The sequence below is a fragment of the Triticum urartu genome, chromosome 6A, assembly GCF_056163025.1.
Source record: "Triticum urartu cultivar PI428250 chromosome 6A, HENAU_Tu73, whole genome shotgun sequence".
Lineage (NCBI taxonomy): Eukaryota > Viridiplantae > Streptophyta > Magnoliopsida > Poales > Poaceae > Triticum > Triticum urartu.
This window is the reverse complement of record NC_141878.1, coordinates 66,107,673-66,251,851: the sequence shown is the minus strand read 5'-3', so window position 1 is coordinate 66,251,851 and position 144,179 is coordinate 66,107,673. Positions and strand designations below refer to the sequence as shown.

The 144,179-nt window shown below is 45.3% G+C and overlaps 3 protein-coding genes, 1 long non-coding RNA gene and 2 pseudogenes across 7 annotated transcripts; 3 read left to right on the top strand and 3 right to left on the bottom strand.

Annotated features, from left to right (window-relative positions):
* Nucleotides 1-3,200: 3,200 nt before the first annotated feature.
* LOC125517305 (metal transporter NRAT1-like) lies at nucleotides 3,201-12,584 on the top strand. The gene is made up of 13 exons (XM_087526591.1): nucleotides 3,201-3,473; nucleotides 3,566-3,641; nucleotides 3,754-3,794; nucleotides 4,527-4,605; nucleotides 4,677-4,778; nucleotides 4,897-4,991; nucleotides 5,126-5,307; nucleotides 5,437-5,506; nucleotides 5,610-5,783; nucleotides 5,938-6,042; nucleotides 6,166-6,300; nucleotides 11,830-11,929; nucleotides 12,097-12,584. The coding sequence occupies exons 1-13, from the start codon at nucleotides 3,348-3,350 to the stop codon at nucleotides 12,483-12,485; spliced, it is 1,674 nt and encodes a 557-aa protein (XP_087382717.1). The 5' UTR covers nucleotides 3,201-3,347; the 3' UTR covers nucleotides 12,486-12,584.
* A 45,168-nt stretch (nucleotides 12,585-57,752) lies between these two features.
* On the bottom strand, nucleotides 57,753-62,854 carry LOC125517509 (uncharacterized). 4 transcript variants are annotated; one of them, XR_007287656.2, is made up of 8 exons: nucleotides 62,355-62,854; nucleotides 61,099-61,883; nucleotides 60,861-60,947; nucleotides 60,417-60,678; nucleotides 59,332-59,544; nucleotides 59,107-59,222; nucleotides 58,275-58,563; nucleotides 57,753-58,125 (listed from the first exon to the last, which is right to left on the bottom strand). It is a non-coding gene; the product is annotated as an uncharacterized LOC125517509 (long non-coding RNA). The 4 variants fall into 4 exon arrangements; XR_007287659.2 differs by having other exon boundaries at nucleotides 60,417-60,663; XR_007287658.2 differs by having other exon boundaries at nucleotides 60,417-60,947; nucleotides 61,099-61,559; nucleotides 61,665-61,883.
* A 6,650-nt stretch (nucleotides 62,855-69,504) lies between these two features.
* On the bottom strand, nucleotides 69,505-69,921 carry LOC147963950 (uncharacterized). The gene has a single exon (XM_087529767.1). The coding sequence runs from the start codon at nucleotides 69,919-69,921 to the stop codon at nucleotides 69,505-69,507; it is 417 nt and encodes a 138-aa protein (XP_087385893.1).
* A 5,433-nt stretch (nucleotides 69,922-75,354) lies between these two features.
* Nucleotides 75,355-137,827, top strand: LOC147963948 (uncharacterized). Its single transcript, XM_087529766.1, has 3 exons — nucleotides 75,355-75,358; nucleotides 75,571-75,950; nucleotides 137,669-137,827. Exons 1-3 carry the CDS (start codon nucleotides 75,355-75,357, stop codon nucleotides 137,825-137,827), a joined length of 543 nt encoding a protein of 180 aa, XP_087385892.1.
* LOC147963949 (uncharacterized) lies at nucleotides 131,927-134,155 on the top strand (annotated as a pseudogene).
* A 945-nt stretch (nucleotides 137,828-138,772) lies between the features above and the next one.
* Nucleotides 138,773-139,405, bottom strand: LOC147963947 (secreted RxLR effector protein 161 pseudogene; annotated as a pseudogene).
* Nucleotides 139,406-144,179: the final 4,774 nt, after the last annotated feature.

Here is a 144,179-nt window from a genome sequence, read left to right as displayed (position 1 = left end):
ATCAATGGAAAACCAGGGTGATAACATGCGCGAGTTTGTTCAAACAGCCACCGTGCCTCTCCGACCTATTTAGTTGTTTCAATTGTTTTCCCTCCATTGTCCTCGGTGCTTCACTGCTTCGGCCATCCTGCATGCCACGCTTCCATTTATCTTGAGGTACTAGGGCAACGATAATTTCTATGTTGTATGTGATATCTCGGACAATGTTCAAGAGGAGTACCAGAGACATTTCTAAAATGCACATCATGGAGACAATACGGTAAATCTAGTAGGCTTGAATCACTCATCATCTTGAGAGCGCCTCTGATTTGATTGCTTTTAGCCAAATCTGAGTGGAGTCCTGATCAATTTAAGTTTTAAATATATGCAAGAATTGACCTGATCAATTTTTTGCCCCACTCAAGAAGACTGTTCATCCCATAGGAACGTTGATCGAAGGTAGCCGATTGTACACAAAACGAGTGTAACTATATGGATAGCTCAGTTAAGTGATCATCCGATTATTTGCAAGAAAAAGTGATCGCCCGATTGTATGTCACACATATGTTGACAATTTTGCATAAGAAATAAAGTGCAAAACCAAATGTTATGAGGGATATGACTGACCTACAAAATTAAACAGCTCACTCAAAGACAATCTCTATTATTAAAAGGGAGTTGGTACTATACATCATCAATTTTGTTTTCGCTCCCTCCCCTCTTGACCCCTCTTCTTGGGTTGGAATGATCTAAAACAAGTTACTTTCCTTGGAAACCATGCTCTGCATTAATTCAATCAAATTAAATAAAATATTAGCAAAACCTCAACTAAATCAAGCTTTCCTTGCCTTCCTCTATTCATTCCCGAATCAAATCAAATCTTATTGAAACATTCTAAAACACTGGTTTACCGCTCACTGTGTTTTGACTACACATAATTTCACAGCATTTTATCTCTCTGCAGAGTTCATGATAACATGCTTGGCGGCATATCAACATGACTTGTGATATCCGAGACATTTTTACTTGTCTGTGCCTTCGCGCGGCTTGTCGCATTTTCTTTTCCCGCTTGGTGATTAGTTCTAGTTCATGACAAATTATTTTGCCATGTGCATCGCATAAGGAAGAGCTATTGTATGACCTGATTGCTGATGATGATATGTCTGTCATCCATCATTCCCGATGAGAATAAAATCAGAGCTCGGTCAGAGAGACCAGTCCCACAGCAATCGACGACGGCGACGCTCCGTGACTGCGGCCGATGTCCGAATAGGAGGAGTGGGAGCCTCGGAGCACGGTGGAGCCGCCGCGTGTCCGCCGTCTGAACGCGATGGCTGATCCGGCGCTTCGGTCGCCGGGCTGCCCGCCAGCCGTTCGACGAAATGCCGGAGCCTTGCACGCCTGGGCCACGGCAGCGCCGCCACGCGGGAACAAGCAAACAACGGCGCCGAGCGAGACGTTGAGCGAGCGAGGAGGAGCGACTCCAGGATGCCTAGCCGGTGCAGGGGCGCAAGCACGCGGCAGGCGGCTCACCGGTGAGCATTAGCATCCACATAAGCTATTCTTCTACTAGTTCGTTCAAAAGAACAATTTGTTATTTTGTTCTAACACTTATTGTCCTTCACCATGTTCAACTGTTAGCTTCAACGATCACATGACGCCGTTCCATCTCCGCCCAATAGACGCACACGCACATCTACTCTTAGGCTGGTTGTAACGGGGAGTATTATATAGTAGTATCATGCATATGATACTATCTCCCTAATGCATAGTATTATATATTAGTATTATCTAGTATTCTATTTATTGCCATGCATGACACAAAGTAGCATAACATTTATTATGATACATTATCATGATATGATACTTCACCATCTCTTTCTTCGTTTAATGCTATGACACCTCATCAAAATTGCCTAGTTGACATGCATGATACTAGCTATGATACTATCATTACGACTAGCCTTAGCAAGCTAGCCATTCGGGGCGCCTCGATTAGTCTGTTAATTATGACATACCAGTAGAAAATCATGGATGGTTACTTGACTCCTACTCAATACTCACTCCGTGAAGTGGTTATTCACACTACACTCTGTCCTAGGTTCCCACTTACAATTTGGACGGATAGTCAGAGCGTGCACTCCAACAAAGAGAGAGTTTAAGGCTTTTTAAAGTACAATCTTGCAGTACGCATGGCTACAATAGAATATGTAAACAGAGTTGTGGACTGCACCAGGTCCGGGCCTCCAGCCTTCACCGATAAATGGCTGCCGGGAAGGCTCCAAAATGTTCGGCGAGGAACGGCCAATCAAAGCCACGTCACCTGATGTTCTTGCTAATGTATTTTGCTCAACCACAAGAGACCTTGATGTTTTTACAGTTCCTCGTTTGTAGCTGCAAAGCTAAATATCAAACTTCATATAGGAGCCTTGATTCTTCTAGGACCCGAGACCCGTATGAATATGATAGGAGGAACCATTTATGGGGAAAAGGGAAATCTTGCGTTTAAAAGCTTCACTTGGTAGATCTGCAGGTTTTGCGGGGGACCAGATTCGTGATCGTGCTTAATCTGCTTCTAGGTGTTTGAGCCAATTCCTTATGGATTTGTTTACTTCCTTTTAAAGTAGGCAACTATGTTATGCCATACTTAGAGGGTGTTTGTTTCCAGGGATTTATTGATTTAGGGATTTAAAAAAATTCATATAAATTCCATCTAAACCAAATAGGAGGGACTTATAGGGACTTAAAGTGGGCATTTAGGACTTATGAAATAAGACTCTCAAGGAGGGAGAGGGACTTATAGGGACTTATAGTTATAATATGGTCTTATAGAGACTTATAAGTCCCAGGAACCAAACAGGTAGGGACTTTTTAGGGACTTGAGACTTATAAGTTGGGACTAAAAAAAGTCCTAAGACTTATGAACCAAACAGGGCCTTACTTTGGTGGCTCACCTGTCATTGACACAGTTTTGCCGAAGCTGCCAAAGTTTTGGTGACTGGTTTGTCTACCCCCAAAATGAAAAGGGAAAAGGTCTGCAACGATTTATCGACGCCTACTGTGGTGGGATAATGTAAGCGTGAGTAAAATTTCCACCTTTCAACAGTTTAAACTAAAATTTATGCCACACTTGCCATTTGGCGAAGTATAAGAGTAGCATCTTTGAAAGGCATAAAACTAGCGACTACTGCGGAATCGACAGGAGCCACCATGACAGCTATTCCCTCTGCTATAGTACTGTATTTGAAGTTTGCGTTTTATATGGTACAGTCTTCAACTGGTCGCTGGCCTATAAAATACAGAAGTTGCTGTGTTGGAAAGAGCAAGAGGCACAGTCCTTCCAGAGATACGTGCATTAGCAATAGAGAATGGAAGGGGCTGGTGAGAGGGATGAGATTGGACGCGAAGCTCACCATGGAGGTGCAGTGCAGAGTGGTGGCGAGCACAAGGACAGCACAACCGGTGACGAAAAAGATGAGGAATTCCAGGTGCAGGTATACTACTACATTTTTGTGCATTTCTAAGGTTGAATTAAATTGTGTACTTGTTTCTGTTCAGTGTGAACTTTTTTGCTGCATGGTAGCAGCCTAGATGGAGGAAGTTCTTGGCTCATGTTGGGCCTGGAGCTCTTGTGGCCATTGGCTTCTTGGATCCTAGCAACTGTAAGCTCCTTTATTTTTGCTCAGAGCTGCATACCGTTTAGATACACTCTTTAACAAAAAGGAGACCAACTTTCAAGGTGGTAAAGCTTGTTTCTGATGTATGATTTGACAGTGGAAACTGACATGCAAGCTGGAGCTGACTTCAAGTATGAGGTAGTTTAGTTGCTGCCTTCTTGCCTCTGATGGGCACTACTGCACTAAAGGAGTTTTTTTGGGGGGTATCCAGAAAGGAAACATATATTTTGCAGCAGATTAGCTTTGCAGCTTTAGTTAAGTTTTAAGGAAGTGATAAGAATGCTCTTAAATTTTGCATCATGCGCCTTTTCTAAAAGACAATTCGTACAAATTTGGATGAGAGTACCACTTATGGCAGTTCGCTTAGTGATTGTAACCTGAGCCAGGGTCCGGTTTTTCAAATCCTTGGTGAACAAACTCGATTATAAACCCTGTTTTCAATGCTAAATTGCTTATCGCATATGTAGATCACAACATTTCAAACACTTTTCCCCAGACTATCAATTGATCAACATAGAACGACATGATATCTTATTTTGTAGAAGTACATTTACGTATAGGGCCGGTTTTATGCTACTCCGTCCGGTCTATATTACTTGTCTTTTTGTCGGGATACGGATGTACATCCATATCTAGACAAATCTAAGACAAGTAATATGGATCGGAGGGAGTATAATATTACTGATACAAGAAACCTAGAGAAGTGATCAAGAGAAATAATTATTTATACCAATATAGAGTGAAAAGGTCTGTAAGAAAATGAAAGAAGAATGCACTCTACCGGCCATTTCTGTTTCTCTCCTTTTGTTCTACGTATTCAGCATTCTTTCTTTACCAATCTGATTTTATTTTAAAATTTACCATGATCAGCTTCTGTGGGTCATCTTAGTTGGGATGATCTTTGCGCTCTTTATACAAACAGTATCCGCCAACCTTGGAGTGAAAACCAGTACCTTTCGCTCAACTATCTGTCATGGTTTCTGCATATCAAATCTGCACTTATCGCTCAATCCTGTACAGGGAGGCATCTTGCTGAACTCTGCAGGGAAGAGTATCCCCACTTCGTCAATATTTGCTTATGGATCATTGCAGAGCTTGCAGTAATTTCTGATGACTTTTTCGGTAATTTCTGATGATATCCCTGAAGGTTGATCAGTACACCTTATTCGTTACTTCCATTTTATATTTCTTTTCTTTGCTGACTTTTACGTTTGACTAACATATTCTGTATCTACTGCAGTGTTGGGTACCGCCTTTGCATTCAACATATTGTTCAAAATTCCTGTGTGGGCTGGAGTTATCCTCACGGTGTTCAGCACCCTCTTGCTTCTTGGGGTGAGAGATTTGGTGTACGCAAACACAAACCCCTCCTTAGAATTTTTCAGCTATGTATATGTTACATGATTGTTTAGGCAGATATAGGCTACTGATGATTTAACCTTACCATGTATCTTCATGTGTATCACCAGGCCCGGAAACTGGAGTTCATCATAGCAGCGTTCATGTTCACCATGGCAGGCTGCTTCTTCGGAGAATTGAGCTACCTTAGTCCATCTGCTAGAGATGTGACCAAGGGCATGTTTGTCCCCTCTCTGCGAGGGAAAGGTGTTACTGCCAATGCGATCGCGCTCTTTGGCGCTATCATCACACCGTAAGCAACTTATTTAGTCATCAGGGTTTGTTCACTGTTCACACCATCCCTGTTGTTCACTATGGTTATTGTGCGTCGATCCATATGGATGCAAAGTTCATAGCGAGCCTTTCTGTGACATTCATGCAGGTACAACTTGTTCTTGCACTCTGCCCTGGTCCTCTCACGGAAGACCCCACGGTCAGACAAAAGCATCAGAGTAGGTTGCACATAGGATAGGAAAGAGCGCTCTAAGGACTAGATGCAGTTCGTTGCTGAGTGGCAAATAGCTCGCTGACGTCACTGTTATATGTTTTGGACAGGCGGCCTGCAGATACTTCCTTATAGAGTGCAGCCTTGCTTTCGTCGTGGCGTTCCTCATCAACGTCGCGGTGGTTATCGTTGCTGGATCCATTTGTAGCGCTAATAATCTCTCTCCGGCCGATGCCGGCGCTTGTGGCGATCTTACTCTCCAATCTGCACCTCTGCTGCTCAGAGTATGCCATGCTTGAGCTGATGGAATGATCGTTCCAGTTTCAAAAGCGTTTGAAGTGCCTTATGTTGTGTAATGCGAAAGGAATAACCGTCAGACATCTGATGTTAGAGTTCTGCATTAAATCCTTGTTTAATTATCATCTTTGTTCCTTTCAGAATGTTTTGGGGAGATCAAGCTCTGTTGTGTATGCGGTTGCGCTGCTAGCTTCTGGGCAAAGCACCGAAATTAGTTGCACATTCGCTGGGCAGGTCATCATGCAGGTAATCATTCCTACTCCAGGTGTTATCCAGTTTATTTATGCAAACTATTCAGAGGCATTCTTAAGCATTATCTATGCCAGTGAGTATAGACATCTTCCCTTCCAATTATGGGCTATGTTACAGGGGTTTCTGGACATCAAGATGAAGAACTGGGTTAGGAACCTCATCACCAGGGTCATCGCCATTGCTCCAAGCCTTATAGTCTCCGTTGTGAGCGGTCCGTCAGGCGCTGCTGGCAAGCTAATCATCCTTTCCTCGGTACTCCTCCATGACCTTGTCATGGCTGGCAGGCGGGCCCTCATCAAGACACAAGCACTGACCAGTGGGGTCACCGTAGCAGAGAAGCAGAGTGGTGCATCAGTCGTGTAAACGTTACAGATGGACCGGTGTGGTTGGTGAGGCTGTTAAGTAGCCAGTCTGGTAGCGATCCAGAGGCATCGAGAATTATTGTAATCGAATAGACTAAGGAGAGAAGCTGTCCTTCTCCTTCCCGGCATCCTTCCTCTCTAAGAAATCCCCACCTACCTCCTTCCTCTCTCGATCTAGATCAGGCCCCTAACAGTTGGTATCAGAGGTCCAGTGATCCGGTGACTTGGAGACGGCATACCCCCGACCACGCTACACCAATAAGCAGGCCTTGAAGACAGCGGCCATGGAAGAGCAGCTCGCGGCGCTCATCCAGTCGGTCAAGGAAGGCCGGGCGGCTAACGACGCTCGACTTGAAGCGATCCAGACCTCCCTCGAGCTATGACGCCCGGCGGTGATGAACCTGCAGAACCAGCTCGACGAGCTCCGCACCCAGGTGGGGCGCATCGCCCTCCACCCTGCGCTAGCAGATCCTCGAGCGCGGAAGCGGATTCCGCACGAGAAGATGTGGTTCTTCGGCAAGCGGCGCGTACTGGGGAGGAGCCCCCAGTGGCCGATCTGGGGCACCACGGGCCAAGTGGCCACGGCGTCATCAACAACTCCAGGGCCATGGTACACGGGTGGTCACCACCCTGGCACCGCCTCCGGCCAAGGGTGCATTCTATCCTCCTATTGTCAATTCCAATTCCCACAGCCTAGAGTTGAGTTGTGTTCCAGAGGACGAGTACCACCACTCGCACCAGTCTCGTTGGGCTCTTCCGAAGTTGGATTTTCCACAATTCGATGGGGAAAATCCACAATTCTGGAAATCCAAGTGTGAGAAATACTTCGATGTGTACGACATCCCCAAAGAGATGTGGGTTCGGGTCTCTACACTGCACTTTACAGGCAACGCAGCGCGTTGGCTACAATTGCACGAGCTAGGCACGAAAGCATTCACTTGGGAAGAGCTTTGCACTGCTTTGTGCGGCAAATTCGAACGCGACCAGTACCAGGCGCAGCTCTGTGAATTTGCAGCACTTGGTCAGACAGGGACAGTGTCGGAATACATGACACGCTTTGAGGAATTGATGCATCAGATATTAGCTCACAACTCGGGGTTTGATCCTGTGTATTTCACCACCAAATTCGTAGATGGGCTGCGTGCGGAAATTAGAGCGGGTGTTGCATTACATCGACCTCAAGAATTGGATACTGCCTTTTCCTTGTCTCTGTTACGGGAGGAGATATTGGACGCGATGCCTCGAAGGGAATTCCGGCGTCCAGAACCTGGGCGTGTTCAGCGGCGACCCCTGCTAGCACTGGCAGCGCCTCTACCGCGTGCAGTGCCGCCTCCTCCACCAGCCGTCGTAGAGGACAGGCGCGACATCGACGGGGCACAGGCAGCAGATCGGCGACCCGATCAAGGCTGGGGCGACGATTGCGTGGCGGTGCTTCGCAACTACCGCAGAGCAAGAGGGCTCTGTTTTAAATGCGGGGAACGCTGGGGCCAAGGCCACCAGTGTGCTGCCACGGTACAACTGCATGTTGTGGAAGAGCTACTGGATTTGCTTCAGGCTGAGGGGGATGATTGTCAGGAGCATGCAGCGGACGAAGAACAGCTCATGTCCATTTCTAAGTTGGCCACCATAGGGCAAACAATGCCTCGCACGGTCCGTTTGTTGGGGCACATTGACAAGCAAGAAGTTCTGATACTGGTCGATTCTGGCAGCTCCCATAGCCTCATCAGCGAGTCAATAGCAGAGCGATTTGCCAATCACATTTGCCAGTTGAAGCCGGTGACGGTCAGAGTGGCATATGGTGGCAAACTCACTTGCTCCGGATATATTCCAGAATGTCAGTGGCAGGTGCAGCAGCACAAGTTTACTATTGATCTGCGGGTGCTTCCTTTGGGCTGCTATGACATGGTCATTGGCATGGACTGGTTGGAAAGTTGTGGACCAATGCTGATTGATTGGACTGTGAAAACATTGCAATTCCACCATCAAGGGAAACTGGTACAGATGCAAGGGTTACGTCAAGAAGTTAAGCAACCAGCACAGATCTCAGTTGAGCAATTAGAGCAAATGGAACAAGCGAACGCAATTGCGGGTGTGGTGATGCTCTGTCTGTCAGACCAAGCAGAACAACAGGAACCTCTCCCAGCTGCTATCCAACGCGTCTTGGACCAGTTTCAAGTGGTGTTTGATGAACCGTCAGGACTGCCCCAACGAAAACCATGGGATCACGCCATTCCTCTGGTGGCAGGCACGAAACCAGTGAATCTTAGGCCATATCGCTACACCCCAGAGCAGAAAAATGAGATTGAAGCACAAGTGAAAGAGATGTTGCGGCTGGGGCTTATCACACCTAGTGTTAGCCCGTTCTCTTCTCTGGTACTCTTGGTGAAAAAGAAGGATCACACTTGGAGATTTTGCGTGGACTTCCGGCATCTTAATGCAATAACCATCAAGTCGCGCTATCCAATGCTAGTGATCGACGAGCTCTTGGTTGAGTTGGCAGGTTCCACATGGTTCTCGAAGCTGGACCTCCGAGCAGGCTACCACCAGATCAGATTGTTGTCGGAGGACGAGCACAAAACGGCTTTCAAGACCCACCATGGCCACTTCCAGTTTCGGGTGCTGCCATACGGCGTGACGGGCGGACCTCCAACTTTCCAGGGTACCATGAACATAGTGCTGTCACCCTTGCTGAGAAGGAGTCCTCGTGTTCATGGACGACATTCTAGTCCATTCTAGAACCTTGGAGAAACATGTGAGTCTGTTGACGCAGGTGCTGCAACTGTTGCAGCAGAATGGGTTCTACGCCAAACGATCAAAGTGCGCTTTTACTCAGAGAAAAATTAGCTACTTGGGACACGTGATAAGTAAGCAGGGGGTGTCGACGGATGACATTAAGGTGAGCACCATGAGGGATTGGCCAGTACCTGATACAGTGAAGAAACTACGTGGGTTTCTCGGGTTGGCAGGATATTACCGTAAGTTTGTCAGAAAATTTGGCATACTTAGTAAGCCCCTAACAGATCTACTGCGCAAAGGTGTGGTGTTTGTCTGGACACCCACAACCGATGCTGCCTTCTGTGCTATCAAGAAAGCTCTGATTGAGGCTCCGGTGCTGGCACTGCCAGATTTCTCAAAGACATTCGTGGTGGAAACTGACGCCAGCGCAACAGGGATCAGTGCAGTGTTGATGCAGGATTCCCACCTAGTAGCTTACCTCAGTCGAGCATTGGATCCTCGCAACTTGGGGCTGTCCGCATACGAGAAAGAGTGTTTGGCCTTGCTCCTGGCCATCGACCACTGGTGCCCATACTTGCAGCATGCGGAGTTCATGGTGCGCACGGACCAAAAAAGTCTCCTGCACCTGACTAACCAGCGCTTGAACACTCCCATCCAACAGCGAGCATTTACAAAGTTGCTCGGGATGCAGTACGTGATCCAATACAAGGCAAGGATCTCAAACAGAGCAGCTGACGCCTTGTCCAGAAAAGAACACAGGCGGGACGCAGAGCTAGCAGCCTTGTCAGTATGGAAACCTGTATGGTTGAAAGCAGTACGGGCAGGGTACCAGGAGGATGTTGCTACAAAAGAATTGCTAGCGCGCGTAGCACTGAACCCAAGTGTCGAACCAGATTACCAGCTTCAAGGGGGGTGCTGAGATTCAAAGGGCGTGTTTGGCTGGGACCGGACACTGATACTCAACAACATGTCGTCAGGTCGTTGCATGACAGCGCTATGGGCGGTCACTCAGGGTTTCACGCCAGATAAAACCGCATCAAACGCATGTTTGCTTGGAAGGGAATGAAACAACAAGTGAAAGAGTTCGTCAAGCAGTGCCTGACCTGTCAGCAAGCCAAGACTGAGAGAGTCTCGCCGGCCGTGTTGCTTCAGCCACTCCTATCCCAAAACGGCCATGGGCAGTGATATCCCTCGACTTCATCGAAGGCTTGCCCAAATCTGGTGGCTATAACGCTATCCTGGTAGTGGTTGACAAATTCTCCAAGTACGCACATTTTTTGCCATTGCGACACCCGTTCACGCCCCTTGACATCGCCAAGACCTTCATGCATGAGATTTACCGACTCCACGGGATGCCATTGGGGATTATATCGGACAGGGACCGCATCTTCACCAGTCAGGTATGGCAAGAGTTGTTTCGCCTGTGCAGAACAGAGCTGAGGATGAGTTCTTCGTACCATCCGTAGACGGACGGGCAAACCGAGCGTGTTAACCAGTGCCCGGAAACGTACTTGCGTTGTTCAGTGCATTCCTGCCCTGGTAACTGGTCAAAGTGGCTCTTGTTGGCGGAATATTGGTACAACACCAGCTTCCACTCCGCGCTCGGGCGCACTCCGTTCGAAGTGATCTACGGGCAACTACCACGGGAGTTCGACATCGATCAAGTGGACAACAGAACTGTGTCGGACCTGGCAGCATGGTTGCAAGAGCGCGAAATCCTGCTGGACCACCTGCAACAACAGCTGAAGAAAGCTCGGGATCGAATGAAGAAACAGGCAGACCGCCACCGTACCGATCGGTCATTTGAGGTCGGTATCGCGGTGTTGCTAAAGCTACAACCCTTCATTCAAACTTCCGTGGCAAGGCGGCCGTTCCAGAAGCTGGCCTTCCGTTACTACGGACCGTACAACATTCAAGCTAAAGTGGGTGCAGTGGCGTATCGACTTGACCTGCCAGATACCAGCAAGATTCACCCAATGGTGCATGTATCTTTGCTGAAGAAAGCGGTGGGAGCGACCGTTCCAGTCAGTGCAGAATTACCTCCACCTGACTCCGTTTTGCAGGCACCTCACTCTCCCAGCCAAGTGTTGAATTGCAAGATGGTTCGTTCTCAAGGAGAGATGCAGCTACGCGCCCTGGTGCAGTGGAGCGAACTACCGGTTGACCTGGCTACTTGGGAAGATCCAGAGAAGCTCTAGGAGAGGTTTCCATCGACACTGCCTTGGGGTCAAGGCGGTTCTCAAGGAGGGGAGAATGTCACGGCTGGCAGGCGGGCCCTCATCAAGACACAAGCACTGACCAGTGGGGTCACCGTAGCATAGAAGCAGAGTGGTGCATCAGTCGTGTAAACGTTACAGCTGGAACGGTATGGTTGGTGAGGCTGTTAAGTGTCCAGTCGGGTAGCGATCCAGAGGCATCGAGAATTATTGTAATCGAATAGACTAAGGAGAGAAGTTTTCCTTCTCCTTCCTGGCATCCTTCCTCTCTAAGAAATCCCCACCTACCTCCTTCCCCTCTCGATCTAGATCAGGCCCCTACAGACCTCTTCCAGTTCCACCATAGTTCAAAAAAATGGTCATTGCAATGGCTGATTAGTTAATCTGCAGTTACTACCCAAAGAAATAATAATCTCCAGGCTGATTGATGAGCTCGTGGTTCTTGATTTTTTTCTTCTTTGATGTAGATGGTTCTTTCTTTTGAGATGTCGTTCGCTCCCATCCCTCTCCTCAAGTTTTGCAACAGCAGGAAGAAAGTAGGACCCCTCAAGGAGTCCATCTATGTAAGCCTCCAAACAATTTCAACACAAGAAACACAAAATTGCACAATCGACATTCACAAAAGTAACCGTTTATAACACAAAATTACACATAGAAAAAATTGGATGTCACATATTGCAACTTTAGAGATCAGAATTGCGAACACGCATATGATGATCAATGCATGGGTGCAGACGTGATCATCGCGTGGGCCCTCAGTGTGGCACTCATCATCGTCAACACCTACTTCCTGGTATGGACCTACATAGACTGGCTGGCACATAACCACCTCCCAAGGTACACCAACGCGCCGGTCTTTGTGGTCGTCTTTGCGCTCATGGCTGCCTACCTCGTCACCATTATGTACCTGATGTTTAGGAAAGACATGGTGGTGACGTATGTACCAGTGGCAGAGAGGGTGCAGGGCCAGGCGGAGGCTGGTAGGGCATCGGTGTTGGCGTCCGGTGCAGACGGAGACCAGCCGACGCCGTACAGGAAAGACCTAGCCGATGCCTCAACCACTGGCGGAGCTATGTGCAACCCTACAGGTGCCATGCCTCCCCATCCTTTCCAAATTTACTGAAGAATTTTTGTAGAGAGAGATTCAGATTGGAAAAATAGAGATGTTTTCCACTATCTTTTCTCTTTGCCCCCCCCCCCCAATCTTCCTGGTCAAGCTCCGCCACTGGCCTCAATATAGCTAGTATACCATGATGGATGACAATGTGCTCAATGGTGTCCTTTTCTTATGTGCTATGGTTATACTTCCCTCAAGCATGTTGTGCATCCTATACATGTTCAGTGCATACAAGTGTAATTACTATTGTGGTTGGTTGCATTTGTTGAAACATCCATATGTGTGGTGGCCTGTATTTGTGAAGACATGCTAAAGTGAGAGTTTTTTTTGGTAGGCTATATGTGTTAAATTATTTGTGAAAATGAATATTGTACACAATCTAGCAAGATTTTAGTATAAAATAATTATGTGTTGTAAATATTTTAAACATCTGAACATGGAAATATACTACGCCAAATGAGAAATGCTAGCACCAATTTTTCCCATGATGCCGCAGTTGCCTGCTTCGGGAGTCGGACCTAGGGTTTCCACCCGGCTTCAAGGTGGAATGAAAACCTCAATGGCACTTCCAAGGATATTGCCCACAATTTTCATCGTCACCGGAGACATCTATGGCCGTAGGTTTAAGCTAATCCACAATATGGGTCTGTCGTCCTCCCCTACCATCAACTCTCTGCCATGACAACCATGAAGAATGGAAGCACCAGCGAGGGCCTTCCAACAAAAGGCAAGCGCCGACACTTCAACCACCACTTGGAGCCGTTGTCATGGCTTCCTTGTGGTTGTCATTGTCAACCAACCACGACAATCTAAGAAGCACAAGAGCCCCCTCGCGCCGTCCACCATGAGGCTGATGGTTGTAGCCTGCAACATTCTCTGGCAGTGGTGGAGGTGCTTCTTTGTTGCTCTCATCGCCGGGGAGGGCGTGGATGCAGCTAAGTTTGCTGGAGAAGGTGGATGTTCCCTCATGAGAATCTGTCTTTGTCAAGAATTTCTCCTACTTAAAAAAGATGTAGTGTTGTGTCGTACACTCTTACTTCGTTTTTGGATTGCCCAGCCATTTCCATTAGTTTGAATTTTGGTTGTGTAGGCTAGTGCACGAAGCTTAACATGGTATCAAGGTCTAAAGTCTTCAGTTTAAGTCCTTGCTTTCGCAATTTCTCTAAAATTTGTTGCTCCTCCCTCTATGTTCATGTAGAGGTCTCTTTAGCCATACCTCTGAGTCTATTCACGTATTGACTTCCCGCGTCACACCTGAGACGGGGTGTTGTAGTTTATATATGGATTGTGTAGCCCTTTTCATCAGTTTGGACTTTTAGTTGCGTTGGCTAGTGCATGAAGCTTAACCTTAGATATGCCCTCTCTCCCTCCTCTCTGTTTTGATTTTTTTTCGTCTCCCATCTTTGATTTGTTTTCATCGATATCGATTTTCTCCGAAAACCGCCTCAACTACCCCACCTCTTATTGACTTATCAAATAAAATCTTTTTTACACAATCACATTAATATGGGCATGTAGACCACTGACTAACCTATTACAATATTTATTCCCCTCTTACAGCACATGGGCAAGTTTATTTTATAATTGGTTAGAACATTACTCTAGGATTTTTAAACAATATAGATAAGCAGGTCCAGACTTCACATCCAACTATGGTAATTTCAAGAGTGAAGTGCATGGTAGGTCTCTAAACTATTTCAGGGGTGTCATGTAGGTTCTCAAACTATGAAAATCGGTATTCAGGTCCTCGAAGTGGAGTAAGTGTGTCATTCTGGTCCAAAATCTGTCCGACCCCGCCTTACCGGCCAGCTGGAGCCGTTAAACCGTGACACGGCGGACAGGGGATCCCGCAAGGTAACAGCTGGTGACGGAAATATGCAAATAAATTCAAATAAATTACAGGGAATGATAAATGCATTTTACTCCAAATAAATTAAAATTCATGGTTTCCAAAATTGTTTGCGGATATGGGAAAAAAATTCATGACTTTAAAAATGTTCGCGGAAGACAAATTTGAACATGTGTTCGCGAACCACAAATTAATGAACATTCAAAGTCGCAAAAGATAAATTTGGAAATTTTAACGCTATTTTTAAAGTCGTGAACATTTTTTTCACTATTTATGAATATATTTTGAAACCTTGAACATTTTGTAAATTCCTAAACTTATTGTCAAATTCATGGACATGTTTTAACCATGAACATCTTTGTAAATCTGTGAACATTTTATATTCACAAAAAATAACAATTTATAATTTTAAAAAATGAACATTTATTAATTTTGTGCAAATATTTTTTCAAATTCATCATTCGCCAACATTTTCTCCATATTCGTGAACATGTTTTTTGATTAGTGAACATATTCATTCGTGAACAATATTGGTGGTCTGTGAACATTTTCTTTTCTTTTAAAATTTATCATCCGTAACATTTTTTTAAATCATTAATATTTTTTTCAAAATTCATTGTGTCGCGGACATTTTTTGAAGCCACACACTTTTTTGCATATTTCCAAACAATATTGGTCGTTCCCAAACATCTTTGTATATTTATTGTCCATGAATACTATTTTTAAAGGTGCAAACATTTATTTCATATTCACGGCCTTTTTTTGTTGTTCGCGGCATATTTTAAGATTTATTTTTCATGAATATATTTTCTTTTCTAATAAAATTTATCATTAGCAAACATTCTCTTAAGTCGCGAACATTTTACCAAATTCATCTTCACATTTTTTTCTTAAAATTCATCATTCGCGAACATTTTTTTAAAGTAGCGAACATTTGTCCATATTTGTGAACATTTTTATAAACTAACAAACATTCTTTTAAATTCGTTAACATTTTTCCATATCCGCGAACATTTTTTTGAAACAATGAATTTGAATTTATTTGCATATTTTCGTCACCGACCTTTACATTGCGGGCCCCCCTTCTAACATGTCATGGGTCAATGGCTCCAGCTGGCTGGCCAGATGGGGTCGGACAGATTTTGGACATGAATGACACACTTACTGCACTTCGAAGACCTGAATGTTGATTTTCATAGTTTGAGGATCTACATAACACATCTGAAATAGCTCATGGACCTATAATGCACTTCACTCCAATTTCAACTAGTACTGTTTTCTGCTTAAGGTTCATAATATTTCTTTAAGGGGGTATACTAAGAATCCAGTTTTACAACCTTCCAAAAAGAAGATAATATGGGCTACATCTTAAGGCAAGACATATGTTGATTTGTTAGCAAATCAGTACCAGATTTAACATGGAATCTATTTTTATGGAATGCATTTGGTATTGTAAGCGTTCATTTTGTCCTAAACTTGGTCAATGTCTAAAGTTTGACTGTGACCATATTCGATATGCAATATAATTTGGCAAGGAGGGAGTACGTGAACTAAATATTTGGCCATGTCCCCGGTGTTGCCTCCCAGGGCTTAATTAAGCTCCAAGTGGGAGACCGAGATAAAAGTAAGGTGCAAGGGTAATATTTTCTTTGATAAGAACTATATAGAATGTTGGTCAACTACCCCACCTGCCACTAGTAAAGTAGTTTAGAATACATGCTCTTTTTTCTTCATGACTAGTCCCGATGAGGAGCCCCAAGAGATGGCAAGCAAAGAAGGGGGAAATCAAAGAAAGAAAAGGATCATGATGAAGCCATCAACAAGCAGAGGAAGATGCAAGGACAGATAGAAGGGTTATCACACGGAAGATTGCTACTACACCTTCCTTAGGGCAAGCATTTTAACTAGGTTGTTGCCTTGCCTGCTATGAGACTCTTGTTAGGTTTATGGTATGTGTTGCTTAAGTCTTGGAGGACATATTTCCTTTATGGGTCATTTATTCAGCTAGTGATTGCTGTTTTTGTTGAGGCTATTCATAACATAGTGCACATGTTGGCAGTTTGGATGATTTGGTTTGTGTACTTCACTGACTACCTTGAGCTGTGGTGATATGGTATTTTTTAATCTGCAACCTAGTTACCATAAATATGCAACACTGGGAAATTTTCATCTGGAGCATTATGAGCCTGCTCGAAGGACAAGTGGTTGCATATCTTGGATAAGGTTGAAGAAAATGCATATGATATGGTGTGTTTTAAGGAGATTAAGAAAGAATCCTTTGACATGGACTTCATTGTGAATCAGATGCCTCATATGATGGTTTCATTGATTCTTGTTGACCTGAACATCAATGAATTTTCCAAGGATAGGGTATGTCAATGCTCTGTACTATAAATTCCGCCTTACCTAGATTTTAGTCTGTCCCCCGCCATAGTTCTTAACTACTAAGGCACATTTGTTTGCCATAACATATGTGTGGAGCGTGAATCGACAGGCATAGTACTGATGGCTTCGAACAAGAAGAAGTATCAAGCATACGTAGGAGCTCCAATAACCCATTTATCTTCATTTTACTAGACAACGTGTTAACAACCACACCAGGTCTTGGAATACCACGAGTCAGATCGGAAATTAAAGAATACCCTGAATTCCCAGTGTCTTCCAATCCTGAACCCATGAACAAAGCAAGAAATACACACCAAAATGTGACATGGATCATATCCTTGCATGTCAACATGTGCTAGTGTAGTACGTAGACACTCAATCAACTCGATTCATGGATGCAACTTGCATAGCGGTATCAATCATATATGCGTGTCTTTTCCTAGCTGGCTAATATGTTATCGTGATACCGGCCTCACCATTTGGTATGCTTGCATTGCTTATGTGCTTGATGGGATAGAAAATTCTCTTCTATTATAGAGTGCAGATATTTATTACTAGGTGGTGGGCTATACCCCTCCTATTATATAGGGTTGATATTTATTATTGGCTAGTGTGCTATACTCTCATTCCGTTCTTTGTGATCCACATATGTCTTTACACTATATATAATTTTGTTTGGTCATGAACCAATTCATATGTTTTTGTGATGAAACTAATTCATATTTTTCTCGCACAAACCATTTGCTTGTGCGAAAACCCTCTCAACATTCTCTCCCCCCTTACAAATTTTGAAATTTTGGAAGTTTGAAAATTAAAATGTTCAATCTTTTGAAAGTTCAAATTCTTTGAAACTTCTAATTTTCTAAAAGTTTGGATCACAAAAAGTTCAACATATCACAAAGTTTGTCACTTTTCAAAAGTTTGAAATTTGAAAAGTTAGAATTTTCTAAAAAAACTAGAATTTTTGAAGTTAGATTGATTTTCTGAAAGTTGGTGATGTATTTTATAAAGGTGACCCCCCCCCCCCATATACCATGTGCCTTCTCTCTTTATCATTTGCTTCTATAAAGCTGGAATGCCTTAGAAAAACTCAGTTTTGGGTGAAATCTATTTGGATCTATGGATCGACGGCAAGTAGTAGGATATCTTCGCCTCCCATCCTTCACGACACATCTGGTTGAATAGACATCTGTTTTTTTTTCTTTAAAGGACAATTTATTGCTCTTCTGGCTTTGAACCCAAATATTCTACACAACTAACTACGAATCCATTAATGCAGAGTTTGGGATACAAAACAAAAATGGGTTAAACATCCGAAAGAATTCAAATCAAGACGTTTTGTGGCTTATAAAAGCAAGTTTGGCTAAACAATATCTATGCTTCGTTGAGAATTTGGAGGTAGGTTGTTGACCAATTACCATCCAACCAAAAGAAATGACATTTTGCATGGTATAGTATGATAATGTAGTTTATTCGCTCGTTCCTTCCCAAAAAAGGTCATGCCACAATGTTACTATTGACTTGAACTTCGTCAATTTGCTCAATGACAGGGCATCTCTTTGTTTTGTGCTATAAACAGAGCCTTACCCAAATTGTAGTCCATCCACCGCAACAGTTCTCCACTACTAGGGCAACTAATGCGCAGCGTGAACTGACTCACATATTAATGATGGCATTGACAAAGAAGAAATATCAGGCATATGTAGGAGCTTCAATCTCCTATGCAGCTTGATTCCACCATACAAGTGTTAATAACCACACTTCTATGTGTTGTAACATGAGATGGGTCGCATATGCATGTACACCTTTCAATTTTGAGCCCATGAACAAGCATACACCAAAAGGTGCCACTAAGAAAATCTATGCATGTTATTGGTGGCCGTGGACGGCTTTAATTCCATGTGTCTTCCAATCCCGAAACCACAAAGAAGCATCGAGATTTGCACCAACATATGCAATGGGGAAGGTCTTGCATGTGAAGTTGTGAACACGTACTAGTCCATCTCTATATCTACATAGTGGGTGGGCACTCAGAACAAGTAGATTCATGGATGTGACTAATGTCGATTATATAGAATGCAGAGTGAGTTAAATAAACTTTACTTATTCCGTAAAGGGGATGTTACTCTTCCGTCCTTTGTACCCAAATGTCATTCACGACCAATCATCAATAGTTCTTTGCTATGGAGTTGGCAGACGATATGGGCAAGGGTTAAAGATTCAAAATCATCGACAACAAAACCCCATCACTTTGGCTTTGTGGCCTATCGTTTGACTCTCTGGCATGTATTCATTCTTTTAGCAGACTCAAGCTTAAGCCTATAGGACAAATTATTTGACTCCTTAACTCTCGCATAGTCGGGCAAACATGCAGTCATGCACACATGCGCGTCGTGGGGACATGCTAGCCCATGTTGCTTTTCCATAATTGTTTTCATTTTTTCATTTTTCCGTTCTTTATTTTCCTTTTCATTTCCTTTTTTCTATATCACATATGTTTTCTTCCATTTACTATCAATATTTGCTTTCCTTTTCCCATTTTTTCACATCCTGTTCTTACTTTCCTTGATTTTTATTTTTATATCTTTATCTAGGAATTGAACATTTTTCACAGTATATGAACATATGTTAATGTGTATGGACACATTTTTATAATGTATGAACATTTAAAAATACATTAGATTATTTTTATACAACTATTATTATTTTGGTACACAGAGACCTTTTCTTAATACGTGATTAACTTTTATTTCATACATATGTGAAAGTTCTTTTCCTGCAATTTACGTTTTCCCCAATTTTGAAACAGGTTTTTAAGCCTTTTCAAACCTTTAAGAAAAAAATCTGAAAGAAATAAAAAAATCTTGGTGTAATGACCCATTCCGTGGACAACGCATATATATAGCATCAAATATCGGCCGGTATAGTCGGTGCTTCAAGTTTTGTTGGTCCAGAAAGATAGCCCCAACGAACTGTATAAAACGAGTGAATCGCAGAAAACCACCACGTTACAACTTAGGTTTACAGAAATGACTCTTCTACGAAATTATTGCAGAAAACACTCTCGGCCTAATCTTTTGCAAACTACACTGACCGATCGCTTAGGCCATTTTAATCGCGATTATGCCATATGGGTCCCACATTTGATGACGTGGCGTAACGTTTTGTTGTAGACATTGTTAGGCTGGTCTTTTTTCAAAAAAACCCTCCCTCCCAAAGATAAATCCAGATCGCGGGGAGCGCTAGCCCGTCCGAGTTGCGGCGCGCGCGGCCTGGTTCCTCTATCTCCGCCGGGGGCAGTGGTGGCGCAGCGGCAATGGGCGCCGCCGTCGACGGCTAGAGGGTAGCCGAGGGGCGGCTCTATAGTCGACAGCCGCAGGCTGCGGACGCGGGGAAGGGGAGATGGGCCCAGGGTGTCGAGGAGTCGCGCGGCAGCAGCGATGGCAAGCCCGGCGGCCTCCCCGACCTCGGCCCTGGCGCAAGCAGCGGCGGTCGCGCCTCCCCTTCACCATCCTCCCTCCTCTCTGTTTATTGAGCAGGCAGAGCGCCTCCCGGCGGCCTCCCCGACCAAGGCCCTGGAGCAAGCAGCGGCGCGGCCTCGAGAAGCACGGGCACGAGCCTCAGCAGCGGCGCACAACACGAGCACAAGCAGCAGCGTCAGCGTGCAAGCAGCAGCAATGGCGCGCAGCCCCGGAGCAAGCAGCGTCAGCGCACAAGCAGCTGCAACGGTGCGGCGGCGCGCAGCCCCGGAGCAAATAGCGGTCGGGCGCAAGCAGCGGCGGCGGCCCGCCGGCTCGCAACACGTGCGCAACCAAGCAGCGACCCTCATCGGTGAGCTCCGCCGCTGCCGGGGCACCGGCGTGGGCGTCAACGCACGAGCGTGGGATGGCCGACGGCAAAGTACAGTCGAGGTTGGCATGGCAAGGGCCTGATTGCATTTCTGTTTTTTGATAGAACGGTGCCTCTACAAAAATACCGAGGACTATTTCATAAATTCACATCACACCATGTCTAACGTCGTTGGTCTGTCTGGGACCAACAGTTACGCCATGTCACCAAAGCAGGCCTCACTTGTCATAAACGAGGTTAAAATACCCAAACAGACGGATCAGTGCTTTTTGCAAAAGATTAGGCCGATAATCAGTGTTTTCTGTAACAATTTCGTAGAAGAGTCTTTTCTGCAAACCTACACTGTAATGTGGTGGTTTTCTGCAATTCACTCGTATAAAACCTCCCATGATGTATTAACAACCACTAGTGCAGAACCGGGCAATAGCACCGGTTCGTAAGGCCCTTTAGTCCCGGTTCGGTAACCGGCACTAAAGTGTGGGCACTAAAGGTCCCCCCTTTAGTACCGGTTCAGCACGAACCAGTGCTAAAGGGCAACCACGTGGCACGAGTCAGCTCCGGGGGTAGGGAGCCCTTTAGTACCATTTGGTGACACCAACCGGTATTAAAAGGTTGGGGGTTTTGGGTTTATGATTTCTTTTTCATTTAATATTGTGTTTTCCATTTAATTCTTTTTCGTTTGCTGGTATTTTACGACACTACATATTGTACACGTTATGCATATATATATATAAATAGAATTTCTAGTAGAACCGATCATATATAATCGAATGTCTCACAACCACCATTAATTAATTCACACATATATACACACATGTATATATATACACACACAATTAGCTAGCTATATACAATTTCTCCTAATTGGTGCCTTCGGAGCTAGTGGCATTAGCCTAATTGGTGCATTCGAAGCACGATAACAATTGGAAGTGGTTCATGGGGCCGGTAGCGGGTAAAAGTATTCTCCTTTGGGATCTATGACCTGGTCGAGCAAAAATTCCGCTATTTCCTCTTGAATTGCTTCTATGCGGTCCTCTGGTAGGAGCTTCTCCCGCACCTCTTTGAACTGTTAAGAAGGAGATCAATATGCATGTGTATTAGTTGTGTGACTAGATATCGATAATGGTGTAAAAATTGTGAATAGTGTTCTGACAAACGTACCCACTCCTGTCTTTGAGATCTGCTCCTTTCGGACACCATCATGCGAATGTTCTTGCAAACGTAGTATGCACACCAATTATTCCCCGGCGCCTACTTCTGGGCCTTTACGAGAATGGAATTTGATCAGATAATATTAATCAAGCATGATAATTAAAGAGATGTCAGCTAGCTAGTACTACTTAATTACTTACCATGGGTCGATACCATTTCAGATTTTGTTTCCATTGGCCTGGAGTGACGCTGATGAACTTTGACCAAGCCCTGTCCGCCGACAAAGAAAATGAATAAATGGGTTATTAAATAGTTGTTATCAGGAAATGACGAACTAATTAAATAGGCCGAGATATAGTTAATAATGATTGAAATTACCTGTTGACTATCCCCTTCACGATGGTGTAGTCAGTTGGTTTCTTAAGTAGTGAGTCTAGTACTCCAACTGTTCCTTCATCAACTTTAATGATTAACAAGATCCAGTGAAATCCGCATGCAGACACGTTTGCATGTCTTAATTAAGCGGACATATGTAAGCAAAAACATGTAGCTAGCTAGTAGGCAAAAACAGAATTTGTAGTACAAGACAGTGTGACTCACTCGAAGTTGTAAGGAAGTAGTATATCTTCATTGTATTTGAGGCGCTTGAAGAACTCTAGCATGCTTTCCTCTACACTTTTTTCGCAATATGGATCTAATTTCCATGTGTATTCATTAATGGTATTTGGGTCAACGAACCCAATGCCATAGCGTCCACCTTTTTTCATTTCATAAATCTTCATCCTGCATAATACCACAGAAAAGAATATATAGTGAGGATAATTACAGATAATGATTGATCAAAATGATCACTACAGCTAGCTTGAGACTTAAATTACAGAAAGAAATCACTTACAGACAATAGCAACTGATGATAGATTTGTCGAGTGCGTCTTGATTGTATAACTGAAATAGTTCTGAAGACTCAACGGACACAGCTTTCTCATGGTAGTAATGATCCTTCTTGACATTCACCATGAGGACTCTCGATTGGAAATCTTGGTAATGTCCATGTACCATTGATGCAATTCATACATTCTCGTTGGGAGCTTCTTGACCTCGTCTGGCTTGACCAAAGGTTAGCCCCGGACATATTTCCGTTTTATTTACTCCTCTCTAGTCGGAGACATGGGCTCGATATCAAGGAGTTGTCCAACAGTGATCATGAGGATTTTAGCCTGCTCAATATGCTCCTCGGTTATTACCACATCGCCCAGCCCGGTAACGTTAACAGTTTGCCCACAGTAATATTGGGCGCGCCTACTCTCATGTGTTTTTGGCACAACAAGCGGGGGGATTGATTGCGCCGCCTGTTCTCCCAGCTGGGGAACGGTTTTACCGCATGTTTTGCCAGCTGATTTGCTCGAGCTCGAGCTCGCCTCTTTCGGTAGATGTGCTCGATTTAACTTCCTGAGGTGGCGCTCATAGTCTATGTCAACATGCTTGGGAGCTGGTGCTCTAGCCATACAAATGAAGTGGTCAATCTTTTCCTCAGGCACTTTCTCCCTTGGCGGCGGTGGCGGTTTCGGTGCAAAATGGGCTTCCACCTCGGCCTTCGATATGGCTGCGTTTTCCTCCTCGGACTTGCCGTAAGGCCTCTGCGGAAGAGGCGCGAGGCTGCTTGGACCATATTGAAATCGCTTGCCTTCGCCTGTACCTCCAGTACTACCTGACTTGTACCGCTACGCACCATAGCTGAGGCGGCTCTCTTCCGTGATTGCTGAGGCAGCAAAGACGGCTGACGTGGCTGAGTTGGAGGAGGAGGATTGGCCTGAAGCTGTGCCGGACTTGGAGGAGGAGTGGCCTGACGCTTTGCCGCACTTGGAGGAGGAGGAGGAGTAGCCTGAAGTTGTGCCGGACTTGGAGGAGGAGTGGCCTAACGCGTTGGTGGACTTGGAGGAGCGGGAGTCTGCTGACTCAGTGGTGGACTTCGACGAGGAGTCGGATGACGCGGTGTCGGTGGCCTTCGAAAGATGATGCAATCCTTTCTCCATAGGATGATACGATGGTTGGCCTCTCCCAGTGTGTGCTCCTCGTCACCTCCAGGAATGTCAAGCTCTAGCCCCGAATATTGGTCCACCACCTCATCAACCAAGACACGAGCATAGCTCGCTGGAATCGGGTTGCAATGGAAGGTTGCCTCGGGGGGATTTGTAAAAGCAACGACGTTCGCCACCTTCATGGATATGTTCTTCATTTTGAAGTGTAGCTCGCAGTTAGTGTTCTCCATGATGTCATCCACTGGGTAGCTATCCAACAATGCGTCGCCCGGGGCGGAACCCACACTGCTTCTCGGCATGGATGGGATGGTGCTATCCAATGTTGGATCATCGCTAGCTGCTGCAGCTGCTGAGACCCCCTTTGCTGGCTAAGTGAGTCGATCTGCTCCTGCTGCCGCTGGAATTTGACTGCCAAGTCCGCGTGCGTTGATTCTAGGCCTTGAAGGCGTTCATAGTCCAGCTTCCTCTGCTCCTCCTCCATCTTCCTCTTCTTCTCCTCCGCAATCTTCTTTCTCGCACGGGTTCTGTAGTCGGCGTTCCTGTCCGAAAACCCCTCATACCACGGAATAGCGCCCTTGCCTCGTGTTCTTCCCGGGTGTTCAGGATTTCCCAGGGCACGCGTAAGCTCGTCGTTCTCTCTGTTGGGCTGGAACACCCCTGATCGAGCCTCTTCTATTGCAACAAGTAGCTTATCTTCGGCTCCGTCCAGACATGCCTTCTTCAAAACTTTGCCTGTCTTCGCGTCCAACTCCCCCCATGCGCATAGAACCAAGTCCTGCACCTGGGGGGCCAGCTCAATATTTCTGGAGTGACACCTGCATCCTCCATCTCTTTCTCAGACTTATCCCACTTAGGCATTCCCACCGCATAGCCACCTGGCCCCAGCTTATGGAACTTATCCTTTTTTGCGGCATTGGCCTTGTTTATTCTCGGCCGTTCCTTAGATAATTTTGAATCCTTGAATTTCACGAAATCATCCCAATGAGCACTTTGCTTCTCAGTGTTCCCTCGAATATTGCAGTCTTCCTTCCTCCCTTGACGTACTTGTCCCATTCACGATTCTTGTGGTTGTTGAATGCAACCGCCATCTTCCTAAGAGCAGCGTCCTTGACTTTCTCCACATCTGCATCTGTGAAATGATCTGGTAGGGTGAAATGTTCCATGAGCGTTTCCCAAAGCAGAAGTTTTTGTCTGTCGTCGACAAAAGTAACTCCTGGACGTGGCTTTGCTGGCTCTCTCCATTCTTGAAGGGAGATCAGGAGTTGGTCCTTCACAAGAACTCTGCACTGACGAATGAACTTGTCCACAATATTCTTAGGCGCTAATGGTTCGCCATTAGGTTTGATGGCCTCGATATTGTACTTTACGCCCTCCTTCAACTTTTTGTTCAGGCCTCGTTTCCTGTTGCCTAAAGATTTGCTCGATCCGGATGGCTGAAAGAAGAAAGATCGATTCGTTAATATATCTTCAAGTCATTTAAAACATGTGATGATCACCAGATTCTTGCTTATATAAATATATATACCTCAGCGGTCTTTGTTGTTTCAAGATCAATATTTTCTTCGTCATGTTCATAGTTCATGACTTCATCAATCGTTGCGATCGAATATCATATCACCCTCCCCGGTGTTGTTTAGATATTCGGAGCCGTCATAATCTTCTTCATTCTGATCATCATCTGGCCCGCGAGGATTGCGTATGATATTGAACAGGGCCTCTTCTCCCTCTCTGCCGGTATTGTCCGCCATAGGTTTTATTTAACTAATCCAAAAGAAATATATTCAAATTACAATGCATGGATGCAATCAATTAATAAGGAAAAACTGAATCAATCATAGTACATAATAAGCATCATCGAATATAATCTCGAATACGTCGTCTCGAATAATAGATATAATCTCGAATACATCATCTCGAATAATAGATATAATCTCGAATACATCGTCTCGAATAATAGATATAATATCGAATACATCACTAGCTAGCTAGCAAGCTAATAAAGATCGAATACTATAGAGTAATCTAGGCCACTCTCGGTTCCTGAGGTGCGGGCGGTGGACACTCAAAGAGAAGGAACCATCACTGGATCATAGCTTGGGTGATCTCCCAAAAGAACCTGCCAGGTATTGGAGAACCTGACGTCCATAGCAGCCATGTAGCGATGGGCGTGCTCGTCCTCCTCCCTGACACGACGACATTGAAAGGATCGATATGGTTGACTAGAGGGGGGGGGGTGAATAGGCAACTAACAATTTTTAGCTTTTCTTTAGCAATTTAAACTTTGCATCAAAGTAGGTTGTCTAGATATGCAACTAGATGAGCAACCTATATGATGCAACACGAATAGGAACACAAGCAAGCAAGATATATGAAACAAATAAGCTACACAAGTAAAGGCACGAGATAACCAAGAGTGGAGATGGTGGAGACGAGGATGTGTTGCCGAAGTTCCTTCCCTTTGAGAGGAAGTACGTCTCCGTTGGAGCGGTGTGGAGGCACAATGCTCCCCAAGAATCCACTAGGGCCACCGTAATCTCCTCACGCCCTCACACAATGCGAGATGCCGTGATTCCACTATTGGTGCCCTTGGAGGCGGCGACCGAACCTTTACAAACGAGGTTGGGGCAATCTCCACAACTCAATTGGAGGCTCCCAACGACACCACGAAGCTTCACCACAATGGACTATGGCTTCATGGTGACCTCAACCGTCTAGGATGCTCAAACACCCAAGAGTAACAAGATCCACAAGGGATTAGTAAGGGGGAATCAAATATCTCTTGGTGGAAGTGTAGATCGGGGCCTTCTCAACCACTCCCGAGCAAATCAACGAGTTTGGTTGGCTAGGGAGTGAGATCGGGCGAGAATGGAGCTTGGAGCAATAATGGAGCTTTAATGGTGGAAGAGGTAAGTCAACGGGGAAGAAGGAGACCCCTTATATAGTGTGTGGAAAAGATCCAACCGTTACCCACCAACCAGCCCGCGGCCAGCGGTACTACCGCGCCTGGCCAGCGGTACTACCGCAAGGCCGCGCGGTACTACTGCTTGCAACCAAGCGGTACTACCGCACGGCAGTACGGTACTACCGTACCGACCCACTGTACTGCCGCGACCCTGGCACAAAAACAGACGCAAAGCTGGGGGCGGTATTTCCGCACGCGCGGTACTACCGCGCCCCCATGCGGTACTACCGCAAGGCAAAAGTCCCAGCCAGGGGGAAGGGGAACTTCCGTGCCTACTTCCGCAAATAAACGGAAGTAGCAAAAACCCGACACAATAGTACTGCCGAGGGGCAGTACTACTGCCTGACCGCATAGCGCGGTACTACCGCACGGCGAAAGCGGTACTACCGCGGCAGGTGCGGATGTAAAAAATTACATCCGCTCCTACTACCGCAAAGGGCGGCACTAGCCTGGTGGGCAGCGGTAGTGCGGCTCCAGGGGAGCGGTACTACCGTGGGCACCAGCGGTACTACCGCGCCACCGCGCGGTACTACCGTGGATGCCTACGGTACTACCGTTGATCCAGGAGCAGTACTACCGCAACCACAACAGCAGCCAGTCACAGGAGGCAGGAAAACAGAGGAAGCTCCAAGGAAGAAGGAGGGGATAAAAGGAGACGTGTACGTGATGATTCCACCCAAACCTTTCCAACGCGGACCCCCTCTTAATAGTACGGCTTTCCTACGACTCAAATCCACCAAAAAGAAACGTAGAAAAGACGTCGTCTTCGTCAGTCTTCGAGGGGCACCCAATCATCTTGTGCCTAGCAGAGAAGTGTCTGGAATACTCATGGCACACGATTAGTCCGCAAATGCGTTTTCATCAATCACCAAAACACTTAGGGATAAATATGTCCTTACAATCTCCCCCTTTTTGGTGGATTGATGACAAAACGGGATTTGCACAAAGAAAATACTATTAATTAAATGCAAACCCCTCCTCTCTATAATATAGACGGGCTCCCCTAAATGTGTGCCACCTAGATGAGCACGAATAGGAACAGAGCTCCCCCTATATTATAGAGACAAGGCATATCTATCACTAGACAAGATAGTACAAACATAAGATAACTAAGATAGATAGAGTGCATATGTCTTACACCATATGGAAGATAGGTCTCGAAGGCACAAACCAAACAAAAGCAAACGAGGTCCAAACGACAAAGCAAACAAACACACCAAGCACGACAGAACGCAAATCCCTACACTCTCTCCCCCTTTGGCATCGAGACGCCAAAAAGGCAGATAGGACACCTACACACACGGGGTGGCTCAGGCAGAGAAGTTGTCCCACTGCTCCTCGTGCTCCTCGTCAGACTCAGCGGCGGGGATAGTCTCCTCGATGTCATCCTCTGAACTGGTCCACTTGTAGCCCTGCTTTGACATCCAGGCAGCCTCAGATGTGATGACGTCCTCAGACCCGCCAGACACATCCTCTCCAAAGAGCGTCATGACCTTCTTGTCACGGCGGCGACTCTCCTTGTCGGCCACGTGAGCCCTGTACTGTCCCTTCGCCTACATGCAAAAGAGAGTCTTCATCTTGTCCTTCAGCTTCTTGGCCCATGACGGCTCAGAGGAAGAAGTGGTAGACCGAGCAGCACGGTCCTCAGCAACAGTCTTAGCAGCAACAGCCTCCCCCTCACCAGCAGCCCTCCTAGCAGAAGATGCCTCAGCACGGGTAGTGGTGTTGGCCCAGTTGGGCTTGACGCAGAGGCTGATGGACTCATGGCGAATCCAGTCTGGAGCAAGGAACTCATCACCTGGATACGTCTTCTCCCAAGTGGTGGAGAGCAGCAGAAACAGGTACGGTCCATAGATAGGTACCTTGCGAGTGAACACCGTAAACCGAAGCTCACACCACATGATGTGTGAGACATCAAGTGGCTGAGTCTGAGAAGTACGTGCCTCTGCACACAAGAGCAACATGTCCACTAGATATGCATGTACCTTGTCCTTGTCGCCAATGTGTGGGAACAGAGTGTTGCGGAAGATGCGATGCATGATATCCAGAAAGGAGTTTAACACCCAAGATGACTTGCCATTGGGGAGTACCTTCTCAACAAGGAAGGGCTGAAGCTGGTTCTTGTTGGTAGACTCAGAGTTGGCATGGGGGAGAACGCCAACGGGGGTGTGAAGCCCGTCATCAGGAATGTGCAGCAGATCCATGAACTCTTTCCATGTAGCAAACAGCTGACGACCATTGGTCATCCAGGTCATCCTCCGCTCCTCCCCGGGATGAAAGTACACTAAGGCAAAGAACTGACAGATGAGCTCAGGGTCATAGTCAAGGTGAAAGGAGATCACCAGCTCAATAGCAAACTGCTCCACCAAGTCCAGAGCCTCTCCAAAATAGTCACGGAACTTGTCCTTCCGCAGGTGATGCATGTCTATCCACTTGACATCCACGAAGGTATTCTGCTTGTTTTTGATCACATCCAGATAGATGAGAGCCTGTTGCTTGGTCCAGAACAACTCGATGCCTCTGAGGATAGCCTGAGGATTCACATAGGGATTGATCTTCCGGCACTCGACATACTCAGAGGTTCAAATCTCGTCCATGCCCTTAGCCGGTTCCTTTTGCTTGCTGGCAGTGGTCTTGACATTGCGCTTGGGGGCATTGGAGCCCTCTGGGGCTTCATCTTGGGGGTTGTGCAGACGCTTGGAGCCAGTGTCACGACTGGGATTGGAACGGTGAGAGCCACCACCTGAGACACAGAACGCAAAAACACCCACAACAGCTAAGAGAGATTAATGCAAAGACCACAACAAAGCAAGTGAAACAAGCAGAAAGCACACATGAAAAATGCCTAGAGAGAGATTTGATCCCTACGGTAGTACTGCCAAGAGCTGCAGAGCTAAGATAGTAGTACGGTTCTTATACGCGGTAGTACCATGCAAGATCACGGTAGTACCGGGTGTAGGAGCGGTAGTATGACTTTAGCGCCGCGGCCGGCGCGGTAGTACCGCGTCTGCAGAGCAGTAGTACCGCACCGTACGGTAGTACCGCACCTAACGGGCGGTAGTACCGCAAGAGCGGTAGTACAGCACATCGGACACGGTAGTACCGCACCGCGTCAGATCTGAACTGGTTCAAATCTGAAAAAGCCTGCGAAACCACGGCGGTACTACGGTTGGACAAAGCTACCTTAAGACATCATATCAAGTATGTTTCCTACGCATCACGACTCTCCTACATCCTACTCTTGCATAGATTTGGCCTAAAATCTCAAGAACGACAAGTTTCTCCCCAAAAACCTAGAAGCAAGAGAACTGCCAAGAAAAAGAGGGATTTGGGGAAAAACCTTGGTCCATGGCAAGAGGAAGTGGTGGGGAACGATCCCACCGGTCGGAATCCGAGGAGAGTGGCCGGAGACGAAGATCCGTCGAGGGCCTCCGGCGCCGTTCTTGAGAGGGAGAGACGTGGAGAGAGAGACAATGAATGGGTATGGGGAGTTGGAACTCCCCTGCCCGAGTCATAACCCCCACGCGCCCTTGACGGCGCGATAGTACCGTGCCCAGATACGGTAGTACCGCATGGCGCGGTACTTCTGAAGTACCGCACCAGAGCGGTAGTACCGTGCTGTAGCGCGGTAGTACCGTGCCTCCCAAAGCGGTAGTACCGCGCCCAGACGCGGTAGTACCGTGGGCTTGAGAAGATGCACGTTTCGAGCGCACGAAAAACTGGATCTTTGCACAAACCACTCCGAGCCAACACGACACCACAAGACCACGCAACACACAAAACCAGAAAGACACCACCTCTCCAAAAGAGAGGGCGGTGGCCGAAGCCACCTATGTTTGAGTCAATTGGTATGTCACCGCGAAGAATTATCCTTGGGTCCATGACCAAAACTCGTCTTTGAAGCACAAGAACCATCAAACATGGCTAATGTGAACGACTTGATTGATTTATGCATAATGGGGGGAGGGAGAGTTCATTGAGAGAACATCACTCCCCCTATGTCCATGCCTACATCTAAATAGGACAACACGTTGAGTATGGTGGGGTGTGCAAGAGTTCAAGCAACATTGCTCGAATCGATGATATTTAGCTCATGCCTTAACTCGCGAAATCTTGCTTCATCCAAGGGCTTCGTGAAGATATCTGCAAGGTTATCATGAGTGTTGACGTAGTTGAGTTCAATCTCTCCTCGCCTAATGTGATCCCGGATGAAGTGATACCGGATCTCAATATGCTTCGTCTTGAAGTGTTGCACCGGGTTGAGAGAGATCTTGATGGCACTTTCATTGTCACACCAAAGAGGCACTTTGTCACAAGTGACACCGTAATCCTTTAAAGTTTGCCTCATCCATAAGAGTTGTGCACAACAACTACCGGCCGCCACATACTCCGCTTCGGTGGACGAGAGAGACACACAACTTTGCTTTTTGGAAGACCAACTTACCAAAGAGCAACCAAGGAATTGGCACCCTCCGGAAGTGGACTTCCTATCCACTTTGTCTCCCGCCCAATCGGAATCCGAGTACCCTACAAGCTTGAAGTTTGATCCTCTTGGGTACCATAAGCCAAAGTTTGGGGTATGACCCAAATATTGAAAGATTCGTTTGACCGCCACAAAGTGACTTTCCTTAGGTGCGGCTTGAAACGTGCACAAATTCCCACACTCAACATGATGTCCGGTCTAGATGCACAAAGGTAAAGCAAGGAACCAATCATGGAACGATATACCTTTTGATCCACCACTTTACCATTGGGATCTAAGTCAAGTTGACACTTGGTGGGCATTGGAATGGAAGCCGGCTTGACGTCACTTAGCTTGAATCTCTTGAGCATGTCTTGAGTGTATTTGGATTGATTGATGAAGGTTCCTTCTCTTCTTTGCTTCACTTCGAACCCTAGAAAGAACTTCAACTCTCCCATGGAGGACATCTCAAACTTTGAGGTCATGAGAGCGGAAAATTCCTCATTGAAAGCTTTGTTAGGAGAACCAAAGATAATATCATCAACATATAATTGGCACACAAATAACTCCCCTTTGACCTTCTTAGTAAAAAGAGTGGGGTCGATTAGCCCAACTTCAAAACCACGGTCTTGTAACAACTCGGTAAGGTGGTCATACCACGCACGTGGGGCTTGTTTAAGGCCATAGAGTGCCTTATCGAGTTGATACACATGATCGGGAAAGTAGGGATCCTCGAACCCGGGGGGTTGCTTGACGTAAACCAATTCATTAATGGGACCATTGAGAAAAGCACTCTTCACATCCATTTGATGTAACTTAAAGTTATGATGAGAAGCATATGCAATCAACATGCGAATGGATTCAAGACGAGCAACGGGAGCAAAGGTTTCACCATAGTCGATACCCTCGACTTGGGAGTAGCCTTGTGCTACCAAACGAGCCTTGTTGCGAATGATAATCCCATGGGCATCTTGCTTGTTCTTGAATATCCACTTGGTTCCAATGACATTGTGGTTCCCCGTTGGCCTTGGCACCAATCTCCACACTTTGTGGCGCTCGAAGTTGTTGAGTTCTTCGTGCATGGCATTGAGCCAATCCGGATCTTCTAGCGCCTCATAGACCTTGTGGGGTTCCACACAAGAGACAAACGCGTGATGCTCACAATAATTTGCTAATTGTCTACGAGTGCTTACCCCCTTTCTTAAGCTTCCAAGCACATTCGTCATGAGATGATCCTTGGTGGAGAGCTTGGAAGCAACCTTGGTGGCACGACACTCTAATTCCTCCTCGATGGTGAGTTGAGGAGCGGTTACTTGATCATCTTGAGCGCCGTCATGAACTTGTTCTTGATCTTGAACTCGCTCGGGGGAGAGAACTTGACCTTGGGCATCACTTGGTGTGTCAACATCGTCTTGAGTATGATCTTTCCCTTGGTCTTGTTCATGAGGTTGAGGGCCTTCACTTTGTTCTTCGGAAGCGTGTGGGCCTTGGGTTGGTGATGGCTCCACTTGAGTGGAGCATTGTCCTTCTCCTTCGGCCACAAGGGGTTCCTCAATGGGTAGGATAAAACCAACACCCATTCTTCTTATGGCTTGAGGAGGAATTTCATCACCTACATCACAAGTGCCACTTTGCTCCACTTGGGAGCCGTTATTCTCATCAAACTCCATGTTACACGTCTCCTCAATAAGTCCCGTGGATTTATTGAGGACACGGTAAGCATGAGAGTTTGTAGCATAACCAACAAATATGCCCTCATAAGCTCTAGCCTCAAATTTAGACAACCGAACACCTTTCTTGAGAATGAAACACTTACACCCGAATACCCGGAAGTACTTGAGGTTGGGCTTGTTACCGGTGAGTATCTCATATGGAGTCTTGTTCAAGCCCTTGCGGAGGTAGAGCCGATTTGATGCATGACACGCGGTGTTGATGGCTTTGGCCCAAAAGTTGTACGGAGACTTGAACTCCGCCATCATGGTCCTTGCCGCATCCATCAACGTTCGGTTCTTCCTCTCCGCAACACCGTTTTGTTGAGGGGTGTAGGGTGCGGAACATTGATGCTTGATTCCCTCGCCACTAAGAAACTCATCCAAGGTGTAGTTCTTGAACTCGGTGCCGTTGTCACTTCTTATTGTCAAGATCTTTGCATTGTGTTGACGTTGTGATTCATTTGCAAAGTCAATGACGGTTTGTTGGGTCTCGCTCTTCCTCTTGAAGAAATACACCCACGTGTACCTTGAGTAGTCATCCACAATCACCAAGCAATACTTCCTACCTCCAAGACTATCGAAGGATGGAGGCCCAAAGAGATCCATGTGAAGGAGCTCCAAAGGCCTCTTTGAATAAATGATAGTCGTGGGAGGGTGAGCCTTCTCATGTAGCTTTCCTTTGATACAGGCACTGCAAGCACGATCTTTAGCAAAACTAACATTCGTTAGTCCATGGACATGGTCCCCCTTGAGGATACTTTGCAAAGATCTCATATTGACATGGGCTAAACGGCGATGCCAAAGCCATCCCACATCAACTTTAGCCATTAGGCATGTCGCGGTCTTAGTGGGTCGCTCCGAAAAGTTAATCACATATAGACCGTTCTCGACATGCCCAACAAAAACTACTTTAAGAGTCTTGCTCCACAAGAGGGCCACGGTATCGATATCAAAGAAAGTGGCAAAGCCCATGATAGCAAGTTGACGAACGGAAAGTAAATTGTATGCAAGGGACTCAACAAGCATGACCTTCTCGATCGTGAGATCATGAGAGATGACCACCTTGCCAAGTCCCAATACCTTAGAAGATGAGGCGTCACCCCACTCGACATTGGTGGGCATAGATGGAACCTTGTGCACATCCACCACCAAGTCCTTGCTTCCGGTCATATGATTTGTAGCTTCGCTATCGAGCAACCATGATCCCCCACCGGAAGCAAACACCTACAAGAGATCAATGCTTGGTTTTAGGTACCCATTTTGTAATGGGTCCTTTGATGTTAGTAACAAGGGCTTTTGGAACCCAAATAGACCATTGAATGTATTCATGAAGAGAGCCAACAAATTTGGCATAAACATGCCCATCACTAGCACGGCATAACACATAAGAAGGGTTAAAATCGCCGGCTTTGTTGAGAGGGGTGGCATTGCCCTTCTTGACATTGTTCTTCTTCTTCTCCTCGGGGGCACTCTCTCCCTCCCTCACAAAGGTTTGCATGAGGGGAGGAGGTCGTTTGGTCTTGTCATTCTTCTTCTTGTTCTTGGAGTCGGGCACGTACCCAACCCCTTCCTTGGCCACACCTCCCTTTTGGTTGATCAAGAGATCGTTGAGGTTCTTCTTGCCTTGTATGCAAGTCGCAAGACCTCTCTCAAGTTGCTCCTTCAACTTCGCATTTTCCTCAACAAGATGTATATGCTCACAACACGGGTTAGTAGCATTTGCATTATCAATTAAAACCATATGAGGAAAAGTTGCTTTCTCCTTGGTTAGCTTCACTTGGAGTTGATCATGAGACTCCTTGAGACTAGCGTGAATACCCTTCAAGGCCTTGTGGGCCTTGTCAAGTATATCAAACTCCTCTTTGAGTCTAGCAAGATCAACCCCGAGTTTGGCCTTCTCAGAATTTAGCAGACGAGAAACAATAAGGACATGATCATAATCTTTCTTTAACTTAGCATGATCAACATTGTGTGACTCCTCAAGAGCCAAACGAAGATCACGCTCTTCCTCAAGAGCATTGGAAAGATCCGAAATCTCATCGGCATAGTCACGACTATGCCCTTCCATCTTAGAGATGGTGTCTTCGTGAGCCTCGATCATGTCATTGGCTTCACCAAGTTGTTCCAAGAGAGCAACAAAGTGCTTCTTGGAGTTTCCCTTGAGTTTGCCCATAAAGGCCTCAAACTCGTTAGCCTCCACATTAGCTCCCTCAAGTTCATTAATGCTATCCGTCGGGGAAGGATGATTAATGATTGTAGTTTTGATGTTGGAGGTTACCTTGTTGGTGGCTTTAGCCATGAGGCACTTGGCGGTGATGCTCTCATTGGGTGAGTCGAAGAGAGACACCCGTGACGTTGTTGCAATGGCGACGGAGGCCATGGCAACCGACACATCATCTTCATCATCGTCATCATCCTCATTGTACTCTTCTTGCACAACCAAAGCCTTGGGAGGAGTCTTCTTGGTGAAGTTGTTCTTGTTGGGGAACGACTTGGCCTTGTCCTTTCGGATGAGTTTGCCACCATTGTCTTCCCTCTTCTCATACGGGCATTCCGCAACGAAATGACTCACGTTTCCGCAATTGTAGCAAGTCCTTACACGTTGCTTGCCTCTTGTGCCACTCGAGTTGTTTTTGCTAAAATTGGGCCTCGAGTTTTTCTTGCTCCAAAATTGCCTTGAAGCAAGTGCCATGTGTTCATGATATGCATACTTCGTATCTTCAGGGTTGCACTCCTCTTCTTCCTCTTCTTCTTCTTCCACAGTGAGCTTGGCCTTCAATGCAAGGTTAGGCTTCTTTGCCCGTTGAGAACGGAGCACCGCATTGTCGGCGGTCTTGTCCAAAATGTTCATGGCCACAAACTCATCCAACACTTCGCTTGAGGTCAAAGTGTGGAAGTCCGGTCTTTGACGGATGACGGAGGACATGGCCTTGTGGTAGGGCATCATTGCCTTGAGGAATTTGCGCTTGATCCAATTGTCATCCGTGTCCTTGCTCCCGTGATCTCGTAGTGAGACCGCGAGTTTGGTTACTCTTCGATAAAGTTCACGAGGTTCTTCATCTTCCTTCATTGCAAACTCATCGGCCTCATCTTGTACCACTTCATAGTTGGAGCATTGAATGCTTGCGCTTCCCCGGCAGAGAGACACGACACAATGCCATGCATCTTTGGCCAAGGCGAAGGGACGAAGATGAGGTAGGTCTTCGGGTGGAATTGCATCTTGAATGATGAAGAGAGCATTCTCATTGAATTGATTGTCCGCGGCTTCTCGAGGAGTGAAGTTGCTTGGATCATGTGGATAGAAACCTTCTTCAATGATTCTCCAAAGGTTAGTGTTCACATGATTTAAATGACGTTTAAAGCGATAAACCCAAGAATCAAAATCCTCATTTTTCACAATCTTAGGGGGAGGACCGGCATGATTCAAATGAGTGGAAGGAACCGGTCCACCATAAACAAGTGGTGGTTCCACATGGGCAAAGATGCCGGTGCCATTCTTGCCACTAGAAGAAGGAGCCTTTTCACTACTAGCTTCCCCCTTGTCGGGGATAGCGTCCGACACCTTGTTGGCGGGATCACCCACTTTCAACGGTGCGGTGGATAGTTTAAGCCCCTCAAGAAATTTAGTAAACATGCTTTCAACTTCGGTCGTCATGGAGGTTTTCAATGTCTCCAAGGCCACATTGAACTCCTCACGAGAGACCGAAGTTCCCCCATCGCCCGTAGACGAGATAGGATTCACACCGGAGTGTTCCTCCGCACCGTCTACGGTATCAACCATACTCTTTGGACGGTAAAGCCCTTAATAAAGAAACCTGGCTCTGATACCAATTGAAAGGATCGATATGGTTGACTAGAGGGGGGGGTGAATAGGCAACTAACAATTTTTAGCTTTTCTTTAGCAATTTAAACTTTGCATCAAAGTAGGTTGTCTAGATATGCAACTAGATGAGCAACCTATATGATGCAACACGAATAGGAACACAAGCAAGCAAGATATATGAAACAAATAAGCTACACAAGTAAAGGCACGAGATAACCAAGAGTGGAGATGGTGGAGACGAGGATGTGTTGCCGAAGTTCCTTCCCTTTGAGAGGAAGTACGTCTCCGTTGGAGCGGTGTGGAGGCACAATGCTCCCCAAGAATCCACTAGGGCCACCGTAATCTCCTCACGCCGTCACACAATGCGAGATGCCGTGATTCCACTATTGGTGCCCTTGTAGGCGGTGACCGAACCTTTACAAACGAGGTTGGGGCAATCTCCACAACTCAATTGGAGGCTCCCAACGATACCACGAAGCTTCACCACAATGGACTATGGCTTCGCGGTGACCTCAACCGTCTAGGATGCTCAAACACCCAAGAGTAACAAGATCCACAAGGGATTAGTAAGGGGGAATCAAATATCTCTTGGTGGAAGTGTAGATCGGGGCCTTCTCAACCACTCCCGAGCAAATCAACAAGTTTGGTTGGCTAGGGAGTGAGATCGGGCGAGAATGGAGCTTGGAGCAATAATGGAGCTTTAATGGTGGAAGAGGTAAGTCAACGGGGAAGAAGGAGACCCCTTATATAGTGTGTGGAAAAGATCCAACCGTTACCCACCAACCAGCCCGCGGCCAGCGGTACTACCGCCCTGGCCAGCGGTACTACCGCAAGGCCGCGCGGTACTACTGCTTGCAACCAAGCGGTACTACCGCACGGCAGTACGGTACTACCGTACCGACCCACTGTACTGCCGCGACCCTAGCACAGAAACAGATGCAAAGCTGGGGGCGGTACTTCCGCACGCGCGGTACTACCGCGCCCCCATGCGGTACTACTGCAAGGCAAAAGTCCCAACCAGGGGGAAGGGGAACTTCCGTGCCTACTTCCGCAAATAAACGGAAGTAGCAAAAACCCGACACAATAGTACTGCCGAGGGGCGGTACTACTGCCTGACCGCATAGCGCGGTACTACCGCACGGTGAAAGCGGTACTACCGCGGCAGAAAGCGGTACTACCACGGCAGGTGCAGATGTAAAAAATTACATCCGCTCCTACTACCGCAAAGGGGCGGCACTAGCCTGGTGGGCAGCGATAGTGCGGCTCCAGGGGAGCGGTACTACTGTGGGCACCAGCGGTACTACCGCGCCACCGCGCGGTACTACCATGGATGCCTACGGTACTACCGTTGATCCAGGAGCAGTACTACCACAACCACAACAGCAGCCAGTCACAGGAGGCAGGAAAACGGAGGAAGCTCCAAGGAAGAAGGAGGGGATAAAAGGAGACGCGTACGTGATGATTCCACCCAAACCTTTCCAACGCGGACCCCCTCTTAATAGTACGGCTTTCCTACGACTCAAATCCACCAAAAAGAAACATAGAAAAGACGCCGTCTTCATCAGTCTTCGAGGGGCACCCAATCGTCTTGTGCCTAGCAGAGAAGTGTCTAGAATACTCATGGCACACGATTAGTCCGCAAATGCGTTGTCATCAATCACCAAAACACTTAGGGATAAATATGTCCTTACAGACATACCACCTCCGGCGGGGCCGGCTCCCTCCGCACCGAAAGTGGCCCACGCGAACGCCACCAAAGGAGATCAGGGTCGACGACGGGACCCGGGGCCGGGTTCCTCACCAAGCGTCGCGCCCCTGAAGGTAGCACCTCCCAGTGCTAGTCCGGCGGAGCCCAGTCCCGGACATGGGTCCTCTGAAGCAGGACGTCGTCGCGAACGGGTCGACGGCGAGGATGCGGGCCGGGCATCGTCGACAACAAATACTATATGCCGCAAAAGTAAAGTAACATTTTTTAAATGATGGATTGTGATTTCATATATGCAAATTCTAAATTTTATAACTAAAACTAACATTTCTAATATTTCTATAACTAAAAAACATTTCTATATAACTAACATTTTTATATAACTAAAATTTCTAATATTTCTATATAACTAACATTTCTAATATTTCTATAACTAAAAAACATTTCTATATAACTAACATTTCTAATAATTCTATAACTAAAAAACAGAAAGATTGCTAACATTTATATAACAATGTGTGTGTGTGTGTGGTACATGGCCGCCGGGGCAGGAGCTCACCAGCGAAGCGCGACGATGGGGGGCGGCGACGAGGACGGAGACGGAGACGGCGACGGGGACGGGGCGGCGACGACGGGGACGGGGACGGGTCGGGCGGGGACGACGGGAGGACGGGGCGGGGCGCGGTGACGGGGCGCGGCGCGGCGACGGGGACGACGGGGACGGGGACGGCGACAGACGACGACGGGGACGGCGATGGACGGCGACGGGGGCGGCGACGAGGGGCGGCGGCGACGGGGCAGAGGAGAAAGAAGCAGAGGGAGAGATGAGAAACTGACAAATTTTTTGAAGTGTTTTCTTATATAGAACAACCTTTAGCACCGGTTGGAGCCACCAACCGGTACTAAAGGTCTGTTTTGGCCAGGCCAAGCGGCGGGAACGACACCCCTTTAGTACCGGGTGGTGGATCCAACCGGTACTAAAGACCCCCCCCTTTAGTACTGGTTTGAGCCACCACCCGGTACTAAAGGGGGTGCACTGGCGCAGGTGCGGTGCGTCATGTTTAGTCCCACCTCGCTAGCTGAGGCGCGTCCGCACTGGTTTATAAGCCCCAATGCGGTAGCTCCCTCCAGCTCCTCTCCAAAGCAGGCCTACTGGGCCTAAATGTTCTGTGCTGCCCTGTGGGCCTACTGGGCCTTTGCGGGCCTGCATCCTAGCCCAACAATAGGTTGGGTTTCTAGTCGTATGCAGGCCGCTGTGGCGCAGTAGGTGGGCTTTTTTTTCTCATCTTTTTGCTTTATTTATTTTTGTTTTATTTATTTTTGAGTTGTTTTTTTGCTGTATTTAGAGTTTCTTTGTGAATATTTTTGCTTTAGGTACAAAAAATTACAAACTTTCTGTTAGTAGCGGTAGTTTACAAATTTGAATAGTTTAAATTTTGAATTATTTGAAATTTGTGTGAATCACTAGTTTGTGAATAACTTAACTTTGAAAATAGATTTTTCAGTTATTCTTTTTTCTTATGTTTAACATTAGTGTGTTTTATCATTATATTCAATTTGGTAATGCTTAGGTTATTTAAAAAATGAAATGCCTTTGTAACGGATGAGTTTTCGTCCGAAACCCTGATACTTCGAAAGAGATTGTCCATTTTGTACACGAAGTGCATCCAGTTTTTGCGGTAACCCTCTCTACTTTTTTGGACATGCTATGTGGGTGAAATTATGATATCATGCCAACTTTCAACCTTTTCTGAGTTCATTTGAAATGCTTTTCAATTTTAGGGTCATTTAGCTGAAAAAAATCAGTAAATGCATGAAAGAATTTGCTTGCACATAAAATTTCTTTGCGTTTCAAATGCCAAAACATATAACTAGCTACCCTAACTATTACAGAGATTCCCTCCTGGGTGTGAAACACAGAAGAAAGTGATGATAGTAAAGCCGATCACATCCCAGATCTTTGGGTGTGAAACTTTTTCTTCGCGTGTGTCCCTTTGCGCCGTAGCCTAGGAAAATCTTCATTATTTAACTGGATGCTCGGGTCAATATTCACTGTGAATGGAGCAATTTCATCAAACTTTTCATAATCTCCTAACATGTCTGTCTTGTCATCCACTCCCACGATGTTTCTCTTCCCAGAAAGAACTATGTGCCGCTTTGTACGATGCATTCGCTTCCTTATCTTTTCTTTTTCGCGGCTTGGTAGACATGTCCTTCACATAGAAAACCTGTGCCACATCATTGGCTAGGACGAATGGTTCGTCTGCATATGCAAGATTGTTGAGATCCAATGTTGTCATTCCGTACTGCGGGTCCTTCGTTACCCCGCCTCATGTCATATTGACCCATTTGCACTGAAAAAAAGGGACCTTCAAACCACGTCGATAGTCAAGTTCCCATATGTCCTGTATATAACCATAATATGTTTCCTTTCCCGTCTTGGTTTCTGCATCAAAGCGGACACCACTGTTTTGGTTGGTGCTCTTCTTATCTTGGGTGATCGTGTAAAATGTATTACCATTTATCTCGTACCCTTTGAAAGTCATTATATTCGAAGATGGTAACTGGGACAGCAAGTACAGGTCATCTTCAATAGAGGCGTCATGCATGGTACGTGTCTGCAACCAGCTGGCGAAACTCCTGGTTTGTTCACGTGTAATCCAGTCATCAGACCGCTCCGGGTGTTTGGAGCATAGCAAATTCTTGTGTTCATCCATATACGGAGCCACCAAGGCGGAATTCTGTAGAATTGTGTAGTGTGCTTCAGTGAGAGAATGTCCGTCCATACATATTATTTGTTCCCCTCCTAGCGTGCCTTTTCCATCCAATCTGCCCTTATGCCGCGATTCAGGAACACCAATCGGCTTAAGGTCAGGAATAAAGTCAATACAAAACTCAATGACCTCCTCATTTTCATGGCCCTTGGAGATGCTTCCTTCTGGCCTAGCACGGTTATGAACATATTTCTTTAAGACTCCCATGAACCTCTCAAAGGGGAACATATTGTGTAGAAATACAGGACCCAAAACGTTAATCTCTTCGCATAGGTGAACTAGGACGTGCGTCATGATGTTGAAGAAGGATGGTGGGAACACCAACTCGAAACTGACAAGACATTGCACCAAATCATTCTCTAACCTTGGTATGATTTCTGGATCGATTACCTTCTGAGAGATTGCATTGAGGAATGCACATAGCTTCACAATGGCTAATCGAACGTTTTCCGGTAGAAGCCCCCTCAATGCAACCGGAAGCAGTTGCGTCATAATCACGTGGCAGTCATGAGACTTTAGGTTCTGGAACTTTTTCTCTGCCATTTTTATTATTCCCTTTATATTCGATGAGAAGCCAGACGGTACCTTAATACTGAGCAGGCATTCAAAGAAGATTTCCTTCTCTTATTTGGTAAGAGCGTAGCTTGCATGACCCTGATGTATGCCGTCTTTTCCGTGCATACGTTGCTGGTCCTTCCGTGCCTCAGGTGTATCTTTTGTCTTTCCATACACGCCCAAGAAGCCAAGCAGGGTCACACAAAGATTCTTCGTCATGTGCATCACGTCGATTGCGGAGCGGACCTCTAGGTCTTTCCAATAGGGCAGGTTCCAAAATATAGATTTCTTCTTCCACATGGGTGCGCGTCCGTCAGCGTCATTCGGAACAGGTTGTCCACCGGGACCCTTTCCAAAGACCACCTTCAAATCCTTGACCATATCATGTGCATCAGCACCAGTACGGTGGCGAGGCTTCGTCCGGTGATCTGCCTCACCTTTGAAATGCTTGCCTTTCTTTCTTACGGGATGCCTGCTCGGAAGAAATCGATGATGTCCCAGGTACACATTCTTCTTACAATTAGCCAAATATATACTGTCGGTATCGTCCAAACAGTGCGTGCATGCGCGGTATCCCTTGTTTGTCTGTCCTGAAAGGTTACTGAGAGCAAGCCAATCATTGATGGTCACGAACAACAACGTCTTTAGGTCAAATTCTTCCCCCATGTGCTCATCCCACGCATGTACACCTGTTCCATTCCACAGTTGTAAGAGTTCTTCAACTAATGGCCTTAGGTACACATTAATGTCGTTGCCGGGTTGCTTAGGGCCTTGGATGAGCACTGGCATCATAATGAACTTCCGCTTCATGTACAACCAAGGAGGAAGGTTATACAAACATAGAGTCACAAGACAAGTGTTATGGTTGCTGCTCTGCTCCCCAAAAGGATTGATGCCTGATACGTCTCCAACGTATCTATAATTTTTGATTGCTCCATGCTATATTATCTACTGTTTTGGGCAATATTGGGCTTTATTATCCACTTTTATATTACTTTCGGGATTAACCTATTAACTGAAGGCCCAGCCCAGATTTGCTGTTTTATGCCTATTTTAGTGTTTTGAAGAAAAGGAATATCAGACGGAGTCGAAACGGAACGAAATCAACTAGAGAAGTTATTTTTGGAATGAAAGCCACCCGATGGACTTGGACCCTACGTCAAGGAAGGAAGGAGGAGCTCAGGAGGGTAGGGGGCGCGCCCCTTGCCTCGTGGGGCCCTCGTGGCTCCCCTGACGTGCTTCTTCTGCCCATATAACTCCATATACCCTAAAACTTCCAGAACGCAACATAGATCGGGAGTTCCGCCGCCAGAAGCCTCCGTAGCCACCGAAAACCAATCTAGACCCGTTCGAGCACCCTGCCGGAGGGGGCAATCCTTCTCCGGTGGCCATCTTCATCATCCCGGTGCTCTCCATGACGAGGAGGGAGTAGTTCTCCCACGGGGCTGAGGGTATGTACCAGTAGCTATGTGTTTGATCTCTCTCTCTCTCTCGTGTTCTTGATTTGGCACGATCTTGATGTATCGTGAGCTTTGCTATTATAGTTGGATCTTATGTTTCTCCCCCCCCTCTTATCTCTTGTGATGAATTGAGTTTCCCCTTTGAAGTAATCTTATCGAATTGAGTCTTTAAAGATTTGAGAACACTTGATGTATGTCTTGCCATGGATATCTGTGGTGACAATGGGATATCACGTGATTCACTTGATGTATGTTTTGGTGATCAACTTGCGGGTTCTGCCCATGAACCTATGCGTAGGGGTTGGCACACGTTTTCGTCGTGGTTCTCCGGTAGAACTTTGGGGCACTCTTTGAGGTCCTTTGTGTTGGTTGAATAGATGAATTTGAGATTGTGTGATGCATATCATATAATCATACCCACGGATACTTGAGGTTACATTGGAGTATCTAGGTGACATTAGGGTTTTGGTTGATTTGTGTCTTAAGGTGTTATTCTAGTACGAACTCTAGGGCTGTTTGTGACACTTATAGGAATAGCCCAACGGATTGATTGGAAAGAATAACTTTGAGGTGGTTTCGTACCCTACCATAATCTCTTCGTTCGTTCTCCGCTATTAGTGACTTTGGAGTGACTCTTTGTTGCATGTCGAGGGATAGTTATGTGATCCAATTATGATATTATTGTTGAGAGGACTTATACTAGTGAAAGTATGAACCCTAGGCCTTATTTCCACACATTGCAATACCGTTTACGCTCACTTTTATCACTTGCTACCTTGCTGTTTTTATAATTTCAGATTACATATACCTTTATCTACTATCCATATACCACTTGTTTCACTATCTCTTCGCCGAACTAGTGCACCTATACAATTTACCATTGTATTGGGTGTGTTGGGGACACAAAAGACTCTTTGTTATTTGGTTGCAGGGTTGCTTGAGAGAGACCATCTTCATCCTACGCCTCCTACGGATTGATAAACCTTAGGTCATCCACTTGAGGGAAATTTGCTACTATCCTACAAACCTCTGCACTTGGAGGCCCAATAACGTCTACAAGAAGAAGGTTGTGTAGTAGACATCAAGCTCTTTTCTGGCGCCGTTGCCGGGGAGGTGAGTGCTTGAAGGTATATCTTTAGATCTTGCAATCGAGTCTTTTAGTTTCTTATTTTATCACTAGTTTAGTTTATAAAATAAAATTACAAAAAAATGGAATTTAGTTTGTCTCATACGCTTCACCTTTTTAATATCTTTCGTGAGTATGATGGAAAGGATAATTGTGCTCAAGTGCTAGAAGAAGAAATCTATAAAATGTTTGGCACTAAATATTTGAATGATGAGCATGATTGCAATGTTGTTAGTATGAATTCCTTGAATATCCATGATGCTAATGATATGCAAAGCCACAAGCTTGGGGAAGCTATGTTTGATGGAGATGATATTTTTTGTCCCCCAAGTTTTGATGAGCAAATTTATTATGATGAAAGCATGCCTCCTATCTATGATGATTATTGTGATGACACGTATTATTTAAAGAATAATGATAACCATGAAACTTGTCATCTTGATTTCAATTTTCAATCCCATGATAGTTACTTTGTTGAGTTTGCTCCCACTATTATTCATGAGAAGAATTTTGCTTGTGTGGAGAGTAATAAAATTTCTATGCTTGTAGATCATGAAAAGAATGATTTAGGTGCTGGTTATATTTTTGAATTCATTCATTATGCTACTAAAAATTATTATGATTGAGGAACATATGCTTGTAGGAATTGCAATAATATCAAGTTTCCTCTCTATGTGCTTAAAGTTTCGAAGTTATGCTTGTTTTACCTTCCTATGCAAGTTGATTATTGTTCCCACAAGTTGTTTGCTCACAAAATCCCTATGCATAGGAAGTGGGTTAGACTTAAATGTGCTAGTCATATTCTTGATGATGCTCTCTATTGTTACAATTCTTATCTTTTATGTGAGCATCATTGTCATTATCATGCCTAGCTAGGGGCATTAAACGATAGCGCTTGTTGGGAGGCAACCCAATTTTATTCTTGTTCTTTGCTTTTGCTCATGTTAAGTAATAAATAATTAATATAGCCTCTGTTTAGATGTGGTTTTATGCTTTTAATTAGTGTTTGTGCCAAGTAGAACCTTTGAGAAGACTTGGGTGAAGTCTTGTTGATCATGCTGTCAAAAACAGAAGCTTTAGCGCTCACGAGAATTGCTTCCATTTTTATTTGGGGAGTGCTATTTAGTTAATTACTATTGAAGATGATTAATAGATAAATTCCTCAGGTCCAGCAATTTATTTGAGAATTTTATGAGTTTCATAAGTATATGTTTGATCCATATTACTACAGACTGTTCTGTTTTTGACAGATTCTGTTTTTCATGTGTTGTTTGCTTATTTTGATGAATCTATGGCTAGTAAAATAGTTTATAAACCATAGAGAAGTTGGAATAAAGTAGGTTTAACACCATTATAAATAAATAATGAGTTCATTACAGTACCTTGAAGTGGTGATTTACCTTCTTATACTAACGGAGCTTACGAGTTTTCTGTTAAGTTTTGTGTTGTGAAGTTTTCAAGTTTTGGGTAAGGATTCGATGGAATATGGAACAAGGAGTGGCAAGAACCTAAGCTTGGGGATGCCCATGGCACCCCAAGGTAAAATTCAAGGACAACCAAGAGCCTAAGCTTGGGGATGCCCCGGAAGGCACCCCCTCTTTCGTCTTCGTTCACCGGTAACTTTACTTGGAGCTATATTTTTATTCGCCACATGATATGTGTTTTGCTTGGAGCGTCAATTTATTTTGTTAGTATTTTCTTGCTGTTATTTAGAATAAGGTTTTTCATCTTTTATTTCAATAAAAGTGGCATTGATAGCCTTTACTATGCCTATGTTACAAGTATACATGTTGCTGTTTGAAAACAGAAAGTTTACCGCTGTTGCAATAATTCCCTAGAAAAGTCAGAATGTGATAAAATGTTGAAACCTTTTCCATATTAATATATGATAAATTTACTACAGTGGGAATTTTCTTTCATAATTTTTGGAGCTAGGGAAGTATGGATGTTGCAGCATTCTTTACAGACTATCCTGTTTAGGCAGATTGCTGTTATGTTTGCATTGTTTGCATATGTTTGCTTCTTTAATGATTCTTTTGAGGATAGGACTATTAAATATGCATAGGCATTTAGTATGCAATGTTGAATAATAATTTTAGTGATTTGCTACAGTAGAGTATGATAAGGTTTTGCAATGGTTTATACTAACTTATCTCACGAGTCCTTGTTGAGTTTTGTGTGGATGAAGCTTTTGAGATTTAGGGAGACCGTGATATGAGAGGAATTAAGGAGACACAAAAGCTCAAGCTTGGGGATGCCAAAGGCACCCCAAGATAATATTTCAAGAAGTCTCAAGCATCTAAGCTTGGGGATGCCCCGGTTGGCATCCCACCTTTCTTTTTCAACAAATATCGGTTAGTATTGGTTGATCCTAAGTTTTTGCTTCTTCACATGATGTTTGCTATTCTTAGAATGTCATTTTCTTTTGCTTTGCTTGCTGTTTGAATACAATACCAAGATCTGAAATTATTAAATGTTAGAGAGTCTTCACATAGTTGCATAATTATTCGACTACTCATTGATCTTCACTTATATCTTTCGGAGTAGTTTGTTGTTTGCTCTAGTGCTTCACTTATATCTTTTAGAGCATGGTGGTAGTTTTATTTTGAAGAAATAGATGAACTCTCATGCTTCACTTATATTATTTTGAGAGTCTTAAATAGCATGGTAATTTGCTTAAAATCCTAATATGCTAGGTATTCAAGAATAATAAAATTCTCTTATGAGTGTGTTGAATACTATGAGAAGTTTGATACTTGATGATTGTTTTGAGATATGAGGATGGTAATATTAGAGTCATGCTAGTTGAGTAGTTGTGAATTTGAGAAATACTTGTGTTGAAGTTTGTGATTCCCGTAGCATGCACGTATGGTGAACCGTTATCTGATGAAGTCGGAGCATGATTTATTTATTGATTGTCCTCCTTATGAGTGGCGGTCGGGGACGAGCGATGGTCTTTTCCTACCAATCTATCCCCCTAGGAGCATGCGCGTAATACTTTGCTTTTATAACTTGTAGATTTTTGCAATAAGTATATGAGTTCTTTATGACTAATGTTGAGTCCATGGATTATACGCACTCTCACCCTTCCACCTTTGCTAGCCTCTCTAATACCGCGCATCTTTCACCGGTATCATACACCCACCATATACCTTCCTCAAAACAGCCACCATACCTACCTATCATGGCATTTCCAGCCATTCCGAGATATATTGCCATGCAACTTTCCACCATTCCGTTTATTATGACACGCTTCATCATTGTCATATTGCTTGCATGATCATGTAGTTTACATCGTATTTGTGGCAAAGCCACCATTCATAATTCTTTCATACATATCACTCATGAGTCATTGCATATCCCGGTACACCGCCGGAGGCATTCATATAGAGTCATACTTTGTTCTAGTATCGAGTTGTAATCATTGAGTTGTAAATAAATAGAAGTGTGATGATCATTATTAATAGAGCATTGTCCCAAAAAAAAGAAAGGCCAAAAAAAGAAAGGCCAAATAAAAAAAGGAAAGGCCAAATAAAAAAAGGGAAAGGCCAAATAAAAAAAAGAGAAAAAAGAGGGGCAATGCTACTATCCTTATTCCACACTTGTGCTTCAAAGTAGCACCATGTTCTTCATATAGAGAGTCTCTTGAGTTATCACTTTCATATACTAGTGGGAATCTTTCATTATAGAACTTGGCTTGTATATTCCAATGATGGGCTTCCTCAAAATGCCCTAGGTCTTCGTGAGCAAGCAAGTTGGATGCACACCCACTAGTTTCTTTTGTTGAGCTTTCATACATTTATAGATCTAGTGCATCCGTTGCATGGCAATCCCTACTCACTCACATTGATATCTATTGATGGGCATCTCCATAGCCCGTTGATACACCTAGTTGATGTGAGACTATCTTCTCCTTTTTGTCTTCTCCACAGCCACCATTCTATTCCACCTATAGTGCTATGTCCATGGCTCACGCTCATGTATTGCGTGAAGATTGAAAATGTTTGAGAACATCAAAAGTATGAAACAATTGCTTGGCTTGTCATCGGGGTTGTGCATGATTTAAATATGTTGTGTGGTGAAGATGGAGCATAGCCATACTATATGATTTTGTAGGGATAGCTTTCTTTAGCCATGTTATTTTGAGAAGACATAATTTCTTAGTTAGTATGCTTGAAGTATTATTATTTCTATGTCAATATGAACTTTTGTCTTGAATCTTATGGATCTGAATATTCATGCCACAATTAAGAAGAATTACATTGAAATTATGCCAAGTAGCACTCCGCGTCAAAAATTCTTTTTTATCATTTACCTACTCGAGGACGAGCAGGAATTAAGCTTGGGGATGCTTGATACGTCTCCAACGTATCTATAATTTTTGATTGCTCCATGCTATATTATCTACTGTTTTGGGCAATATTGGGCTTTATTATCCACTTTTATATTACTTTCGGGACTAACATATTAACCGGAGGCCCAGCCTAGATTTGCTGTTTTATGCCAATTTCAGTGTTTTGAAGAAAAAGGAATATCAGACGGAGTCGAAACGGAACGAAATCAACTAGAGAAGTTATTTTTGGAACGAAAGCCACCCGCTGGACTTGGACCCTACGTCAAGGAAGGAAGGAGGAGCTCACGAGGGTAGGGGGCGCGCACCCTGCCTCGTGGGGCCCTCGTGGCTCCCCTGACATGCTTCTTCTGCCTATATAACTCCATATACCCTAAAACTTTCAGAACACAACATAGATTGGGAGTTCTGCCGCCAGAAGCCTCCGTAGCCACCAAAAACCAATCTAGACCCGTTCCGGCACCCTGCCGGAGGGGGCAATCCTTCTCCGGTGGCTATCTTCATCATCCCGGTGCTCTCCATGACGAGGAGGGAGTAGTTCTCCCTCGGGGCTGAGGGTATGTACCAGTAGCTATGTGTTTGATCTCTCTCTCATGTTCTTGATTTGGCACGATCTTGATGTATCACGAGCTTTGCTATTATAGTTGGATCTTATGTTTCTCCTCCCCCTCTTCTCTCTTGTGATGAATTGAGTTTCCCCTTTGAAGTAATCTTATCGGATTGAGTCTTTAAAGATTTGAGAACACTTGATGTATGTCTTGCCGTGGATATCTGTGGTGACAATGGGATATCACGTGATTCACTTGATGTATGTTTTGGTGATCAACTTGCGGGTTTCGCCCATGAACCTATGCATAGGGGTTGGCACACGTTTTCGTCGTGATTCTCCGGTAGAACTTTCGGGCACTCTTTGAGATCCTTTGTGTTGGTTGAATAGATGAATCTGAGATTGTGTGATGCATATCATATAATCATACCCACGGATACTTGAGGTGACATTGGAGTATCTAGGTGACATTAGGGTTTTGGTTGATTTGTGTCTTAAGGTGTTATTCTAGTACGAACTCTAGGGCTGTTTGTGACACTTATAGGAATAGCCCAACGGATTGATTGGAAAGAATAACTTTGAGGTGGTTTCATACCCTACCATAATCTCTTCGTTCGTTCTCCGCTATTAGTGACTTTGGAGTGACTCTTTGTTGCATGTCGAGGGATAGTTATGTGATCCAATTATGATATTATTGTTGAGAGGACTTACACTAGCAAAAGTATGAACCCTAGGCCTTATTTCCACACATTGCAATACCGTTTACGCTCACTTTTATCACTTGCTACCTTGCTGTTTTTATAATTTCAGATTACAAATACCTTTATCTACTATCCATATACCACTTGTTTCACTATCTCTTTGCCGAACTAGTGCACCTATAAAATTTACCATTGTATTGGGTGTGTTGGGGACACAAGAGACTCTTTATTATTTGGTTGCAGGGTTTCTTGAGAGAGACCATCTTCATCCTACGCCTCCTACGGATTGATAAACCTTAGGTCATCCACTTGAGGGAAATTCGCTACTGTCCTACAAACCTCTGCACTTGGAGGCCCAACAACGTCTACAAGAAGGTTGTGTAGTAGACATCAATGCCATCTGCGCTTAGACCAAACCATACGTTCCTTGCGTCATCTGCAAACTCCTTCCCGTACTTTCTTTCGATTTTTCTCCACTGCGATCCGTCAGCGAGTACTCTCAACTTTCCGTCTTTCTTACAGTCTTCTTTGTGCCATCGCATCGCCTTGGCATGCTCTTTGTTTTGGAACAAACGTTTCAATCGTGGTATTATAGGAGCATACCGCATCACCTTGGCAGGAATCTTCTTCCTGGGGCACTCGCCCTCGACATCATCAGGGTCATCGCGGCTGATCTTATAGCGCAATGCACCGCATACCGGGCAAGCGTTCAAATCCTCGTACTCAGCACGGTAGAGGATGCAATCATTAGGGCATGCATGTATCTTCTGCACCTCTAATCCTAGAGGGCAGACACCCTTCTTTGCTTCGTACGTACTCTCGGGCAATTCGTTGTCCTTTGGAAGCATATTCTTTATCATTACCAGCAAATTTCCAAATCCCTTGTCAGATACACCATTATCTGCCTTCCATTGTAGCAATTCCAGTGTGGTGCCCAACTTTTTCTTGTCACCTACGCAATTCGGGTACAACAATTTTTTGTGATCCTCTAACATGCGCTGCAACTTCTTCTTCTTCAAATCACTTGCACAGTTTCTCTTTGCATCGGCAATGGCCCGACCTAGATCATCAACGGGCTCATCCGATGCCTCTTCTTCAGCTTCTTCCCGCATTGCCGCTCAGCTTCTTCCCGCATTACCGGCTCAGCTTCTTTCCTCATTGTTGTATCATCATATTCAGGGAACCCATGGCCAGGATAGTTGTCGTCGTCCTCTTCTTCTTCATTGTCTTCCATCATAACCCCTCTTTCTCCATGCTTGGTTCAAACATTATAGTGGGGGCATGAAACCGGACTCAAACAGGTGGACGTGAATGGTTCTTGACGTAGAGTAATTGTGACCATTCTTACAGCCAGCACATGGACAAGGCATAAAACCATCCGCCCGCTTGTTTGCCTCAGCCGCAAGCAGAAAAGTACGCACGCCATTAATGAACTCGGGAGAGCATCGGTCATCGTACATCCATTGTCGGCTCATCTTCAATACACAGCACCGAAAACACCAAATTAATACAATACATAAAGTTCATACATAAAGTTCATACATAAAGATCATACAACACTTAAATGCAATAAAAAAATAACTCTCTAGCTAAAGAATTTAAATGCAACAACAAATACGATCAAGATCGCAACTAAGGTAACAATTGATCCAACAACATAATGATACCAAGCCTCACTATGAATGGCATATTTTCTAATCTTTCTAATCTTCAAGCGCATTTTCTCCATCTTAATCTTGTGATCATCGACGACATCGGCAACATGCAACTCCAATTCCATCTTCTCCCCCTCAATTCTTTTCAATTTTTCCTTCAAATCCTCGTTTTCTCTTTCAACTAAATTTAACCTCTCGGCAATAGGGTCGGTTGAAATTTCCGGTTCAACTACCTCCTACATACAAATATCTATGTCAACTTGATGGGCATAATTTGTCATAAACACGAAATGCAATGAATAGTTTTAAAAGAGAACATACCACATCCGAATCATAACCCGGACGAGGGCCGACGGGGACGGATATCAAAACCATGGCACTATGTATAACAAACAACGTATGGGTAAGATAATTATACGAGTAACTATATATCCAAATCACACAAACATCAATTTTTTATATAAAACTTCATGAACAAGAGGCTCACCACAAGGTGGTGCCGGCGACGGGACGTTGCGGGCGACCGACGGTGGTTACGACGGAGATTTAGAAGGCACTAAGTAAACGACACCTACATATGCAAACTAAGTGTTATTTTTGACCTCAAATTGCATATAAATCAAATACTAGCACATATATATAATTCCTCCCAAATTACTAAACTCAAAAATCAATCACTATATAAAGCATTGCACGAGCTAATCTAGCAATGAGAGATGAAAGGACAAAGTTGCTAACCTTTGTGATCATTTGAATGGATGGGGGCCTTCAAATCTTGACAAATTTTGGGCAAAATGTGTGATGAGCTTGAGAGGAAGAGGGAAAAGAATAGAGAGGAGAGGGGAAAGGGGAAGAACAGAGCGAGCTCGGGTGGACGAAGGGTCTATGTAGGACGACCTTTAGTACCGGTTCGTGATACGACCCGGTACTAAAGGTGCTGGAGGGGCCCCGGACTGACAACATCCTGCCACCACTCACTTTAGTACCGGTTCGTGACACGAACCGGTGCTAAAGGTTCACCACGAACCGGTACTAATGATGTCCGCCTGCCTAGCCATTGGAACCGGCACTAATAGACACATTAGTGCCGACTCAAATTCAAACCGGCACTAATGTGCTTCACATTTGACCCTTTTTCTACCAGTGAACCAATTCAGACCCAACGGACCCAATCTCAGCTTGGACAGCTCAAATTTCAGTCATAGTCCAGAAAGCAATTGTGGCTAAACAAAAGGTAAGCTGCGTCGAGAATTCAGAGGCAGATGGTTTACCATCCAACCAGAGGAAATTGGTATGCATCTTACATCATGGTAATGTAGTACTTTCTTTGTTGACAAATATAAGATGTTTTGGATAATTCAATATAGACTATATATGGACTGAAATTGATGAACAAATCCATTAAAACGTGTCTATATACATCCCATTCAAAAAGGAACATCTTATACAACTCCATCCCGAATTACTTGTCTTAGAGTTGTCTAGATATGGATACATCTAACACTAACACGTATCTAGATATATAGACAAATCTAAAACAAGTAATCCGGGACGAATAATATTAGATATGCCACGCCGTTCTCCCAACATTTCATGCCCAAGCCAGGTCACGACAATGGAAATTTTTGATAAAGGTCACGACATGGTAATAGCGACACGAGACCGTACCCTCCTAGGAGGCAGATAGGAAAAGAAAACACCTCTGAATTCCCTATGTCTTCCAATCCTAAACCATGGACAAGCAAGCAGATATTCACCAAAATATGCCATAGACAAGATGTTAACATATACTGGTGAAATCTCTCTCTCTCTCTCTCTCTCTCTCTCTCTCTCTCTCTCATATCGGTCGCATCAATCACTATGCTTGTGTTTGCTTATGTGCTGGATGGGATATAAAGTAATAGTACTATCTTATAGAATGGGCGTCGGGCGATACCCCTTCTATTATGTACCATCAACCCGGAAATTCATAGTGCATGTTCCTCCTGCGTCACGGCCGTCGTGCACCAAATGAACTCAGTTGTGCATGTGGGTCTGCCGTCCTGTACCATGGGAACATGTCGACGGTGTGCCGTGACGGCATTGTCACATGAAACGGCGCCTGAACGTATTCCACTGTTTCACATTACGTATGCTGCACATGCCTTCTACGCTCGCATTGAATGCCCGGCCCAACATGTCCTTCTTCGATTGGTAAGCGTAGCGGGAGCAGGCGTGCTCGTCCGCTACATCGCGGTCTCTGCCCATAGTAGTTGTCATAATCATTTGGATGTGTGTCGGTATTGTAGCGGTATCATGGGAGAAACGTCCATAGCTAAATGACCATTGTGCGATATTGTAGCCGTATTATGAGAGAAGTGTCCATATTCAAGCCCCAGAAATGTAGGTGATGTTTGGTGAATCTCATTAACAAATCTTGATGTCATGCCTTGTATGATTGTTTGGTTCTCGAATGATCGACAGTGTGCCTCGGATTATTCAGCCCCCCTCCCCCCACCACCACCCACCCCCAACGATCGAGAAAGCAGTTAGGAGGTGCCAGTAATTAGCGACACCTACGTGCACTTCTGGGCCCCCTCAAACGTAGATCGACACTAAGAAAAAGGTCCATAAGAAGATCCACTAATGATCGTGGAGAGCAATTTATGAATGAGTGCTTGTTCGGGAGGGTCACCTGGGGGTGGACTGAGAGCGCGCCGCCATGTGTCACACTCTAGGCAATATCTTTAAAAAAAATTCCACACGTGTTTTCGGGGTTTTAGATATTTTTTCGGGTTTTATTGTCTTTTCGATTTTTCACCTGTCTTTCTCAGCTTTTGGATAAAAAAAATGAATTTAAAATGTTTTTTTGCTGTGTCTATTGGAAATGAAAAAAAAACATGTTTTTCTTTATTTCTGCGAGAGGTATGGTTTACTTCCGCGAGAGGCATGAATTTGCTTCCGTGCCTCTCAGATGGAAAAAAGAACACATTTTTTCCTTCTGCGAGAGGCACGGCCGTGCCTCTCGATGGTTGTGGCTCCAATTCCGTTCCTAATCTTACTAGTAGACTGCCCGTGCATTGCCACGGGCTTTTCATAATTTGTATTGGTTGCATGTAAAATTTCATATGGATAGAAAATATAGCCAAAATAATTGTAATGTACTTCGCTTGCAATGTATTTCGATAATAAAATGTAATTCTACCCTATACACAAAAGGGTTATCATATCTGATGCACAAAGTAAATGTGGTACACAAACATTGACCTCTTTATTGTGCATTGCATTACAAATGATAATAACACTTGAATGTTTTTTATGCTTAAGATCGATTGTCTCATGAAAGCGTGTGCATTGCTATTCTCCATTAATTAAAATTAACACATGGATGATTTTGTTCCCTTTAAAAAATGTTCCAAGAAGTTACAACCAGAAACTTAATTGCAATGTGCAATTGGCTGGCAAACTATTGCAAATGAACTTAGGCACTTGAAACCATACAATTTACCATTTAGAAACTGCTGCAGCAAAACACATCTTCTAGAACATGCTACTCCTAGCTATCTTGGGAGACGTAGATACATCAATCTTTGATAACATTTGTTGATTAAAAATTTATTGGCATTTATTTATATTTTTATAGTAATTTTTAGTTTTGTTAGAATTATGTAACTTCAGATTTGGTGTATCGGCTCAAAATGAAATTCACATAAGACTCAAAAGGAAATGTGTGTGTTGTACTATGAACTATGATGTAAAGGGAAGCGACCAACTCCTATTCAAATACCAACCGGAGAAAAATCCTAATTATACATACACTAAGACATTAAAATCAAAAATAAGGGTGAAAGGGCGATTGACATGCAGCATCAATTGTGAATAAGCAGGTTAAAACTTGTCCAGAGAATATTGCTCACGACTCACAAGTTTACAACATACTTTTTTCTGTATTAGAACAAAAGTCGAATAATACATGGTAGGATTGAGGAGGAGAAGGTCTATAATATTAGTCTTACCGAGAGGGGGGGAGGGAGGGAGATAGAATAAGATCTCCAAATTGTCTCCATGTGTCTACGCTATCTAAAAACCACCATATGTGAGAAGTAATGGGGTCTGGACGTCTCAGGGCAGCACGCTAGATCAGACCAGATCACATCATGCTCGAAAAAAATATAGTTTTCTAAAATATTGCAAGGCATCCCGAAGATATTAACGTTACAAGTTGCTACGAGCTTAAATGCTTAAAACAATCAACCGAAAATACCAACATACTTCTCCATTTTGAGCTAGTCCACCTAACGAGGACTTCTTCATTAATACCCACAATCGTTCCAGATAGCCAATAGGAGATAAAAGTCAGTAAATGTTATACTCCCTCTGTTTCTAAATATAAGTCTTTTTTGAAAGTTCAATAAAGACTACATCACTAGTAGAAAACAGGGCTATGGTCCAGGCCGGCTCAGCCCATTAGTCCCAGTTCAGTCTAGAACCGGGACTAATGTGAGCATTGGTCCCGGTTCGTGCGGCTAAGGCATTAGTCCCGGTTCATCTAGACCTTTTGGTCCCGGTTGGTGGGATGAACCGGGACCAATGGGCCTCGCTCCTGGCCCACAACCATTGGTCCCGGTTCGTACCACAAACCGGGACTACAGAGTAGACCTTTAGTCCCGGTTTGAGGCACGAACCGGGACTAATGGGGATGAGACCTTTAGTCCCGGTTCGTGCCACGAACCGGTACTAAAGGTCCCATTTTCAAACTATACCCCCCCCCCCCCCCCCCCCCGTGGATCGCCTTTTCAGTTTTTTAAAAAAATAAAAGAAAATGATGGAAATGTTAAAAAATAAAAGAAAATAAGTTTCACATGTGATATGTGGTCTAGTTGTTGGGAAAATTTACAAATATGAATTTCGACTTTATTTACAAAATCTCTCTGGAATTTGTAAAATGGGCATAACTTTTGCATACGAACTCGGATGAAAAAGTTTTTTATATGAAAAATCATCTACTCGAAAAGTTACATCCGATGGAGACCGCCTACGGCCTGTTTGCAAATTTCTAGAATCCTCAAATTCCAAAAGGAAAAAAAGTTATGCTCAAATTTCAGTTTTTTTAAATTTCAGTTTTTTAAATACTTATTCAAGAAGTATTAGTGTTACTAAATAATTATTCAAGAATATTAGTGTTATTAAATAATTATTTCACCTTTTTTGAATTTTGGTCAAATCTGGTCAAACTATGGTCAAACTGTGGTCAAACAATGGTCAAACTACTTATTCAAAAATATTAGTGTTACTAAAAATTATTGTTTTTTAGAACAATAGTTTTAAACTCAAACAGTGAAATATGTGACTTCGTGCTCAAGCTAAATTCCTGAGGGTTAATAGGATTGACATCTTACTATTGTCAGGAAAACAACAAGTGCAGACTTGGAAATGAGGGAGAATAGAACCCGGAAGTTAAGCGTGCTTAGGCTGGAGTAGTGAGAGGATGGGTGACCGTTCGGGAAGTGAGATGATTTGGAATGATGAGGGGTGATTAGAGATTAAATTGAGCAGTGATGAGGGGTGATTAGAGATTAGAGGTTAAAATAATTCAGAAATTTGAAAATAAAAAAATTTCAAAAAAAATCAGGAAATTTCCTTTAGTACCGGTTGGTGTTACCAACCGGTGTGGACCGGCCATGTGGAGGGCCTTTAGATATTTTATTTCATTCATTTTGCTCCGTATATAGTTCACATTGGAGTCTCTAGAAAGACTTATATTTAGTAACGGAAGGAGTACAAATAATAATTTCAGTTGAGTTAAAAAACTTAAATTAAAAACCAACAAATATATGCAGGGTTATTTCATACTGTTATTTTAATGGGCACCAATAACGTCCTTTTCAGCATCATAATATATAATCCAAAATCATATTAACAATTTTGGGGTAACTTTATACTACTTATGAGTATAAATAATATGATTAATTAACAAATCTTGGATTGTAATAGATCTGAAAAAACATTTATATTTTTCAAAGAGTCATATGGTGTGAGTATCGTCTTAAAGCTTTCTGGATAAATAAGGATATAGAGAGTTGTTAAGTTCAAGAAAACAGAATGGCTCTCCTAACGCAAAGTCTAAGTTCACCACCATTAGATTTATAAATGGGGAAAAGACGCTATGAATAAGAGAAACAACAAATAAAGATAGAAAGGTGTTAAGTTCACCACACTCTTTATTTGCTAACTGGGTTGAGTAGATAACAATATGTTTTAGAAGATGATGACTTCCTAATACTTTAGCACATAACTGTACTCTACTAAACCGTGGGGGACGAATCGGAGGTACAGTAAAAGAATGAGCAAATAGATTTTATTTATATTATCCACACCCTACATGTACAACACTGAGAAGCTCCTCGTGAAACAAGCTTACAACAGTGAGCATTGAACAATCATACTCTCTTCTTGTTAGCCGGTGCTGAGAACACTTGTGCAGCAATTAGTATATCAATGTCCTCGTAGATAGGTTGATGAAGATTGCCAGCAATGAAAATATCATCCAGTACTTAGGCCTGAAAATTTCACCATTGACACTCATGGGAATTAGTTAGTACTAAAAAGAATGGTATAGCTCTCACAAGAAATTACATACAACTCCATTGCTGGTTCTTCAATGTCAAAATTTCAGCATATATGTGAACATTAAAAAGACTTCACATACCTACATAAATTATGAAAAACACTCATGCTGCAGTGCGGCTCCCATGTCCTCGTCAGTTTTGACGCACCTACCACGTACTTGCAGCTTGGGGCGTGACCCCTACATCCTTGGTGGCGGCCACAGCGCCCACATCCACCTACATCCTCAAATTTCCATTATACCATAATGTCTAGCTTAGGGATTTTGTTCCGTATCTTCTTATTTGGCACTACACCAACATTTAGCATGACGTCAACGACCACATAACGCCTTCATCACTGGTTAGCGATCTGATCATGTCTCTTACTACCTGAAAGCACAAATATTAAATTCTATTGTTAAAGATATATTCTTAACATGTCAATAAGAGGGAAAAGCAATATGGCAATTCAATGTCTCATCGACCCTGCAGTTGGCAACATCCCAAGTGATGATCAATTTTAAACATAATATTTAACTACAAGAATGACTACAATGCAATTCATCATTTCTTTGTTCTGGGCATTTTTGCCCTTGAATACGTGATAATACAAGAACAAACTTAAAGTATGCTGATACGATGTAGTGCCATCAAGCATGGATAATTATGCAAGGACAAACTCATGTTCTAGGAATTTTTTACCCTAAACGATGCATGAAACGACCAATAATAAACATATTAGAAAAATTGTGCATCTCTCTTTGTCCATAATAAGTTCTGTTGCTTCTTCCAAGTCAGTTTATTATTTAACCATATCGTTCGGCCACCACTCTGTCCATGTAGGGCGAGCGCTAGCATTAGTAGCATTTATCTAAACTCTGATTACCAACACGTACAATGATTAACACGCTTGTTGGTTGAAATAGAACTCACTTGTGGTGAGAAACTGAATAAGTGTTGTCGAAGGGTTGAGGGAGCTCGAAGGGGTTGGTATCACTGAACAAGTTGTTCGTCAATCCAGCCCCAAAAAAACTTTAGAAAGGATGTTTCTGCCCACCCACATAAATAAAGAGATAAATCTGTGATCGTGCGGCAAGCCTGATAAGCCACATAAATAAAGAGATAAATCTGTGATCGTGCATAAAGTAATTAACAAACCCGGTGTTGTTCTCTTATGTCCACGGTCCGCCCGCTCCCCACCCCTGTTCTACCTCACGCCCCGTCCATCCACTCCCAGCTTACTCCCTAGCTTCATGTTGCTCATGCTCGCCCATGTGTGTGTTGTCAGCCAGCTGGTGGCCCCAACTCGTTCGGCTCCGTCCGCTTGGTGCCAGATGATTAGCACATGGATGCATCCGCCGGCCATACCACCTGCACATCAATGAACAGTGGATTAGTACGTCGACAGGGATAGAAAAATATAAAACTCACACAAACGGAATTTATAGAAATCAACAAACACTAATCTGAATACCTTCTAAATCTCACGTAGTGCAGGGGGTGCTGTGAAAGTCTAAATATCATTTTTTTTACAGAAACAATGTTCCTTTCTCAGTCTACTGGGTGCCCTTAGACAGGGCCACCTCATTCTCAACCACTCCCGCATCCCTCACCCTGTCAAACCGGGTCGCGGCTTACTCGGAATTCACGAATGCCCGTGTGGCGTCATCGAAAGAGCTAAGCAAATTCTCGCCAACCGCGTCGCCTTCCAGCAGATGGTCATTACGAAGGATCGATGCCGCTGCCCCTATTCCACTTTTAATATGATGCATCCAGATTCTTTTTATAATAATTTCTCACATGTTTCAATTGAATAATTTGATTATCCGAACCAATTAATGAACCAGAGATGGTTTCAGTGGTGCTGTTTTTTCTTTAGGCAGCTTGCAGAATGAATGATGAAGTTTCTTGGGCCTGCATCGTAAATGGGTTTGGCCAGATGCTCGACTGGTTTTACGACCAACTATAGAAGTGTATTCATCATTTCCATTGGTATGACCGTAATTTGTGAATCAGAAAAGATAGAAAAGAAAACTTTAATGTTGAATATAAAACGAAAGAAAAAAAGAATCCTAGTAATTAGATTTGTAAAAAGAAATGCATTTGAGATGTTTCAGCGATACAATAAGCACATCGGTAAGACATTATAATCATGGTATAAACTTGCTTCCTTTTTTATGATAGATACACGCATACTGGAAAATTTGCAACAACAATAGATAACAAGATTATTTTTAGCTCACCTTCTGATTCCATTGTCGCTTTATCATCAGTTATCAAAAGTGAAATTAGCCTATGAAGATAACCATGTATACTGAACACACGAGAAAAACACAATTTTAATCCATCGGCTTTAGAGATCCTTGATAGATGCCATCAGGTTGAGAAATTTGATGTTATGAATAAGGCATGAAGAGAATTGTCTGTTGGTCAACATTTGCAGGAGTAAGCTGGATCAAGGATGAGTTTTCGCCATCGGTAAACAGGGACCTGTTCATGTACAAGCTGTAGGAATAAACTTTAGCATTAATTACTGAATAGCATACAAAATTGTCTAATGTACTGCAAACTATAGAGCAAAATCACATCCCTGGTGTTGAAACACCAGTGGCACAAGGCACTTTGTCCAATTTGTGCTTCCAAGGGTAGTCTCCAAACTCTACACGGTGGCACCATCACCAACTTACACTTGCTTGTCAGCGCAGCTGTGATGGCCCTTGCTGGGGCTCATACCTCCGAGTCGTGCCCCTCTTTTCAAAATTTGTCCAAGGTGCCTGAAAAAAAACTTAATTAACCTCCAATGAAAATAATAATACACCATGTCAGCATGGATAGCTATATGACTGTATTAAAAATTACTCTAATGTGACACAATGGTTTGAGTTGCTAGATATTGTGGGTCATCTAGTTAAATTCAGGTCTTACTTGCTGCTTGCTGCACGAACTTCCTCAGTGGTAAGCATCGCAGTCGTCAGCATACAGGTTCACCACCTGAACTTACGCGCACAAGACATGACCTGATGCCCGATGTAGCCACATGCATAGCAGAACCACGGCAAGCGCTCGTACTGAAGTTTAAGCCCCACCCTTGTTCTCTTTTCCTTGATCCTTGCTATCATCGCAACTGAAATTTCCAGCGCCCGCTATATAGAGGAAAAGCAACCCGTACACAAACAAAGTTTCCTAACTACTCTCCCATCACGTAGTTCAATTTGGAGGATTGTTCTCATGTCCTTGCATAGAGCACATACCATTACATCTGTTCTCCAATTCATCGAGACATCAAGAATGTGTACCCATATCCACAGCCAAAGTGCACAAAGTAGTTATTGCCTCCCAAAAACGTGTATGTCAGATCCTCTTTGTCCTTAGCCTCCAAGCATCTTCTAGCTCATCAAACAGAAAACATATTTGCAGCGAAAAGTGATTCAATATATGAGCAATTAGGACAAGATTAGTGCTTTGGGAATTGAGAGAGTTGTCCTCCGTACTCATCCTTATGATAACATGCTTTGGGAATTAGGCAAGCTCAGGATTATGTGGAGATGTTCGATAACATGCTTCTAGAAAGCGTCATGTTACACCACGCCCATCCTAGACACCACAGTATGATGTGAGGTTGACTCGTGCACCACATTTGCCACCTGGTCTGGCCGCCCTGCCAACCCAAGATCGTTCCAAGCCAATATTTCGCTCGGTGTTCTGAAGATCTGCAGAAGAGGTTGTAAAAATCATCAGGTGTGTAACCTGCATACAGAAGAAAGATTGATACGTGCATGTAAAACTGAGAAACAGCAAATCTGATTCAAACACAAAAGAAAAAGGGCAAGCTTAATTATGCTATCCTGCTGAGCCACGGCCGGCACTACCCCTCGTCGTTTCAGGTGGAACAGGAGAGCACGAGCAGAGGATACTGATTCAGGGGATGAGAGGGGTGGGGTGGGGATCACGAGAGCTTATCCATGTCTTGGGGCGGCCATCCATGCCGAGCGGCAGCAGCGAGGTGCCACCGTGGTGGTGACGGGCTATGCATCCAAGGCGCCGGTGGCGCCGACGTTCTCGTGATCCATGATGGCCGCGTCTGCCCGGATGGTCGTGTCCGCCGAGGTCGGACGGACAGGGCCGCACGGGCCTTTGTACAGGGGGAGGGTAGAGGGTTGGCGGATGGGGAAGGGAAGTACCAGGGATGTGGTGCCGACTCGTTGGTCTCAGATCACCGCCGGTCGCCGGTATCCGAGGCGTCGCGACGTATCCGAGGCGCGGCGGTGGATCAGTTGTCAGATCGGAGCACGAGGAGCGGGAGGCAGCGGATCACCATTGAAGGCCGAGGAGTGGGACGGGTAGAGATGAAGGCCGTAGGGAGGGAAGAAAAAGGGGTGGGGGTGCGGCCGTGCGTGGAGGAAGATGTGTGGCAGCCATGGGTCATGGAGTTCGGTGGCGGCGGCGTCTTCCGGAGTTCGGCGGCAGGGACTGAAACCGCCCTGCCTTGGAGAGGCGGCAACGGCATCTCCCGGAGTTCGGCGGCTGCGGGATTCAAACCGCCCTGCCTTGCAGAGCCGGCGGCGGCGGCGGCCCCCCCTCGACGGCGGCAACGATAGATGGGATCGATGGGATCGAGAGGACGGCGGCGGCGACGGGAGGACTGCGGGCGGGGTGGTTTTCTTGGGGGTGCGTGTGTGGGGTGGGGAGGTGACGAAAAAAAACCAGCGAAAAAAATCAGGACGAAAAAAAACCGAACGAAAGTGGTAGAACGAAAATTAAACCCGAAACGCGACCTACCAACTGAGACATTAGGAGTAGAGATGCACTTTGTTTTGTTAACAAAAATAAAGTCCTATGCGGTGAAGGACTTAATAGGCAATTAGCGTCAGGCTTAAAAAGGAGAGGCAGTTAATACCGCCGGCTGCAGCTTTGCTGCCGCCTTCCCCTTTCTTCTCAAGATCGAATAGATTCAGATTAATTCATGCGAGGGTAATCTTGTAGGCTGCCCTCATCAATTCTGCATCGGCAATGAACTAGCCAAGGTTAGGATTAATGGCTATTTCCATTAAGCTCTCTCAATCTCATCTTATATGCTTTGATATCTTACATCCAAATTATTTTCTTCTTATTGTGCGATCTGTGATGGTAAGTTCTCTTCATGAAACTACTAATATCATTGATCCTATTTTCTTATGGAAATATTTTTTTGTATCAATTACAATTCTAGATCTAAATTTTTGTGTGGGTCAACTGGAGATCTAATTTGTTCTAACACTAATACAGTTAGGTCTTTAGCCAGACATTATATGATAGCATTGAAATTGTTTTTTATCAACTTGCCCCCCCCCCCCCGGTTTTGTTTGGTTGTGGCTCTCGGAAACAAAAAAAACACGTTTTTTATTTCCCCGAGAGGCATGGATTTGCTTCCGCGAGAGGCACGAATTTGCTTCAGTGCCTCTCATAAATAGAAAAGGAATGTGTTTTCTTTTTTCTTTTCCTTTCGTGAGATACGTGGATTTGCTTCCGCGAGAGGTACGGATTTGCTTCTGCAAGAGGCAATGCCATGCCTCTCAATGATTGTGACTCCAATTCCGTTCCTAATCTTATGCACTTTGTTTTTTTTCAACAACAAAAAAAAGTCCTATGCGGTGAAGGACTTAATACGCAATAGCGTCAAGCTTCAAAAGGGGAGGCATTTAGTACCGCCGGCTGCAGCTCTGCTGCCTCCTCCCTCATTTCTTCTCAAGATCGAATAGATTTAGACTAATTCAGGCGCCAACGGTGTTACATGCGAGGAGCAATCTTGTAGGCTGCCCTCGTCAATTCTCCATCGGCAATGATCTAGCCAAGGTTAGGATTAATGGCTATTTCTATTAAGTTCTCTTAATATCGTCTTATATGCTTTGAAATCTTACATCCAAATTATTTTTTCTTATTGTGTGATCTGTGATGCTAAGTTTTCTTCATGAAACTACTAATATCATTGATCCTATTTTCTTATGAGAATATTTTTTATATTAATTACAATTGTAGATCTAAAGTCAATTGGAGATCTAATTTGTTCTAACACAAATACGGTTACGTCTTTAGCCGACATTATATGTCCTACTCTGATACTAAATACAACATCTATGCACTGGCTCGGCACATCCTTTTTATAGAGGTTATAATTTCGTTTTATACAAAAGATCGATAAAGCTTTCGCAATTGCAGACCTACCAAAGGATAACATGGCAATTAACTTAACAGAGGACAAATGGATTCAAATCGGCGCCTACCACCCAAGCCTACTATAAAAAACAAGACTTCCCCTCATCATCAAAGATAAAAAAAAAGCACCTTATTTCTTATTTTACTTCACTATATGGAATTATCCAATGCCATTTGGTGCATTATGTGTTGTCTCTCCGTGCAATAGGGGTTTGAATTTGATATAGGCATAGAAGACGTCAGGAATTGTTCATGGATAACCAGTTACTCCACTGCCTCCAGAATGTTTTCCCTGTCTTGCAAGGCCGGGGTTGTTCCTCGGTCGCCTGTTGCTGAACGTGACAGCAATGGTTGATCTGGTGCTTCGATCGCCTCGTGGCCGCAGGAGTGGACCGAAGTGCAGCAGCCCACGCGAGACAGCGCCAACCAATGCAAGATTCCGTTTACAGGTACACGCCTTGCAGTAAAAAACTAGATGAACTGCGGCACCAAGCAACAGGTCAAGCGAGCAAGTCAAGGTTCGCTGGAGATCCCGCTAGTGTACCTGGCTGATACAACTTCCACTCTGGCTGTTGCTATAGGATTAAGAAGTGGGATGATCGGTATTGCACCCAGGGCCATGATATCAATTCCATTCATCCCGATATCCGGTGCTTCGGCACAAAACTTATCACTAAACGTATAGAGGATAATGTGGACATTTGACAACTTCCGTATCTATGATTTTTTTTAGGCTAACTTTCGTATGTATAGTGAATCACGGACTGGGACATAAAAATCACAAAAAAGAATCAACTCGCTGCCAGGATTCGAACCCGCGATCTTAGAGCCTTGAAGGCGTGCGGCTATCCACTAAAAAGGGAAAAAGCTAGCCACTCAACCTATAACTACTTGTGATCTGAGGCTAGCGCGGATGTTTTATTAACACAAAGAAGCGACAAAATTGAAACAACGTTTGCAAAATTTTGAATGTTTCACTCAAGATTGAGAACATATTTTAAATACCGAATATTTTTTAGATTATGTGAATTTTTTTCAAAAACAGAACATTTTTCGAAATTCCGAGACAAAATTTGAAAACACGGTCATTTTGTTAAATCCACTAACTTTTTTAAATACGTGAACATATTTTGAAATCCATGATTTCTATAATAAGCGAACGCTATTTGAATATGTGAACAATATTTTAAAATGAGAACAATTTTTGATAAAATGAATACTCTTTGAAAAATTGCAACACATTTTGAAATTCTGAGCACATTTTAATTATGAGAACAAAAAAGAAATTCTGATTTATTTTTTGAAAAATTGTTCACATGAGCAAATTGCGAAACACTGAACTTTTTTATACACAACTAATTTTGAAATTCTCATTTCTTTTAAAAAAATTGAGAACAATTTTTGAAAGCGTGAAAAAAATTGAAAATCCAAATAATTTTTTGAAAACATGAAAAACTTTAACAATGAAAATTTTGTTAGACGCGTACTATTCTTGAAAACATGATAAAAAATTAGAATATCTGAACATTCTTTTCAAAAAATGAATAATTTTAGAATAACTTAAACATTTTTCAAATGTAGCTAAAAATAAAAAAAGCAAAAAATATAAAGCAAACCAAAAATGAAAAAAATTCTGAAAAAAATGGTCTAGGAACTGGCTAGGAACCTTCTAGAATATTCACAATACCAGTGTCTCGAACACTCACATGGGCCAGCCCATTGAACGATGGTGTGCATGATTGCTCAACCATCTGCCGTAACAAAAAAAATGCTAAAAAAGACTATTTGCCGCAAAATGCAGCAAATTGAAAATTCCGTGCGTTCGGGGACTAGCGTCTAATAGATGGCGCCATCTAGACGAGGCTGACCAACTGGGCTGATGCATTGTCAAGCGCGAAAAAAGTAAAAAAATCGTCGAAAAAAGAATGACAGTTCTTTTTGACGTAAAATAACTTTATTTCTCAAATGATAGTGAAATCGTTTACAACAAGCTGAGAAATAAAGTCCGGGATTGAGCTATCCCAAAACTCCGAGAGTCTACCAGAGAGGGCGTATTTAGCTATACAATCAGCTACTTCATTTGCTTCCCGTAGGCAAGCAATGATTTCATAATGAGCAACATCTACACCCAACTCTTTACCTTCAAGTACAGTAGCTGAATCTTGTCCCGAGTATTCTTTCATACTAAAAGCTTGGACCGCATTATAGCAATCAGATTCTATCTGGAAGGAATTGCAACCGATCTTAGAGGCAAGATAGAAGCCATTACGGATGGCCATTATCTCCGCAGATTCTGGTGTTGTCACATGCGGTATAAACCAGCTAGCTGCAGCAATGAACTCACCGCGCTCATCCCGCGCGATTGCCCCCGTTCCTCCATTCATATTCTCATAACTAAAGGATGCATCCATGTTTATCTTCACTACTCTCCTTCCCGGTTTCTACCACATGTGATCACGCTTTCTTATGGGCTGATTCACTGCGAGGGAATGGAAAAAGTTCGCGGCCAGGGCTCGGATTGAAACAGCTGTCCGATCCGGTGGTGGCATGTGTATCTCCTTTACTTTCTGTCTCCTCTGCCACCATATGTACCAGCTAGCCACTGCTATTAGCTCAGCCATCGGTACACCCTCTGTGCCTTCATCTTTATACATTAGAGTGCTCATCGTGAAAGAACCCGATCTGTCCTGTAGAGCTGCGTTTAGAATCTCAGTTTTTAAGCCGAGTTTCTCCCAGATTTCCAAGGCTCGAGGACATTGAAATAGACAATGTTGCGTGTCTTCATAACCGATCCGGCAGACCGGGCACTGCCCGGATACTGGTATATTTGACGCCCTGCAAGGGTTCCAAAACATGGTAACACTCCTCGGATTACTTTCCACACAAAGTGCTTGATCTTCCCAGGTACTCGAAGAGCCCAAACATGCTTCCATATATCATGTTCTCGGCTCCCTTATGAATGCAGCAGGTCCATATGGCGCCCAAATTGATGTTTAAATTCTGTGTGATAAGCCGATCTAACTGTGAAGTTTCCATTCCGGTTATAGTGCCATGAAACAAAGTCATCCATGATATGCACTCTAAGTGGGATTTGAAGGATTCTGTACACATCAACCGGCCAAAAGACATCGCGAATCAACACTTCATCCCACTGGCCTGTATATGGATCCATTAACTCTTCTACTGTTGTCAACATAGTGGATCCTCGCGGTGTTATGATTTTCCGGGACTCACTTGTTGGCACCCAAGGATCTTGCCAAATGTTTATATGTGATCCCGTACCCACTCTCCAAATACATCCTCGTTTGAACGTTTGGATCCCAACAACAATACTCTGCCACGTAAAGGAGGATCCCTTCTTCAGCCCTGCATTCAATATGTTTCCATCTGGATAGTATTTAGCACTGAGAACTCGAGCATACAAAGATTCTGGATTCTGGATCAGACGCCAACACTGTTTTGCTAAAAGAGCAAGATTAAAACTGTGAAGGTCTCTAAACCCCAGTCCTCCTTTCCTCTTCGGCATGCACAATTTCCACCATGCAAACCAATGCATCCGTTTCTTCTCCTCACTATCTCCCCACCAAAACCCTGCCAATTCATCCGTTATTGCATTACATATTCCTTTTGGCAATTTAAATACTGACATAGCATACGAGGGAATTGATTGGGCCACCGCTTTCAACAAAATTTCCTTTCCTTGTGCAGAAATGATTTTCTCCTTCCACCCTTTAATTCTCTGACAAATCCGGTCAATCAAGTTCTGAAAACAATCACTTCTGTCCATCCCTACAATTGTAGGAAGACCAACATATTTGTCAGAAAGTGCCTCTGTTAAAATGTCAAGGGTCCTGCATACATCTTCCCTGGCATCAACATTTGTATTGGGGCTGAAAAAAACACTTGATTTTGCCGTGCTGACAAGCTGTCCAGAGCTTGCACAATATACATCTAAAACCCTCTTCAAAGTATTTGCATTCTGTGCATTGGCCTTCATAAGAATGAGAGAATCATCTGCGAAAAGTAAGTGGGAGATGGATGGTGCATTACGACAGACTTTGATACCTTCCAAGCCACCCACCTCTTCCTCATGGGCCAACATGCTCGATAATCCTTCAGAACAAAGCAGAAATAAATAAGGGGACAAGGGGTCACCTTGCCTTAATCCTCTAGTAGGTATTATCTCATCCGTTTCTGCACCATTAAACCTTATTTTATAGCTTACTGAGGAAACACACTCCATTATCATCTCAATCCAACCCGGGTTGAAGCCAAGTTTTAACATCATTTGCTCCAGGAAACTCCACTCCACACGATCATATGCTTTCATCATGTCTAACTTGACTGCACAATACCCATTAGAGCCATGAGTTTTCTTCTTGATTGCATGAAAGCATTCATACGCAATAAGCACATTGTCTGTTATGAGTCTACCAGGCACAAACGCACTCTGTGTGGGGGATATGATCTCTGGAAGAACTTTCTTTAACCTATTCGCATGCATCTTAGAGATGATTTTATAAACCACATTACATAAACTGATTGGCCTGAACTGAGTTATTACCTCCGGGCTATCTACCTTTGGTATTAACACAATATTTGTGTGATTCCACCCTGCTGGTACTTTCCTCATCTGTACTGCTTCGAGAACCTCATCAGTGAGCTCCTCCCCCAAAATGTGCCAAAACCTCTTGTAAAAGACTGCATGTAAACCGTCCGGCCCCGGTGCCTTCATGTCTCCAATTTGAAATAGTGCTTTTTTGACCTCACCTCGGGTGTATGGAGCTGTTAACATGCTGTTCATCTCAGGCGTTACACGTGTCTAACAGTCTGCAACAATTGTTGATCACATTCTACACCATCAGAATGAAAGAGACCATCAAAATAATCACGAATCAGTGGACTGAGGTTATCATTCCCCTCGGTCCACCCATTATTATTATTACGGAGTTTTTTTATCACATTCCTTCTCTTCCTTGCTGAAGCAAATTGGTTGAAATAATTTGTATTACAGTCACCTTTCCGAAGCCATCGAACCCTACCTCGCTGGGCCCAAAAGATTTCTTCCTGGTCCTGCAGATTTTCAATGAGGACCGAGAGTTCTTTCTGCTTCGCCCTGCCCTCCTCCATATATGGTGCCTACATGAGTGCCTCCAACTCCTTCTGATCTTTGTTAAGTCGGGCTCTAGGCCCTTTCAGAGTCTTTCTATCCCAGGCATGCAAGTCACAGTGGACTGAATCAATTTTTCCTTTCACAGATGGGTGCAAGCCTTGCTGCATAGCCTTTTGCCAAGCTGTCCTTACAACTTCTTCGACGGTTTCCTCTTCTAGCCATCTGGCCTCAAACTGGCGCTTGAACTTGGGCCTGTTCTCCACAACTCCAGAGAGATATTCAGTGTCTAGCAAGATGGGTCTATGGTCAGATTTCCCCATCTCCAAGTTACACAAACCTGCATACGGGTGCATACCCATCCATTCAGCGTTTGTAACAGCCCTGTCCAAGCGTTCCTTCAGTCCACCCCTAAACCAAGTGAACTTATCTCCAACATACCCCATGTCCTCCAAGGAGCAGTCGGAAAGAGCATTTTGGAATGCAACTAGTTGGGAGCGTTGTCGTGGTACCCCTCCTTCCTTTTCAGAAGACAGTAAGATTTCATTAAAGTCACCAATGATAACCCATGGAAGCCTTGAGTGTATGTGTAGATCTCGTATGTACCTATAGGTACGATCCATGTGCTCCCAGCTAGGTTCTCCATAAATTCCTGTTAGCCTCCATATGTTTCCATTTGTCTCATGGACATTCGCATCAATTCCTGTAAGAGTGGTGGTTTGGGAGTAGATCCTAACCTCCTTCTTCCAAACCATCAAGAGCCCACCCCTTCTTCCATCCGGACTTGGTACAACTATTTTTTCATCCATACCAAGCCTCCTTCCCATTGAACCTTATCATTTAGAGGAAGGAGAAGTCGTAACAAGGTTTCCGTAGGTGAACCTGCGGAAGGATTATTGTCGTGACCCTGACCAAAACAGACCGTGCACACGTCATCCAATCCGTCGGCGACGGCATTGTCCGTCGCTCGGCCAATGCCTCGACCACCTCCCCTCCTCGGAGTGGGTGGGGGCTCGGGGTAAAAGAACCCACGGCGCCGAAGGCGTCAAGGAAGAGTGGTGGTTTGGGAGTAGATCCTAACCTCCTTCTTCGAAACCATCAAGAGCCCACCCCTTCTTCCATCCGGACTTGGTACAACTATTTTTTCATCCATACCAAGCCTCCTTCTTAACGCTTCTGCCTTTTCATCATCCAAATGTGTTTCAGACAGGAAAAACACATCGGGTTTATGCCGCCTCTGGATATCCAGAAGCGACAGAACTGTCGGGGCGCCTAGTATGCCCCGACAGTTCCAGCTAATGATCCTCATTGCTCCCGGTGATCACCCACAAGGGGTGTCGCCGATGCATCAATCTGTGGATTAGCAACACTTGAATTCGCCCTCATTCTCTTCGGATCATGGATCTTCTCTGGAGTACTCATCTGACTCTTATCCACCCTGTCACTTCTTCCAGATTCCAGCAGACCAATTCTCTCATTTACAAAGCCTGGTGGTGGTGTTAAAACCTCCCTCCCTCCATTATTTGTCCCTGAACCATCATCTCCAATAAGTCTCTTTTTTGCCACCGGAACAACAGCCCCCTGGTTATTCATCCTTTTGTCTAATTCCATGTCATTCTGGCCTTTGGGTATTGGGTCCTCCGGATCAACTTGTTCTCTGTCAAGCCCCCCATCTCTTCCCCTAGGCCTTCCCATGTTCGTCCTTCCCCTACCACTACCAGATCCACCAGAGGGATCATCATAATTCACAAGGAGCCAGTCCCCCCACTCGCAGTCCTCTGGGTGGTGTAGACCATCCCCACATTCAGTAACCAGGTGTCCAATCAGACCACAAAAATCACAGAAGTCAGGAAGCTTTTCATATTCAACAGGATACCTTTTGCTTTCCTTCAATGTCAACGAAACAAACCGAACAATGGGGGTATCCAGCATTATATGGACTCGAGCCCTCAAATACTTTGCTGGGTTTATACGCCCCTCATTGACTATGACTTCGATCGGGGAATTCCCACTTTTTTAGCTATTTTCTCAGCAATCTCCGTTTTCTTCATGAGGCCATCCGGTATTCCAATGATGCGTGCCCATACAGCTATACGATCGAGTTTATACTCCTCGACATTTGACAGACCATCATATTCTTCCAACACTACAGCGGCGTTTCGGAACAACCATGGGCCACCATTCATGACGCGATTCCAGTCACCTATGCAAAGGAATTGGGCGAGGAAGATGGTTGGTTTCTTATCCTTGAAGATCACGCCCTGCGCCGACGCCCAGGCGTTCCGCATCGCCTTGTACAAAGCAATATGACTAAAGGGTTTAGTTGTATGAACCCTAAAGATGGCGATCCAACGAGTTTCTTCTATTAATCCTTCAATATCTCCCGACAGATCTAACTCCTCTTCTTCCTCCCCATGGAGGTTCAGCCCTGAAAACCTGTCTTCCAGATTTTCTTCTGACCCAGTCGTACCTCGCCCACCCCCACTTCCCGGCGCGATGCCCTCCGACGCCTTTCCACTCCTCCGCTCCGCCATGCAAGCCGTCAATTGCAGTCAAGAACTATCTGGGATCACGCACAGGTCGACACGATCAACCCTACGCGATAATTTTTTGGTGTACATGTGATACATGTGGAACCCTAGTCGCCTAGGGGAAACCGTGTGTGGTACATCCTAAAGAATGACCGTTTGCAGGATCGAACCCTATAACTATCGTTGTTGGCCACTTGTCACTAGCCACATGAGTTGATAAGCTACAGTGGCTAACTAGAAACACGGAGTACAAGAATTATCCATCAGCGATCGCTTTACTTTAGTGAACCCGTCTTCTCTCACTATTTCTCTTCCTTTTTTCTATTCACTTTTTTTCTTTTTTCTGATAGCTTTGTCTCTTTTTTTTATTTTTCCTTTTCAAAAAATGCTTGCACTTTTACAAATATTTACATTTTAAAAGATTGTACATAATTTTTTGTAAATGCTCAGAATGTCAAAACACGAATATTTCCTTGAAAGAGTGAACAAAATTTTCAAAACACGTCAAAAGAAGAGAAGGCTCCATATGAAAGCACGTTATTTCTCGGCATCCCTCAAATAACCCTATTTTTCAATGGCTTGTATGACCAATTAAAGGCATCATTTCAAAATAGTTTTGGCTTCTGACAAATTTTCCAATTTTTGGAGTTTTCTCGGCCAAAAAAAGCCATGTTCAACGGAGGGTGTCCGTCTAGGCAAGAAGGCTTCATCTAAGAGCACGTTGTTTCGCAACATCCTTGAATTTACCCCAATTATTTTCATGGCCTTGTATGACCAATTCATGGCACAAGGCCAAGTTGTTTAGATTAACTATATGTTTTGCATTTTTTGGAGTTTTCTCGGTCAAAAGAGGATGATAAATGGCCGGACATGTCGCAACTTGCATACGGTGTCGAAAATCATTCAAACATGACATGGATGCCTACCATGGGAATTCCCACCTGCTTACAAAAGCTGGGGTCATTTAGAATGTCCAAAACCATAGCATATTCAATGGAGGGTGTCCGGGTAGGCAAAAGTCACTGTCTGAGAGCACGTTGTTTCATGGCATCTTTGAAATAACCCAAATTTTTTAATGACCTTGTATCACTAATTCAAGGCACCATGCCAAGTTTTTTGGGTTTCTAACAAGTTTTCCATTTTTTGTAGTTATATCGGTTAAAAAGGCTGATAAATGGCAGGAAGTGTCGCAACTTGTATAAGGTGCCGAAAATTGTTCCGACTTGGCATGGATGCCTAACATGAACATGCCAACCTGCTTGCAAAAATTGGGGTCATTTCATGAATGTCCAAAAATAGACCATGTTCAGCGAAGTGTGTCCGCGTTGGCAAGAAGGCTTCGTCTGAGAGTATGTTGTTTCATAACATCCTTCGAAATCTCCAATTCTTTCCATGGCCTTATATGACTAATTCAAGGCACCATGCCAAGTTCTTTAGATTTCAGATAAGTTTTGCACTTTCTGAAGTTTTCTCAGTCAAAAAAGACCGATAAATGGCCAGATGTGTCCCAACTGCATACGGTGTTGAAAATTATTCAAACATGGCATGGATACCTACCACAAGTATTCCCACGTGCTTACAAAAGTTGTGGTCATTTCTAGAATGTCCAAAACTAACCCTATTCAACAAGGGTGTCCGGCTGCCAGAAGGCACCGTCTGAGAGCATGCTATTTTTGACATCCTTAAAATGTCTCTAATTTTTTTCCATGACCTTGTATCACCAATTCAAGGAACCATACGAAGCTGTTTGGGTTTTCGACAAATTTTGCATTTTTTGGAGTTGTCTTGGTAAGAAAAGGCTAAATGGCCTGACGTGCCGCAACTTGCAAACGGTGTTGGAATTTATTCAAACCTGGCTTTTATGCCTACCATGGGCATGCCCACCTGCTTAAAAAAGTTATGGTCATTTTAAGGATGCCCAAAAATACACCATGTTGACCAAATGGTGTTTTGGGTAGGCCACAAGGCTACGTCTGAGAGCACATTATTTCTCGACATTCTTGAAATGGTCTAAATTTTTTGTATGGCCTTGTAAGACCAATCCAAGGCTAGAAGAAAAAAATTGGTTATCTTGAGTGAAATGTGTAAAGTATTATCAATTTCTCGAAGATAGGTCAGATCAAAATATGGGTTTCATACTGAAGATTATGTTCTCTGCTAGAACTTGTATAGCTAAACAAGCCGAAGAACAATGTTCTGGATTGGACTAAACTCTTTGCAGGTCGGACAGGCAATACATGGAGGTAGAGGGCCAAGGATCTAACAATTTGCTTCTAAAGCAAGTGCCAAACCATGCAAATTCGCCGGATGGTAGAAGATGGTAGTGCGAGGAAGCCCTTCTGGCCATAAATTCCGCGAAGAGAGGTAAGTGCACGCCTGTGGTGATGGGCGTTGAGAGGCATTCAGGCAAGGATCCATTGGTGGCCGCGCACGGCTTGAATTCCCTGTGTCTTCCAATCCCAGAACCACGAGTAAGCATGAAGATCCTTGCCAGTGTAGTCCGTCTCCATGTAGTACGTACACACTCGATCAAGTCGATTCATGGATGTAGCTAGTCTAGAGATATTGATTATATATGTATGTCTTTCTTCTAGCTGGCCGATGTGCTATCGTGATGTTGGCCTCACCATTTGCTATGCTATTGTTAGCTATGTGGTTGGGGGATAGAAAGTGGAGTACTGATTTATAGGGTGCACATTTTTATTACCGACCGGCGACCGGTGGACTATACCATTTTTCCTCCAAGGTGGAGCACTGAGAGAGAGAAGAAAGAGAGAGACTTTAATATCTCTTCCATTATGTACCACACACAACCCTTTAAGGTTTTCGTTACTAACAAAAAAGATTATTTTTTTATTACCGGTCGGTGGGCTATACCCCTCCTCACTACTGGATTCGCCTACTTTGCCAAGTTTCCAGGAAACTCGATAGAGCCCAAAATCAACTAGGCGACGAGTTCACCTAGTTCCGTACTTAGTGAACAAGACTTGGCTAGACACCAGTTGGCAACCATTAAGTTCGCCAAATTCTTATTATCGAAAACTGGGTGAACCATATAGGAGCCCAGTTGAAATTCACATATTTTATGTCTTTACACTACACATGATTTTACTCGTTCCGCAGCGAAACTAACTAATATTTGCTCGCACAAATCTAATCGCATGTATGTTAGGCATCAAAAATGAATTAGTCATTAAGAGTTGCCCCTATTTAAATATGTACTGAGCTTTGTTTTTTGTTTATGTTACATTTTAGAGTTGATTTTTTTAGAAGTCAATACAGACATACATGCTCACAGCACACATGTGCACTCAACATCTATGTACGCACGATACTCGCATAGACTGAATGGGTATATTTTGAGATTAACGAAGTAACTACATGCACCTCATAGTCGACGTTGGACTTGAATATCATGTAACCGATCGAGAATGATAAGTCAAACACTAGGCTCCATTAGTTTACAAAAAATTGTCCATGTGGCCATGGTTTGATTTGTCAGGGGGCGACTCTTTGTGATTCACTCAGTGTAAACATCATCTCCTCTTTCGTCGGGGGGCGAAGTCTCAGGGGGCGACTCGGGAGACGGTGTCCGCGCTGACGCCGGGGATCGCCGCCGCTACCCCCGCCGGCGGGAGGCGCGTGGGGGGCGTTTTTGGGCGCTGGCCAAGGCAACCACTGGTGACTCCGACGACGACGATGGCGACTCGGACGGCGCGCCTGCGGGCGTGTCGTCTCCCACACCATCTGACGCTGTTTGTGAAGCCTTGCGGGTGGGATGTCCTGAGGAAGAGGTGGCACTCATGATGGACTTGGCGATTCCCTCCGACGATCCGGCGAGGCGAGGCTTGCGGGCAGAGGACAGGATCGAGATGGTCAGACGTGTGGTTCATCAACGGACGGCGGCCACGACGATCTGGCCGTGGAAGGGGCTTTTGGGGAACGTAGTAATTTCAAAAAAATTCTACGCACATGCAAGATCATGGTGATGCATAACAACGAGAGGGAAGAGTATCGTTCACGTACCCTCGTAGACCGTAAGCGGAAGTGTTATGAGAACGCGGTTGATGTAGTCGTACGTCTTCACGATCCGACCGGTCCAAGTACCGAACGCACAGCACCTCCGAGTTCGGCACACGTTCAGCTCGATAACGTCCCACAAACTCCGATCCAGCAGAGCTTCACGGGAGAGTTCCGTCAACACGACGGCGTGATGACAGTGATGATGTTGCTACCGACGCAGGGCTTCGCCTAAGCACCGCTACGATATGATCGAGGTGGATTATGGTGGAGGGGGGCACCGCACACGGCTAAGGGATCAATGATCAACTTGTGTGTCTAGAGGTGCCCCCTGCCCCCGTATATAAAGGAGCAAGGGGGAGGCCGCCCGGCCCCTGTAGGCGCGCCAAGAGGAGGAGTCCTCCTCCTAGTAGGAGTAGGACTCCCCTCTTTCCTACTCCTACTAGGAGGGGGAAAGGAAGGGGGAGAGGGACAAGGAAAGGGGGGCTCCGCCCCCCCTCTCCTAGTCCAATTCGGACCAGAGGTGGAGCGGCGCGCGGCCTGCCCTAGGTCAGCCCTCTCTCTCTCCACTAAGGCCCATAAGGTCCACTATTTCTCTCCGGGGGGGTGGGGGGTTCCGGTAACCCTCCGACACTCCGGTTTTCTCCGAAACCACCCGGAACGCTTCTGGTGTCCGAATATAGTCCTCCAATATATCAATCTTTACGTCTCAACCATTTTGAGACCCCTCGTCATGTTCGTGATCATATCCGAGACTCCGAACTACCTTCGATACATCAAAACACAAAAACTCATAATACCGATCGTCACCAAACTTTAAGCGTGCGGACCCTACGGGTTCGAGAACTATGTAGACATGACCGAGACACATCTCCGGTCAATAACCAATAGCAGAACCTAGATGCTCATATTGGCTCCCACATATTCTACGAAGATCTTTATCGGTCAAACCGCATAACAACATACGTTGTTCCCTTTGTCATCGTTATGTTACTTGCCCGAGATTTGATCGTCGGTATCTCAATACCTAGTTCAATCTCGTTACCGGCAAGTCTCTTTACTCGTTCCGTAATACATCATCCCGCAACTAACTCATTAGTTACAATGCTTGCAAGGCTTGTAGTGATGTGCATTACCGAGTGGGCCCAGAGATACCTCTCCGACAATTGGAGTGACAAATCCTAATCTTGATCTATGCCAACTCAACAAGTACCATCAGAGACACCTGTAGAGCACCTTTATAATCATCCAGTTGATTATCATTTCCTCCTCCCCCTCTCACCCCCGCGCCGCCACCCCCGCGGGCGGCTCGGGTGGCGCCACCGTGCCCCGCCTCTAACCCCCTCCCCTTGCTCCTCCCCCCCGCCGTCGCCGGCCAGATCCGCCAGGGAAAAGCCCCTGCGGTGGCTGGTGGCGGGGGCTTCTTCCTCCTTTGCTCGGATCTGGGCGGCGCGGGGTGGCCCGCCCGTCGGAGGCGTCAGGCGCGTGGGGCCTGGCGGCGCTATGGCGGTGGCTCCGGTCGGCGTCGCGCTGCGGCTCGGCGGCGTCCTGGCGGCTGCGTGCCCGTGGCCGCATGCTGGATCAGATCTGGGCGTCGGTGGGCTGCGGGCGGCTCGGGGGGGGGGGGACCTCCATCGGTCTTCTCCAACTCCGGTTGGTTCTCTAGGGGCGGATGGTGGCGGTGGAGCTGAGGCTTCGGGTGGTCGCGTGCCCGGCCTGGTCTCATGGCTGGATTCCGGCGGGCGGCGCGGGGTGGGGCAGTGGCCCGTCTTGGTTTCTGCTCCGGCCGTGGGCGGCCGCGGTGTTGTATGGTCCAGCGGCGATCGTCCGATGGCGCGGCGGCTACACGGTGGTTCGGCGGCTCTGCCCGCGGCGACGGCTGGCTTTTCTCCGGCGTCGGCTCATTTGCGGTCGGACTGTGTCGACCTTTGCGTCATCTCCCCGTCGTCCGGGCTCTACTTCTGTCGAAGGGCTGGCCTTCTCCCAGTTGCGGTCCATCGCCCGTCTCGCGCCCGACGCGGCGGGACCGACCTCGTCTCACGCACGGTGTCATAGGGCCGAGCTCGTCTCGCGCTTGGTGCAGCAGGACCGACCTCGTCTCACACATGGTGCCGCAGGACTGAGCTCGTCTCGCGCCCAGTGCGGCAGGACGAGTCGATGGAGGCCCGTTTTGGCCGGCCTATTGGGTCTCGGCGCTGGGGGATGTCCAGGAGTGGGAAAGCCAGGATCTTTCCGCTCGTCTATTTGGTTGGGGTAGTGCCGGATCTCGGGTGTGGTGGTGTCTAGGTCTTGGATGCCGGGGTGGCGGTCCTGGGGGTGGTGGTTGCGCGGTACTCTTGGGCCGAGCCCGTGGCTGGGTGCTGCCCGGTGGCCATGGCCGTGTGGGCGGCGTGGTAGCCGGGGTGTGGCGATCGGTGGTGGTGAGTGTTGTCCGGGGTGAAAACCTGTTCTTTCTTCGGAGGGACCGGCAGCGGCGAAAGTTCCCTTCTTCAAGGCGTCGTCGCGGCTCTCACTACCCTTCGTGCGGCTCGAGGGGAAACTTTGATCCTCGGATCGGGCGGTGGCGGCACTCCGGTGTCGTACCTTCCTGAAGGCGCCATCTGGGAGCCCACAATTCGTCGTCTGCGGTTTCGATCTCTTCATGTTTGTGTTAGGGGTGGTGTTTCCACGCTCAGCGCCTATGTATCATGCCTTGGGTGTGTGCGTGTGTTGTGGTGGCGTGCGTTTGTACTTGGTGATGTTGATCTTTGCTTTATATATATAGCGGGGTGGAAGCCTTTTTCGGTAATCACCCAGTTACGTTGTGACGTTTGGTAGCACACAAAGTGTTCCTCCGGTAATCGGGAGTTGCATAATCTCATAGTCATAGGAACATGTATAAGTCATGAAGAAAGCAATAACAGTAAACTAAACAATCAAGTGCTAAGCTAACGGAATGGGTCAAGTCAATCACATCATTCTCCTAATGATGTGATCCCATTAATCAAATGACAACTCATGTCTATGGTTAGGAAACTTAACCATCTTTGATTAATGAGCTAGTCAAGTAGAGGCATACTAGTGACAATCTGTTTGTCTATGTATTCACACATGTACTAAATTTCCGGTTAATACAATTCTAGCATGAATAATAAACATTTATCATGATATGAGGAAACAAATAGTAACTTTATTATTGCCTCTAGGGAAAATTTCCTTCAAGGGCCTCTTCCTAAGGTGAGTCTTCCAAAACCGATCTTGTAAGATTTCATTACAGAGGGATCGTGGAAGGTAGTGAGGAGGAAGAAGAAACGGCGACCATCGGCGGCGCAGGCGCCGGTGATTGACCGATCGAGCGTGATCCGAGTGGAGCGGATCTCGCGTTTGAAATTATTTCTGGGCTCTGACGGGCTGGAAGCGGTGGGCCGCTGTTTGGCGTGTCCGCGTTTGGGCTGTCGGGCCAAGGAGAGTTGGCTGAGAGTGGGTCGGGATTAGCGGGGCTAGTGGCCCAGGAAAAACCGGCTCGCAGCGATCAAGCTGAGGAGGCCGACGTGCATGAGAACGCATCGGTTCGGGAGCCATCGCATGCACGAGCCCTTCCTACCTGTTGTAGCGGCGCTATCTCTAGGGTTCGCCGCCGCGGACATCTTGGATTCCCTGCTGCTGCTGGCGGGCACGCGAGGAAGGTGACTGGCCCGCCTGGCATGTCCATGGCGTTGGAAGTCGGTGACGACGTGATGCCGCCTAAGGCTCCGCCACCGGAGAAGGATCCGCCACAGGCGAAGACGGCTTTGGGGGCTGCTGGTCTGGCTCCGGCGGCTTCGGGTTCGGCCACACTGGCACCCGCATGGGCCGCGGTCCCCTGCCAGGGCTGCGGCGGCACTGCCGCCCAGGGCTGCGCCCCCTCAGCCGCAACGCCCTTGGCCTAGACAGATGGCTGGTGGGCAGGGTGGTTCTGCTCATGGCGCGGTTGGCCGTGGTACGGGCGTGTTCGCGAGAGACAGTCGCAATCCTCCCTGTGGTCAGTGGGGTGACGATGGCTTTAATGCATACGCAGAAGGCCTTCATCGAGGATCGTCGTCTATCGGAGGTGGGCGTGGCTATGCTTGGACAGATCATGGTGCTTCCGGTAGAGGCTTTCAAGGGCCGCCGGGAAACTTTATGGAGGGTGCGGTTGGCCCTAGTAACCGGTCATTCCGGGGCCGCTTCCAAAGAGGTCGTGGTGGTTACTGAAAGTGCAACTATCCCTAGGTGGTTTTGGTAATTCATAACAACATATAGCTCATTGAGCTAATGCTATTCCAAGATGACTATTTCAGGAAAGCTCAATGATTGGCATGGCATGGATGTGAAAGTGGAACCCTCAAAATGCTAAGGACAAAGGATTGGCTCAAGCTCAAAAGCTCAAGACTCTTCATTTTATATTTTAGTGATCCAAGATCACATTGAGTCTTTAGGAAAAGCCAATACTATCAAGGAGGGATGAGGTGTTGCTTAATGAGCCTCTTGCTTCATGTGCTTAGTGATATGCTCCAAAACCCTCAACTACTTTCCCATATCCACATATGACCTAAACCCTAAGCCAAACTCGGTCCTACCGATTCTTTCTATCCGGCGCCACCGAGTTTCACTTGTCATAAGCCACTGCCAAACCCTAGCAATTCGGTTCTACCGATAGCGATCTCGGTCTCACCGAGATGGGATTGCAAACTCTCTGTTTCCCTTTCGTAACTTTTCGGTCTCACCGAAAGAGAGAATCGGTCCCACCGCGATTGCAATGTAAACTCTTTGTTTCCCTTTTGTAACTTTTCGGTCTCACCGAAAGAGCAAATCGGTCCCACCGAGTTTGCCTGACCAACTCTCTGGTTAGCTTATTACCAAACTCGGTCTCACCGAGTTTGTGTAATCGGTCTCACCGAGATTACGTTATGCCCAAACCCTAACCATATCGGTCCTACCGAGTTGCATGTCAGTCCCACCGAAAATCTCTAACGGTCACTAGGTTTACCTTTTCGGTCCAACCGAGTTTGTTGATTCGGTCCCACCGAGATTGGAAACCTGTGTGTAACGGTTGGATTTTGTGTGGAGGCTATATATACCCCTCCACCTCCTTTTCATTCATGGAGAGAGCCATCAGAACACATACACAATTCCAACTCATATGTTCTGAGAGAGAACCACCTACTCATGTGTTGAGACCAAGATATTCCATTCCTACCATATGAATCTTGATCTCTAGCCTTCCCCAAGTTGCTTTCCACTCAGATCTTCTTTCCACAAAATCCAAATCCTATGAGAGAGAGTTGAGTGTTGGGGAGACTATCATTTGAAGCACAAGAGCAAGGAGTTCATCATCAACACACCATTTGTTACTTCTTGGAGAGTGGTGTCTCCTAGATTGGCTAGGTGTCACTTGGGAGCCTCCGACAAGATTGTGGAGTTGAACCAAGGAGTTTGTAAGGGCAAGGAGATCGCCTACTTCGTGAAGATCTACCGCTAGTGAGGCAAGTCCTTCATGGGCGATGGCCATGGTGGGATAGACAAGGTTGCTACTTCGTGGACCCTTCGTGGGTGGAGCCCTCCGTGGACTCGCGCGACCGTTATCCTTCGTGGGTTGAAGTCTCCATCAACGTGGATGTAGGATAGCACCACCTATCCGAACCACGGGAAAAACATCCGTGTCTCCAATTGCGTTTGAATTCTCCAAACCCTTCCCTTTACATTCTTGCAAGTTGCATGCTTTACTTTCCGCTGCCAATATACTCTTTGCATGCTTGCTTGAATTGTGTGATGATTGCTTGACTTGTCCTACAATAGCTAAAATCTGCCAAGAACTAAAATTGGGAAAAGGTTAAGTTTTTATTTGGTCAAGTAGTCTAATCACCCCCCCTCTAGACATACTTTCGATCCTACAAGTGGTATCAGAGCTTTGGTCTCCATTTGCTTTGATCTCCATAGCTTTTGGTGGTCATAGCCTTGGTTTCACAACCTAGGAGAGTATGGCGTCTAGCAAGGGAAATTATCACCGTAGAGGTCCTTACTTTGATGGTACTAATTTTGCTAGTTGGAAGCATAAAATGAAAATGCACATTCTTGGACATAACCCCGCCGTTTGGGCTATTGTGTGTGTTGGTTTGCAAGGTGACTTCTTTGATGGGAAAGAACCAAACCGTGAAGCTACCGCGGATGAGTTGAAGATGTTGCAATACAATGCTCAAGCTTGTGATATTCTCTTCAACGGATTGTGCCCCGAAGAATTCAACAAAATCAGCCGTCCTGAGAATGCAAAGGAAATTTGGGACACTTTGATTGATATGCACGAAGGTACCAACTCCGTCAAGGAATCCAAGTTGGATGTGCTTCAAAGTCAACTTGACAAGTTCAAAATGAAGGATGGTGAAGGTGTCGCTGAAATGTACTCTAGGCTTGCTCTCATCACAAATGAGATTGCCGGCTTAGGAAGTGAAGAGATGACCGATAGATTCATCATCAAGAAGATTCTAAGAGCCTTGGATGGAAAATATGATACCGTGTGCACATTGATCCAAATGATGCCCAATTACAAAGATCTCAAGCCAACGGAGGTGATTGGAAGAATTGTTGCTCATGAGATGTCACTTAAGGATAAAGAGGAACTTCACAACAAATCAAGTGGTGCCTACAAAGCCTCATGTGAAGCCCCTACATCATCAAGTGAGAAACAAAACTTCAATGAAGAATTGAGCTTAGTGGTGAAGAACTTCAACAAGTTCTACAAGAGTAGAAGCAAAGATAGAAGCTTCAAGTCAAGGTCCTACAATGACAAAAGATCTTCTAGTCGAGAGCAGCTGCTACAGTTGTGGAAGACCCGGACACTATTCCAATGAGTGTACGGCTCCCTACAAGAGAAGAGAAGATTCTCCAAAAAGAAGAAGCAAAGAATCACCACCAAGAGAGAGAAGGAGTAGAGATGATCGTTATGAACGAAGATACTCACGGAGAAGCAAGGATTCGGAAAGGAAGGAAAAATCATCAAGGAGCTACACAAAACGAAGACATCAAGCTCATGTTGGTGAATGGGTATCCGGCTCCGACTCCGACAGCCACTCCGAGAGAAGTTATCACTCCGACTCCGAAGATACTCAAGATGAAGGTGTTGTCGGTATAGCACTTGTGTCAACCAACTCCTACGACATAAATGACTCACCAAATGAAGGAATTGGAAGATGCTTCATGGCCAAAGGTCCTAAGGTAACACACCCCGAGTATGTTGATTTCAATAGTGATGAAGATGACTTGTTAGGTGATGATTTGCTTGTTGACAACTCTAGTGATGAATACTATGATGAAACGTCAATTAATCATGCTAATCAAGATAAAACGAATGACAATGATAAGGAGAAGATTGAGGCTCTAACTAAAGAACTAAACACTCTTAAGTTAGCTCATGAAACTATCTTCGAAGATCATCGAGAACTTTTAAGAGCTCATGAGAAATTATGCTTTGAAAAGCTCAATATTGAGCAAGAGCATGAGTTCTTAAAAGCAATCAATGATGATCTCCGCAAGAAAAGTTCTTCTTACATTGCCAAGCGTTTACTCTTATCCACTTACATGCCTCAAGTCAAGTCTAGTAACAAGAACAAGAAAGATTCTTCCTCTAGCAGTAACAATGATCATGCTAAATCCAATATTGTTGCTTCTAGTAGTTCTCTTGATTCCACTAATGATTCTCTTAGCCAAGTTACACTTGAGCAAGAAAATAGCTTATTGAAGGGAATTATAGAGGAAGGAGTGTACCAAAGCCTTGCCGGGAGTAAGCAATTCGAGGAAATTGTGCGCAAGCAAGGAATGCACCGGAAGAATCAAGGTGTTGGTTTTGAACGAAAGTTCAATGCCAATGGAGTTGAGTGGGAAGAAGATCAATACCCCAAGACAAAGTTTGTTCCTCAACAAGAGAAGTATGATACTTCTTTCAAGGGGACACAAGCTTAAGATGATCTTCCACCACAAGACTACAAGCAAAAAGGCAAGGACAAGTTTCAAGAGGAAATTGATGCATTTGAAGAAGCTCCTAAGACCTTAGTCAAGTGGATTCCCAAGACTACTTCAAGTTCCACTTCATCAAGTACGACTACAACTCCAAGGATTCCCATCAAGATGGTGTGGATCCAAAAGAAGAAGAACTAGAGAGTTCTTGAGGGTGACTCCGCCAACATACTTCACTCTTATCATTTTGGCAAGAACAAGTGCAATCAACTTCCACATCTTGCACTAGTTCAAGGAGTCACAAACCCTCTTGTTGGTAAGACAAGGGACAAGGTAACCTAAAAGTTTTCATGGACATCATCTTGTGTGTGCATCACTCTATGTCTATGGATATCCTTGTTTGTTCCTTGTGGGACTAACCCATGTAGGTATTGAAAGTGCAATTCACTCAAATGGATAGCTCCAAATGATCTACATCAACATTGAGCATCCACATCTTCAACATCTACATGAAGTCATCATCTACAAAACACGAGGTTAGTTCATCCCTCTAAGGGGGGATATCACATCTAGGGGGAGCTTTACTCTAAGACTTGAGCTAAAGCAACTCTAAAGATGTGAACACAACAATGCTTTATGTAAAAGTGGTAACCCCACTTGAGCTTAAACGATGAGTATGACCTATGATCAAGTGTTCTCACTTGACTCCTAAGTCAATATACTCATATATAGATGACCTTGTCATCGCAAATTGCTTGATAGATGCTAGAATTGGTTGTGCATGCCTTGTCACATATTTCATTTGCCATCTTATTGTGTGAGCATGCTGGTTGCATATTTTACTCATTCAAGGACATCCACTTGTTGTTTTGATTGTTTGGTTTTATTTCCTTTTGCCAAGTGGATGGACAAGAATGCCTAAGAAACCTCCTCTAGCTATCTATGCTTTTCTCGTCTCAAACTCTATTCATGCTACATCACAAAATTTGATCAAGTCAGATTCGAACCACTCTGTGTGAGGAGCGCTCGGAGTCCCCGATTCGTCATAGACTTAAACTTCCAAAACCTCTTTACGATTCTCGGTCTGACCGATACCCTACTTTCGGTCCTACCGAGATCATTAAGTTGATCTAGGTTTTTGATCTCGGTGCAACCGATTTGAACCATTCGGTCACACCGAGTTGCAACAACTGTATACAATTTTGCATCTCGGTGCCACCGAGTTGTTCCACTCGGTCACACCGACAGGGTCGGGCTATATACAGTCACGGGAAAAAAATTGGAAATTTCTCCGAACCCCTTCACCCGCGCGATAGCCTGCTCTGCCAACTTGGTCTCCGGATCGTCTCCTCGCCGCCAGCCGCCTCCAGTCGCTGGTCTCCGTCGCCGTCAACGGAAATTCAACCCCGCCGTTGCCGCCGTAGCGAGTCTCCGCCGAACTAGGGTATGGACTCGATCTTTGTGCTATTCCCCAATCCGATTCTTAGCACATTGTGATCATCATGATTCTTGCCACGTTTGTTAAACTTCTATCCAGTCAATGAACTCGTAGATTAGGTTTAATTCGAAAATTTTAGGGTTAGGTTTCCGCCGAAACCATCTCGGACCCACCGAGTTGAGAAACTCGGTCCCACCGATTTGGCTTATGCCATTGCACAAGTGAGACTCGTTCTGACCGAGAATTACTTATCGGTGTGACCGATTTTGGAACTCTGTGAAACCCTAGCAGTCTCGGTGCCACCGAACTGTGACTCGGTCTGACCGAGTTCACTAGTTTAGGTGCCAAAACTGCTTCGGTATCACCGAGTTTAGAAATCGGTAGATCCGAGATGCTTTCAGTGGGAAACTAAAACTAAGTTTTTGAATTATTCTTTTGCAAAAATCTCTGCATTTTGTGATGCTTATCCACTCTATCTCATCTATAACCTATTCACAGGGTCAGCAGTCAGAGTTTGCATCATGTCAGACCAAAGTGATAGCCAGAACTTGTCAGAGCAGCAAGTGCAGATGAGTGAGGGCACTAGTCCCTCAAGTTCCTCAGATGATGGCAGCAGGAGCACCCCTAGGAATCTGCCTAAAGCTGCCACAAGATAGAGAAAGAAGAGAACCTCAGACTCAGAAGATGAGGATTATGTGGCAGAAGAGGAAGCAACTTCCAAGAGAGTTGAGCCAGCACAGGGCATAAAACCAGGGATGAAGATCAAAAGGCCAGCAGGCAGGCAGCCTATGTCAAAGGCCAGAGCTTCAACTGAGAAGCCCACTCCCATTGAGCCAGTTGCTGCTGAAGGCAAGAAGAGGAAAGAAAGGGTGAAGAAAACTGTAGCCAGAGTGCTTGGCAAGGCTTCCATCATGGAAGATGAGGAGGAAGAAGAAGAGGTAGCTGCACCAGCACCTAAGGCACCCAAGCTAATGGGTGATGCCATAAGAACAGGGGCAGCTGCTTCCAAGGCCAAGCCAGCTCCAAAGCCAAAGCCAAAGAGGAACACAAGAAGCATCCCAGCTACTAAGAAGAACAAGGCCCCAGTGCCTGAAGCTGCAGAAGAAGAAGAAGAGAATGTTCTTAGAAAGCTCAAGCCCAAGATCCCAGACCACAATGATGCTCATCCTGTGACTGAGGATATGAAACTCAGGAGAGATTCAGGGCTCCGGAAGTGGAGAGAAGCAAACCTGTATGCTTCGAGGAGAAGGACTGCAATTGACTACAGGTTTCACACCAAGGAGCAGCAAGACTTCCATGAGACAGTGCTGCTAGACAAGAAGCCAATTGTCTGTGATATGAGATGAGTTGATTGGCAATACATCAAGGACAACAAAGAGTACTACCCTGGAGTGCAGGACAGCTTCAAGGCATGTGGAGTAGAGGACTTTGTTGGGCAGAAGCTCACAAAGTGGAACGAGGAACTCATCATGCAGTTCTACTCCACAGCCCATTTCTATCCAGATGGCAGGATTGTATGGATGTCAGAGGGTACGAGGTACCAGTCTACAGTTGCTGAATGGGCTCAGCTGATTAATGCCCCGGAAGAGCATGACGATGACTTGGACATTTATGCCAAGAAGAAGATGGACCACAACTCAATGTCAAACATGTACAAGGAGATTCCAAATGAAGCACTTGATACGTTCAAGTTTGGCTCAGTACACTATCTTCTGTCAGGGCTGCCAACCATCAACTGGATTCTTAGGCACATCCTATTGCCCAAGTCTGGAGATCACAAGATGATCAGGGGCCACGCGATCAACTTGCTTCATATCTTTGACGTGCCACAGAAATTCAAAGTCATGAGCCTTATGATTGAAACAATCAAGAGGACAGCAGCAGACCAGAAGAGGAGCTGTGGATATGCCCCACAGATTCAGGAGCTCATCAACTCTAAGATGGGCACGGGCATATACTTATTGGACAAGGAACACCTGCCCATCCGTCCAGACTTTGAAGATAATCAAGTGGTCATGACTGAGAATGAGCCATCATCTGCCCAAGCACAAGCCAAGAAGGAGAAGGCGAGGAAGGAGAAAGCTGCCAAGATGCCTACTCAAGAGGACGCATCTGAATATTTCCTGAAAACCAAACAAGAGCAGCTTGGTTACTTGATTGCATCCACCCTGCGGATTGAGCAAGGACTAGCCACCCTAACTCAGAACCAGGCAAGCTTAGAGAGGATCATGGAACAAAAGTTCTATGACTTGGATGTCAAAGTGACAGAGATTCAGACTGCAGTGGAGCAGCTCCAGGATGACATGCAGGAGAGGAGAGGCAAGACTACAACTGATGCCTTTGCCAGAGTGCCACGAGGTCCGAGGTCGTCTGCAGTGCCAGTTACTGACCCCAGAGCCACCACGTCTGCACCAGCTACAGCCTCAGTTCCACCAGCTCCAGCGTCCACTTCAGCCTCGACTCCGACCACGTCTACAGAAGGCTTCGTCCTTGGAGTGCTCCGGACTCCACCACCACCTGAAGATCAAGCCTGAGTGTCGACTTAGCACTATGCATTTTCTAGGAACTTTTTGGTAACTTGTTGCCAAAGGGGGGGAAAATGTATAGATCATAGGCTTCGAGAGAGAGTGTTGCTTTTATTCTCTCTTGTTTTATTTGGTGTTTTTTTTGAACTTTTTTTGCTTTTGTGTGAGATACTATGTCATTGCTCGTGAGACATTGATGATCATGTGTTTGATCATAAGCTACACTTAATGTTTGCTTAATATTATCATCTTATCTATCTTATGTGATCATTCACTATTCTTGGTGATGAGTGCATGTATTTCATTCTTATCATTTTAAGCGCTCCACCAAGATGTATGTGACATAGAAGAGTAACCCATGACTCTAACTCTTTGTGCATTTGCAGTCCAAAGCAAATTTTAAATATGCACAAATTTAGGGGGAGCTCTTACTTGTCACATACTTCTCAAAGCGACGATATATTTCATGCTTATTATCATTTGTCGAAGCTTTGATCTATATGTTGTCATCAATTACCAAAAAGGGGGAGATTGAAAGTGCAACTATCCCTAGGTGGTTTTGGTAATTCATAACAACATATAGCTCATTGAGCTAATGCTATTCCAAGATGACTATTTCAGGAAAGCTCAATGATTGGCATGGCATGGATGTGAAAGTGGAACCCTCAAAATGCTAAGGACAAAGGATTGGCTCAAGCTCAAAAGCTCAAGACTCTTCATTTTATATTTTAGTGATCCAAGATCACATTGAGTCTTTAGGAAAAGCCAATACTATCAAGGAGGGATGAGGTGTTGCTTAATGAGCCTCTTGCTTCATGTGCTTAGTGATATGCTCCAAAACCCTCAACTACTTTCCCATATCCACATATGACCTAAACCCTAAGACAAACTCGGTCCTACCGATTCTTTCTATCCGGCGCCACCGAGTTTCACTTGTCATAAGCCACTGCCAAACCCTAGCAATTCGGTTCTACCAATAGGGATCTCGGTCTCACCGAGATGGGATTGCAAACTCTCTGTTTCCCTTTCGTAACTTTTCGGTCTCACCGAAAGAGCGAATCGGTCCCACCGAGATTGCAATGTAAACTCTTTGTTTCCCTTTTGTAACTTTTCGGTCTCACCGAAAGAGCAAATCGGTCCCACCGAGTTTGACTGACCAACTCTCTAGTTAGCTTATTACCAAACTCGGTCTCACCGAGTTTGTGTAATCGGTCTCACCGAGATTACGTTATGCCCAAACCCTAACCATATCGGTCCTACCGAGTTGCATGTCAGTCCCACCGAAAATCTCTAACGGTCACTAGGTTTACCTTTTCGGTCCGACCGAGTTTGTTGATTCGGTCCCACCGAGATTGGAAAGCTGTGTGTAACGGTTGGATTTTGTGTGGAGGCTATATATACCCCTCCACCTCCTCTTCATTCGTGGAGAGAGCCATCAGAACACATACACAATTCCAACTCATATGTTCTGAGAGAGAACCACTTACTCATGTGTTGAGACCAAGATATTCCATTCCTACCATATGAATCTTGATATCTAGCCTTCCCCAAGTTGCTTTCCACTCAAATCTTCTTTCCACAAAATCCAAATCCTATGAGAGAGAGTTGAGTGTTGGGGAGACTATCATTTGAAGCACAAGATCAAGGAGTTCATCATCAACACACCATTTGTTACTTCTTGGAGAGTGGTGTCTCCTAGATTGGCTAGGTGTCACTTGGGAGCCTCCGACAAGATTGTGGAGTTGAACCAAGGAGTTTTTAAGGGCAAGGAGATCGCCTACTTCATGAAGATCTACCGCTAGTGAGGCAAGTCCTTCGTGGGCGATGGCCATGGTGGGATAGACAAGGTTGCTACTTCGTGGACCCTTCGTGGGTGGAGCCCTCCGTGGACTCGTGCGACCGTTACCCTTCGTGGGTTGAAGTCTCCATCAACGTGGATGTAGGATAGCACCACCTATCCGAACCACGGGAAAAACATCCGTGTCTCCATTTGCGTTTGAATTCTCCAAACCCTTCCCTTTACATTCTTGCAAGTTGCATGCTTTACTTTCCGCTGCCAATATACTCTTTGCATGCTTGCTTGAATTGTGTGATGATTGCTTGACTTGTCCTACAATAGCTCAAATCTGCCAAGAACTAAAATTGGGAAAAGGTTAAGTTTTTATTTGGTCAAGTAGTATAATCACCCCCCCTCTAGACATACTTTCGATCCTACAGTTACCGGCACCCTCCTCCTCAACGCCCTCCGCCCGCTGCTACAGGTTCAGAGACGAGCCTTCAGGAGGTGCCTACTGATGGTTCGGTTTTACCTCCGGCTGCGGTGGAGACTGTTCGGGCCTTGGCCGAGGTGACGGTGCCGGAGCCCATTCAGCATGGTGATAATGTGTCTGACAAAGGTACGGATAAGTCCGAGGGTGACACACCGTCCAAGTGGACGACGAAGAAGTAAAAGTTGACCTGTTTTCGTTATGGTGAACCGGGACACTTTATGGTTGAATGCACTGCTGAGTTATGTGATTTATGCCGGAAACCGAAGCACACGGCGGCTGAGTGTCCGCTGCTTTTAGGGCCCAAGCTTTCAGTTAATATCTATGGGGTCTGTTGCTCAGAGTTGATGTTCTTCGAGTCACCATATGTGGCTCCCGTGGCACCCGTGATTGAAACTTCCTTCCCAGGTGTGGTGAAGGTGGTTCATGGCCCTCTGACTGAAGCTCAAATTATTCAGCAATTACGGGAGTTGGCACCGGGTAATTTTCAATGATCTTTGCTGAAGTTAATAGATCAGACCTATAAAGTGGAGTTTCCTTCTAAAGAGGATCAGTTGAGAATTTTCAAATTTGGCATGAGTCGAGTCACTGGAACAAGTTCTGTGCTGCAGTTTGATGAGTGGAAAAAGAAGGAGCCTCACGGTATGTGATACCTCTCCGTCGTATCTATAATTTTTTATTGTTCCATGCCAATATTCTACAACTTTCATATAATTTTGGCAACTTTTTATACTATATTTGGGACTAACATATTGATCCAGTGCCCAGTGTCAGTTCCTGTTTGTTGCATGTTTTTTGTTTCGCAGAATATCCATATCAAACGGAGTCCAAATGGAATAAAAACTAACAGATATTTTTTTTGGAATATATATGATTTTTGGGAAGAATAATCCACGCGAGACGATGCTCGAGGGGCCCACGAGGTAGGGGGGCGCGCCCTGGGGAGGCCGGCGCGCCCCTGACCCTCGTGGCCACCCCGTAAGGCGGTTGATGCCCTTCTTTCGCCGCAAGAAATCTAATTGCCGGATAGAGATCGTGTCAAAATTTCAGCCCAATCGGAGTTACGGATCTCCGGGAATATAAGAAACGGTGAAAGGGAAGAATCTGAGAACGCAGAAACAGAGAGAGACAGAGAGACAGATCCAATCTCGGAGGGGCTCTCGCCCCTCCCGTGCCATGGAGGCCAAGGACCAGAGGGTAAACCCTTCTCCCATCTAGGGAGAATGTCAAGGAAGAAGAAGAAGGAGGAGGGCTCTCTCCCCCTCGCTTCCGGTGGCACCAGAGTGCCACCGGGAGCCATCATCATCACCGCGATCTACACCAACACCTCCGCCATCTTCACCAACATCTCCATCACCTTCCCCCCTCTATCTACAGCGGTCCACTCTCCCGCAACCCGCTGTACCCTCTACTTGAACATGGTGCTTTATGATTCATATTATTATCCAATGATGTGTTGCCATCCTATGATGTCTGAGTAGATTTTCGTTGTCCTATTGGTGGTTGATGAATTGCTATGATTGATTTAATTTGCTTGTGGTTATGTTGCTGTCCTTTGGTGCCCATCATATGAGCGCGCACGTGGATCACACCATAGGGTTAGTTGTATGTTGATAGGACTATGTATTGGAGGGCAAGAGTGACAGAAGCTTCAACCTAACATAGAAATTGATGCATACGGGATTGAAAGGGGACCAATATATCTTAATGCTATGATTGGGTTTTACCTTAATGAATGCTAGTAGTTGCGGACGCTTGCTAATAGTTGCAATCATAAGTGCATCGAATTCCAAGTCAGGGATGACATGCTAGCAGTGGCCTCTCCCACATAATACTTGATATCGGTCTAGTAAAGTAGTCAATTGCTTAGGGGCAATTTCGCAACTCCTACCACCACTTTTCCACACTCGCTATATTTACTTTATTGCTTCTTTACTTACAACAGCCCCTACCATTTATTTACTTACTCTTTATTATCTTGCAAACCTATCCAACAACACCTACAAAGTACCTCTAGTTTCATACTTGTTCTAGGTAAAGCGAACATCAAGCGTGCGTAGAGTTGTATCGGTGGTCGATAGAACTTGAGGGAATATTTGTTCTACCTTTAGCTCCTCATTGGGTTCGACACTCTTACTTATCGCAAACTGTTGCGATCCCCTAGACTTGTGGGTTATCAAGACCTTTTTCTGGCACTGTTGCCGGGGAGCAATAGCGCGGGGTGAATATTCTCGTGTGTGCGTGTTTGCTTTATCACTAAGTAATTTTTGTTTGCTGTTCTTAGTTGTTCTCTATCTTTAGTTATGGATATGGAACACGAAATACCAAAAAAAATTAGGTGTACCTTCTACTCATGGAGATGGGGAACCTCCTAAAACCCTCGATGCTCAATATGTGAAAAATATTATGTACCACTTTGATAATCCTGAGAAAACCTCATTCAATCTGGTAATGGGAGTAACGTTGGATCAACATGAATACTTTAAGGATTATTGCTTGACACAAAAAGGGAAACTATTATGGGATCAAATTTATATATTGTATTGGTATGCTAGGCAACTATGCTTGAGATATGATTATACTTGTTGCTCTAGGATGAAGGCTCCACACCTTCCCTTTTCATGTGAATTTAATGATAATGAAACCTTAGCTTCTTATGCTAATGGTATATATGATTACTATGATGTGGAACAAATAGAAGAATTTGTTGCTTTTAAGGGTGCTTATGAAATTGAATATTTGTTTGAAAAGTATGAAGCTTTTGATGATGATGTTTATAGGCCTGAAAATTTAGCTATCCTAAAATATTGCTATGATAATTATGAATATAATCCCTATATTAATGCGCTTATTAAGAAAGTCTACGCTTTCCAAGAAGAGACTAATATTTTGCAGGAATCTATGGAAGAAGAAAATGGTGAAACTGTGAGCTCATTGGATGAAAAAGATGAGGAGGAGAGCGAAGAACAAAAGGAGGAAGAGCGGATTGATCACCCGTGCCCACCTTCTAATGAGAGTAACTCTTCAACTCATACATTGTTTAATTCCCCTTCATGCTCACCGAAGGATGAATACTATGATAATTGCTATGATCCCGTTGATTCTTTTGAAATATCCCTTTTTGATGATGCTTGCTATGCTTGTGGCCAAGATGCCAATATTAATTATGCTTATGGAGATGAACTTGCTATAGTTCCTTATGTTAAACATGAAATTGTTGCTATTGCACCCACGCATGAAAGTCCTATTATATTTTTGAATTCTCCCAACTACACTATATCGGAGAAGTTTGCACTTATTAAGGATTACATTGATGGGTTGTGTTTTACTACTACACATGATGATTTTGATAGATATAATATGCATGTGCTTGCTGCTCCTACTTGCAATTATTATGAGAGAGGAACTATATATCGACCTCTCTATGTTTCCAATATGATAAAATTGCAAGAAACTGTTTATAGTATGCATTGGCCTTTACTATGTGTGCATGAATTGTTCTTTTATGACATGCCGATGCATAGGAAGAGAGTTAGACTTTGTTGTTACATGATATATGTTGCTTTGTGCTCACTACTAAATTACAAATCATTGCTAATTAAAATTGGCTTTGATATACCTTGGGATCCGGGTGGATCCATTACTTGAGCACTATATACCTAGCTTAATGGCTTTAAAGAAAAGCGCTGCCAGGGAGACAACCCGGAAGTTTTAGAGAGTCATTTATTTCTATTGAGTGCTTTCATATAGTTTAAAAACAACAAAAATAAAGAGGGTAACCCAAAACTCTTTCAAAAAGGAAAGTGAAAGTGAGAAAGACAAGCATTGTTGAAGTGGGAGAGCTCCTTGAACTTTGTTCATGCTCACGACAACTTTGTGAATCTTGATTACAGAAACTTATCAACAAAAAAATAATTATCCCCTTGTAAAATTCCATTGTATTATAAAAATAATGTGCCAAGGTTTGCCTTTAGGATGTTTACTTTGCTTGTTGGTTTGTACGGTGCAGGACAGAAACTTTGGCTGTAGTGCGCTATTTTACATTTTTTAATGAAACGTCAAACGCTTATGATTCTTTTTGCAATGTATTTATATTTTTTTTTTATTTTTCCTAATTTTGTAAGAATTTTTCAAGTATAATAAGTATGGTGAATGTTCAGATTATTACAGACTGTTCTGTTTTAGACAGATTCTGTTTTTGATGCATAGTTTGCTTGTTTTGATGAAACTATCAATTTATATTAGTGGATTAAGCCATGAAAAAGTTATGTTACAGTAGACACAGTGCAAAAACAAAATATGAATTGGTTTGCAACAGTACTTAGAGTAGTGATTTGCTTTATTATACTAACGGATCTTACCGAGTTTTCTGTTGAAGTTCTGTGTGGATGAAGTGTTCGATGATCAAGAAGGTCTCGATGTGAGAAGAAGGAAGAGAGGCAAGAGCTCAAGCTTGGGGATGCCCGAGGCACCCCAAGTAAATATTCAAGGAGACTCAAGCGTCTAAGCTTGAGGATGCCCCGGAAGGCATCCCCTCTTTCTTCAACAAGTATCGGTATGTTTTCGGATTCGTTTCGTTCATGCGATATGTGCAATCTTGGAGCGTCTTTTGCATTTAGTTTTCATTTTTCTTTTATGCACCATGCTGGTATGAGGTAGTCCTTGGTTGATTTATAGAATGCTCTATGCACTTCACTTATATCTTTTGAGAATGGCTTTATAGAATGCTTCATGTGCTTCATTTATATCATTTGAAATTTGGATTGCCTATTTCTCTTTACATAGAAAACCGCCATTTGTAGAATACTCTCTTGCTTCACTTATATCTATTTAGAGAGATGACAGGAATTGGTCATTCACATGGTTAGTCATAAAATCCTACATAAAACTTGTAGATCACTGAATATGATATGTTTGATTCCTTGCAATAGTTTTGCGATATAAAGATGGTGATATTAGAGTCATGCTAGTGGGTAGTTGTGGATTAGTAGAAATATTTGTGTTGAGGTTTGTGATTCCCGTAGCATGCATGTATGGTGAACCGTTATGTAACGAAGTCGGAGCATGAGGTATTTATTGATTGTCTTCCTTATGAGTGGCGGTCGGGGACGAGCGATGGTCTTTTCCTACCAATCTATCCCCCTAGGGGCATGCGTAGTAGTACTTTGCTTCGAGGGCTAATAAACTTTTGCAATAAGTACGCGAGTTCTTTATGACTAATGTTGAGTCCATGGATTATACGGTACCGTGCATTGCCCTTTCTCACCTCGAGAGTTGGTGCAAACTTCGCCGGTGCATCCAAACACCGTGATATGATACGCTCTGTCACACATAAATCTCCTTATATCTTCCTCAAAAAATCCACCATACCTACCTATCATGGCATTTCCATAGCCATTCCGAGATATATTGCCATGCAACTTCCATCATCATCATATACATGACTTGAGCATTCATTGTCATATTGCTTTGCATGATCGTAAGATAACTAGCATGATGTTTTCATGGCTTGTCTGTTTTTTGATGTCATTGCTACGCTAGATCATTGCACATCCCGGTACACTACCGGAGGCATTTATATAGAGTCATATCTTTGTTCTAGTATCGAGTTGTAAGTAAATAAAAGTGTGATGATCATCATTATTAGAACATTGCCCCAGTGAGGAAAGGATGATGGAGACTATGATTCCCCCACAAGTCGGAATGAGACTCCGGACGAAAAAAAATAAAAAATAAAAAAAGGGAAAAAAAAGAGAAAGGCCAAAAAAAGAGAAGGCCCCCAAAAAATAAAAATAAAATAAAATAAATGAGAGAAAAAGAGAGAAGGAGCAATGTTACTATCCTTTTACCACACTTGTGCTTCAAAGTAGCACCATGTTCTTCATATAGAGAGTCTCTTGAGTTATCACTTTCATTTACTAGTGGGAATTTTCATTATAGAACTTGGCTTGTATATTCCGATGATTGGCTTCCTCAAATGTCCGAGGTCTTCATGAGCAAGCAAGTTGGATGCACACCCACTTAGTTTCCAGTCTGAGCTTTCATACACTTATAGTTCTTAGTGCATCCGTTGCATGGCAATCGCTACTCACTCACATTGATATCTATTGATGGGCATCTCCATAGCCCGTTGATACGACTAGTTGATGTGAGACTATCTTCTCCTTTTTGTCTCCTCCACCATCATATTCTATTCCACCTATAGTGCTATGTCCATGGCTCACGCTCATGTATTGCGTGAGGGTTGAAAAAGCTGAAGCGCGTTAAAAAGTATGAACCAATTGCTCGGCTTGTCATCGGGGTTGTGCATGATGTGAATATTTTGTGTGGTGAAGATGGAGCATAGCCAGACTATATGATTTTGTAGGGATAACTTTCTTTGGCATTGTTATTTTGAAAAGACATGATTGCTTTATTAGTAGGCTTGGAGTATTATTGTTTTTATGTCGAATGATAGACTATTGCTTTGAATCACTCGTATCTTAATATTCATGCTATGATTAGATTACATGATCAAGATTATGCTAGGTAGCATTCCACATCAAAAATTATCTTTTTATCATTTACCTACTCGAGGACGAGCAGTTTTTAAGCTTGGGGATGCTGATACGTCTCCGTCGTACCTATAATTTTTGTTTGTTCCATGCCAATATTCTACAACTTTCATATACTTTTGGCAACTTTTTATACTATTTTTGGGACTAACGTATTGACCCAGTGCCCAGTGCCAGTTCCTGTTTGTTGCATGTTTTTTGTTTCGCAGAATATCCATATCAAACGGAGTCCAAACGGAATAAAAACCGACGGAGATTTTTTTTGGAATATATATGATTTTTGGGAAGAAGAATCCACGCGAGAGGATGCTCGAGGGGCCCACGAGGTAGGGGGGCGCGCCCTGGGGAGGCAGGCGCGCCCCTGACCCTCGTGGCCACCCCGTAAGGCGGTTGATGCCCTTCTTTCGCCGCAAGAAATCTAATTTCCTGATAGAGATCGTGTCAAAATTTCAGCCCAATCAGAGTTACGGATCTCCGGGAATATAAGAAACGGTGAAAGGGAAGAATCTGAGAACGCAGAAACAGAGAGAGACAGAGAGACAGATCCAATCTCGGAGGGGATCTCGCCCCTCCCGTGCCATGGAGGCCAAGGGCCAGAGGGGAAACCCTTCTCCCATCTAGGGAGAAGGTCAAGGAAGAAGAAGAAGGACGGGGGCTCTCTCCCCCTCGCTTCCGGTGGCACCAGAGTGCCACCGGGGGCCATCATCATCACCGCGATCTACACCAACACCTCCGCCATCTTCACCAACATATCCATCACCTTCCCCCCTCTATCTACAGCGGTCCACTCTCCCGCAACCCGCTGTACCCTCTACTTGAACATGGTGCTTTATGCTTCATATTATTATCCAATGATGTGTTGCCATCCTATGATGTCTGAGTAGATTTTCGTTGTCCTATTGGTGGTTGATGAATTGCTATGATTGATTTAATTTGCTTGTGGTTATGTTGCTGTCCTTTGGTGCCCATCATATGAGCGCGCGCGTGGATCACACCATAGGGTTAGTTGTATGTTGATAGGACTATGTATTGGAGGGCAAGAGTGACAGAAGCTTCAACCTAGCATAGAAATTGATGCATATAGGATTGAAGGGGGACCAATATATCTTAATGCTATGGTTTGGTTTACCTTAATGAACGCTAGTAGTTGCGGACGCTTGCTAATAGTTCCAATCATAAGTGCATAGAATTCCAAGTCAGGGATGACATGCTAGCAGTGGCCTCTCCCACATAATACTTGCTATCGGTCTAGTAAAGTAGTCAATTGCTTAGGTGCAATTTCGCAACTCCTACCACCACTTTTCCACACTCGCTATATTTAATGTATTGCTTCTTTACTTACAACAGCCCCTACCTTTTATTTACTTGCTCTTTATTATCTTGCAAACCTATCCAACAACACCTACAAAGTACCTCTAGTTTCATACTTGTTCTAGGTAAAGCGAACATCAAGCGTGCGTAGAGTTGTATCGGTGGTCGATAGAACTTGAGGGAATATTTGTTCTACCTTTAGCTCCTCGTTGGGTTCGACACTCTTACTTATCGAAAACTGTTGCGATCCCCTATACTTGTGGGTTATCAGTACGCCGTTGACTCAGATTTGGGTCCGTTTCTCGGAGGCGCCATCTGAACCACTGGATAACTTCCTGGTCACATGGAGCCTAGGATCCCCGCTTGGCAAGACGGAACATATGGATATGCCCTTCACACGTACTCATGGGGTGGCACATTTGCTTATCAGTGTTGCTAACATTGAGTTCTTGCCAGATGTGGTAAGATGGACTCATGAGGGCATCGTGTATTTGTTGGATGTCGAGTATGAGGATCCTAACTTATTTCAGGATTTTGAGGAGGTACATCATATGGACACTTCTATGGGAGGAGGTGCCTCTGGGAACTAGGATGATAGTGCGCAGAACAATGGGGATAAGGCTAGAGGGCCTTCAACTTCGTCTAAAGCAGGAGAGCCTGCTAGTGAGAAGTCTTCGGTTTCTGCTCTGACCAACATGTTGCAGCTTGGATCATTGGGGGCTTTCTCAGTGCCTCCTCGTCTTTGGACTGATCGAGTTGACTTGGACGACCCGTCAGAACATTTTCCGCCAGTGGTTGTGGGGTGCGAGCATGTGATAGTGCTGGATGGACAGGGTGGAGCCGGTGGACAGCACTCTGCCGCTGCCCCTTCTTCACCTTCGTTGCGTAGGCCTGGGGTGGCACCTGATGAAGCTATGTACCTAGGGTAGGGTCATGGATCTGTCCAAGATACCCTCCCCAAGGACATCTCTAAAGGAACCAGAAGCGGTCGAAGCAAAATCATCATCCACTCGACCGTGAAGCTATGTTCCACTCGGCAGTATAGAAGACACTCAACTATGCGAACAACCACTCGACGAAACAAGAAACCACTCGGAGTGTAGAAGACCTAACGTCACTCAGGATGACAACGATCGGTCATTCACTCTGCAACCTTAAAGGTCATTTATATCTCTTTATTACTAGCGTTACCAGTAATGCCCTGCCTTAATGTACATTGAACCCTTTGTAACGTGGGCTGGCTGGGGTCCTAGAGCACTCTATATAAGCCACCCCCCTCCTGCGAGACAAGGGTTCGCACCCTTTGTAATTCACACGCATATATCCAGTCGACCGCCTCCGGGCTCCGAGACGTAGGGCTGTTACTTCCTCCGAGAAGGGCCTGAACTCGTAAAACTCGCGTGTACAACTCCTCCATAGTTAGGATCTTGCCTCTACATTCCTACCCTCCTATTCTGCTGTCAGGCTTAGAACCATGACAGTTGGCGCCCACCGTGGGGCAGGTGTCTTAGCGACTTGTTGGAGAAGTTGCAATTTTTCCGATCCCCTTCATCATGGTTTCAGGCGGAGGTTTGGCTGAGGGCCGCGAGATCCGTCTCGGCGCGCTTGTGTTTGTCGCCAACGACTCCGCTTGGTTTCAGGAGGCTCCACTCGACGTCGACGCACTCCCCGCCCGCGAGGCGACGCACTTTTGCGCGTGCGTTCGCGGCGTCCTCCTGCGGCAGTCGTCGACCCAGTATTAGTCGGCTCCAGCAGCTCTCACCCTCCCTATGGCCCGCCAAAGGAAACATTCCGGTCGGTCGAGGCTTCAGCGGTGGGTGAGGCATGCGGTGGCTCGCCAGTCGGCCACCCCTCAAGTCGCGGCAATCGAACTCGACGAAACTCTCTACGGCCTGTTCGATCTGTCGACTAGCTCCGTAGAGACTGCATCCGAGTGCGACAGCAGCGACCCAGTGGCAGAAGTTTTGATGGTCAATGGACCACACAGTCCTCCTGGCTTCACCCGTGAAGACGGAGGTGATGGAGACGACGATTCGTCGCGCGTTCATGAAGAGTACCGCCCCGAACCCCTCTCTTCGCAGCAGAGGGAGGAACTTCGCCGTCGGAACATGGATGCACTGCATACTCCTATAGTTGGAGAAACCCCTGAGGCCCAGGCCTTGGAGCAGGCGCGCCTGGCCAACTTGGCTGAGCGCACTCGGCTGGAGAACCTCCACCGTGCACTCGACGATCGCGCTCGGCAGCGTGCTCCCGAATCCAGTCGACGCCAACTTTTTCTGCCTCCGACTCAGGTATACCAAACCCCGATCCAGAATCTAGCAGCTGCTGCCCGGATAGCGGAGTCGATCCAACCTTCCCAGTCAGAAGCTGGCCGAGGTCTGGTGCAGATCCGAGCTTTGCTCCGGGCGGCGGGAGAACAGAATACAGCCGTATCTCAGTCGCGGAATATGATCCATAGCAGATCTGTGGCTGCGGACACAGTTCAGTCGGCTCACAGCCCAAGATCGCCCCCAAGGCGTGAGGGACGTGGAGATCGACGAGATCAGTACAGAAATCGTGAGCAGTATGATCACCGAGTCGGTCGCGATGATCGTCGTCGAGTGCCCATGCCTTCCCCTAGGAGTGGGTTGTATGTGCCTTGGCAACATGATGACAGGCGCCCTCACAGTGTTGGGCGAGGGATTCCAGTCGACCCTAGGGAGCCAGGCTTTGATGCGAGATCTATTCTCGTTCAGGGCTTGGTCGACAGAAACAGAGCTCACCGAGAGGGCCATGACAGGGATCCGCAAACCAGCAGTAGGGTGCATGTCTCAGGTCCAGAGTGCTTCAGCAGAGCCATCAGGGCTGCAGTGATTCCCCCCTACTTCAGGTTGGTGACTGGAGTCAGTAAGTTCACTAGTGAGTCCAAGCCTGACACTTGGCTTGAAGACTACCGAGTGGCTGTCCAGATTGGTGGCGGCAATGATGAAGTGGCCATGAAACACCTTCCTCTGATGTTGGAGGGCTCGGCTAGAGCATGGCTAAATTAGTTGGCTCCTAGCAGTATTTATACTTGGGAAGATCTCGCCCGAGCGTTTGTCAGAACATTCGAGGGCACTTGCAAACGGCCGGCAGGTTTGACAGAATTACAGTGTTGTGTTCAGAAACCGAATGAAACTTTGAGGGATTATATCCAGAGATGGATCACCCTGCACCACACGGTGGAGGATGTGTCTGATCATCAGGCAATTTGTGCCTTTAAATAAGGTGTCAAGTATCGGGAGTTGAATATGAAATTCGGTCGGACAGGAAATATGACTCTGACTCGGATGATGGAGATTGCCACCAAGTATGCCAATGGTGAAGAAGAAGAACGACTCCGGAGTGGCAAGCACAAAGCAGTCGCCCATGAAGCCGGAGGAGAAAACTCCGGTCAGAAACAGAAGCGCAAGGCCGAGCCAGCTGCTCCTGGTGAAGCCTTAGCTGTGGTTCAAGGAAAGTTCAAGGGGAATCCCAAAGGGCCGTGGAACCCCAAGAAAGTAAAACATCAAGATGGAAATGATGTGCTGGATCTGCCGTGCCACATCCACACCAAAAAAGATGAAGAGGGTAATTTCATTTATCCGAAGCACACCAATCGGCAGTGTCGACTCCTAATCCAGCAATTCCGAGAGAAACAACCCAAGGAAAAGGAGAAGGAAGCAGACAAGGCTGAGGCTGAGGAAGAGGGTGATGATGGTTATCCCCATGTGAATTCCACTCTGATGATTTTTGCTGACGTTGAGAGCAAAAGTCGATTGAAAGTCATCAACAGAGAAGTGAACATGGTCGCTCCGGTGACACCCAGTTATTTGAAGTGGTCACAGACTGCCATTACATTCGACCAATATGATCATCGAGCGCACATAGCCACCCCCGGGAGGCAAGCACTGGTGGTCGACCCGGTGGTCGAAGGCACCCGACTGACAAAGGTCCTGATGGATGGTGGCAGTGGCCTGAACATACTGTATGCAGAGACGTTGAAGGGAATAGGCATTCCGATGTCTAGACTCAGCGAAAGCAATATGAGTTTCCATGGGGTCATTCCAGGCAAGAAGGCTGCATTACTCGGCCAGATTGCTCTCGGCGTGGTTTTCGGTGATTCTAGGAATTACCGCAAAGAAAAGTTGACATTTGAAGTTGTGGATTTCCAGAGTGCCTATCATGCCATTCTGGGCAGGCCAGCTTATGCACGTTTTATGGCTCGACCATGTTACGAGTACCTCAAATTGAAGATGCCTGGTCCCAAAGGGGTGATCACTATCACTGGTAATCGGAAGAAGGCAGAAGAGTGCTTCCAGAAGGGTTCAAAGATTGCCGATGCACAGATGGCCGTGGCAGAATTGCAAGAATACCAGAAAAATGTAGATCCGAGTGATTTGTTGCGAGCCAAGAAGCCAGCCACAGATTCAGCATTTCAGTCGTCTGGTGAAACAAAGTCGATTCACATTCACCTGACAGTCCCCAATGCTACTCCGACTCACATTTCAACCACACTCGACTCCAAATAGGAAGAAGCGCTCATCCAGTTCCTCCGTGAGAACTGGGACATCTTTGCATGGAAACCTTCGGACATGCCAGGTGTTCCCAGGGGACTGGCTGAGCATCGTTTGCGAGTCGACCCAAAAGTGAAACCAGTCAAAGAACATCTTTGACGGTCCGCCGTGCAGAAGAGGAAGGCAATCGGTGAAGAGGTGGCTCGGCTTTTGGCAGCTTAGTTTATTCTTGAAATTTACCACTCCGAGTGGTTAGCTAATGTTTTCATGGTCCCAAAGAAGGACAACTCACTTCACATGTGCATTGACTTCAAGCATATCAGTCGGGCCTGCCCGAAAGATCACTTTCCTCTCCCTCGCATCGACCAGATAGTCGACTCGACTGCGGGGTGCGAGCGTTTGTCCTTTTTGGACGCCTACTCCGGGTACCACCAGATTCGTCTGTACGGACCCGACAAGATAAAAACAGCTTTCATCACCCCATTTGGGTGCTTCTGTTATGTCACTATGCCATTCGGTTTGAAAATTGCTGGAGCCACATTCATGCGGATGATTCAGAAGTGCCTGCTCACTCAGATCAGTCGAAATGTGGAAGCATACATGGATGACATTGTGGTCAAGTCACGTAAAGGTCCCGACCTACTAACTAACCTTGCTGAAACCTTTGCCAACCTCAGAAGGTATGATATCAAGCTCAATCCATCAAAGTGCATGTTTGGAGTTCCGGGCAGAAAATTACTCGGTTTCCTCGTTTCCGAATGAGGGATCGATGCTAACCCAGAGAAAGTGGGCGCTATACTCCGAATGAAACACCCTGTGCATGTGCATGATGTCCAGAAGCTTACTGGTTGCTTGGCTGCCTTAAGTCGATTCATTTCTCGCCTCGGTGAAAAGGCGCTGCCTCTTTACCGACTGATGAAGAAATCAGATAAGTTCGAGTGGACTCCTGAAGCTGATGCAGCATTTGCAGAGCTAAAATCCCTGCTTTCCACCCAGCCGGTGCTTGCTACCCCAATCAGCAAAGAGCCTTTACTGCTTTATATAGCAGCCACTGGACAAGTCGTCAGTACAATACTTACGGTCGAGCGAGAAGAAGAGGGAAAAGCCTACAAAGTTCAGCGCCTAGTTTATTATATTTCTGAAGTCCCAACTCCGTCAAAGCAGAGATATCCGCATATCAGAAGCTCGTTTATGGGATTTACATGACCACGAAGAAGGTTGCACACTATTTCTCTAATCACTCTGTTACAGTCGTCAACGATGCTCCATTGTCAGAGATTCTGCACAACAGAGATGCAACTGGTCGAGTGGCAAAATGGGCGATTGAACTCATCCCCTTAGATATCAAGTTTGAGGCAAAGAAAGCTATTAAGTCCCAAGCAATAGCAGATTTCCTCGCCGAGTGGATTGAACAACAACTGCCGACTCAAGTTCACTCGGAGCACTGGACCATGTTCTTTGATGGATCCAAAATGCTGAATGGTTCCGGTGCTGGGGTGGTTCTGGTATCCCCCTGAGGAGACAAGGTCAGATATGTCCTCCAGATTCACTTTGATTCTTCCAATAATGAAGCTGAGTATGAAGCACTCCTGTATGGGTTGCGTATGGCCATCTCACTCGGCGTCCGTCACCTCATGGTCTACGGCGACTCAGATTTGGTAGTCAATCAAGTGATGAGGAGTGGGACGTCAGAAGCCCAGCCATGACTGGTTACTGCAACGCGGTGAGGAAGCTGGAAAAGAAGTTCGAGGGGTTAGAGCTCCATCACATACCCCGACTGAAAAATCAAGCAGCCGATGACTTGGCAAAGATAGGTTCCAAGAGAGAAGCCATTCCCAGCAATGTGTTTTTGGAGCATATTCACATGCCGACAGTTCAGGAAGATCCTTTTAGTGAAGAGCCCCCGCAGCCTAGGAGCGCCACAGATCTGAATGAAGTCGAGGTCCCAGCCGTGGTCGACCTGATCATGGAGGTTCTGGCCATTACTCCCGACTGGACAGTGCCGCACATTGCGTACATCCTTAGGAAAGAACTCCCAGAAGATGAGGAAGAGGCTCGACAGATCATCCGTCGATCCAAGGCCTTTACTGTGATAAGAGGTCAACTGTTCAGGGAAAGCGTGACTGGAGTCGGTCAAAAGTGCATAATGCCAGAAGAAGGTCGAATGATCCTCAACGACATCCACTCGGGGACCTGTGGTCACCATGTGTCCTCTCGGGCCATCGTGGCTAAAGCATACAGAGCCGGATTCTATTGGCCACGAGCAAATGAAATGGCGAAAGATATAGACGATAGATGTGAAGGCTGCCAGTTTTACTCTGACATGTCTCACAAGGCAGCGTCAGCCCTGAAGACCATTCCCCTCGTCTGGCCCTTTGTTGTTTGGGGGTTGGATATGGTTGGGCCACTGATACGTCTCCATCGTATCTACTTTTCCAAACACTTTTGCCCTTGTTTTGGACTCTAACTTGTATGATTTGAATGGAACTAACCCGGACTGACGCTGTTTTCAGCAGAATTACCATGATGTTGTTTTATGTGCAGAAAACAAATATTCTCGGAATGTCCTGAAACTCCACGGGAGGCCTTAGAAAAAAATTCTCGCCAAATATGAAGACCAGGGGGCCCACACCCTTTCCACGAGGGTGGGGGGCGCCCCCCCTAGGGCGCGCCCCCTACCTCGTGGGCCCCCTGTTGACCCTCCGACGCCAACTCCAACTCTATATATTTGCTTCCGGAGAAAAAAATCAGAGAGAAGAAATCATCGCGTTTTACGATACGGAGCCGCCGCCAAGCCCTAAAACCTCTCGGGAGGGCTGATCTGGAGTCCGTTCGGGGCTCCGAAGAGGGGGATTGGTCGTCGTCGTCATCATCAACCATCCTCCATCACCAATTTCATGATGCTCACCACCGTGCGTGAGTAATTGCACCGTAGGCTTGCTGGACGGTGATGGGTTGGATGAGATTTATCATGTAATCGAGTTAGTTTTGTTAGGGTCTGATCCCTAGTATCCATTATGTTCTGAGATTGATGTTGCTATGACTTTGCTATGCTTAATGCTTGTCACTAGGGCCCGAGTGCCATGATTTCAGATCTGAACCTATTATGTTTTCATGAATATATGTGAGTTCTTGATCCTATCTTGCAAGTCTATAGTCACCTACTATGTGTTATGATCCGGCAACCTCGAAGTGACAATAATCGGGACCACTCCCGGTGATGACCATAGTTTGAGGAGTTCATGTATTCACTATGTGCTAATGCTTTGTTCCGGTTCTCTATTAAAAGGAGGCCTTAATATACCTTAGTTTCCAATAGGACCCCGCTGCCACGGGAGGTAGGACAAAAGATGTCATGCAAGTTCTTTTCCATAAGCACGCATGACTATATACGAAATACATGCCTACATTACATTGATGAACTGGAGCTAGTTCTGTGTCACCCTATGTTATGACTGTTACATGATGAACCGCATCCGGCATAATTATCCATCACTGATCCGGTGCCTACGAGTTTTCCATATACTGGTTTACGCTTATTTTAATTTTCCGCTACTACTGTTACAATCACTACAAAATACCAAAAACACTACTTTTGATGTCTTTACTTTTGTTGCCGCTACCACCATTATCATATTACTTTGCTACTAAATACTTTGCTGCAGATACTAAGTTTCTAGGTGTGGTTGAATTGACAACTCAGCTGCTAATTAATATTCTTTGGCTCCCCTTGTGTCGAATCAATAAATTTGGGTTGAATACTCTACCCTCGAAAGCTGTTGCGATCCCCTATACTTGTGGGTTATCAAAACTAATTTCTGGCGCCGTTGCCGGGGAGCATAGCTCTATTATTTGAGTCACTTGGGATTTATATCTGTTGGACACTATGAAGAACTTGAGGGATCCAAAAACCAAGATCTATCCCTCAACTACGAGGGGAGGTAAGGAACTACCATCTAGCTCTGCACTTGATTCACCTTCTGTTATGAGTAAGTTTACGACACCTACACCTGCTTCTGCTATTCATTCTGATATGTCGCATGTTATTGATGATGCCACTTCTGCTATGCATGATACTTATGATGAAACTTCTGCTATGCCTGATACTACTGTGCCCCTTAGTGAATTTCTTGATGAACAAATTGCTAGGGCTAGAGAAAGAGAAATTATTGAATCTGAATACGATGATGATAGTGATGATGGAAATATGTCTGTTATTCCTGAGGGTTATTTATTTGATCAAGATGCTTCTTTAGCTATTTTAGCTTGCAGAGATAGATATGAGCTTAAGAGGTTATTAATTAAATGGAACAAAGAATCACTTAGAGATAGAATGAGACCTGACCCTGCTTTTGCTACTTCACCTATATGTGTTCCTGATAAAGATTATGAATTCTCTGTTGATCCTGATATAATTACTTTGGTTGAATCTGATCCGTTTTATGGCTATGAATCTGAAACTGTTGTGGCACATCTTACTAAGTTAAATGATATAGCTGCCCTGTTCACTAATAATGAGAGATCACGTTACCTCTATTTACTCAAAATATTTCCGTTCTCATTAAAGGGTGATGCTAAGATATGGTTTAATTCTCTTGATCCTGGTTGTGTGCGTAGTCCCCAGGATATGATTTATTACTTCTCTGCTAAATATTTCCCTGCTCATAAGAAACAAGCTGCTTTGAGGGAAATATACAACTTCGTGCAAATTAAAGAAGAGAGTCTCCCACAAGCTTGGGGGAGGCTTCTCAAGCTACTTAATGCTTTGCCTGATCATCCTCTTAAGAAACCTGAAATACTTGATATCTTTTATAATGGACTAACCAATGCTTCTAGAGATTACCTGGATAGTTGTGCTGGTTCTCTTTTCAGGGAAAGAACACCGGATGAAGCTGAAATTCTATTGAATAATATGTTGACAAATGAAAATAATTGGGCACCTCCTGAGCCATCTCCTGCTCCAATTACTAAACCTATTCCTAAACCAACTCCGAAGAAGAGAGGTGTTCTATTTCTCAGTCCCGAAGATATGCAAGAGGCAAAGAAATCTATGAAAGAAAAAGGTATTAAAGTTGAAGACGTTAAGAATTTACCTCCTATTGAAGAAATATATGGTCTTAATATACCGCCTGTTGAAGAAACATATGATCTTAATTATTTATTTACTGAAGAACGTCCTGATCCCGATATCCCGACACAGGTAGTAAAGGTAAATTCTCTCTATAGATATGATAAAGCTGAAGTCCCTCCTACTAAAATTGCTAGTCAATGCTTGGATGAGTTTGATAACTTTATGTATAAGCAAGATGACTTCAATGCTTATTTTGGTAGACAATTAAAAGAAAATGCTTATATGATTAGACGCTTGGGTGATTATATGGCTGATATTAAAGGTGAACTTAAACTTGTTAGAAAACATGCTTCCATGGTTACCACCCAAGTAGAACAAGTACTTACAGCTCAAAAAGAAGTGCTTGATGAAATGAATAGTAAGAAAAATGATTATGCTGTTAGAGTGGCTACTAGAACTGGTAGAATGACTCAGGAACCTTTGTACCCTGAAGGCCCACCCTAAGAGAATCGAGCAAGATTCTCAAAGAAATAATATTGATGTTCCTAGTTCTTATAAAAAGAAGAAGAAAAATGGTAGAACTGTGCAAACTTCTAGTGAACCTATTGCTGAACTACCTGATAATCCAAATGATATATCTATGTCTGATGCTGAAACACAATCTGGTAATGAACATGAACCTAGTAAAAATATTAATGATGATGTTCGTGATGATGCTCAACCTAGTAATGACAATGATGTAGAAATTGAACCTGATGTTGATCTTGATAACCCACAATCAAAGAATCAACGTTATGATAAAAGAGACTTTGTTGCTAGGAAACATGGTAAAGAAAGGGAACCTTGGGTTCAGAAACCCATGCCTTTTCCTCCAAAACCATCCAAGAAAAAGGATGGTGAGGATTTTGAGCGCTTTGCTGAAATGATTAGGCCTATCTTTTTGCGTATGAGATTAACTAATGTGCTCAAAACAAATCCTTATGCTAAATATATGAAAGATATCATTACTAATAAAAGAAAGATACCGGAAGCTGAAATTTCCACCATGCTTGCTAATTATACTTTTAAGGGTGGAATACCAAAGAAACTTGGAGACCCCGGAGTACCTACTATACCTTGCTCCATTAAAAGAAATTATATTAAAACTGCTTTATGTGATCTTGGAGCCGGTGTTAGTGTCATGCCTCTCTCTTTATATCGTAGACTTGACTTGAATAAGCTGACACCTACTGAAATATCTTTGCAAATGGCTGATAAATCAACTGCTATACCTGTCGATATTTGTGAGGATGTGCCTGTTGTGGTTGCAAACGTTAATATTTTAACGGACTTTGTTATTCTTGATATTCCCGAGGATGATAGTATGTCTATTATTCTTGGAAGACCTTTTCTTAATACTGCAGGGGCCGTTATTGATTGCAACAAAGGCAATGTCACTTTTCATGTTAATGGTAATGAGCATACGGTACACTTTCCGAGGAAACAACCTCAAGTTCATAGTATCAACTCTATTGGAAAAATTCCATCGATTATATTTGGAGGTTTTGAATTTCCTCTTCCTACTGTCAAAAAGAAATATGATATTCTTATTATTGGGGATGTGCATATCCCCGTTGAGTTAACTTAGTGTTATTCGAAATTTCTCCGGTTTCATGATTATCGGAATGAGTTTGTTAACAAGACTTGATCAACCTTGTTAGTGGATTCTTTTTGATGAGCATGAGATGGATGAAACTAGAAGCACAAACTTCTGTACCCCACTTTTACTTTCTGTTACTTATATTAAATAAAGTAAAAATAGTATTTTCTGTCTGTTTCCTGATTTATCCGTGCAATATAAAAATATCCCGAAAATAAAAGTCCTCAGAATGCCATGCCAATTTAATATGATTTTTTTCGGGAATATTTGAGGATTTACTATGCAAAAATTACCGCGGGAGGAGCTGCCACCTGGCCACAAGGGTGGTAGGCGCCCCCCCCTATAAGGCGCGCCCCCTGCCTCGTGGGCCCATGGTGGCCCTCCTCCACTTATTCTTGCACCCATACACTCCTTCTATCTCACACAAACCCAAAAACCCAACTCAAGCACGAGTTCCATCCACTTTTGCTATGATTTTCGATCTCCTTGCTCAAAGCACCCCTCGCAAAACTGCTTGGGGAGATTGTTCCTTGGTATGTGACTCCTCCATTGGTCCAATTAGTTTTTGTTCTAGTGCTTTATTCTTTGCAAATTTGTGTTGCATAGGTGACCATGTTCTTGAGCTTGCATGTCAAATTTATATGGTTCCAAGTAGTTTTAATGCTTGATATAGGCTCTAGGCACTTGTAGGAGTAGTTGCTAACAGTTTTATTGAATTTGGTTTACTTTTATTTTGAAGTTACTAAAAATTTCAGAATTTTTCATAGAAAAACAATATGTTTAAGAAGATGTTCCAAGGTGGTCCCTCTAAGAAGCAAGGACCCAGAATTGCTATGCGCGATGCTGACGAGGATGCACCAAGAGACGCTCCAGTACGGCCTTGCGAATGGCCGTCGGAAAATTTTATGGACCGTGCGGGAATTAAAGAAGAATTCAAATCATATTTACGCAATGCCGGTCTTGAGGATTTTGAGGCTAACAAATGCCCCCAGTATCATGATCTCACAAGTTCATTTGTGAGGAGGTTTGAGTATTCATCTTCGCGTAATTCTCCTTTAGTCATGTTTGATCTTTATGACAAATCTTATACCATGGACCTAGAGGATTTCACTTCTGCTTGCGAACTTCCATCATGGGGCAGTATTAGGGATCCCCCTAAATCTGAATTTAGAAACTTTCTTGCTAGTATAACTGTGGGGGAATCCAAAGACATAACGCAGGCTACCATAGGGAGCATTCACTTTCCTGCTATACATTATTTTGCTCTCTTCATCGGTAGATGCATAAATGCTAAGGATGAAGCATGTCACATGTGTGTCCCTGATCTTAGCATTCTTAGGAGTGCTGTGTTAGGAGACCAATCTTATCATATGGGAGCCATTGTATCTCGTAGGTTGCATCATAATAGACATAATGGAGATTTCTTTGTAGGAATTTATGCAACCCGCTTAGCTCATTTTCTTGAAATAGACATTCGTGAGGGTGATATGGAGTTGCCTCCTGCATATTTAGACTATAACTCTATGGCTTCACACCAGTTTGTCGAGAGGCCTGAATCACCTCTCTTATATCGCTTAATTTTTGATAAATGATGTGTTTTCCGTATTACTCTCCCTGCTCCTGCCTTCTTTGATTCACAGACAAAAGGAAGATATGTTATTACCAGAGAGGAGGCAGAAGAGTACGAGAGGAGAGCGGAGGCAGCCCGACTCCATGCTGCAGCTCAGCAGGCGATAACCGCTGCACATCAGTATGACCCCAACTATCCTTCCTCATCACAGTACGACCCCAACAACTATTATTATGGATATCTGTCAGGCCAGCCGTGGCCATAGACCAACTTAGGCCAAAAGCCTAAGCTTGGGGGAGTACGTATTTCTCACCGACATTACATTTATGTTCACACACACTCATTGCTAGATGTCGGTGCTCATACTTTTTCACTGTAATATCCATGCTAGTTTATTTTCTTTTTCCTGCTTTCTTCTTGTGTGATTGTTAAACCTTAAGAAAAACCAAAAAATTAGTAGTAGTTTATTTTTCTACTGTAGTAGTAATAATTAAAAAGAAAACCCAAAAATATTTCTCGTTCTTCTTTTGCTTGTTGGGAGCTTTCCCGTGTAAATAGTAGTAATAATTAAAAAGAAGATCATAATTAAATTGTTGAAGTGGCTCTTATATGCATTATTGTTGAATTAACCCAGAGCCCATATTGCCTTGTCTTCTCCTGTTTATTGAATGCTCGCAGATTCCAGCTTAGTCCAATGCACGTGCACTCTTATTATTATTCACACCGTTCGATCGTGCAAGTGAAAGGCAATTATGATGATATATGATGGACTGACTGAGATGAGGAAAGCTGGTATGAACTCGACCTCTTTTGTTTTTGTAAATATGATGAGTCCCTCGTTCTTGATTCACCTTATTATGAATAAACATGTTTGCAATGACAATTAGAGATCATAGTTGCTTGTGCCATGCTTGATTAGCTATGAGTTATAATGATTTACCTTGTATGCCAACATGCTATTGAGATGATTATGATGTGGTATGATGGGGTGGTATCCTCCTTTGAATGATTTAAGTGACTTGACTTGGCACATATTCACGCCTGTAGTTGAAACAAAATCAACATAGCCTTCACGATATTTATGTTCATGGTGGATTATATCCTACTCATGCTTGCATCCAATGTTTATTAATTTTAATGCATGTACATGGCTGTTGTCGCTCTCTAGTTGGTCGCTTCCCAGTCTTTTGCTAGCATTCACTTGTACTAAGCGGGAATACTGCTTGTGCATCCAAACCCTTAAACCCCAAAGTTATTCCAGATGAGTCCACTATACCTTCCTATATGCGGTATCTACCTGCCGTTCCAAGTAAATTTGTATGTGCCAAACTCTAAACCTTCAAATAAACATTCTGTTTTGTATGCTCAAATAGCTCATGTATCAACAAAGGCTGTCCTTATCTTCCGTGTTAGGCGGGTTATTCTCAAGAGGAGTGGACTCCGCTCCTCACTCACGAGAAAATGGCTGGTCACCGGGATGCCCAGTCCCATGCTTTATGCAAACTAAATCAAAATTAACTGCAAACAAAACTCCCCCTGGGACCTGATGTATGTTGGAGGCACTCGTTGTTTCGAGCAAGCCATGGATTGATGCTTGTTGGTGGAGGGGGAGTATAAACTTTACCATTCTGTTTGGGAACCGCCTATAATGTGTTTAGCATGGAGGATATCACCATCTCTTAGTTGTTACGTTGACAATGAAAGTATACCTCTCAAAATACAATTTATCTCTATTTCAAAACCGAGCTCTGGCACCTCTAAGAAGGGCCTATCCATTTACTTTTATGTTGAGTCATCACCCTCTTATTAAAAAGCACTAGTTGGAGAGCACAGCCGTCATTTGCATTCATCACTGTTAATTTATATTGGGTGTGACTATGATTGGATCTCTTTTACCATGAATTACAATGTCTAGTCAGTCCTTGATCTTTAAAGGTGCTCTGCATTTATGTTTTGCGGTCTCAGAAAGGGCTAGCGAGATACCATCTTGTTATATCATATTATGATTGTTTTGAGAAAGTGTTGTCATCCGAGATTTATTATTATGACTTGCTAGTTGATTATGCTATTGATATGAGTAATTATGAGACATGAGAATTATTGCCAGTGTGGTTAGTTATGATCTATGCTGAAAACCTGAATGCTGGCTTGACATAGTTACAACAACAAGAGCAAAGAGAGTTTGTAAAATTTTTTCTTTCTTTCTTTCAGTTTGTCAACTGAATTGCTTGAGGAAAAGCAAGGTTTTAAGCTTGGGGGAGTTGATACGTCTCCGTCGTATCTACTTTTCCAAACACGTTTACCCTTGTTTTGGACTATAACTTGTATGATTTGAATGGAACTAACCCGGACTGACGCTGTTTTCAGCAGAATTACCATGATGTTGTTTTATGTGCAGAAAACAAATATTCTCGGAATGACCTGAAACTCCACGGGAGGTCTTAGAAAAAATAATAGAAAATCCTCGCCAAATTTGAAGATAAGGGCGCCCACACCCTTTCCACGAGGGTGGGGGGCGCCCCCCCCTAGGGCGCGCCCCTACCTCGTGGGCCCCCTGTTGACCCTCCGACGCCAACTCCAACTCTATATATTTGCTTTTGGAGAAAAAAATCAGAGAGAAGAAATCATCGTGTTTTACGATACAGAGCCGCCGCCAAGCCCTAAAACCTCTCGGGAGGGCTGATCTGGAGTCCGTTCGGGGCTCCGGAGAGGGGGATTCGCCGCCGTCGTCATCATCAACCATCCTCCATCACCAATTTGATGAAGCTCACCGCCGTGTTTGAGTAATTGCATCGTAGGCTTGCTGGACGGTGATGGGTTGGATGAGATTTATCATGTAATCGAGTTAGTTTTGTTAGGGTTTGATCCCTAGTATCCATTATGTTCTGAGATTGATGTTGCTATGACTTTGCTATGCTTAATGCTTGTCACTAGGGCCCGAGTGCCATGATTTCAGATCTGAACCTATTATGTTTTCATGAATATATGTGAGTTCTTGATCCTATCTTGCAAGTCTATAGTCACCTACTATGTGTTATGATCCGGCAACCCAGAAGTGACAATAATCGGGACCACTCCCGGTGATGACCATAGTTTGAGGAGTTCATATATTCACTATGTGCTAATGCTTTGTTCCGGTTCTCTATTAAAAGGAGGCCTTAATATCCCTTAGTTTCCAATAGGACCCCACTGCCACAGGAGGGTAGGACAAAAGATGTGAAAGGACATGCCGTGCCCCCATGTGTGGTTTTGGTAATTGATGACAATCTCTATGGACTAACGGTTGCCTTGAGTTATATTTGAAGGATTTGTCCATAGGATTGTCTTGAAGTCCATGTGTTGGTTTCAAGGAGTTTATGAGATGGCCAAAGTGCTTTTCAAGGAATTATCCAAAGATTGGTCATGTGTGAGTTGAGATGGCCAAAGTGCTTTTCAAGGAATTATCCAAAGATTGGTCATGTGTGAGTTGAGCTTATTGCAAGCATGTCTTGAAGAAGAAGATTGTGTGATCATTCATGGTTACCTTCAAGACATCATCCAAATGAGAGTTGGAAAGATTCAATGTTGATCAAGACTAAGTCAAGAGTGAATCAAGTTGATCAACTCACAAAGCGTTGAAGAAGTACCAAGAAGGATCAAGTAATCCCATGGTACGGTAAGCATTGTCCATTACGCTTTGTGTACTAACCCATGGTCTACGTGAGAGTTCTTTGTGGGGTTAGGTATGTTTCCATGGTCTTGCGTCAAGAGGAGGATCTCATACAACCCATGGAGGATGACATCAAGTGGTGATCGTCATCAAGTTTGCAGTGTGCAAGTTCAAGTGGAGCAACTCGAAGAGTGGCTCACCCATAATGGATTATGGGCGAGCAATCAAGCTTGAAGCTTGCTGTCCATTGTGGTGTCAATGGAATTGTGAAGATGTGCCAAAGAGTGGCTCACCCATAGTGGAGTATGGGGGAGCAATCAACTAGTCTTCATCGAGCCAACACAATCAAGAAAGGTGGTCCAACTTGAGGAAGTCAAGATCGTCATCATCTAGCTCAAGTGGACTATGTGCAAGGCAAAGGTTTGCCCTTGATAGGTTTTCTATTTTACCGGTCTCATAGTGGTAGTTGGGAGACCGGGTTGTAGGATCGATTGCCGTACTATCAAGGGGGGCTCTCTAGGGAGTAGCTTGATCGTATCATTAGTCGAGAGCTCAAACCATTGCATCCTTTCATCATCTTTCTTGGTTCTTGTTTGGTTTCATTTGTGAGTCTTAGAGCTTATGGTCATCTTTATGACAAGCTTGAGTTCATCGAAAACGGAGTTCGCATGCATCTTCTATGATGTTTTCGGTGTTGGAGGTTTTACCGGTCTTATCCGAGGAAGGGTTCTCACCATTTTATTATGGTCCTTTTCTCATTTGCTTCTTATTGATATTTCTCTCAAGATTTTGTTAGCCCTTGTCATTAGCTTTCCAACAAACTTGGTTTCGTTGAATTCGGAGCTCGTATGCGAAAGTTGTGGCTGTTTTGATATTGCCTGTTTTACACAGAGAGGTTGTACCGCCCCATGGAAAGGTTGTACCGCTTGACCGGTACAACCGGTGTTTGGAGCGGTTGTACCGCTCCAGAATTGGTCCGGAGGTTGTACCGGTCATGTACCGCTCTACCACCGGACTGGCCTCTGTTGTGGTGCCGTTGTTGGGCGGTTGTGGGCCGGTTGTACCGCTTATTGCCTGTTACCGGTTGTACCGGTGCTCATAGAGGTTGTACCGCTCCTATGTTGTTCTGTACATAACGGGCAGATTCGTGGGGACCTATTTAAGGGGGTCTTCTTCCCAATGGTTCTCTATCTCTTGAGCTCGTTTTCCCCCATTGTTGACCTTCTTTGAGCTTGCTAACTCTCATTCCCTCCATGGATTCTTGCTAGTTTTGAGGGAAAAGAGAGAGGAGATCTAGATCCACATTTCCACCAATCACTTTCTCCTCTATGTGAGGGGAACCCCTTGGATCTAGATCTTGGAGTTCTTGGTGTTCTCCTTCTTGTTCTTCCTCTCATTTTCCTCCCTGGCATTAGTTGCTCCGGTGGGATTTGAGAGAGAAGGACTTGGGCACTCCGTGTGCCCTTGCCATTGCATTTGGTGCATCGGTTTGAGTTCTCCACAGTGATACGTGGAAGTGAAGTTTGAGAAGCTTATTACTCTTGGGTGTTTGGGCACCCTAGAGCTTGTTCCTCTTGGGTGCCTTGGCGCCCTAGACGGTTGGTGTTGTTCGGAGCTCAATCATTGTGGTGTAAAGCTCCGGGCAAGCGTCGGGGTCTCCAATTAGGTTGTGGAGATCGCCCCGAGCAATTTGACGGGTACCGGTGACCGCCCCCAAGGGTTGCCAAAGTGTACGGGTTCGGTGACCTCCCCCAAGGGTTGCCATTTGTACGGGTTCAGTGACCGCCCTCAAGGGTCCCTTAGTGGAATCACGGCATCTTGCATTGTGCGAGGGCGTGAGGAGATTACGGTGGCCCTAGTGGCTTCTTGGGGAGCATTGTGCCTCCACACCGCTCCAAACGGAGATTAGCATCCGCAAGGGTGTGAACTTCGGGATACATCATCGTCTCCGCGTGCCTCGGTTATCTCTTACCGGAGCTCTTTACTTATGCACTTTACTTTGTGATAGCCATATTGTTTCTTGTCATATATCTTGCTATCACATAGTTGCTATTCTTGCTTAGCATAAGTTGTTGGTGCACATAGGTGAGCCTAGTTGTTTTAGGTTTTGTGCTTGACAAATTAACCGCTAGGTTTATTCCGCATTTGTTCAAGCCTAAATCGTAATTATTTTAAAACGCCTATTCACCCCCCCCCTCTAGGCGACATCCACGATCTTTCAATTGGTATCAGAGCCTCGTCTCTCTTTATTAGGCTTTACCGCCTAGAGAGTAAAGATGTCGACTAGGGGATTAGGATTCTCTGACACTCTTAGTTTCGATGGCACAAATTTTGATGTTTGGGCAATTCGCATGCTTAATCTCTTTAGGGTCATGGACCCAAATTTAGAGCGAATTGTAGATATGGGTTTTTCTCCTCCAAAGGATCCCCAAAGATTATCTTTAGAGGATGAGAAAAACTCTTATCTCAATGCTCAAGCTTCTAATGTGCTTTTCGATGCTTTGAGCAATGTAGTTATATTTCAACTCATGCCGTTCTGGGATGCTCATGAGTTGTGGACGAAGCTTCAAGAAAAATATGGTGTGTCCAAGATTTGTGGGGATGATTGTTCTCCCTCCACCTCCGGTTGTATAGTCTTCTGAACTTCTTTTACTTCACCTACATGTGGTTTGCCACAAGGTAATGATATGGTGAGTAGTGTTGGTCATTGCAATGATGATAGTATGCTTATTGTGGATGATCCTTCATCACTATCTTATTGCAATGCTCCTTCTTTGGGCTTTAACACTTCGAGCACTCGAAATGCTTCATATGCTTGTGTTGATAGTCCTTTCATATCATGTAGAAATTGCTTGACTAAATCTCATGATGATATGCTTGCTATGTCTTGTTGCCATGATAAAAATGTATCTATTTCCTCAAGTTGTTGTGCTAACAATGTAGAGGAAACCCAACACTCCATGGAACAAGATGTGGTCTTGAACGGTGCTTCAAGGGATCCTACATCATCATCGGTTGCTTTTTGCCTTATGGCCAAGGCTTCAAAGGTATCTCCCACTTTGAATCCCAATATATCTTGTGATAATATTGATGATGGCAAGAGTGATGATGATGTCGATTATGATGAAGAGAATGATGATGTTGCCTCCTTAAAAGTTAAGGGGGAAATAATTTTTAAAGCTCTTCTTAAGAATAAAATTGCTCGTTCCAACTTCATGGAAATCATGTCTATTGCTATTGAGGGCAAGAAATATATTGATGAGTTGGAATCTCGTCTTTAGGAGCATGAGGTCACCATTGATAAAATGGAAGGTCATGAGCATGATTACGCTAATGAGATTGCGGACCTCTCTCAAGCTCTCGAACTTGAACAAACCACCAAGGAATCTCTTGAGGAGACTTTTGCTCTAGAGTTATCTAGAGTGAAGGAATCTCATGATAGAGCTCTTGAGGTGGCCAATGTTTTTGAAACTAAAAATGCTAAGCTTGAAGTTGCTCATGCTGGACTCCTTGAGGATTTTGAGCACCTCGAAAATGGCTCAAGGGTCATCAAGGGTGAGCTCATCAAACTCACCGAGTCTCATGCTCAACTTGAAGCTTCTTATTTAAAAGAGCTTGCCAAGTTGCCTTCTCCTCTTGTCGTTAATGATGATGCTTGTACTACTAACTCTATTTCTTGTGAAGCATCCATTTTAAAGGAGAATGTTGAGCTAAGGGCTCAACATGAGTTGCTATCTAGCAATTATGGGAAATTGGAAGAAAGTCATGAAAAGCTTTCTAGCTCTCATGATGATCTTCTTGTATCCCATAATGTGCTAAAAATAGCTCATGAGGCTATGATTTCTAAGGTAACATCTAGTGAGCCTCATGTGGACATTAGCACTACTTTTAGTCAAAATGCTATATTGCCTTGTGCTAGTCCTCGTAATTCGTCTATGCATAACATTGGTACATCCTGTGATGAATTGCTTTCCTTGCCTTGTTGCTCCAATGATGAAGCTTATACTTCCTCTAGTACTTGTGTTGAGACTAACCATGTAGAGGAAATCAAAGAGCTCAAGGCCCAAGTCACTTCTTTGAAGAAAGACTTGGAAAAGTGTTATGAAGGGAAATCCAAACTCAACAATATCTTGAGTGTGCAAAAATCCCCCAATTACAAAGGTGGACTTGGATTCAACTCCAACAAGAAGAAGGGCCAAGAACACGTCAAGAATTTGGCCATGATTATTTGCTTCAGGTGCAAAATTGAAGGGCACCATGTTAGATCTTGCCCATTGAAGAAGAAGGCCATTAGTGACAAGCAACAAGGGAAGCGGCTACAAGTGCATTCTCATGCTCAACCTCAAGTTGAAGAAAGGCCTCTTCCCAAAAAGACTCGAGCTAATGCTTCTCAAGTTGAGAAATCAAGTGAGAAGAAAGTGAAGAGTAGACGTTGCTACCTATGTCGTGAAAAAGGTCATGTCGCTTCTTCATGCACGAATGGTACCTTATCCAACCCTATTCTAATTGATGATATCTATTCTCTTGGGAAGGATAAGGTCGGCAATGTGTTTGCCAAATTTGTTGGTACTCAAAGTGGTGTCAAGAAAAGAACCAGTTGGGTAGCCAAGCCTATTGTGACTAACCTCTTAGGACCCAACTTGGTTGGGGACCAACTAGCTCATACTTGATCAATAGGTGTTGATGGAGGTCATTGGAGACTTGGCTACATTTGAATAATTAAGGGGACTTCATCATTCTTATTGTCTCAAGCCAAGTCAATTGAATCATCAAGATTATATCTTATATCCAATGTGCCTCCTTGCGGTAACTTGTACCTCAATTGCTTACATTGAAAGTTACTTGCCCCCTTGCATGTTTTGGTTTGTTCCTTGCATGTGTTTGTATATGTTGTGCTTCCAACTTGATTATCTTGAGCAATCAAGTATGTGTGTGTTGGTTTGCACATCATGTACGTGTGTGTCATGCGTTGAGCCTTTTGCATCTTGTTTATTTCTTACTTAGTAGGCTATTGTGAGAGATTAATGGAATATCCCATTATGGGGGAGTGATGTGCTTTGTGCACCTCACAATCCTATAAATGTGTGTACATGAGTAATACCATCTAGTATTGATATTTCAAGATTATCTAGTCACTATGTGGTATGTCTTCTCATGAGAAATTCACATTCTAAATAGTCCATTAATTATCTCTTGTTGGATCCTTTAATTGCCTCTTGTCTATCTTTAATTGGTATCACATTATGGGGGAGTAATATGCTATGTGTATATTACTAGTCTAGAAAATGTGTACATTTGAGATATTGTCACCTAGAGTTGATATTGTTAATTATCTTGTTCCTAGGTGGCATGTTAGCTCTACAAGTTGCAATTTGCTTTTTGTTTGGTGTGAAGATGATGTCGGATATCCTTGCTATCTACCACCGGGAATTATTTCCATTTACTTCTTGTCTTTTGACAATTGGTACTCACTTTTGTGGTAGAATTTATTGATCATCTTTACATTGGCTTGTGCCTTTATTTGCCTTTCTCTTGCCAAGGATTGTATCAACTCCCTTTGTCTTCCATACCACTTGTGGATCTTGTTTATTTCTTGATCTTGTCTAGTGTTTTCTAGATATAGTGAAAGTGGTGATCCCACCTTGTGCATTTTGTATTCAAATGCAAATTCTCTATAATGCACTAGTCGTGGGGGAGCTATCCTATTTTCTCTAAAAACACTCATCTTGCGATCCTTATCAAGCATGTGTTGGTGGAAGGCAGGCCATTTTTGTTTTGGTACTTTGTGCCATCATGAAACTTTGTAGATAGCTTGGTTTGTTTGGAACCATCCTCTCTTTTGGGGGTTTGATATCCTTTATTTAGTGGGTATCAATGGATATCTCATTCCTTGATGTATCTTTTATTGATATCCTCCAAGTGATGATTTATTCATTTGGTATCTTTTCTTCACTTGGTTTTCTTTGTCATTTGGTATCGGTTCTTGAAAGTCTTGAGCATGCATATTAACTTTGTGTAGTATCTTTGGCATGCTTTCTTTCTTTGACCCAATATATAGGGGAAACTCCACCAAGTCTCAAATTGGATGAGATGTGCATGAAATTCATTTTCGTATCTATATGCACATTTTTATGTGGAGTTTGTCCTATGTATTGTTTGTTCTCTAACTCTTTGGTCCCAATGAGTTTGGGTACCATTTTGTTTGTGTTGTTGTTCTAGGAACAATTGGAGATACATTGGATGCTCGGCTCACTCACAAGGAAGGTGTTGTCATCATGTGCTTATTGGAGTCGAGCTAGGATGATCAATGAACTACTATCTACCTTCAATTGGTATCTACTACATCCTTCCAATGTTAACTCGGTAACAAGTATCTTCATATTCTTCATGCACACATTTCTTGCATCAACCTTGTGTAGGTTGTATCATGGCATGTTATTCATTCATTCTTGTGATACTTGTTCCCTTTCTCAAAGCATCCCAACAATGATCTCTTGTTGCTAGTTGTGATGTCTTTGATGGGTGTGTGGTAGGAATTCATTTATATACAATAAGACCATATCTAGCCATGTGCTATGCTTCCAAGCAAATATCTTATTGGTATATGTATGACCTCCCTTTGGATATCTTGTTCCTCGTGTTGTAACTATTTCGGGTGTACATCCTTCTTTGTAGATATATATCATCATGATTTCGTCTACCTAGAATCTTATACACTTGAGATAAGTTGCATATCTAGTTGATATCCGTTCTTTCACGTCCACCTTGTCTTTCTTATGTTATTTCTTTGGTGGCTTCGTGAAAGCTTTTGCCTTGAGTGCGTGTCTTCTATCGTTGCATCTTGATGCACTCTTGTGTGTGGTGAATATTATTTTCCTCATGCTTATCTTTACGAGGCTTTTGCCATCTTAATTGGTATCCCTCGTCTTGATGAGGCTTTCATCTTCTATCTTCACCACGGGTTGTCACAAGCATAGGTTCTTAATATGCTTATTAGTAAGCTTGTGAACCCATTTGCTAGTTGTGTGTGGGAATGATAGGCCTTGCACCGTGTGCCTCATTCTTTCAAGACTTTATTGATGCCTAATGCTCATCCGTACTTTAGTCTTCTCAAGTGCATTGCCTTGACTCACACACATCATTTCGGTTGAGCCCATTCTTAAGTTGCCTCTTTTATTACTTGTTGCTCAACCATGTGTGTGTTGCAAGTACTAGGCTTTGTTTCCTATATGCTCGCTTGCACTTTTTGTAAGTTTCTATTGATTTTGGGGGAGCTATGATCCTATTTTGTGCACTTTGTATCCAAATACAAATATTCTTATGTGTGCACAAATCGTGGGGAGCTTCTCTAGTTTCTTTAGAACACTCCTTTGCTCATATCATAATATCCTTTATTCACGTGGCTCGTAGGATCTTTGGTCTAGTTGGTTCAATTGGTATCTTTTGACAGCTTGCTTCAATTGGTATCTTTTGGTTGCTTGATTGCTTGTGTCTCTCTCGGTTATGTCTTTGTGGCATATCTTCCTTTAGCAATCTTGGTGCCTCAATATAGTTGGTCTTCCTCCAAGTATTACCGTTGGATATGCGTATTGCATTCCACTCTCTTGTTTAGAAATACACAACTTATGGAGGAACACAATTTATATTGGCCTTCTAAGCTTTTCGCCCATTTTGGCAATCGATGCCAATGGGGGAGAAGTTTCAGAGAGTTTTGTGGATAAGTTTAGAGAGTTTTTTTTCTTCTTGCTTTGGTTTCGTACCTAAGCATTTCCATCTCATACACATGCATTATTGGTTGTTGCATTGCATGGTGATAAATAATTCCTTATATAAGCTCTCTTGAAAATGATTGTCATCAATTACCAAAATGGGGGAGATTGAAAGGACATGACGTGCCCCCATGTGTGGTTTTGGTAATTGATGACAATCTCTATGGACTAACAGTTGCCTTGAGTTATATTTGAAGGATTTGTCCATAGGATTGTCTTGAAGTCCATGTGTTGGTTTCAAGGAGTTTATGAGATGGCCAAAGTGCTTTTCAAGGAATTATCCAAAGATTGGTCATGTGTGAGTTGAGATGGCCAAAGTGCTTTCCAAGGAATTATCCAAAGATTGGTCATGTGTGAGTTGAGCTTATTGCAAGCATGTCTTGAAGAAGAAGATTGTGTGATCATTCATGGTTACCTTCAAGACATCATCCAAATGAGAGTTGGAAAGATTCAATGTTGATCAAGACTAAGTCAAGAGTGAATCAAGTTGATCAACTCACAAAGCGTAGAAGAAATACCGAGAGGGATCAAGTGATACCATGGTACGGTAAGCATTGTCCATTACGCTTTGTGTACTAACCCATGGTCTACGTGAGAGTTCTTTGTGGGGTTAGGTATGTTTCCATGGTCTTGCGTCAAGAGGAAGATCTCATACAACCCATGGAGGATGACATCAAGTGGTGATCGTCATCAAGTTTGCAGTGTGCAAGTTCAAGTGGAGCAACTCGAAGAGTGGCTCACCCATAATGGATTATGGGCGAGCAATCAAGCTTGAAGCTTGCTGTCCATTGTGGTGTCAATGGAATTGTGAAGATGTGCCAAAGAGTGGCTCACCCATAGTGGAGTATGGGGGAGCAATCAACTAGTCTTCATCGAGCCAACACAATCAAGAAAGGTGGTCCAACTTGAGGAAGTCAAGATCGTCATCATCTAGCTCAAGTGGACTATGTGCAAGGCAAAGGTTTTCCCTTGATAGGTTTTCTATTTTACCGGTCTCATAGTGGTAGTTGGGAGACCGGGTTATAGGATCGATTGTCGTACTATCAAGGAGGGCTCTCTAGGGAGTAGCTTGATCGTATCATTAGTCGAGAGCTCAAACCATTAGATCCTGGCATCATCTTTCTTGGTTCTTGTTTGGTTTCATTTGTGAGTCTTAGAGCTTATGGTCATCTTTATGACAAGCTTGAGTTCATCGAAAACGGAGTTCGCATGCATCTTCTATGATGTTTTCGGTGTTGGAGGTTTTACCGGTCTTATCCGAGGAAGGGTTCTCACCATTTTATTATGGTCCTTTTCTCATTTGCTTCTTATTGATATTTCTCTCAATATTGTGTTAGCCCTTGTCATTAGCTTTCCAACAAACTTGGTTTCGTTGAATTCGGAGCTCGTATGCGAAAGTTGTGGCTGTTTTGATATTGCCTGTTTTACACAGAGAGGTTGTACCGCCCCATGGAGAGGTTGTACCGCTTGACCGGTACAACCGGTGTTTGGAGCGGTTGTACCGGTCATGTACCGCTCTACCACCGGACTGGCCTCTGTTGTGGTGCGGTTGTTGGGCGGTTGTGGGCCGGTTGTACCGCTTATTGCCTGTTACCGGTTGTACCGGTGCTCATAGAGGTTGTACCGCTCCTATGTTGTTCTGTACATAACGGGCAGATTCGTGGGGACCTATTTAAGGGGGTCTTCTTCCCCAATGGTTCTCTATCTCTTGAGCTCGTTTTTGCCCCCATTGTTGACCTTCTTTGAGCTTGCTAACTCTCATTCCCTCCATGGATTCTTGCTAGTTTTTGAGGGAAAAGAGAGAGGAGATCTAGATCCACATTTCCACCAATCACTTTCTCCTCTATGTGAGGGGAACCCCTTGGATCTAGATCTTGGAGTTCTTGGTGTTCTCCTTCTTGTTCTTCCTCTCATTTTCCTCCCTAGCATTAGTTGCTCCGGTGGGATTTGAGAGAGAAGGACTTGGGCACTCCGTGTGCCCTTGCCATTGCATTTGGTGCATCGGTTTGAGTTCTCCACGGTGATACGTGGAAGTGAAGTTTGAGAAGCTTATTACTCTTGGGTGTTTGGGCACCCTGGAGCTTGTTCCTCTTGGGTGCCTTGGCTCCCTAGACGGTTGGTGTTGTTCGGAGCTCAATCATTGTGGTGTAAAGCTCCGGGCAAGCGTCGGGGTCTCCAATTAGGTTGTGGAGATCGCACCGAGAAATTTGACGGGTACCGGTGACCGCCCCCAAGGGTTGCCAAAGTGTACGGGTTCGGTGACCGCCCCCAAGGGTTGCCATTTGTACGGGTTCGGTGACCGCCCTCAAGGGTCCCTTAGTGGAATCACGGCATCTTGCATTGTGCGAGGGCGTGAGGAGATTACGGTGGCCCTAGTGGCTTCTTGGGGAGCATTATGCCTTCACACCGCTCCAAACGGAGATTAGCATCCGCAAGGGTGTGAACTTCGGGATACATCATCGTCTCCGCGTGCCTCGGTTATCTCTTACCCGAGCTCTTTACTTATGCACTTTACTTTGTGATAGCCATATTGTTTCTTGTCATATATCTTGCTATCACATAGTTGCTATTCTTGCTTAGCATAAGTTGTTGGTGCACATAGGTGAGCCTTGTTGTTTTAGGTTTTGTGCTTGACAAATTAACCGCTAGGTTTATTCCACATTTGTTCAAGCCTAAATCGTAATTATTTTAAAACGCCTATTCACCCCCCCCTCTAGGCGACATCCACGATCTTTCAAGATGTCATGCAAGTTCTTTTCCATAAGCACGTATGACTATATACGGAATACATGCCTACATTACATTGATGAACTAGAGCTAGTTCTGTGTCACCCTATGTTATGACTGTTACATGATGAACCGCATCTGGCATAATTATCCATCACTGATCCGGTGCCTACGAGTTTTCCATATACTGGTTTACGCTTATTTTACTTTTCCGCTGCTACTGTTACAATCACTACAAAATATGAAAAACACTACTTTTGCTGTCTTTACTTTTGTTGCCTCTACCACCATTATCATATTACTTTGCTACTAAACACTTTGCTGCAGATACTAAGTTTCCAGGTTTGGTTGAATAGACAACTCAGCTGCTAATACTTGAGAATATTCTTTGGCTCCCCTTGTGTCGAATCAATAAATTTGGGTTGAATACTCTACCCTCGAAAGCTGTTGCAATCTCCTATACTTATGGGTTATCAGCCACTGAGAACTGGTAGGAGTAGATTCACTCATGTGCTCGTAGCAGTTGACAAGTTTACCAAATGGATCGAAGCTAAACCTATCAAGAACCTTGAGGCCAGCACCGCTGTTAGTTTTATCAGCGAATTGATATTCAGATATGGAGTTCCACACAGCATCATCACGGACAACGGGTCAAACTTCGATTCTGATGAGTTTAGAGCTTTCTGCGCTTCTCAAGGCACACGAGTCGACTATGCTTCAGTCGCTCACCCGCAGTCGAACGGACAAGAAGAAAGAGCCAATGGCCTAATTCTCAAAGGACTGAAGCCCCGACTGATGCGTGATCTCAAACACGCAGCAAGCGCTTGGGTCGATGAACTTCCGTCAGTTTTGTGGGGTTTAAGGACAACTCCCAATCGTTCGACCGGACGAACTCCTTTCTTCTTAGTCTATGGAGCCGAAGCTATTCTCCCAAGTGACCTGCTCCACAACGCACCCCGAGTCAAGCTCTTCTCCGAAGAAGAAGCAGAGCAGGCCCAACAAGATTTAGTCAATCTCTTAGAGGAGGAAAGAGAGATGCCCTAGATCTGGTCGACCATTTATCAGCAAGACTTGCTTCGATTCCATGCCAGAAATGTGAGGGGTCGAGCCTTTGAAGAGGGAGACCTGGTTGTTCGAGTGGATCAACAGAAACCGCACAAGCTCGCCCCGGCTTGGGAAGGCCCCTTCATCATCACCAAAGTTTTCCACAATAGAGCATACCATCTTTACAGTGTTGAGCATCAGAAAGACGAGCCATGGGCTTGGACTGCAGAGTTGCTCCGTCCCTTTTATACTTAAGCACTCATTCGAATAAAATGTAATAAGAAGTACCTTTGTAATTTGTTCGTCAAAGACAAGAGCTTTTCAGTCTTCTCGCATGATTGTTGTTGCTTTTATTTACCTCCGAAATCCCCCAGTGGGTGGGCTTAGCCGCGAATCCGTTTCGCCTAAGTTTGAAAGAAAATCCTACCGAGTGATGGGTAAGCCTCTCACTCGGGAATCTTAGTCGTGAATCTGTTTCGCCTAAGTTTGTAAAATCCTACCGAGTGGTGAGCAATCCTCCCACTCGGGGATTAGCTGCAGTCCAGTACTCACCTAAGTTCTCTCACTCGGAGACTTAGCTGCAGTCCGGTACTCGCCTAAGTTTGAAAAAATCCTACCGAGTGGAGAGCAATCCTCCCACTCGGGGGCTTAGCTGCAGTCCAGTACTCACCTAAGTTCTCTCACTCGGAGACTTAGTTGCAGTCCGGTACTCGCCTAAGTTTGAAAAAATCCTACCGAGTGGAGAGCAATCCTCCCACTCGGGAGCTTAGCTGCAGTCCAGTACTCGCCTAAGTTCTCTCACTCGGAGACTTAACTGCAGTCCGGTACTCGCCTAAGTTTGAAAAAATCCTACCGAGTGAAGTGCAATCCTCCCACTCGGGGGCTTAGCTGCAATCCAGTACTCGCCTAAGTTCTCTCACTTGGAGACTTAGCTGCAGTCCGGTACTCGCCTAAGTTTGAAAAAATCCTACCAAGTGGACAACAATCCTCCCACTCGGGGGCTTAGCTGCACTCCAGTACTCGCCTAAGTTCTCTCACTCGGAGACTTAGCTGCAGTCCGGTACTCGCCTAAGTTTGAAAAAATCCTACCGAGTGGAGAGCAATCCTCCCACTCGGGGGCCTAGCTGCAGTCCAGTACTCGCCTAAGTTCTCTCACTCGGAGACTTAGCTGCAGTCCGGTACTCGCCTAAGTTTGAAAAAATCCTACCGAGTGGAGAGCAATCCTCCCACTCGGGGGCTTAGCTGCAGTCCAGTACTCGCCTAAGTTTAAAAAATCCTACCGAGTGGAGAGAAACCCTCCCACTCGAGGGCTTAGCTGCAGTCCAGTACTCGCCTAAGTTTTAAAAATCCTACCGAGTGGAGAGCAACCCTCCCACTCGGGGGCTTAGCTGTAGTCCAGTACTCGCCTAAGTTTAAAAAATCCTACCGAGTGGAGAGCAACCCTCCCACTCGGGGGCTTAGCTGCAGTCTAGTACTCGCCTAAGTTTAAAAAATCCTACCAAGTGGAGAGCAACCCTCCCACTTGTGGGCTTAGCTGCAGTCCAGTACTCGCCTAAGTTTAAAAAATCCTACCGAGTGGAGAGCAACCCTCCCACTCGGGGGCTTAGCTGCAGTCTAGTACTCGCCTAAGCTCTCCCACTCGGAGGCTTAGCTGCAGTCCAGTACTCGCCTAAGTTTGAAAAATCCTACCGAGTGAGGAGCAACCCTCCCACCGGAGGTTCGGAGCTACGCCACAAGTACAACGTGCGCTCCATCCCTATCCGCAAAGACGATGAGGTGCAAGTCGACTGCAACCTTCCCCTTCGGGACTACGCCTCAAATACAATGTGCGCTCCCTCCCTATCCGCAAGGACAACGAAGCGCAGGTTGACTGGAGACGCCACCTCAGAGCTGCATTTCCAGCTCAAAGAATATTCCGAGTGAAGAACAAAGTCCACTTGAAGGCAAAACACAAGCATATTCAGAAATAAACCAAATTCAGATAAATCCTAAAGTTCCAAATAGCGAATCAAAAGTATTCGAACATCAAGCCCGAAGGAGTTTAACGGTTATAGCAACCACTCGGCATTCCAAGGCAAATTTAGAGCAGATTCAAGTCTCATAAGTTCGTTCACTCAGCAGGAGGAGGGCTGGCAGGCTCGATGAATTCGTCCAGGTCGATTCCATCCGCGATCCGAGTGGCAGCAGCGATGAAAGTCTCCAAGAAGGACTGGAAGTCATGCCTTTTGGTGTAAGCGACCTTGATCGCCGCTAGCTTGTCTTCACGAGCTTCCTTGCAGTGGACTCGCACCAAGGACAGCGCCACGTCAGCACCACACCAGGCGGAGGACTTCTTCCATTCCTGCACTCAGTCAGGGATCTCGTTGAGTCGAGCCATCAGGGATTCCGGGTCATTTTGAAGTGTCACCCTTGGCCAAAGCAATGTGTCGACTCGTGAGACTGCCTCCTTCAGTCGCGCGAGGTAGCTTGTGACGCTGGCGACACGAGACTCCAGTGGGAGCACATTCATTGCAGTTTCATCGCAAACTGGAGAAGCGATAGGGTCCAGACCCGTCTCGACCTTTCCTGTTTCCTCATCAAAGTCTTGGCAGAATTTTGCAGCCAAAAATTAGTGAGTCGACCGGACAGGATCCGTTCACAAGAATCAACGCAGTCGGTTTAAAAGAAATACCTTCCAGCATAAGATAAAGCTTCTTGGCGAGAGTTCTCAGATAAGCCTCCGTGTCATTCCTCTTGTGGACCGCAAACTCCAGCTTTTCGTTCAGGGTAATTTTGTCCTTCTTCAGGCGACTCACCTCTCGGTTAGACTCGTTGAGACAGGACTTCAGCTTGGTCACCTCCCCTTCCAGTGCTTCGACTGAAGCCAGCTTCTGGTCTGTGAGGGCAGTTTTATCTTGGGCTTCCTTCTGTGCAGCGGCAAGGTCTGGGTCCTTCTTCTCCAGAGCCAACTTCATTTTCTCTGCAAAAGAAGCAATCAGATCAGAAAAGAGCTCGAAGAAATATTTTAAAAAGACAGTCGACAGGCAATTACCTTCCATACCAGCAGCTTCGTCTTGAGCTTTCTTTAGATTCTGCTGGGCCAACTCCAAGTCGAGGTTGAGTTGCCTCTACTTCTCCTCAAGTTTAGCAAACTTAGAAATGAGAGTACAAGACTTCTGCAGAAGGCAAAAGACGTGTCAATCGACGAGATCAAAGGTTGTTCACTTCCGAGTGGATAAAACTTAAAGAAGTTCGCTTAGACCCCAGCCGACTGCACACAGTCGACTGCGGTCTCGGGGGCTACACCCAGCGGGTGCACTTGGCGTGCCCCTGCTGATTAAGACCCAACTCGACCGGTCCGCCCGGGTCAAGTCAAAAAAAATGTTCAGACCCCAGTCGACTGCGGTCTCGGGGACTACACCCAGTGGGTGCACTTGGCGTGCCCCCACCGATTCCGATCTCATTCGACCGGTCCGCCTGGGTCGAGTGTAAGAAAAGAAAGGAAGGTAGAACTCATACCCCAGTGGACTGCCAGCAGTCGACTGCGGTCTCGGGGACTACACCCACTGGGTGCACTTGGCGTGCCCCCGCCGGTTCAGATCCTACTCGCCCAGACCGAGTGGAAGAACGCAACTACCAAAGACCACAAAACACCCAGTGGGTGCACTGATTCGACGCAAAACAACAGGAGATTGTATAGAAGAAAATTTTTCGGGTAGCATATCCTGATAGAGCAAGGTCGATTGAAAGTCTACTTACCTGGACATTGGCCCGGAGAGCAGCGCTGGCGTCATAAGCAGCCTGGCTATTCTCATGCACCGTCTTCATCCGCTCCATCATCACGTCAGCCTGATGGATGGCTTCCGCAGCCGCTTCCGAATGGTTGTCCGGAACGGGGTAGCTGGTGAAAAAGAGAGCAGACGACCCAGGTGTGGCAGCTTGGAGCTCCGTGGCGTGGAGTTGGACGACTGAAGGAATCACTGGTGCAGTCGACGATGCAGGGTGCTCACTCGACAAGGGTGCAGCGGAAGTTACAGAGGCCCTGCCCGCGTCTTCAGATTGACGGACGGGTGGTGTTGTTGTTGGCCCTTGCTGAGACATCTTGCCAGATGCTACCTTTTTGCTCTTCCTGGGCTTAAGAGCCACATCTTCATCGTCATCTGGAAGATCGATGACGTTGGGTGGAGCTGCAAGACAGATCAGTCGACCCCAAGTGAACCACTGGAATGCAATCGACCAAGTAATCAAGAACAAGATCATAAGAGTTTCTACCTGGGTTGGAGGTAACCGCGTCTTCCATCTCCTCGTCTTGATACTGGAGGGAAGAGGTTCCCGATGTAGCAGCACTGCAAGTGTTCGTACTCAGTCGGTTACGTTCTGTTGCTTGAGTCGACGAAAAGAACAAGTCAGATGATTACCCGGAGATGGTAGGGACGGTCACTTTGATCCTGGGCAAAGCCTTGGGCAGTTTGGAGGAGGTGGCCTTCGGTGCTTTTGGAGCTGGAGGCGGCACAACCTTGGGCTGCTTTGGGGCCTTCTCAATCGGCGCTTGAGAAGACGTCCGGGGGCGCTTCGAAGACTGCCTAGTCGGCGCGGTCGCCAGGTCCGGGGTGCTCGTTGGGTCGTGTGCGTGCTTGGATCTCCTCTCTCTGCGAGGAGGCGAGTCGACTTCTTTGTCATCGCTCGAGTCGTCGCTCTCCTCGTCCTCCTCTGCATCCGAGTGCCACTCGCCGCTCTCGCCCCCGCTCGCTCCCTCCTCGACGTCTTGCTCCTGCACTTCGTTGGGCATCGAGTACATGTCAATGAGAGCCTGAAAGAACAACGAGCAAAAGGAGTACAGTTGACCATCAACAAGGTGTCACATAGTGAATCGGAAAGATATTTGGGAAAACAGAATCATACCTGCTCAGGCTGGCACGAGTGGTCGAATGGAATCACCCTCCTAGACCCCCGGGGGTTGTCTTTGTTGCTGGTGATTCCCATCAGCCACTTCTCCAAGATGTCCTCACTGACGTCCTCCGGGTGGATCCGAGTGGAGTCCTCGAGTCCAGAGTACATCCACAACGGATGATCACGGGCCTGGAGCGGATGGATGCGTCGACCGAGAAAGACCTCCAGCAGGTCCATCCCAGTCACCCCGTCGCGGACGAGTTGGACGACCCGCTCGACCAGCACCTTTACCTGCGCCTTCTCTTCGGGAACCACCTTCAAGGAGGAGGGCTTCTCCACTCGAGCTAGGGAAAAGGGAGGAAGTCCGGTCGACTGACCCAGGGTCGGTTGATCCTTGCAGTAAAACCAAGTCGATTGCCAGCCGCGGACCGAGTCGGGAAGGATCATCGCCGGGAAGGTGCTCTTGTTCCTCCTCTGGATCCCCAGGCCCCCGCACATCTGGATCACGTGCGTCCTCTCATCACTCGGATTGGCCTTTTTGACCGACTGGGAGCGGCAGGTGAAGATATGTTTGAAGAGGCCCCAGTGTGGTCGATAGCCCAAGAAATTTTCACACATTGACACAAAAGCAGCCAGATAGACTATGGTGTTTGGAGTGAAGTGGTGGAGTTGAGCCCCAAAGAAGTTCAAAAAGCCCCGAAAGAAAGGATGGGGAGGCAGAGAAAATCCGCGATCGACGTGGGTGGCGAGGAGAACGCACTCACCCTCCCTTGGCTGCGGCTCGGTCTCGTTCCCCGGGAGCCACACCGATTTGTGGGGGATCAGTCCCCCCTCCACCAGGACGTCGAGGTCGCCCTGGCTGATCGTCGAGCGGATCCAGTCGCCCTGGATCCAGCCCGGCGGCAGGTCGGATCTCGACGAGGATCCGCCCCGGCTGGTCCGCTTGCCCTTCGCCTTCGCGGTCGCCTTCTTCGCGCGCTCCAGTGCCACCGTCTTCTCTTTTCCCATGGCGACGGTCGAGTTCGAGCGAGGGTTTGGCGACGAGAGCAGAAGCGAGCGTGGCGGAGAAGTCGAAGGAAGAAGAAAAGAGAATGGGAGCGCACGGTGCAGAGACCCGGTCCGGTGCCTTTTATAAGGTCATTCCCCAAGTGACTGACTGGTAGGCCCAGACGATCTAAACAAATCCCGCAACAGTCGTGCAAGCAGTACATGGCGAAAAAGGTGGCGCGGAGATCGAGTAGACCTGCCTAATCCGTCCCGATTACCGCGGCCTCGCCCGTCGGGGGCGCTTCCCAAAATTCGAATCCCGCGAAATCCGCAGAGAGCAGAGCAACTGGTCAGACAGAAAACATCCTCCACATTATCATTCAGAATTCTATCATGAAAGTTCACTCGACAAAAACTAAGAATGGACCAAGGCGACTGAAAAAGAAGTTGATGTCGTCTCCTCAGTTCATTGTTCCAGAACAAGTTATACCCATAGCGCAAAGAATGAGTCGGAAGTGTTCCCAACTCCTTCCTCACTCAAACCCTGATCCATTCGGGGGCTAATGATGAAGCTATGTACCTAGGGTAGGGTCATGGATCTGTCCAAGATACCCTCCCCAAGGACATCTCTAAAGGAACCAAAAGCGGTCGAAGCAAAATCATCATCCACTCGACCGTGAAGCTATGTTCCACTCGGCAGTATAGAAGACACTCGACTATGCGAACAACCACTCGAAGAAACAAGAAACCACTCGGAGTGTAGAAGACCTAACGTCACTCAGGATGACAACGGTCGGTCATTCACTCTGCAACCTTAAACGTCATTTATATCTCTTTATTACTAGCGTTACCAGTAACGCCCTGCCTTAATGTACATTCAACCCTTTGTAACATGGGCTGGCTGGGGTCCTGGCGCACTCTATATAAGCCACCCCCCTCCTCTGAAACAAGGGTTCGTACCCTTTGTAATTCACACGCATATATCCAGTCGACCGCCTCCGGGCTCCGAGACGTAGGGCTGTTACTTCCTCCGAGAAGAGCCTGAACTTGTAAAACTCGCGTGTACATCTCCTCCATAGCTAGGATCTTGCATCCACATTCCTACCCCCCCTATTCTACTGTCGGGCTTAGAACCACGACAGCACCTACTTTGGATGGCGTGGCGGGAGGAGGTTCCTCCTCGACTTCTTCATCTGCGATGATGGGGCCCAAGGAAGGGTCTATGGCCATGGGTTCCCGAGGGGGACCGGCGAACCTCGGAGGGGCAGGCTGGCAGGAGGCCTGCGCACCCCTTTGTACCCCTCAGGCTGTGCGTCCCCTGATGCCTCCGGTGGCGCCATCACCGGCGGCTGCAACCCTGGTGGGAGGGAGGACTGGGGCTGGCGGCCAGGGGCCCCGGTCGCCCTTCACCGCTTCTTCATGACCTTTTACAGCATCGTCTGTTTCTGATGCTTCGACGGTGCCCATGGTTGGTGGGGCTCCCGTGGCGTCCCCGGGATCCGGGCATCGGCCGATGCCGCGGGAGGCTTCGAGGACTCTTGGTGACTCTCTGGTTGTTCTTGTTCTGTCGAGCTCTGTTGGGGGTCGGGCCGGAGGCCCTACCCCAAACAGGGCCACGCGGGAGGAGGTCATTGCTTATGGAGGTATTTCGGATCTTGTTTCCGAGGGGCGGCGGATGAGTAGTCGTCTCCAGGAGCAGCCGGATGTGGATGACATGCAGCTAAGGTGCGTTATGCGGGCGGCCAAGTTCCATGACATTGAGGTCACTACTGGTATGTCAGTCAATACTTCAAATTCCATTCTGCATTTTTCCAATGATGAGATTGTTCACAATGCAAATCAATTAGGGGTTTCACTGGGTAGTAATGGTAGTGAAATCACTAAATCAGTTAATGATATTTTTTATCTCGAAGCGGAGCGCGCTTTGGAGATGATTCGTAACATAGCCGCTGTTAAACCCATGAATGATGCTGAGATAGATGCATTGAGTGTCAGGGCTCTTGATAGTTTTTGTGCGGATCTTGCCCCTTCCCTTACTGAGACAGAGGAAGATGAGGGAGTCGGGTCCCCTAGGGCCTCGAGCCATGTTGATGCTACGTAGGTTAATTCCCTAGAGCCCAGTTCTAAGGACCGGCGGGAGGAACAGAATAAGCCCAAGCGGAAATGGAAATGGAAGGTTTATCCAGTTTCGCCTGTGCGTAGAAGTGCTAGGATCCGTACCTCTAAAAAATGTCATGATGAAATATGAGAGGAATTTTTTGGAATAGCAGAGGTCTTAAAGACTTGGCTAAAAGAAGGTTTCTAGCGGAAGAATCTATTGAATATCAATTGGATTTTATTGCCCTGTACGAAACTGGAAGGGACAATTTCACTCCCTAATTTCTTAGCACGTTATCGGGGGTATTGACTTTGACTGGCACTGCCTACCTCCAAGAGGAAGATCCGGAGGGGTCTTACTCGGGGTTAAGTGTGACTCCTTGGAAGTTCAGAGTGTGGTCATGGGAGATATTGCGGTTAAGTTTCGGGTCAGATCAAAGGCCGATGGGTTTAATTGGGCCCTGGTGGCGGTATATGGTGCCGCGCAGCCAACACTCAAACCTGATTTTTTTTGCTGATCTTGTTCGCATTTGTGGTAGCGAACAGCTCCCAATCCTCGTTGGGGGCGATTTTAACATTATTCGAAGAAAGGAGGAGAAGAATAATGAGACTTTTGATGGCAGGTGGTCGTTTATGTTCAATACCATAATCGAAAGCTTGGATCTTAGAGAGATAGAGTTGTCTGGTTGGAAATTCACTTGGGCCAATTTGTTACCTAATCCGACTTTTCAGAAGTTGGACCGGGTCCTCGCTAGCGTCGATTGGGAACAGAAGTTCCCTCTCGTCATAGTCCAGGCATTTTCACACGTAATTTCAGATCACACCCCGTTGCTGGTTGACTCTGGTGATCCTACCCATGTGGGCAATAAGAACTCCTTTTCTTTTGAATTATCGTGGTTTGAGAGAGAAGGGTTCCTTGATCTGATAACTAGAGAATGGGCTAAAAATTCAGGAGGAAGCTCTCCTGTTGAAAGATGGCAGAATAAGATTAGGCATATGCGAAGATTTCTTCATGGATGGGCTAAACATACGCATGGGATTTATAAGGCTGAGAAGGAAAGGCTCCTTCTTCTTATTCAATCCCTAGACTTAAAAGCCGAGTCCGCTATTTTAGATACCAGAGAGCTGGAAACTAAGGTGGAGGCGGAGTTGAGACTGAAAGAACTTCTTCGTGAGGAGAAATTGAAGTGGGCATTGCGAGCTAAGGTTCACAAAATCGTCCAAGGGGATGATAACACTCAGTTTTTTCATATGATTGCAAACGGAAAGCACCGTAAGAAGAGGATATTTCAGCTCGAGCAGGACGAGGGGACAATTGTAGGACAAGAAAATCTGAAAGTTTATATAAACAATTACTATAAGCAACTGTTTGGGCCTCCGGAGGATAACTTTGTGTCCTTAGACGAGTCCAGGGTTGAGGATGTGCCTCAACTTGCGACAGACGAGAATGATATTTTGACATCCCCATTTACGGAGAAAGAGGTGTTTGAGGCCATTTCACAAATGAAAAACAATAAGGCTCCAGGGCCAGATGGGTTTCCGGCAGAGTTTTATAAAAAAATGTTGGCATATTATCAAAGGGGATTTGCTTCCGATGTTCCATGATTTATTCTCTGGACAGCTTCAGTTGTTTCAACTTAATTTTGGAACGATCACTCTACTTCCTAAGAAAACAGAGGTCGTTCGTGTTGAGCGTTTAGGCCTATCTGTCTTCTTAATGTCAGTTTCAAAATTTTAACCAAGGTAGGGACTAATAGGCTTACGCAAATTGCGCGCTCTGTGGTGCAGTTGTCCCAAACCGCTTTCATGTCGGACAAGAACATCCTAGAAGGGGTTGTCGTCCTGCATGACACGCCCCATGAAATCCACACGAAAAAGCTAGACGGAGTTGTTTTCAAAGTGGACTTTGAGAAAGCATACGATAAGGTCAAATGGCCCTTCCTTCAATAGGAATTGCATATGAAAGGTTTTGATCAGGCCTAGAGACACCAGGTTGACTCTTTTACGCAAAAAGGGAGTGTTGGGATCAAAGTGAATGATGATATAGGTCACTATTTCCAAACACACAAAGGGCTAAGGCAAGGAGATCCGATGTCACCTATCCTTTTCAACATAGTGGTCGATATGTTGACAATCGTCATAGGACGGGCTAAGGATGCGGGTCAGGTAGGTCGCCTCGTCCCGCACTTAGTTGACGGAGGTGTATCCATTCTACAGTATGCCGATGATACTATCATCTTCATGGAGCACGATTTGGCAAAAGCGCGAAACATGAAGCTTGTGTTATGCTTATTCGAACAATTGACCGGGTTAAAGATTAATTTCCATAAGAGCGAATTGTTCTGTTTTGGGAGAGCTAATGATGAACAAGATGCATACAAACAATTGTTCGGGGTGTGAATTGGGGGATTTACCTTTCACGTATTTAGGTATACCAATTCACCATCGTAAGCTGACCAACAGAGAATGAAAGTGCATTGAGGATCGTTTTGAGAAGAAATTGAGTTGCTAGAAAGGCAAGTCAATGTCATACGGAGGACGATTAATTCTTATTAATTCGGTCCTCACGAGTATGCCCATGTTTCTTCTCTCCTTTTTCGAGGTACCGGTTGGAGTCCGGAAGAGGCTAGACTTTTATCGACCACGCTTCTTCTGGCAGAGTGAAGAAATGAAGCGAAAATACAGACTTGCTAAGTGGGATATCATATGTAGGCCGAAAGACCAAGGGGGTCTAGGTATTGAGAATCTGGAAGTGAAGAACAGATGTCTCCTTAGCAAGTGGCTATTTAAGTTTCTGTCGAGACAGAGGCCACTTGGGCTCAGATCTTGCGAAACAAATACCTTCACTCTAGAACCCTGGCCCAGGTGACAGTGAGACCGACTGATTCGCCTTTTTGGAATGGACTGATGAGAGTTAAACCACTCTTTTTCAATAGGACAAGGTTCATAGTTGGAAACGGTACTGCTACGAGGTTTTGGGAGGATACATGGCTGGGGGAGACGCCCCTCGCACTCCAATATCCTTCGTTGTATAGCATTGTTCATTGTAAAGACGCTTATGTTGCAACAGTACTACAATCCACTCCACTCAATATTCAATTTCGGAGGACGCTAGTGGGAAACCGTTGGGAGGCCTTGCTCAATCTTGTGAGAAGATTGATGGATATTCAGTTGTCTCAACAATCCGATCAAGTGTGCTGGAAACTAACAAAGAATGAAGAGTTCTCGGTTAAATCTATGTATTTGGATGTTATTAATACTAGTGTGGTTCCTAGATCGAAATATGTTTGGAAAGTTAAAGTAACTTTGAAAATCAAAGTGTTTATGTGGTTTGTGCATAAACAAGTTATTTTAACAAAGGATAATTTAGCAAAACACAATTGGACAGGATCTACAAGATGTAGCTTCTGCGACCAACATGAATCAATCAAACACCTCTTTCTTGATTGTCCTCTGGCAAAAAATTATGTGGCGGTCGGTTCACATAACCTTTAACATTACTCCACCAAATTCTATCAATACGTTATTTGTTGCGTGGCTTGATGGGATAGATACCGATACAGCGAGACACATTCATGTGGGAGTATGTGCTTTGTTATGGGCAGTCTGGAACAGCAGAAATGATTTGGTCTTTAACAGAACAACAAACATTCATTTTTTGTAGGTTATCTTCAGAGTCACTGCGTTGATACGTATGTGGTCGCTACTCACTCCGACGGAGGCCAGGGAGCGTTTGGTTACTGGGTCTACCCGATGGGAGATGGTAGCACGGGATATTTTCAACAGGTTTGGATGGTGGTCGTGTAATAAGGTAGGCATGTAGTGCTCCTATCTTTTGCCAGCCGGTTGTGGCCTTCATATTTACTGCTTAGCCCTTTGTGAGCCTTTTTTTGTATTTCTTTGTTTGAGACTTGGAGACTTTTGTTGGACCTTTTGCTTATTAATAATATTGATCGTATGCATCGTTTAGATGCAGGGCGAACCCCTCTTTTGAAAAAGAAAACTGACCGAGAATGATGTTTTGGCTCCCAGGAGTGCACGCTCCCACGTGAATAGTAAACGAAAAAAATATAGTAAATGGTTTAATAATAATAATTTTTTTATAGATGTTCGTCTTACTATCGCAAGCATCTTTGAAAATTTTCATGCAAAACGGAGCAGCGTTGTTTCGCCAGTAAAATAAATAAATTTAGCATGACATTTTTGTTGTTGCAGATCACGGGCCAAAACACGATCGAGAGTGAGAGAGAGAGGTGGAAGACAATGGTTTTGCGCTGCTCAACTGTCGCAGCTTTTCTGCCTCTTCTGTTATTATCAGGCTAGCTCAAAAAATGGCTGCCGAATTACAAGGGAAAAGCCCACGTCTTCAGTAGGCTTACCGGTCGTGCCATCCCACGACGCCTAGCTGAGATCGGGCTACTACTTTGCCCGCACGGACCGCAACGATCATGCCATCCCATGACCTGGTAAGGCGAGGAAAACTAGCTAGCAGACTAACTCGAAACTACTGAAGGAAAAACACCTAACTGAAGCTTCTGAACCGTAGGTGTACAGGCACACGCTGACGGTCAGTGTTTATTCAGAATATTGAAACCTGAAAATTGAGTGTGTGCTTGTGTGTGCAGATTATCCAACAAATCACCCCCTAATCTGCTACACACTGGATCACCCCTAGCTTGTGCCGTAGCTCAACATACCGGCTCCTTCCAAGGGATTTTGTGAGAACATCTGCAACTTGGTCTCCGCTTCTGACATGGACGACATCCACTCACCCTAGTTCAACACAGTCTCTGATATAGTGATACCTGAGATCAATGTGTTTACTCCTCTCATGATGCACCGGATTTTTGCTTAGTTCGATCGCAAATTTTTTGTCAACACGCAGCTTGACTCTCTGGATTTTTGTACCCAGCATTTCAGCAAGCAACCTGCTCCACCACACAGCCTGACTTGCTGCTGTTGTTGTTGCTATGTACTCGGCCTCACATGATGATTTTGCAACCACCTTCTGCTTCTGGGAGGACCAAGTAATAGCATCCGATACAAGGAAGAACACAATACCCGTGGTACTTTTCCTGTCATCAAGATCTCCTACGTGGTCACTGTCGCTGAAACTAGTGAGGACAGCTTCCCCCTCTGCTATGTTGATACACCCAAGATTCAGAGTGCCCTTGATGTACCTCAGAAATTGTTTGACTGCAATCCAATGTTCCCTTCCCGGTGCTTCCATTAATCGGCTTAGAAGCCCCACAACATATGCAATATCTGGTCGTGTGTTTACCAAGTACCGCAGGCTCCCAATGAGAGTTCGATATTCTGTTGCATCCACTGCTCCCCCTCTGTTCTTCGTCAACTTCAGACGATTTTCCAGTGGTGTATGACTGGTATTGCACTGATCCATGCCAGCATCTTCCAGAATCTTCTTAGCATAACTGGACTGGCAGACACTGATTCCATCCTTGTCCTACTTCACTTCTAATCCTAGATAGTAAGTGAGGAGACCAAGATCGCTCATCTGAAACATGTCCTGCATCTGCTGCTTGAACTGCTTGATAGCATGTTCAGAGGATCCGGAGATGATCAGATCGTCAACATACACCCCAACTAGCAGATGATCATCACCTTTGCCATGCTTGTACAGGGCATGATCTAGTTGGCACTTCTCAAAACCAAGGGAAACCAGGGTAGTGTCCAGCTTGGTATTCCATGCCCGCGGTGCCTGATGGAGCCCATACAGCGCCTTCCGCAACTTCAGAACTTTGCTAGGATTGCAGCTGTCGACGAAACCTACTGGCTGATGCACATAGACCTCTTCCTGCAGCTCTCCGTTCAGAAAGGCAGATCGCACATCCATGTGATGCACTGACCGCCGCCGTTGCGCCGTGACTGCAAGCAACAGTCTCACTGTTTCCAGACGAGCTACGGGAGCGAACACTTCGTCAAAATCCACCCCCTGCCGCTGTGCGTGTACCTTTGCCACCAGACGAGCTTTGTGCTTCACAATATTTCCAGCTGGATCATGCTTCACCTTGAACACCCACTTCAGCCCAATGGCACGATGGCGGGCGGGCAGGGAGGCAAGATCCCAGGTGTCGTTGGAGCGGATCAAGTCCATCTTTTCCTCCATCGCGCCGCGCCAGGCAGGTTCATCCAGTGCATCTTCGACAGACGCGGGTTCCTCTGCAGCAGAGAGACAGAGCCCGCTGTATTCCAAAGTGCACTCCGGTGCATGGTCGATGACGTACTCCATCGATTTGAAACGGACAGGCACCCCCTCAGCGTCCAAGTCATCGACGGTGGGCGGAGTCACCCACCCATCATCTGGGTCGTAGGTCCTTGATGCTGTGGATGGACTCATACCCGCTGAGACTGGCGTGCTTGTCACGCTTGACGTGCCCATAGCAGACCCGCCGGACATGGGCGTTCGCGGTGAGCTTGGCGAGGCCGTTGAGCTCGGAGAGAGCGGCGAGCTTGGCGCAGTAGGTGATGTAGGTGCGTGTGTCGACACCGCTGCGCCCGGCAACACGGAGTAGGTCGTGGTCACGGGCACACCTGCGTCGGTGTACACGGCCGTGAACTCACGGGCGTGCTCCGAGTCGCCATCGTCCTTGCTCCAGTTCCAGCGCCAGTCTTCCTCAAAACGCATATCTCGCGTGATGTACAAGCGCTTGCCGACCGGATCGAACACCCGATAGCCCTTGGTGCCTGGCTTGTATCCCAGAAAGATGACTGGGCGCGATTTGTCCGCCAGCTTGGTCACACCAGGCTCCACGAGCTTGACATGCGCGATGCAGCCGAAGGTGCAGAAGTAGTCCATCGCCGGCTTTTTCTTGCGCCACGTCTCGTATGGAGTAATGCCCTGCAAGCTTCTGGTCGGCGACCTGTTCAAAATGTGAATCGCGGTGCGCACGGCCTCGCCCCAGAACGTGCACGGCACGTCCATGGCCTTCAGGAGGCTGTGCGCCATCTCCACAACGGACTGGTTCTGCCGTTCAACCACTCCATTTTGTTGGGGAGAGTAAGGCGTCGTCGTGTTCCTGTGGATCCCCAGCTCCTCGTAGTAGGTGGCGAACTCATTCAAGGTGAAGTCGCCACCCCTGTTTGTGCGGAACGCCCGGAACTTGGTGTTGCCTTGCGTCTCCGCGAGCGCCTTGATCTTCTTGAAATACCAAAAGGCCTCATATTTGCTCTTTAGTACCTCAAGACACATGTATCTACTGAAATGATCAACGATTAACGGGAAATACTTGTTACCGCTGGCCATCGCCGGAGTGATTGGACCGCACAGATCGCCATGTACGAGCTCGAGGGTGTCCTCAACGCAGTACGTCGACGCGCGTGGGAAAGGCGTGCGGCGCATCTTCCCGATGGTGCAGCCCTCACAGAACTGATCGAGGTGTGCGATCGCTGGCATTCCGCGCACCATGCTCTTTGCCTCGAGGTCGTGCAGCGCACGAAAATGCAGGTGGCCGAACCTAGCGTGCCACCTCCATGCCTCGTCCTGGACTCCGGCGAGTAGGCACACGGGGGCGGCCAAGTTTAGAGCCACAGCGTAAAGCCGGTTGCTCGTCCGCGACACCCGCGCCAGTAGCAGCTTCTGCCTATCGTAGAGACACAACTCGCCGTCCTCAATGATGGTCCTGCACCCGTTCTCGTCGAGTTGTCCGATGCTGATGATGCTCGTGCGCAGCTGTGGGATGTAGTACACGTCTGCGAGTGCTCGATGTTCACCGCTGCGGCACGAAAACAGCACGATGCCGCGCCCACAGATCTGCACGACAGAGCCATCACCGAACCGAACTGTACCTCGTACCGTCTCGTCAAGCTTCGAGAGCATGTCACGGTGACCCATCATATGGTTGCTAGCGCCGGTGTCCAGGTACCAGCGGTCGTCGTCCGTCGCCACCGACACGACTCGCGCGTCGTTGAGGAAGATCTCGGTGCCTGGTTCATGTTCGCGGCCGTTTGCGTTCCCCCCGCTCACCACCGCGCAGGTGGCCAGCAGCAAGCCCGGTTGCTCGACGTTGACCTGGGCGACGTTTTCCTGTTGCTCCGGTTGCTTGCGCTGGTCCCTTTCCTTCTTGCGACACTCCTTGGCCCAGTGCCCTGGGATCCCGCAGTAGCGGCAGTTGCCCTTTCGCTTGGGCGTCACCGGACCGCCGTTGCCGCGGCCACCGCTCTGGCCACGGCAGCCCCCGCCTTGCAGGTTCTTTGTCTTACCGTTCCCGCGCCCATGCCCCACACCAGAGCCTGAGGACGCGCTGCTCTGGTCCAGCAGCTTCTCGTGTGCCCGCCACTGGTCAATGGTGTACAACAACTGCGCGCCGGGCGCCGGGGTCTCCTCACGCTCTCGTTCCTCGACGACAAGGAGCCGGCCGCAGAGTTCCTCGAGGGAGAGCTGCCTGGTGTCGACGAGTGACTCGATCGCCACGGCCATCTCGCGAGAAGGGCGTGGTACGGTCCGGAGCACCTTGGGGACAGCCTTGTGCTCGTCCACGGGGTCGGGGTCGCCGAGCGCCTGCAGCTCGTCGATGATCGTCCTGAGCCGCATCATGTACGACTCGATGCCCTCGCCGTCCTTGTACCGGAGCGCCTCGTACTCCGAGCGGCAAGTCTATGCCTTGGCCTCGTGCACGCGCTCGACGCCCACATGCATGGTCTTCAGGGTGTCCCACGCCTCCTTGGCCGTGGCCTTGGCGCCCAGGATCCGCATGAGCTCCGGTGGCACCCCCTTGAGGAGGGCGATCATGGCGCGCCGGTCGTCGCGGTCCGTGCCTTGGCCTATTTCCACCACGCGCCACAGCTTGTCGGCCTGCAACTAAAGCTTGGTGATCATGGCCCAATCAGAGTAGTTGGTGTGTGTGAGCATCATCGGAGGCGCGCCGCCGCCGCCATGCACGATGCTCTTGGCGACACGCACCCCTGACCCCTCCTCGGTGGAGAGATGGGCCAGGGACTTCCCTAGCGCCGAGGCCTGTTCCTCCTCTTGCTGCTTCTTCGCCTTCTCGTCGTTGCTGCCGGCCGTCTCTCCGATGGATCAAACATCGCCGGCGCCCAGGATGGATCGAACACCACCGAGGCTTTGATGCCACTTGTTGTTGCAGATCACCGGCCAAAACACGATCGAGAGTGAGAGAGAGAGAGAGGTGGAAGACAATGGTTTTGCGCTAACTGTCGCAGCTTTTCTGCCTCTTCTGTTATTATCGGGCTAGCTCAAAAAACGGCTGCCGAATTACAAGGGAAAAGCCCACGTCTTCAGCAGGCTTACCGGTCGTGCCATCCCACGACGCCTAGCTGAGATCGGGCGACTACTTTGCCCGCACGGACCGCAACGATCATGCCAACCCATGATCTGGTAAGGCGAGCAAAACTAGCTAGCAGACTAACTGAAAACTACTGAAGGAAAAACACCTAACTGAAACTTCTGAACCGTACGTGTACAAGCACACGCTGACGGTCAGTGTTTATTTAGAATACTGAAACCTGAAACTTGAGTGTGTGCTTGTGTGTGTAGATTATCCAACAATTTTGGGGTAACATTTGGTGTGTTTTATTTGTATAGGCCAATATGTTTAATCTTTTTGCCTACAAATTTGTGTGTAGCATTTGGATGTGACAAAGAATACATAGAATTTTTGCTGAATTTTTTTGACATTTCAAAAATATTTTCACGTGCAGAAGCGCGCGCTCCGGGAGCACCAATGGATTTCCGGTAACTGGTCTTGCTATCTTCTATAAAATTATGCTACATTGTCCACATACCCTCGACAAAAATCATCAGTATATGAACATATATTAACTATTTTTTAAAATATTTGTATAAGTAAATATTTTTATATAGGGACATTTTTTGAGATGTGATGAATATTTTATTTCATACATACATACATACATACATACATACATGTTTGTTTTTGCAATGTACACTTGTTCCCAATTATAAAACTGGTTCATAATAATATGTTTTTAACTGTTAAGTAAAATAGTTTTCTCAAATAAAGAAAATAAAAATCCAGGTTAATGACCCATGCCATTGGCGACCCATATAGCATCAAGTAGGAGCACTCAACCCATTGTTGGTTTATTAGGTTTTGTTGGTCCAGAAAGTTAAGCCCACCAAACAATATAAAAGCTCCTATATTATCCCCATTTCAGGTCCTTCAGGCCCAACAGAC

What these genes read in the sequence shown, in the direction of transcription:
- LOC125517305 (XM_087526591.1), top strand. Translation starts at nt 3,348, where the DNA reads ATGGAAGGGGCTGGTGAGAGGGATGAGATTGGACGCGAAGCTCACCAT. An exon ending in AGCTAATCATCCTTTCCTCG is followed by an intron (nt 6,301 to 11,829) that starts GTACTCCTCCAT and finishes TCTTTGATGTAG; the next exon opens with ATGGTTCTTTCTTTTGAGAT. An exon ending in CAAGGAGTCCATCTATGTAA is followed by an intron (nt 11,930 to 12,096) that starts GCCTCCAAACAA and finishes GCATGGGTGCAG; the next exon opens with ACGTGATCATCGCGTGGGCC.
- LOC147963950 (XM_087529767.1), bottom strand. Translation starts at nt 69,921, where the DNA reads ATGGGGTATGTTGGAGATAAGTTCACTTGGTTTAGGGGTGGACTGAAG.
- LOC147963948 (XM_087529766.1), top strand. An exon ending in GGAAGGGGCTTTTGGGGAAC is followed by an intron (nt 75,951 to 137,668) that starts GTAGTAATTTCA and finishes CATTTTTTGTAG; the next exon opens with GTTATCTTCAGAGTCACTGC.